The sequence below is a fragment of the Salmo salar genome, chromosome 08 (assembly GCF_965601325.2).
Source record: "Salmo salar chromosome 08, fSalSal1, whole genome shotgun sequence".
Classification (NCBI taxonomy): Eukaryota; Metazoa; Chordata; class Actinopteri; order Salmoniformes; family Salmonidae; genus Salmo; species Salmo salar.
The window spans coordinates 14,311,381-14,453,973 of NC_138298.1; the positions used below are offsets into that span (position 1 = coordinate 14,311,381).

Genomic DNA, 142,593 nt, shown 5'->3' on the forward strand with positions numbered 1-142,593 from the left:
GGTAAAGAATCCAGTTCAGTGACACCTAGAAGGCCGGTGACGTAGACTTCCGGAACTGGTGAACGGAATGAGCAGCAGTACTAGGGGGATCCATGACAACACCATAGAGACAAACGCAGTCAAACCCCTACACCTCTCCCTCATGTTATCAAAGCTAGAGGGAAAGGGGTTTCAAGATTTTAAATATGCCCTATGAGTAACAGGAGCTGTTAACTGGAGCTCCTCCCACATGCAGAATTTAGCTGTGTTCGAGAGCATCAAAACCGTGATGTATCATGGGTAAATTGTGACTGACTGATCTACAAATAATAATGAGTTGTTAGTTATGATGCAAGGTGATTTGTAGATCAGTCAGTCGGCAGTTGCATGCACTGTCGGCTGCCTTCCTTTTGCTTTCCCCCTTCACAGAACTGACAAGACAGTATAGGTGAAACCGAAGCAATATGGCGGAAACTAGGTGGAGCTTTTGCATAACACCCCCCTAGCTGTATCAAGGTTGTGATGACAAGTGAACGAGAGCAGAGGGGAGTGGGCATAGTTTTGGAATGGAATGAGGCCTGCGTCTACCCCCATGCCCCTCAGTTTGATGTCAAGTTAGAGGCGCCAGGGGGACAGTCGTTCCTTGATACAAGGCGGCCTGTGCCCCTGCCCTGCCGGGTCGACGTCCCTGGGGGGGCATAGCCCCCCCCCCCTCCCCGTGCTTCGACAGGTCATAAATACCTGGTAGAAACTGCCATGCAGTATTTAGGGAGAGCGAGAACAAAGACCTTATTTTGTTCAAAACTCCTATATCCCCAAAATGGGAGAACTAAACAATATTTATATTTTTGAGAATGTGGGAATGGTCCGTGGACACTTAAGGGACAGTTTTGACAAGTGTGTTTCATTTGGCGATCTCATGGAGGACAGGAAACACACATAACTGTATGACTTAAAGTGTACATTTCCCAGCTGTCAGGTTTACATCTAAATATTGTGAAACGTATGTGATTAAACATGAAACTATTTGTGAAAAGATGTAATGTGATGTTACCCTTCTAAATGAGAGTATGGGTTTTCATATAAAGCTAACCAAATCAATGGCCATGCCCACATGAGCATAGACATTACATCGGCATCATGGAACCGCCCTTTTCTACTCCAGAGTATAAGACCACCCGTGACCAAATTTACATTTCATGCCAAAGAGACCCACGGTAAGCCGGATGTCTCGATTGGTTAAGAAGTCAGAAAAAGCTGGGACATCGTCCCCACGTTGGAATGGCTACAATTCTATAGGGCACTGAGACCATGCAGCTGTAGTTTTGGCTACACGGCTGGAAATGGTTAAACTCTGAGACTATTGATCACTACAGAATGAGTCTGCAGCTAGAAATGACGTAAATCTAGAGTGAGAAAACAGACAACCGCTGAAGCATCTATCTATGAGAACATTTCCGAATGGTACTCTGAAGTATCGATTCTAACCACCAACAATCACGAAAGACATTGTGACTTCTGAGAAAGTTAACCAGAGACTCTGGTGAACTCTACAAGACGATTGAGTGTTTAACGGAGAGACAACAATGACATACAGGCGTAAATATGTACATTGCAATTTATTCTCGAATGAGCGGCCGTTCATGTGCAAAGGATTAGCATTCAATGAATATAATTATAGACTGTGTGTAGTGAATCCATTTTGTCTTTCCCCACCCCTTTCCATTGTTTACCAAGCCGTCATATTGGCATAGCCCACTAGGGACATTTCTATCATTGTTAGTAACCAATATCTACTGTTTGTTTGTTCTGTAATTCTGTGTGATTATTTAGTTAGTTAGTAAATAAATAAATAAGCCAATTTGCATATTGCTGATACATGATTTTGGCTAGGGTTCGTGCAGATATCCAAGGGTTTGCGACGTTCTGTAATGAGAATTGAGGTAATAATAATCATTCATTCATAGAACACTAATTGATCAGATATTAAAATATCTGAAGAGTTATATTCAGAAAATTATAACTTTGTAATCTCAACATTTTCCGTGGTGCCCCGACTCCCTAATTAATTAATGTTTACATGATTAGTTTAATCACATAATAATTAAACCTAGAGAACTGATTTGATGTAAATAAGTCTTCACATTTAATGATAGTCACAGACACGACAGTGGTTTCGGAAAAATAAGAGGTGTGTGTGTGTGTGTGTGTGTGTGTGTGTGTGTGTGTGTGTGTGTGTGTGTGTGTGTGTGTGTGTGTGTGTGTGTGTGTGGTCACACAGGCTTAACAGGGCATTCTTAGCATCTTTATAAGCACTACATAAATGCCTCAGAAATCTTGTTTTGGAAAACAGCTGAGGAATGGGGCTGTAGAAATGCAGCCACTCTCAATTTCATAGACAGAGCTATGGATGCAAGGGTCGACCATCCTGAGATCCAAATGATAGTTTCTTCCTTTTTTTAAAAGTTATACAGTGCTTGATTACAATTAGGCCTACATTGTTTACAAACGTACGTAATAGTGTAAGACAGTTAAACTAAGGTCATGAGACATTTAGAAGCTGTATTCTTCAAGAATCAATGGCTATATAACATGAATTTAAAAGCATCATTAATGTCTTATTTCTCCATTAGGCCTACTGATTCATTACTGACCTCTGGGCACCAGTCAATGATTGAAAAGTCAGAAGAAGACAGATCAACAAAGGAGCTCAAACAGTATAGCATCCATTCAGAAATCGTGCCAGTGAACATCAATGTTTTATATTTGAATAATGGTTATTCTGCAGAAATTTGTGTTTGATGTCCACTGTCCCCGATAATGTTTTTGGCATTTCGGGTGAAGACGTTTGAATACCACTGTTGTACAAATTGTGAAATTTTTTCATCAAGTTTGTCACCAAGTTAATATACAGTCAGGTCGATCACAAAGTCCATACATACTGTATAAGATGAGAAAAACATATACCATTGTTGACGCATTGGATTTAGGTGAGTCTCAGTCCTTGCAGTGAGTTCCACAATAGAACCTATCGGACAACCTTCCTGGTTCTCGCTATTAAGAGTTTGCAGCTGTTGAAAATCGTGGGTGGAGCATTGATAACATTCAGCTGTCAAAAAATATTTTAAGTCCAATGTATTTGCAGCTACCACATAAGGCCGGTTTGGTTTGGGGCCAACTGATCTATTTCATGCTCCTTTCCAATCAATCATAATGTCTGACAATAAGAGCAGAAAGATGTTGACCTATTCGGGAGTGGTATTTATCAAGCAGCATATAGCTGTTTCGGCTTCTAATATCAAAGTAGCCTAGCAATTTTGTTAATTTGTTAGAGCATTGATGTTATGCATTTCTGATTTAAATCAGCTACCTTGCCCATGAATTAACAAATGCACATCTTCCCTTTCTTTAGAAAATATTTCCTTCCTAAATATTTATTTATTTAGAAGGTATTTATTTAGAAAGTATAGAACGAAACAAAGAAAGATCTGGATAGAGATTTTCGCTGTTTTCTAGGAACATTAGCTGTTGTTGTAGGAAAGGTGACGCACATTCCATGTCCTTAACTGCACTTTGGGCATACAGTAGCTGATGCGACAATTCTCTTGAAAATACGAGGCAGCTAGCGTTGAACCACTTTAACATACTTCTAAAATACTTTTTTAATTAGGAGTTAAATTAGGACCTAATATTTTTCAAGAAGAGTACTATGCAGTCAGCGAGTGCCTGTGCTGTGCGGCACGGAGGTTTAGTCCCATGCACGGCTGATAAAAATAGCGCGTCTTCCATTCCGTTATCTTTTATTGCCTATTTGTCACATATGCAAATGTTTAAGGCAACACTATAGAGTTTGATGTTTACGTTTTAGTATCTAATAGACTGCATGGGCGCATCAAATATTTACTCGAAAATACAGTAACACGTTGTGCGTAAGTAAGTCGCTGTGCATAATTTATTGTAATTTGGCACAGGGAGATCATGTTCACGCGCATTCCATGAGGGTCGTTAAATCCACATAGTCACTCTCTCTCTCTCTCTCTCTCTCTCTCTCTCCTCTCTCTCTCTCTCTCTCTCTCTCTCTCTCTCTCTCTCTCTCTCTCTCTCTCTCTCTCTCTCTCTCTCTCTCTCTCTCTCTCTCTCTCTCAACCGCGCAATTGATTGTGAACCGCTATGTTATCAAAGAGAGCAGCATCAAGTAGATTAGCATGTAGGCCTAAAATCGCACTCTGTGACGAAGGTTTGACCCCAGCCTTTGCCAATGTAGCTGACATGTCATCCGAAATGTTACTCGAGCGTTATACAGACAACTGTCTTCGAGAGAAGCGGTGAAGAGCAACAACTCCATGCGCTGATTACGGACGGCGGAATATACCACTGGGGATTCCGAGGGCGACTAGACCGACACCCTCTCACTCTCCCTCCCTCATTCCAGTCTCTCCCTCGCGCAGTTTTCCGTCCTGTGTCAGGATAACATCGCTAACAAAGAGCATTTCTGGCGTTAAGAAACCGCACAAATGGAAGCAGTTGAGAAAACTCTCACTTACCGAGACGACACCGGACCTTATAGAAAGCTGCTCCCTGGAAATGAAGACAAAAACCAGTGCAACCCTAAGGCAAAAAGTGACGAATCCAATTATGTTGATTTGGATGATTTACTTGATATGAATTCAGAGGGCACAAAAACTGTTAAAGTGACTTTTACCGGTGACGGTAACCAGCTTGCAGTTTTCAAATGCAACAGTGATACGTCCAGAGAGAGGAGCCCCGGGGTTCGCGAGATTGATGACAATGTGGATCAAATCTATGAGGAACCATCGAAGGACAGGTGGGCAGATAGGCCTGTCTCGGAAGATCACCCCATGGACACGTATTTGACAGAATTTAACAGCAATGTGGACTTGGAGAATGACAATACGACAGAACCCCAGAGCGAAATTGTGCCTCGTGATTATAATGTCCCCAGCGAGTGTGAGGAGTTACAATACACAGACATGTATTTGAACAGTAAAACCGAATCGGACGACGGTGAGAGCGTAGTATTTTCAGACCATTGTGCTCCTGATACGGTGATAGACGAATCGCACTACATTACAACGCACGAAATCCAACTGACAGAGCTTGACCATGATGTCGATTATGATTTTGGACGGGGAACCTGTTGGGATATTGAGGACGATAATCTGGTTTATTCATTTGTGGATTATGCCTCTTTTGAAAGCGATGAAACAACGGAGGAAACTTTGATAGGCCTAGTGGATGGTAGGAGCCAGGCGAAAGTAAAAAGCAGCAAGGCGCAATGTAATGTGCACCAACGTGTTTCTGGTTGTGCAGTTGTCAGCACTGAGAGTGAGTTTTGTGACTCTGACAAATGCCCCAGCTCAGATGAAAGCATTTGTAAAAACCAAAACAGTAGTGGGAATTCGGCGGGGCAAATTCACCTGTCAATCAAGACGTCATCAAGAGCGATAAACGACTCTAACAATATCATTGAGAATGAAAACATTTGTTATAATACCAAGCACGTGGGAGACAGGAGTCACTTCTTTTTTACAAGCACTGACGCCAGAGCGGAAGCCTTGTGCGATAGATCCCAATATTTTATCCCGGCCCCGGGACGTCAACACTTTGCAACTAAATTAAGAGGGAAAGATGTTAACGAATATTCCAGCGGTGCGTCAAGTTCGATAAGTGAACTGGACGACGCTGATAAAGAAGTGCGTAATTTAACCGCCAAATCATTTAGGAGTTTAGCATGTCCCTATTTCGATGCTATAAATTTGAGCACTTCAAGTGAGTCTTCAATGTCAGAAAATGGGCTTGGCTTAAACAAGTGGTCAGCTTTCGTTGACCTTAAATATGGTAATATGTCACATGGCAGAGAGCAAAATCTAATCGCCCATAAGAGTGCAACTGCAACTTTTGAAATGAGCAAGAACGCAGACTATAAAAGTATACATGGTATTGCCATAAGCAATAAGAAAGGACAACAAACCAAGATGTTTTCTTTGAATACAAAAATATCTAGTCCACAACATGCATCTTCCTCTACCCAAAACGTAGAGATTGCAGGCCCATTTGAACCAGGCAGTGAGGTTATCACTTTGACAAAGACATTGAATTTTCGCTGTAATGTTGAAGCGGGGTCACCTGAACCCGGGAAGTCTCCCAAATATTCAGAAAATGCGTCAGGAGCACGTTCCATTGATGAAGTTACCGGCACCTTGCCAGCCAAGCCAGGGAATGAAGTGAGCTACCAACACAGTGACGCGGGTGATTGCATGGAAGGCACACATAAGAAGGCAAGTTTCGCATCAAGTCTCTTAAAAAATGTAATTTCCAAAAAAATGCAATTTGAACAGGAGCGCAAGATGGAGAGGGGGGAGATACAGGACACGCATCCCACGCACTCCCCATGCTTTCAATGCAAGGATCAAGATGGGATAAGAGAGAGGGATACAGAGAGAGGCGTGCATAGTCAATCCTCAGAATCGGGTTCGGGATACACAAGCAATTCTTCTGATGAACAAGGGGCTGTGGACAGTAGACCTAATTCTTGTAACCCCAAGGAAGAGCGTACAAGAACACTAGCAAGCACTAGAACACTTCAGCCCATAAATGAGGCACGACTAGATTCTCAAAAGGATGCATGCGAGCACACAAGAGGATCCCTGAGCCATTGCCAAAACAGCGCATTCAAATCATGGAGGGATGGTGAGCCAGAGCCCCGAGATGAACATGAAATTCGTACCGTTTTAGATGGGACACACTCCACAACAGATAACACGGGGAAAAGGGAGTTAGACACCAGAGCTGTAAGTAGCAAGCTAACTACATTGTCACACTTGTTTGTTCCAAGTTCCCAGCGTCTCCCTAAAAATACAGAATTGAAAGAACAGATGTCAGACAGTACTTTACTCGGTGCGCAAAAAGAGCAACAAGGGGACCGGGAGAGAAAGTTTAGACCTGACAACAATGCAGGAATCGTGAAAGGGTCAAAGGCACCCGAGATAAAAATACGCCTGAGGAGCGTAAAAGAAAACAAATGCAATCCGCTAACTATTGACAACTTGTTAACCCCTAATATAAGTGATCCAATAAAGTCAGCAGGTGACTCCAAATGCCAGGTGCTGCCAGCGCCAGACAGAGTGCCACACTTTACAGTTAGGGATATAAGAGACAATAAGTGCAAGTTTCAGACGCCAATTCATCAGGTAAGAGACGTACGTAAATTGGTCAAGAGTTCATATCGTTTAGTCTCAGTGGATAACAGCGAGAGTAAAGGCGCAGTCGCCCCTGCAACTGCCTCATTACGCGATGATAAAGCTTCTAAGAAACAACCTGGTATAAAATCGCCTCCCTCTTCAATTGTAATAAAATGTCAGTCTGTAAATACAAATAGCAGTACTAAACAAGTTGTGCTTGTAACCGAGGCTCCAAAGCAGAGACAAATTGAGAACGATAGGTCATCCCCCAAACCATCTCCAGACTGTGCCAAAAATGAACCCACGTCGCTGCACAGGGCGACGGGCAGACCTCCAATTGGCTTCGCTAAACACCCCAACACAGATCAGTCCGAGGCTAAACAGAAGCAGGAAAAAATGGTCGAGGCAGGTGAACGCAAACCGGAGTCGAAAATACCAAAACAGGGGGCGTTAGAGAAACTAAAGGCGGCCGTTAAAACAATGGAACAGCTTTATGTTTTTGACAGAAATGAATGGAAGCGCAAGAGCCAGGCTCCCTGGCCTATTACAGACAGTCATGTTCTGTCACTCATTGCTAAAGAGGAGCATGGTGGCCCGGAGGAGATAGGTTCAGCAGGTGGCAGAGAGAGGCTTATTACAGAGACAAACACAGACAGGTTGCCAGAAACATGCAACATTCAAGAAGAGAAAGGTTGTCTAAGAATAATCCATGTCCCATTCACAAAGGACACATTTAAAACCCAGTCACAACAAAGTAAAATGTTTAGTAACAAGAGCGTGTTTCATTTGGGGAACAGCATTAAGACAGCTGTCAGTAGCAGCAGCTCTGCTAGTAGGAATGGGCCACAACCCTGTTCTCCATCACATGCAACCTCTATGGTGAAAAGCATTAGCACTAAGACCCCGAAAGCTCCAGTGTCATTGAAAATATCCCCCCCAAAACGAGCCCTGGTGGACAGGGGAAGGTTCAAAAGCAGCCCCACCACAGAGACACCACCACAGCCCATCAAATCTGGCAACCCAGACTCTGAAAACTACTTAACAATACCTGTAGAAGGCAGGTATGTCGGTCAAGTGAAACTGCCCGTTCAAGAGCAGGTATTCCCAAACAGCCCTGCTGCCAGTCAACCTGGCATCACCGACACCAAGAGATCCGAGCATAATTCTATCCAGTCCCCCACCCCCACTACCGCCACCATCTACCACCACTCTCTACCAGTGGTCAAGCAAGGAGCCCCCCAGCCGCAGGTGTTCTGCTTCTCCCCGTCCATTGCCCCCTTGCCCACAACCCCTTCGGAGGGAGACCCCTTCCAGCCTACCCAGAGGAAGATGCTCTTTGATCCCACCACTGGACAGTACTACCTGGTGGACACTCCGAGTGAGCCAGTCACCCGGCGTCTCTTCGACCCTGAGACGGGCCAGTATGTGGATGTGCCCATGCCTATACCTATGCCACAGCTGCAGCCAGTGACCCCCATGTCCGTGTCCCCCCTGGCGCTGAACACTGGGGGGCTGTACGCACCCACCTACATGATCTACCCGGGGTTCCTCTCACCCATGCTTCCTGCACAGACGGTGATGACACCCCAGGTCGCATCCAACGTGGCATCCCAATTGGAGGACGAGAGCGGGGATACGGCTCACGGGCAATACACCCTGGTGCGTGGGGGGGGACAGGAGGGTAACATGACGGGGGCAGAGAGCCCCTACTACAGTGCTACTGGAGGGTCAGTGCCAGCGTCAGTGCCCGTCACCTTGGGCCACCACGTCACCACCCGGGGGAGTGCGGCCTTGTCAGAAGGGAAACCACCGGTTATCAGCATCACGTCGCAGCAGCGCCCGAGAATCATTGCACCACCCTTCTTCGATGGGACGACCATGAGCTTTGTGGTGGAGCATCGGTAACCACTAAGGGAATATACACAGTGAGTCACCTTGAGTCTTTCCTTCTCACTCATGCTTGTACCACTTCTAAGCTGTACAGTCTGTGGCTGGAATACAACCTTAAATTACTTGTATAAATATATTTTATTGACAACATGCAAAGACCCCAATCTGTACTGGAATACCACCAAGCATGCCATTAAAATGTTTACATAGTGTCTTTGTTTACAATCTACAGCCCCTTTAAAATCCACTTTTTGAAGGCATAAACAGCAGGTGAGTATTCTCTCTGTATGGCCCTGATTCCAATTTAGGAAATTAAGCCTTTCTTACGCACCCCTTTCCTACGTACTTCTCAGTAGTTGGTATTCAGACTTACCTTATCGTAACGCGCTTTGCAGGTGTGGTTCCCTTGCGCATGCTGAATAAATGTAATTCAACCCTTTAAATATGGTGTTCCTTTTAGTTAGAATTTTGTCGACACTCAATAGAATATCTAGAGATTACGGGTTCAGAATATTAGGGATCAATGAAAGAACGCCATCTAAATAGGCAATATGTATTTAGTCTCCGTTTCAGCACCAATTGGTAGATAAAAAAATACTCTGATCTTTAGATTATTTAGATTTAGGAAAGTATTTATGAATCATAAAAAACAGGCTTGGAGATTCTTTACTCACAAAATAAAGAAAACGATGGTTTGATTAAAGATGCTCTGCCATTTTCCAACTTCTCAGAGTATTTCGTATTATTCTGTATGTAAATCCGAGACACTCCATTTAGTATGATAGGTTACGTTTGGTATGGTTGCGTAAGATAGATGGTTAGTTTAGGCAAAAACTAAAGTAGCGTTGTTAGTCGGGGTGAATGGGTGGGCGTATAACTCGAATGTTTAGCAACCCAAAGGACAACTTTAGAATTGTAGCTAATTAGCATATTTTCAACTACTTACTAATGTTTAGCTACTTTGCAACTACTTAGCATGTTTGCTAACTCTTCCCCTAACCCCAAACTTAACCCTATCATTCGTTGTGCAAATTTGTAACATATTGTACGTTTTGCAATTCGTAACATATAATACGAATTATAATTTGCAACATATCATATGGAATGGGTGATGAACATCCACAAATTAATACATACCATACGAAACATTACATATCATACATATCATATGAAATGCTCTGAGACCAAGTTGCAGTTCCTGGTTGCTAAAATTGTAATAGTTAGGCTAATTTACGTTTATGTGACATAGTGTAGAGAATCATTGTACCATCTAAACCACTGTAAAATATATTTTCCATAACCAAAAATATTGTATTTTCAGCTCTTTGAAACTGGTGTACAAAACCGAAAGTAAAAGACGCAAAAACAAAACTTATGAACTGGAAGCATAAGAAATATTACACATAGACCACTTCTTAGACTTGCTTTCAATGAGAATGACAGATCAATAACACATTTTTATGTGAATTTGGTCAGGTTGCCCAAAAAGTTACATATTGCAGCTTTAATTCAAAAAATTGCCACATTCAGTTTTTCAACCCATGATAATGTTGGAATATTAGTGTACATAGAATTATAATAGGGAGAATAGTGTACAATAGTAGGCTATTGCCTGCACGAACCAAGGAACTGTGTAATGACACGGCCAAGTTGTAACGAGTGCGCTGAGAGTCGGGAAGCAAGTTCAGGGAGTGAGTGTTTTAATAAAATACACGGAAAATAATACAAAACAAGAAACACTAACAGCACACAGACATGAAACAGAAACAATGACGCCTGAGGAAGGAACCAAAGGGAGTGACATATATAGGGAATGTAATCAGGGAAGTGATGGAGTCCAGGTAAGTCTGATGACGCGGAGGTGCGCGTAACGATGGTGACAGGTGTGCGCCATATAACGAGCGGCCTGGTGACCTAGAGGCCGGAGAGGGAGCACACGTGACACAAGTATTGCGCGTTGCGTCGGGTTCAAACTGTTACGGCTTGGTCTGTGCTCCACTCCGTAGTATTTTAATTAGCCTACATGTCTTTTTTTTTACATTATGAACTGTGACTAATGATCCTCCCCGCCGTGGCGTTTAGAGCGGAAGCAAATGAAGATAAACGAAACAATGTAATTCAATGAATGATAATGTAGGCTTTACCAACTGAAGTGAACTAACAGTTAATTGGCAGTTGAATATGTGTGGTTATTAGGCCTACTGATAGTTGATACTGACAGTGGCTAAATATTTAACATGATAGAAATAGGAAACAGAGAACGTCAAGGTAGCCTATAATTCAGACATTCAAGAGTGCCCATCCCTGCAAGTTAAAAAGCTGTACAATTTCAATTCTGCGTAATGGCCCAGCATTTCATAAACTTTTCTGTGAGAAAGTTGATATATTGATATGCTTCAGTTTGTGTCACATTTGTCTCCAGCGATTATAAATTAAAATAGATCTAAAACAAGTGTCATTTATATTTACAATTCCCTTATTCAAACGAATTACTCATTTACCAAGCTATATGAAGTTGTAAATTACAGTGCATGGAGAATGCTGTTATTTCTATTGGAAAAAAACCTAGTAAATGCTTTTTCCACTTGGAACCATCAGGTTCGCTCGACCTTATTCATGGTTTCCGTGCGCGTAATGGTGGTGGAATTATGAGAGAATTAAGTCAAGGTCAAAATACGATGTATCTGTAGACACACCTCCGCCACACCTTCATTTCTTAGATCTCCACCCTAGCGAATAGCAGGTGAATAGCATTCTATTCTCATACTTAAATTCAAGGTCAGAATATGCATAGAGAGAAAAGTGCATAAAAACGGGATTACGGTACATTTATGCTCACTTAACTCGGGTCGGAATCAGGCCCTATGAAATTTGTAAAAAAAAAAATCCACCACCTGAGAAATAATGGTTTTTGGTTTGAGATTTGTGTTGTGAAATGAAGAAAATTCATAAGCAATTTACAATTACCACCAAGTGGGTTAAAGAGATTGAACGAAATCTTAAGCACTTACAAATTTGTAACATATTGTACGAATTGGAATTCGTAACATATTCAGATTGCAGTTTTTTATTTTATTTTTTTATTTAAATTGTAATTTAAAAAATGTGTAAGTGGGTTTGCGACAATTTTCATAAAGCCTTTCATAAAGAATTTAATTAATGCTCCATTATTGCATTATTATTAAAAGTGCCACGTCCCCCTCACCTCCTCCCATCTACTTGAACTTTAAGATGAATGAGGAATGTTAGATATTATGAATTAGTATAATGAATGATGAGACCAGATTGACTTGGCACAATAAGCATCTTGTTCCCTTGTGATGAATGATGATGTTATTAACCTTTTTTACACTTTTCTTTTGATATAAGTCCCCTGAATTTTATTTTTATTTTACGTTGCTGTCTCCAATCAGGCCTTTCAAGTTATCGAGTTTGTTTATTGAAATAAGACAGAGACAGGTGAGGAAATGTCAATTGTTTTGGATCTATTTTACCTTAGGATCGCTGGAGACAAATGTAAAACCAGTCATATGGCAGCTAACTGAAGCATATCAACATTTCAACTTTTCCACAATGAAGTTTATGAAGTGCTGGGCTTATTACTTGCAATGATGACATTTGGAGACCTAAGCTATAGGCTTCTGTAGCCATGCGCAAATGACATTAAAGGGGCAAACCTACCGAGTTGATTTATGATTTTTAGTATGTTTTAATTATATTGGGGTGGCAGGGTAGCCTAGTAACCGAAAGTTTGCAAATTCGAATCCCTGAGCTGACAATGTAAAAATATGTCGTTCTGCCCCTGAACAAGGCAGTTAACCAACTAGGCCGTCATTGAAAATAAGAATTTGTTCTTAACTGACTTGCCTAGTTAAATAAAGGTAAAATAAAATAAATATCCCTGGGCTTTTTACTGTATTTAACAAAAACGGTATCAGGCTAAACAATTAGCCATTTTCGGTAGCCACCATCAGTTATACCCACATACTGTATATCTATAACTGTCACTTGAATGCTCATTTCCTTACATTTTGCATCATTCCATTACATACTTAGTTTACCTTTCTTTCCTCTGTCACATTTGTGTGGTTGTTCCTGAGGATCACTAGCAATAGTGGCTCATATTAGTCTAATGTATTACAAGATGTGCAGTAAATTGGGACTTGTAGCTCACATATGTAGCCGTTTAAACTTGTAGCCTGGCGCACAGTTCATGACGACTGGACCATTGTCATCACAGATCCATGATTAGTGGGTAGATTTATAGGACTACTGTTCAACCCCTATTGTACACTTTGAATCAAACCACTGTAATTTTGATTCACCAATATATTTAGTGCGTAAAGGCTTTCCAAACCTGTCTTTTATTATTATTCATGAATACTTTCCTAACGCTAAATATATAATATACAAGATCAGAGTATTTTTAAATCTACCAATTGGTGCAGAAAAATAGACAAATATGCATGTATTTAGGCCTACATGGCTTTCTTTCATTGATTTGGAAAAATGTATTTAACCTTTATTTAACTAGGAAAGTCAGTTAAGAACAAATTCTTATTTACAATGACGGCCTACCGGGCGATGCTGCGCCACCCTATGGGACTCCCTTTCACGGCCAGTTGTGATACAGCCTGGAATTGAACCAGGGTCTGTAGTGACACCTCTAGCACTTAGATCAAATCAAATTTTATTGGTCACATACACATGGTTAGCAGATGTTACTGCGAGTGTAGCGAAATGCTTGTGCTTCTAGTTCCGACAGTGCAGTAATATCTAACAAGTAATCTAACAATTCCCCAACAACTACCTAATACACACATATCTTAAGAGGTGAATGAGAATACGTACATATAAATATATGGATGAGCGATGGCCGAGCGGCATAGGCACGGTGCAGTAGATGGTATAAAATAAAGTATATACATGTGATATGAGTAATGTAAGATATGTAAACACTATTAAAGTGTCATTATTTAAAGTGTCCAGTGATTGGGTCTCAATGTAGGCAGCAGCCTCTCTGAGTTAGTGATTGCTGTTTAGCAGTCTGATGGCCTTGAGATAGAAGCTGTTTTTCAGTCTCTCTGTCCCAGCTTTGATGCACCTGTACTGACCTCACCTTCTAGATGATAGCAGTGTGAACAGGCAGTGGCTCAGGTGGTTGTCCTTGATGATCTTTTTGGCCTTCCTGTGACATCGGATGATGTATGTGTCCTGGAGGGCAGGTAGTTTGCCCCCGGTGATGCGTTGTGCAGACTGCACCACCCTCTGGAGAGCCTTGCGATTGAGGGCGGTGCAGTTGCCGTGCCAGGCTGTGATACAGCCTGACAGGATGCTCTCGATTGTGCATCTGTAAAAGTTTGTCGGGGTTTTGGGTGACAAGCCAACTTTCTTCAGCCTCCTGAGGTTGAAGAGGCGCTGTTGCGCCTTCTTCACCACACTGTCTGTGTGGGTGGACCATTTCAGTACATCTGTGATGTGTATGCCCAGGAACTTAAAACTTTCCACCTTCCATACTACTGTCCCGTCAATGTGGATAGGGGGGTGCTCCCTCTGCTGTTTCCTGAAGTCCACGATCATCTCCTTTGTTTTGTTGACGTTGAGTGAGAGGTTGTTTTCCTGACACCACACTCCGAGTGCCCTCACCTCCTCCCTGTAGGCTGTCTCGTCGTTGTTGGTGATCAAGCCCACTACTGTTGTGTCGTCTACAAACTTGATGATTGAGTTGGAGGTGTGCATGGCCACGCAGTTGTGGGTGAACAGGGAGTACAGGAGAGGGCTGAGCACACACTCTTATGGGGCCCCAATGTTGAGGGTCAGCAAAGTGGAAATGTTATTTTCTACCTTCATCACCTGAGGGCGGCCTGTCAGAAAGTCAGGACCCAGTTACACAGGGCGGGGTTGAGACCCAGGGCCTCCAGCTTGATGATGAGCTTGGATGGTACTACGGTGTTGAATGCTGAGCTGTAGTCAATGAACAGCATTACATAGGTATTATTTTTGTCCAGATGGGATAGGGCAGTGTGCAGTGTGATGGCGATTGCGTCATCTGTGGACCTGTTGGGGCGGTATGCAAACTGAAGTGGGTCTAGGGTGGCGGTGATATGATCCTTGACTTGTGCCTTAGACTGCTGTGTCACACGGGTCCCTAATATTCTGAACCGTTTTCTCCATATATTGTAGTATAGTCTGTGGAGAAAATTCAAATTAAAGGCACACCAAATTTAAAGGGATGGCTTTAGATAAATGTACTGAAAACCCTTTAGGTTCCAAAAGTTGGTTGAAAATACACTTGCACTTACGAGCTTAGATGGTTCTCGAATTAATCAGGTCTCTGCATATAAATACTTAGGGATATGGTTGGATGATAAACTGTCTTTTAAAATGCATATTGATGAACTTTGTAAATGGCAAAAAATCAAGCTAGGCTTCCCCTATAGAAACAGGACATGTTTGTCCTCTACAAATAGAAGACAAATTGTGCAAGCTACTTTTATGTCTGTTATAGATTATGGGGATATTATTTACATGCATGCTACGGCATCAACACTTAAATCGCTGGATGCTACTTATCATTGCGCACTTAGGTTTATTACGGGTTCTAGCTACAGAACTCACCACTGTGTTTTATATCAAAATGTGGGTTGGACTTCGCTGTCCATGAGACGAGAACAACATGCTCTCGTGTTTGTCTATTAAGCACTTCTGAATAAACTACCTTCTTATTTATCATCACTCAATAATATTTGAATTATAATTCCTAAAACCAGGTCTCAAGCATGGATTACACTTGAAGCCCATGCGATTTGCAGAGTTGGGTATGGCTGCCTTTTCCTGTTATGCTCCTTGCCTATGGAATAGCCTGCAGACTAAACTTAAACTTGAGACTCTTGTCCCCCTTGCCCATTTTAAATATTTATTGGAGGATTTGTATTTTTGTATTGCTTGTAACTGTTTCATGTAATGCAAGTTCTTGTGCTGTTAGGGTAACCTATGTGTAAATGTAATCTGCTGCTGTATTTTTTTGTGTTATCTGTGATCGTTTTGTTTGTCTTGTTTAGTTTCTTAATCACTGTACCTAAACTGTATGTGTAAACATGTATACGCAGAGCTCAGCTGTAAAAGAGACCTTGGTCTCAGTCTGTGTTCCTTGTTGAAATAAAGGTATAATAATAATACTGAATGAATACTCCACGAGAAAATCTGGTGGCCACGAAGTGGGAGGGTTTTCAGTGGTTGAATTACATTTATTCAGCAAGCGCAGGGGAACCACGCATTCAAAGCCTGTTATGCACCTACATAGGGTAAGTCTGAATACCAACTACTAAGAAGTGCGTAGGAATGGTGTGCGTAGGGAAGGCGTACATTTCCTACAGTAAGTCTGATTCGGGCCCCAAATTAGTTATCTGGTATTATAGTTTATCAGTGCTTCTAAGTAATCAGTCACAGACTGTACTTTACGGTAGTATTTCCAGTAGTTTCCTAGTGTTTACTAGAAGATTATGTGGTAACAATACTTTCTGGTACTTTAAATAATTATACACAATTGGTAGGCCTACTTGATGTTGCTTGTTTTAGTGAATTCTAAAGAAAGAAAAATTGTATTTCTGTGTGATGTTTTCAGTTTGCCCTATACTTTCGAGGTAAAGTATTCAGAAAGCATCTCAGAGTAGGAGTGCTGATGTACAATCAGTTTCTAATTTAGATCATAATGTTTAAAAATTATATTGACTGGGAGGACCTGATCCTAGATCAGCACTCCTACTCTGAGACACATTGTGAATAAAGGCCAATGTCTGTACCGTTAGATACAGTGCCTTAGTTCCAACTCGTTGATGGTAATGAGTGATAACAGAGATTCCTAAAGGAATAGTTCACCCAAATTACAAAATGACATATTGGTCTCCTTACCATGTAAGCAGTCTATGGACAAGGTATGACCACCATGCTTTGGTTTTGTTTACCTGATCACTGTTTCAAATGCTAACTTTTTAGCATTTGTGGCCCAAATTCAATGCAAGTCAATAATATCATATTAGCATTTTTGCTCTTCATGTCCAATCAAGTATAAAAAAAAATATTGCGTAACTCAATTAAGTTACATATAGTTTCAACTGTTTCAACAGAAACTGAACTGATAAATAATCATACAGGATAGCACATTGTATGTCCAGTGGTGGCCCGAAATTATTGACACCCTTGATAAATACGAGCAAAATTGACTGTATAAAATAAATAATTAAAATATTGTATACTCCAAAAAATGTTACAATTATATTATTTTATACTAATACAATTTCTCAGAGAACAAGATTTTGTTTAACAAGTAATACTTTTTATCTCAAAAAGGTAGGTGTAAAAATGATTGACACCACCTGTTTTCAATACCTTTCAATACCTCACCTTGCGAGGTTAATGACACTGAGCCTTTTTCTATTGGGATGTATCAGTCACACGCAACATATATCCATGTTTTCATTGATAAATCAGAGCCATATTAAATTTTGCGGGAATACTAGGTGCACGCAAGGTCCAAGCACACCAAGACAGTTGTGAAGAGGGCACGACAAAACCTATTCCCCCTCAGGAGACAGAAAAGATTTGGCATGGATCCTCAGATCCTCAAAAGGTTCTACAGCTGCACCATCGAGAGCATCCTGACTGGTTGCATCACTGCCTGGTATGGCAACTGCTCGACCTCCAACCACAAGGCACTACAGAGGGTAGTGTGTACGGCCCAGTACATCACTGGGGCCAAGCTTCCTGTCATCCAGGACTTCTATATCAGGCGGTGTCAGAGGAAAGCCCTAAAAATTGTCAAAGACTCCAGCCAACCTAGTCATAGACTGTTCTCTCTGCTACCGCACGGCAAGCGGTATCGGCGCACCAAGTCTAGGTCCAAGAGGCTTCTAAGCAGCTTCTACCCCCAAGCCATAAGACTCCTGAACATCTAATCAAATGGCTACCCCTGACCATTTGCATTGCCCCACCCCCTCTTTTACGCCGCTGCTACTCTCTGTTATTATCTTTGCATAGTCACTTTAATAACTCTACCTACATGTACATATTACCTCAATTACCTCGACTAACCGGTGCCCCCGCCCATTGACTTTGTACCGGTACCCCCTGTATATAGTCTCGCTATTGTTATTTTACTGCTGCTCTTTAATTACTTGTTCCTTTTATTTCTTATTATTTGTATTTTTTAAACTGCATTGTTGGTTATGGGCTTGTAAGTAAGAATTTCACTGTAAGGTTGTAATACCTGTTGTATTCAGCGCATATGACTAATACAATTTGATACAATTCGATTTGATTTAATTTGATTTAGAGTATTTTTTTGTGAGCACGCATCTTTGATAAATGAGGCCCCAGGCTGTTGACATTGTTGGATGACATGGAAATAAATATCTTTGGCCATGCATGCCAGTGATGGGTTTGGCATCAGAATGCATGAGCAGAAAAGAACCCATACCTACTGTAAAATATGGTGGTGGTACTTTGATGTTATGGGGCTATTTTGCTTCCACTAGTTCTGGAGCACTTGTTAAGGTCAATGGCATCATGCATTTTACCCAGTACCAGGACATTTTAGCCAAAAACCTGGTTGCCTCTGCCAGGAGGCTGAAACTGGATCTGAAAGTGGATCTTCCAGCAATACAATAACCCTAAGACACAGGAAGTACAGTAGGGGTGCTGAGGGTGCTGCAGCACCGCCTATTTAAAAAAAAAAGTTTCTCACAGTAGTCCTGTATATAGCCGTCTGTAGCTCTGGCAAAAACACATTTTCAGTGCGGTTATCCTGAAAAGGTATTGAAAACAGGGGTGTCAATCATTTTGACCCCTACCTTTTTGAGAAAAAAAATACTTGTTAAACAAATCTCTTTCTCTGAGCAATTGTATTCGTATAAAATAATATAATTTCCCAAATATTTTAAGCATACATTATAGCTTAGTATCTGAATAGTATTTATTTAATAGTAAGTATATGAATAGCCAGATTGCTAAATAGTCAATGAATGGTACCCGAACTATCTCCACTGACTCTATCTTTCACTGACCCTACGCACACTCACTAATTTGACACTCCCACACAAAGCCCACACACATTCATATACACTACGCACACACATAACACAACACAAACACACATTCATATACACTACACACACACACATAACACAACACAAACACACATTCATATACACTACGCACACACACATAACACAACACAAGCACACATTCATATACACTACGCACACACACATAACACAACACAAACACACATTCATATACACTACGCACACACATAACACAACACAAACACACATTTATATACACTACGCACACACACACACAACACAACACAAGCACACATTCATATACACTGCGCACACACACACACATAACACAACACAAACACACATTCATATACACTACGCACACACACACACATAACACAACACAAACACACATTCATATACACTACGCACACACACACACACACACACACATAACACAACACAAACACACATTCATATACACTACGCACACACACATAACACAACACAAACACACATTCATATACACTACGCACACACACACACATAACACAACACAAACACACATTCATATACACTACGCACACACATAACACAACACAAACACACATTTATATACACTACGCACACACACACACATAACACAACACAAGCACACATTCATATACACTGCGCACACACACACACATAACACAACACAAACACACATTCATATACACTACGCACGCACTTTTACACTCATCATTTGCTGCTGCTAATCTGTTCTTTATTTTACTCTCATTATTATCTATCCTGAGGCCTAGTCGCTTTATCCTGCCTTCATGTACATATCTACCTCAAATACCTCGTACCTCTGCACATTGATCTGGTACTGGTACTCCCTATATATAGCTCCATTCTTAAGTATTTTACTGTATTCCTCGTGTTAGTATTTTAATTCAATTTGTATAATTATTTTTAAACTGTGCATCATTGAGAAAGGCTCATAAGAAAGCATATTATTTTAACCTTTATTTAACTAGGTAAGTCAGTTAAGAACAAATTCTTATTTTCAATGACGGCCTAGGAACAGTGGGTTAACTGCCTTGTTCAGGGGCAGAACGACATATTTTGACCTTTTCAGCCCGGGGATTCGATCTTGCAACTTGAAATTGAAATCTTGAAATTGCGATCTTGCAATTTAACGGTAAAGTCTACACCAGTTGTATTTGGCGCAAATAATATTTAATTCAAATGATTTATTTTATAAAGTCATCTTTATCAATTAATCCACTAATGAAAGTCACACTCCAATGTTTATCGAAAGTGGTCTTAAGTTATTTACAGAATCCAGCCACATGCCTTGCCCAAATGAACTGTATAACATCAGAGTTTTATAATTGCCATGGCGCCTAGTGGCAGCCTAGGCAAAGAGCTCATGTAAATTCTGTACATATTTAATAGTTTTTATGTAAATACTTTTTACAAACTTTATTTTTCAACAGCTAAAAGCGTGCAGATCAAGTCTTGATATCATGAATTGGAATCCTGCCTGTAACTTGATGAAAATCAGCAAGGCCAATAAGCTAGCTAATGTTTTCATTAGAACGACACCTTTGGGTTGTTTTTCAACAATGGTGACCCAAGAGGAGGCTATGCATGCAGAGTTGACAGGCGGCCAGCTTTTTTCATTGCTTAGGGGGTAGTTCTGAAGTAAGGCGTGGGCTGTACTCTGTGGGGAGCTCATCACAGAGTCCCAGTAAAGAAAAGCTGCAAAAGGCTGAGACGCCCTGCCACCACCTCCGGTCCCCAGATCATCAGATCCTCTCATGACTGCAGCTGTCCATCTTCTGAAGGCTTCAAGAAGCACTCAAACATACTTGATCTAGCTACTGTTGTAGCCTATATTTCTTTTTAAATGACTTGTTTATTTTGCTTAACAAGCATTTTGAGATTCTGTCTGTAATGAAAAGAGTGAGATTATTTTAATTTGTCAAACAGCAGCCAAGCATCAATCCTCATGTCACCAGAATTAATTTTATTTTATTTCACCTTTATTTAACCAGGTAGGCCAGTTGAGAACAAGTTCTCATTTACAACTCCGACCATGCCAAGATAAAGCAAAGCAGTGCGACAAAAACAACAACACATAAACAAACGTAAAGTCAATAACACAATGGAAAAATGTACAATGTGTGCAAATGTAGAAGATTAGGGAGGTAAGGCAATAAATAGGCCATAGAGGCAAAATAATTACAATTTAGCATTAATACTGGAGTGATAGATGTGCAGATGATGATGTGCAAGTAGAGATACTGGGGTGCAAAAGAGCAAGAAGATAAACAACAATATGGGGATGAGGTAGTTGGGTGTGCTATTTACAGATGGGCTATGTACAGGTAGAGAGATCGGTCAGCTGCTCTGACAGCAGATGCTTAAAGAGAGAGGGAGATATAAGTCTCCAGCTTCAGTGATTTTTGCAATTCGTTCCAGTCATTGGCAGCAGAGAACTGGTCGAATAAGATCCTCAATATTTATTGGAAAGGAGCATCAAGATCATCACCTTGCACTTTCACCACCCTGTGAATCATCTGTAGCCTAATAAACGTTCCCCGAGTCGTAGTCGGAGGACCACACAACATGTCATCGTGTGACTCCAAGTTTACTTCAATATGATGGTTATTATATCAATATTTGCACATAAGAGTGTTTTCGCTGCCATTGGTAGCATAATTCATTTTACAGACACAAAAAGATCCCACCTTGTCTAGCGTAATTTGTTTTGTTGACATTTGGAAAGTTTATGACAAATTTGCTGTTTCCATCATTATCCGGCATGTACTTTACGTGCGTAAAAAGGTTGGATGGAAACCTGGTTATTGTGACAAAATACAGCTTAAATGTTGAAAATGTATTTCATACAATTTTATCACTTACGTCTACATTTAACTTAATTACATTTTCGTGGGGGAAATATACAAAAATTTGGGTTCCTCAATACTAAATTGATCATATATGTGAAGGGAGATTTCAATTGGCACTGTCCTTTGTGTATTGACGTTTGTGGATATATTGAAACTTAAAATCAATTCATTGTTCTTCAACTCTATGCACCCTCCCCTACCCCTTCTTGTCCTCATCCTCTCTTTCACACACACACACACACACACACACACACACACACACACACACACACATACACACACACACACACACACACACACACACACGCGCGCGCGCGCACACACAAATGTGTCGTGTATTGAGACAATTGCATGAGGAATACATGTCAGCTGGGTCAATGGCTAGGGAGTCAGATGGGGTTGAGTGGAAGCATTGGACACGGCTGGGATAGCGACGGGAGAGAAAAGGTCAGGCAATGTAAAGTATTTGTTGTGCTGATGCAGGAGGACAGCTGCTGGGAGAGATCAGATGCTGGGGGGGGGGGGGGGGGGGGGGGGGCAGATTGGTGAGCGAGGCTGCAGCAGGTTAAAGTTTTTATAGGTCGCCCCTCTCTCCTAAAAGTGGAGGAGGAAGTGGAGCGGTGCTGACCTCCAGCTCTTACGTAAAGGGGTTACATACTTTTACTACGTTTCAGTGTATCTTTTAAGGGTCCCACTTTACATTAAGTTGCTCTTATTGCTGTATAATAACACCACACTGAACCTCACACCCAATATTTTGACCATGTCCACTTTCGCAATGATGGGGCTGTGAATTAAAGGGTAACACTTTATATGAAATGTTAGACCTATTTAATAATGATGTAATTACTCAAGTAATAACGTTGTGTTATCTTATAAGTTAATGTAGTAGTTGCTTTGTAATTGCATAGTCATGAAGTTAAATGGCTATTGATAATGAATGACAGAAGTTGCTGAACTTTCTATCAGAAGGCAACTACTAAATAACTTCCATACAACGGGTAGGTCTAATCCTGAATGCAGATAGGTTAAAACCACATTCCAGCCAGTGTTTATTCCACAAGTTACCACCAGCTAAATCTATGACGTTAAAATGCCTCTTCCATCTTTTATTTTTTATTTCACCTTTATTTAACTAGGCAAGTCAGTTAAGAACACATTTGTATAAAACTTGCTGTCTGTGTCTTTGACATTTGCAACATTATTTCAAAATTCAATATATCCTCCAAACACTGGCTTTGAGGGCATTATCACTTAAATAACAGCATGCTAGTACGATGTTATTGCTGTGGCATGATGTACTACAGCAGTGGATCCCAACCTTTTTCGGTTACTAGTACCCCTGGTTGGGAACCACTCTACTACAGCACGCACAATGCTCTGTGTTACATATCCGGTTTTATCTTCATAAAGGGCGTCCCTAAAGCTAACATAGTGGTGTCCTGTCTCTTTATCAATACAATTAAATAATGAATCTTGTCCAAGACAGAAAAGCCCATAGGACAGGAGCCTATCTCCTGTTTTTGTAGCGTGAGGTAGCTTGGTGTACACCTGGACAGGATGCCAGTATATCACCGGGCCTCACCCCCAATCCATCTCCTTAATACCGAGTGCCAAGCATCGGGTCCCAGAGTCTTTGCTATGACTCACCGGGATTGAACCCCCAACCTTCCAATGTCAGGGAAGACACTCTAATCACAAGGCACTGAATTAGCCTCTGAACACAATTTATTGAGTAATTAGTATCACACAGGTATAATAGTTAATGTGAGTGTTTAATTTACTGCACCATTGTTGCAAAAGTGGATGTGGTCAAAATATTGGGGGTGAGGTTTACCAAGAAAACAAAAACAAATTCAAGCCTTTTCAAATGAACCCTTATCATGATTAAGTTTTATTGCATGTGTCCTGACCACCATCCTTTGTTGTTTTTCTACACAGGAGTGCCTCTTGAGGAGCCTGTCCTGTGATAAGTAGATGTTTCATGGTAATCTTCTCACAGCCTTCTTCGCACCCAGTCCACCAAATTCCACCTGAACCCACAATGTTTCCAAGCCCAACCACCTGCCACCATCACTGCCCCATCCAACTCTATCCTGCCGGTGGTCTTTGCAGCACGTCTGTATCTGTAAAGCTATGCTTCATGCCTACTGCTTGTTTGTAAGGTAGCTAATTGCTTTGTAAAACTGCTTTCAGATCTGTATTTAGATTACAGACCATTCCTTTTGTTCAAAAGCAATTGGATTCAGGCACTGCAATATTGTGATTCAAAAGGAAATAATGTAGACTGTTTTCCAATTAAGATTCAACATTTTAGACACTTTATTGGATCTACAAACATTGAATTCAGCACGTTTCCCATCCTGCGAAGCAAACGTCTGTTTTGAATTCAGAACAAGTTATGTTTGTTTCTCAGTTATTGTTGAAAAAATTATATTGCAGCATACAGTATCATTCATCATACAGTAGCATCCAATGTACAAGCTGCTATGATTAATGGGAGAATAAGTAAACATTTCAATTTAAGTGGAAGTTAGGATTCACTCGAGTCCAGTAAACCTGTAATTCAGAAAAGCAGAATAGAAGGCCCATAAAAGTCACACACTTGTGTGTGTGTGTGCGCGAGTGTGACTGTCCCAACAAAAATATTTAATCAGTAGACGTACAATAGACCCTGTTACACCATACATTGGAAAACATTTGCATGTGCAGGGGGGTTAATTCCAATTCAATGCATCATATAGTTTGAAAATCCAATCCAGGAATTATTTTTAATAAGGGATTTTTTTATTCTCTAAACTGATGCGTTTCCTTTTTCTCTTGGCTCTTTGGTGACCCGGAGAAGCAGTAAAAAGATCCCTTTCGCTCTCTGAACTAGCTGCACCCTTCGTTTCCTCATTTTGCATCTAATAGCCACACAGTTATTGGATTGTATGATTTGATGTGCTTTTATATGACATTTGCATGGCGCTCTCCTTGTATGCAAATAATATGATGATAGACTGATAAAAGCTGGAGCCCTGGGACCTGCCACATATTTAGTGGTTGTTTAGAGTCAGCGGTTGGCTATATAGTATATTTGGGGCAAACGTTTCCCAAGTAGCTTTACTGTAGGCTTAGGGGAGCCAGCTATAGTTGAGACATTTTATGGGATAACCTCCACTATAGCTTTTGGCTAACTTTTACACTCACGTGTAAAAGGACAATGCCTGTGTGTGTATGTACTGTATGTGTTTAGTAATTGTGAGGTATTATGCATTATGTGAACAGACAACAGGCTAGCGTGCTACTTCAGCATTAAAGAGGTAAGAGGTAGAATACAGAAGAACTCAGATAAATTAGAAATGCATCAGTCGATCATTCATTCATACATAAGTATTTTTTTATTTATGATTTCACAATGTTTTGGGTGGTTGCCTACTTGTAAACAGGAACGGGAAAGGAATTGTCTTTCCCTTTGATCCTTTTCTTAAATGGCAATTATTTAAAAAAATAGTGGATACTGCTAATTCATGCCCATTCTGAATACTTCCAGAATAATTCTGAATGCCAATTGTAAAAAAAATGCTTATATTCATATTCAATCAGGGCCAGGGTTGGGGTGAATTCAAATTTCAATTCAGTCATTTCAGGTTATGATTTGAAATCAAATTAATTAATTGAAAATTGCTCATTATTAAAACAAATTGGGATGTGGACTTTTACATTTATTAAAACAATTTCAGCTCACACCCAGGGATGAATGAGCTAACATGAAATTGACTTTAAACTTAAAAAAAGATACTAATCTCTTTCTTTCCTTTTGAACAATTCTGCAGTGCAACAATAGACACTCACGCTTAGAGCAATGGTGCTTTCTTCAGTTTTTTTTAAAGTTCCGTGTTTGAATGTGCTGTTGCTGTTTTTCTTGTTTTACACATTAGAAAATGCATTAAAGGTATTTTCAGCTGCTGGTCAGTCTATGAACCTGAAAAATATATTTGAGTTTTCTGTCTGTGACAACATACTGTATAAAAAAGTACCCTGTGAGTTGATTCCACTGTGGAAGAAAGTATAGTCACAGTACAAGCCACTGGGCCATGGATCTATAACATTTTGAAAAATATTCACCTGTTACAAAAGGGTGGATTAAATTGACTAACGGTATTTCACCTTTGTCATGCAAACATTTGGATTCAAACGTCAAACATGATACCTTTCAAAATGTCAAACCAGAGAAGACAATTTATTTGTATTTTTATTTTACATATAATTCCTTGTGTTGTTGGTTTTTATGAAATGGTTCATATACTGTGGTATGTAAACTGAATTTCCTTCTTAAGGGTGTGTAATTGCTGTTGGGCACATTAGTGCACTTGGAAGGCTAGATAAATTATTTTATTCACTAATCAATAGCAGTGCATACTATAACAGTTGAACATTGGCTGATGATGTTTCTTGTCCTTCAAAAGGACATTTGTTCCGCATTATCCTGATAAATTGTTGAATACTAGAATGAAGTCTAATTGAATCCTGACACAAAGTAGCACATTCTACTGAACAGTACATTCACACTACTTACAGTGCCTTCAGAAAGTATTGACTTTTCCAAAATGTTTGTTGTGTTTGTTGTGTTAATTTGAGGTTTTGTGTCACACACAATACCCCATAATGTCAAAGTGGAATTATGTTTTTAGAAAGGTTATTATTCTTTTTTATTATTGTCAATTACATGGCTCACTCTGTGTGCAATAATGGTGTTTAACATGATGAATGACTACATCCTCTCTGTACCCCACACATACAATTATCTGTAAGGTCCCTCAGTCGAGCAGTGAATTTCAAACACAGACCATGGAGTTTTTTCAATGCCTCTCAAAGAAGGGCACCTATTGGTAGATGGGTAAAAAAAAAAGCAGACATTGAATATCCCTTTGAGCATGGTGAAGTTATTAATTACACTTTGGATGGTGTATCAATACACTAAGTCACTACAAAGATACAGGCGTCCTTCCTTCCTAACTCTGTAGCGTCTAAGGAAGGGAACCGCTCAGGGATTTCACCATGAGGCCAATGGTGACTTTAAAACAGTTACAGAGTTGAATGGCTGTGATAGTAGAAAACTGAAGATAGATAAACAACATTGTAATTACTCCACAATACTAACCTGATTGATAGAATGAAAAGAAGGAAGCCAGTACAAAATATTCCAACAAGGCACTAAAGTAATACTGCAAAAAATGTGGCAAAGCAATGACCTTTTTGTCCTGAATACAAAGTGTTATGTTTGGGGCAAATCCAATACAACACATTACTAAGTACCACTTTCCATATTTTCAAGCATAGTGGTGGCTGCATCATGTTATGGGTATGCTTGTAATTGTTAAGGACTGGGGAGTTTTTCAGGATAAAAAAGAAACGGAACTGAGCTAAGAACAGGCAAAATCCTAGAGGTTCAATCTGCTTTCCACCAGACACTGGCAGATGAATTCACCTTTCAGCAGGACAATAACCTAAAACATAAAGCCAAATCTACGCTGGAGTTGCTTACCAAGAAGACAGTGAATGTTCCTGAGTAGCCGAGTTACGTTTTGACTTAAATCTACTTGAAAATCTATGGCAAAGACCTCAAAATGGTTGTCTCGCAATGCTTAACAACCAATTTGACAAAGCTTGAATAATTTTTGTAAGAATAATGGGAAAATATTGCACAATCCAGATATGGAAAGCTCTTAGAGACTTAAATAGAAAGACTCACAGCTGTAATCGCTGCCAAAAGGGCTTCTACAAAGTATTTACTCAGGGGTGTGAATACTTATGTGAATGAGACATTTCTGTATTTAATTTTCAATAAGTTAGCAAACATTTCGAAAAACATGTTTTCACTTTGCCATTATGTGGTATCGTGTGTAGATGGGTGAGAATTCTTTATTTATTTAATACATTTTGAATTCCGGCTGTAACACAACTGATACCATAAGTCAAGGGTTATAAATACTTTATGAAGGCACTGTGTAAATATGTGTATTTCATTTTGAAATGTTAGATGTTCTTGTCTAGCTGACTACAACAGAAATATGTGTAACACTGTCATTAACATGTCATTACCTTTAAGTCTGTTCATTGTATGTCCATTTCTGAAAAATGACATTACACTGTCAGTGGCTCAACTTAGCGCATGTTAGAATTTCAGAACTTACTGAGTTATAATTTGTCACTAACATGAACAGTCATGATTTGACATTATATATGTTAAGTGTATGATATCTTTACGTGGACTAATAAAGCTTAGTCAAAGTGATAACATCATTTAGTAAAGAGCTACCCAGACACACTGTAGCATAAATGATGAGTCATTGAATAAGAAATCTCAGTTTACAACTTCACCTAAGCACAACATCCCTCCCCGAGCCCATAAATCTACCGGCTTTCGGGTTCCCTGATGCCCAATGAAAGAAACATTCAGTGTATATGCTTGCTTTTTGAAAGATGTTGAAAGACGGATGGGGAAGTAATGTTGAGATGGGAGAAATGTACGTGAACGAACGCATGAGAAAGAATGGCGCTATTAAGATTGATTGGCTACATTAGCCTTGGAGTCTGCAAGACAGTCATACAAAAGAGACAGTATGTATATGTTGTGTAAGTTTTGTGCTTTATGGACTTTAGATGATGGCCTAAGAAGGAGCACGAGACCGGGAGGTCAAGGCAGAGTTTGTTTGTTAGATGAAGCAGTGCCGTGTTTGCACTTGCAAGGTGACAGTGATTAAATATGACAAGTTGAGTGAGGTGAAAAGAATGCACTGTAGGCACAAAAGCCTACAGGTGTTTGGAATAAATCAAATTGCAAGCTAATTAACATTGTCCGTTGCGTATGTTGCTCATCATGGTTGTCTTGCTTGTGCCAATTTTCTTTGCTAAGGTACTTCCATAAGATATTGACAGTGATCAAAACATTGGGAATCACAGCTATCTTTAAACACACAAAGTGGTGTCCCAACCAGTGTTTTTCTGGTCAATTTGTATCATTTCTGTTGCTGGTAATATGATTTCCCCCAATCCTTTCCAGCAACTTTCTGCTCCACTGAATGAGCAGCATGAGCTTTCTGCTCCTAAAAAAATTTATCCCGAGCAAAACAAGAAGAGCAAATTGATTTTCTTCAGACAGACACATAAAAATGTCTGTTGTCTGCTGAAGGGTGCAAGGTTAGCTTTCTGATGGCCCTGAAACCTCACCCGGCCCGGGCTTAAGTTCAACCTGACAGTTTGCTGGTGTGTTTACATTGTTGCCATGGAGGCAGTGAGACTGGCAGACAGCCCCTTGCTCCCAGCTGCTCTCTGCACTTCCTAAAGAATCTCCATTAAGCCCCAGTTGTTGTGCTTGGATGCCAACCGGGGGCTCTGATGTCACAACTGCGACATAAGGCCAGACACGATTTATTACCTCACCCGGGTCAGCAAACGGGTGCACTACTCACTCAGTGCTCCTTCACACACACACTCACACACTCACATATCATGCTGAATTCCAACTCAACCCCTGGCCCTTAATCCCTAGCCACTCCGTAGATCTGAGAGGATTGGATAGGTGGAGGCGATATGGTGACATTTCCACCCAGCCAATCATAAGGCGAGATGAAGCGATTTCCATGATGCTGATATCTCAGATCAACAGGAACGCCTGCAGTGTAGGGGTTAGGGGTCAATTTGGGATTCAGAATCAATGCCCTCCTCTGGTTGACATACTTTGCTTTCCATCAACACAGTGTCAAAAACATAACAGGACTTGGTTTCCCGCATTTGATGGGTTCATTTTATACTATAAATCATTACTAAAGTGCAACGTTAATAGGCTTATGAAAGTATTTGTAACCATATCCTGTAAATATACATTGCTTTCAGAAAGTATTCATACCCCTTAACTTATTCCACATTTTGTTGTGTTAAAGGCTGAATTTCTCCCATTCTTCCTTGCAGATTTCTCAAGTTCTGTTAGAAGGGGAGCGGAGGTGAACAGCAATTTTTAAATCTTTCCAAAAATGTTCAATGGGAATCAAGTCTGGGCATTGGCTGGGCCACTCAAGGACGTTCACATTCTTGTTCTGAAGCCATTCCAGCGTTGCTTTTTCTATATGCTTGGGATCATTGTCCTGTTGGAATGTAAATCTTCCTTTGCACACTGAAGCAGGTTCTCATTAAGGATTTTCCTGTATTTGGCTCCACTAATTGTTCCCTCTATCCTTACCAATCTCTACCGCTGAAAAGCATCCCCATAGCATGATGCTGCCACCACCATGATTCACGGTAGGGATGGTGTTAGATGGGTGATGATCTGTGCCTGCTTTTCTCCAGACATAGTGCTTTGCATTCAGACTACAGAGTAAAATTTGTCTCATCGGACCACATAATCTTTTGCCTTATGCTCGGAGTCTTTCACTTGCCTTTTTGCAAACTCCAGGTGTGTTGTCATATTCCTTTTTCACAGGAGTGGCTTCCATCTGGCCACTCTCCCATAAAGTCCAGATTGGTGATGTGCTGTAGAGACTGTTGTCCTTCTGGCAGGTTCTCCCATCTCAGCCAAGGAACTCAGTAGTTCTGTCAGAGTGGTCTTTGGGTTCTTGGTCACCTCCCTGACCAAGGTCCTTCTTGCCCGGTTGCTCAGTTTGTTCGGACAGCCGGCTCAAGGCAGAGTCTGGGTAGTTCCATACCTTTTCAATTTCCCAATGATGGAGACCACTGTGCTTTTGGAAACTCTAGAAATGGTTTTCTACTCCAGCTATATGCCTAATCACAATTCTATCATCTTGCAGATCTACAGACAGTTCCTTGGACTTCATGGTATGGTTTCTGCTCTGACATGCACTGTCAATTGTTATAGACAGGTGTATTTCTTTCTAAATCATGTGTAAACAACTGAATTGGCCAAAGGTGGGCTCCAATCAAGTTGTAGAGACATCTCAAGGATGATCAAAAGAAATTGGATGCACCTGAGCTCAATTTGAAGTGTTATAACAAAGGGGCATGAATACTTACGTAAATAATCCTGTATTTAATTTTCAATACATTTGCAAAAATGTTTTAAAACATGTTTTCACTTTGTCATTATGGGGTATTGTCTGTAGATGGGTGAGAATTTTTATTTATTTAATCCATCCTTAATTCAGGCTGTAACACAACAAAATGTGGAATAAATCTAGGGGTATGAATACTTTGAAGGAACTATCTGTAAATATCCCTTATATGTACTGTACTTCTTACCATACCTTTCTACTATGATTGACATGCGTTAAAATGGTCAAACTGAACAAGCCACACAGGAAATCTGTTATTATTATCATCATCTAAAAGACATGTCAGGTAAACCAGTGTTCTGATAGCTTAACCAAGTAGGTACAATGGCCATGTACAGGTCAGTAATGTTAGTGGGAAAGGTCAAAAGACATACAATTTCCATTCTGGTTTTCATAGCTTTATTGAAATTAATCTTACACATGCACACTAGTGTAATGCCAGAAAAGCACTGCATACTGTATGTACAATTTCCTTATACACTTACAAGCCAATGGGGCATAGTGGTTCCAGTGCACTCTTTGTTGTTGGTCAAGTACAAACCCTAATAAACTGATCTCAAACTATGGTACAAAAAAATATATCAAAGGCTTAATGTAATAATTATAATATCAAGTCACATTTCATACGGGACACAATTATTTAAATAGGATCAATTACAAATGTGTAAATAAATTCATCAGACACTTTCCTATTGATATACATGTTTAACATCTAGAAGTTAAAATCAGAAATGAATTCAATAAATTAACCCTGTGTTATCTGGTCTCATGTAACAGCTCCTTCAAGCTAGCTACAGAGTGAATCAAGTACTGTAAACATTATTTTACATTGTTACGCAATGACTTTACTGTAATTCAATCTTTGCAGCCTTGGAAACCACGTCAATGTCTTCAATTAAACAAAATCTAGAAACTGTAATGTGAGCATTTATGTAAATGCCAGTAAATTCAACCATAGCATCAGCTCACCCAATGCTATGTACCATATTTACATAGGTGAATATTGTGTTGTATCACTTAGCTATATTGAGTATATACCACATAATGTATATGACTCCTATACCCATATAAATAGATATGCAAACAAATTCATAAAAAGGCACCACAGAAATTCCTGATTTGAAAAAAAAAAGTTGAATTAAGAATGTAAACATGCATGTGGTGTGATACAGTAGGTGTTCCTGGAAAGCTTTAACATTTTTTTTTAAATAATAATAAATAACTCTTCAGCCAGAATGTCAAGTAGGACTCATTGGAAGAATAACCCTATTACACTATTGTCACACTGTGCATTGTGTTGTGGAGATCGAAAGGGAGATAAATAGTAGTAAACAGCTAGCAAGTTAGCCGCTAGTTAGCGATTTTGCAGTAAACAGAACTCTGATGTAAGAGATTAAATAAATGTACGCAATTTCCAATCAGATCAACAAAAAAGGCACAAGACAGTTCACTTTTGCCATTTTACAAATGGTCATATCTTAGCTAGCTAGCATCCATTTATCCGCCTCATACAACACACTGTTTACACTATGACGTTATAACAAAATAGGATTGTTGGCCCATAACTCTCTACACTCTGCAAAAGATCTTCCATCTTCTTACCGATGGATTAACATGGAGAAGACTACAAGTCTGAGTCAAACACCCTCTTGCACATGTTGGAATTCTCTTGGTGGAGAGGGAACTCTGAGCCAGGCAACAGCTGCTTGTGGCCCCTGCGCGACACATAGCTCTTCCCTGATGGCAGGCTCTCGTATTTTGTTAGGGACTCACTGCAATAATGGACAATGTCAATTCATGAGCTATGTAATCAGAGACTGTACAGGTGTAATTATGAGCCATTTTCTCATTCCTAATTCACTGAAAATACAATGTAGAATTCACTAGGCTGCAATTGGTCTTAGCCCTGGCCTACCTGAAGGGGAAGGTGGTCTTGTCCATCTGCATGCACACCAGGAAAGGGTACTCCGAGAACTGGACCGTGGTGATGAAGTCTAGAGACGCCTCTGTCTCAAAGCTCACTTCCATCCCAGTGCGCACAAAGTCCATGTCCACTGTCACGTTCCCGGTCACCACCATGGCTCCCCTGCAAATAGACAATTACAGATTAAAAATGGGTGGGTGGGTGGATCGGAATAATGTGTTTTTTCTCAAATAAAGATTCAATTGCATTTGGTTAGCCTTTGACCGGTAAAATGCCTTTTAACTCAACATACAATTAACAGGTGGTGACTGGTGGTGGACATAGAGGTGTGACAAAAATCTCTTACAAACTTGAGAATGCCTGAATATGAAACCGCTATCGTCATATTTCTCTGCTTGAAATCTCAAAGCAAAATGGCCACTGCCAAGCCATCTGAAAAACCTGTCTGTCTGTCTGTGGAAGCATGCCTTTGGCCTAGATGTCACTATAGATAGCCTGCTGGTCTATTATCAGAGGAGAGGATCCATACACCTGCCTCTGCCATTCCCCTTGTTGACTTTGAGCCAACACAGAATGTCACCTAAAATGCCATCGCGAAACAAAGACCAAGAAAGTCTATCTACAGTATCCAGATCAGCGTTCCAACTCTAGGAAGTCATGAATCGAGCAAATTTCATTTCTTCAACTAGTATATTTGGAGGAACAATCCCAATGGCACTAAGATCAGACCTACCAAATCACTTCTTGGATAACAACTTGACATTGTCAAGACAAGACCATTAGGCTCAAATAGGTGATACAAGCACTGGAATTAAATGTCTTATAGTAGGATTGCTGATCTAAGATCAGTTTTGCCTTTTTGAATAAGATTACAACATGGACCGGGGAGACCTGATCCTAGTCTGAGACGCTTTGGGGGAATAGCATGCTATTCACCCGCCATTCGTTTGGAGTGGAGATCAAAGAAATGAAGAAGGTGTGGTGGAGGTGTGTCTACAGATACACTGTATTCTGACCTTCACTCCCTCATAATTCCACCACCTTTATGCGCAATGAAATGATGAATAAGGTCCAGAAATCTGTCGGTTCCATGTGGAACATCTACTTTGTTTTTTTACAAAAGTAGTAACACCATTCTCTATGCACTGTAATTTACAAAAAATGGTAAGTGCTAGGTAAATGAGTAAACCTTTTGGATAAGGGAATTGTAAATATCAATCAATCACAATCATTTTAGATCTATTTTACCTTATGAACGCTGGAGACAAATACAAAACAAGTCATATGGCAGCTAACTGAAGCATGTCAACATTTACATTTACATCATTTAGCAGACGCTCTTATCCAGAGCAACTTACAAATTGGTGCATTCACCTTATGATATCCAGGAGGAACATTTCACCTTTTCCACAGTGAAGTTGATGAAATGCTGGGCTTAAACTTGTAGACTTCTGCGCAAATGACAGTATAGCTCCAAACCTACCGAGTCGATTTATGATTTCTAGAATGTTTTAATTATAATATAGTTAAAATACTATTCACTGTATTTTTTACCATTTGTATCGTGTAAAATATTAGCCACTATCAGTAGCTAACATCAGTTATACCTACATACATTTATAACGGTCACTGACTTTAGTGTTAGTTTTCTTACATTTTGCATCATTCCGTTACATTGTTAGTTTACCTTTCTTTCCTCTGTCATGTTTGCGTGGATGTTCCTGAGGATCGCTAGCAAAAGTGAATCATATTAGGCTAATATATTACAAGTTGTGCAATAATTTAGGATGTATAGCCTATTTGAATAATTCTGGAATGCAGACCAGTGTTTTAAACGTGCAGCCAGGCTCACGATGACTGGACCGTCTTTATCACAGTTCCATGATTAGTGGGTATTATTAGGGTAGATTTGTAGGACTACTGTTCAACCTCCACTGTACACTTTTCTCACCTTCCAATATTTCAGGGACTGAACAATTGAACATGCCAACTTTCAGGATGAATCAAATCACTGTATTTTTGATTCACCAATATATTTTGTGCGTAAAGTCTCTCAAAACCAGTTTTTATTTTTTTATTATTCATAAACACTTTCCTAACCCTAAATGATATACTCTGATCTTGCATTTCATTCATCTACCAATTGGTGCTGAAATGGAGACGAATATGCGTGTATTTACATGGCTTTACTTCATTGATCCCTAATATTCTGAACCGTTGTCTCCATACATTCTACTGAGTCTGTAGAGAAAATTCTAATTAAAAAGGTACACCAAATGTAAAGGGATGGCTTTAGATAAATGTACTGAAAACCCTATTGAATGAAAACTCCATGAGAAAATCTGTTGGCCAGCAAGTGGGAGGGTTTTCAGCAGTTGAATTCAAAATGTATTCAGCGCACAAAAGGGAACCATGCCTGCAAGGCCCGTTACGCACCTGCATAAGGTAAGTCTGAATACCAACTTCTGAGACGTGCGTAGGAAAGGCGTGTGTAGGAAAAGGTGTGAATGTACTAAATCTGAAATCGGGCCCTTTATGAATACGGTCCCTGATTCCTGTAAAGTCTTAGAATCTAGATAGGCGCTTTACAGTTCCATCTCCATCACTGGATTATGTCACATATTTATCTACTGGACCGATGATGTTGTTTTCTGGCTATTGTGTTTGCATTGACAGCAAGCATCAGCCAGTCAACTACTCTAATCTAGTGCTGAATGAAATGATGTCACCTTCACATATATCTGATGGAGACAAGAATAGTCACGTCGCCACTTGCGAGCATGCTCTATGAATCAGTGGATGAAATGAATCAGGTGTCATTTTTAGATTGTGCAGTTAACGTCAATCATGTATTACCAATTGAGTTTGTAAATGCTGCACATGTCGACTTAAGCATAACTTCACTTAAAAGTCAGATATAGTGCACTATTCCATAAAAACGCACTGGATTGAATCTTGGCCTTTTTGTCTAATCTGAGCCCACCAAAAGATGATTATTCAAAACTATCCAACGACAAGCATGACTAAGTACATTCAGTTGGCAACATATGAGAAGAATGCTCCAATTGTAAAAGTGTTTTTGTTTGCATTCTGCCCATCACTATTGAACCCAGGTTCCCTACTTGTTGTTGACGCTGGTCTTTGACTCCCTGTACCACAGGCTGACCTCCATGCCTCCTGAGATGTCGATGGCCAAACCACCCTGGAACTCGGCGTTGGCCTTCAGCCCAGACTGAAGTTGGATGACCTGAAATGATGTAGGAGAGAAAACAGGAGTGAAAACACAATAGCTGCTTGCCCATCCGGGCCAGTGAGTGCTAGTGTCAGAGAGGTTTGAAACCAAGTGGCTGAACAAGGCATTGACAACTAAAATGTGGCCTAGGCGGATACCAACACATATAATAGTTTATACGAGTCTATATGAAGAAATTTGTAAAAAAAATGTCAGAGGCATCAGTGACTTTATATGATACACAAGAACAAGTCGAATGAACTCAGTTCATTTGTGTGTTGTGATTGTTTTTTTTAAATACATTTGAAATGAAGTTTGATTGACTGATTGTTTGATGGATTGACTGACTGATTCATTGGTTGAGTCATTGATTTAAGAGAGTGCCAACCTGGGAGTGGTCAGTGAGCAGGATCAGGCCCTTGACCACGTTCATGGGCTCGCCGGACATGGAGAACATCTTGGACATGAGGTCACTGTAACCCTTGAAGAAGGTCACAGGCCGCAGCTGGACGTCGAAGAGCAGGGCCGACATCCCAGCGAAGGACTCCAGGTCCTCCTCGCCTTCGTCCGGCTTGGCCGCAATCAGGGACTCCATGCCTTGCGCCTCAATCGCCACCTGGAGAGCGAGAGATAAAATATGGCAATCTAAGTGTCAACAAGTCGGCACTGTTGGTTGGTCCACCTTCCTTAGTTGAGTGCAGCAAGTCAGTGTAAGGTGAAGTTGCCCCTAAACAGTGATCTTGGGTCAGTTTTGCATTTTTCCCAATAAAATAAGCTGTATCTAAGGCAAACTTAACCCAAGAGCATGCAAGATCTTCGCTTCTGCTCTTCTACATGACTACATATACAGTGGGTATCATAAGTATTCACCCCCCTTGGATTTCTTCACATTTTATTGTGTTACAAAGGATTTCAATGTCATTTTTGGTCAATGATCTACAGAAAACAGTAACATTTGTTACCGATTATTTGAAAATTAAAACACTTATGTTCCTTGACTAGATAAGTATTCACACCCGAGTCAATACATGTTATAATCAATACATGTTATAATCATAATGACAGCTGTGAGTTTCTAAGAGCTTTGTACACCAATATTCGCCCATTATTCTTTTAAAAATTATTCAAGCTCTGTCAAGATGTTGGGGATCATGGCTAGATAGCAATTTTCAAGTCTTGCCAAAGATTTTCAAGCAGATTCAAGTCAAAACACTCAGGAACATTCACTGTCTTCTTGGTAAGCAACTCCAATGTAGATTTGGCCTTGTGTTGTAGGTTATTGTCCTGCTGAAAGGTAAATTCCTTACGTGTAAAGCAGACTGAAGCAGGCTTTCCTCTAGGCTTTTGCCTGTCCTTAGCTCTCTCTTTTTTCATTTTATCCTGAAAAACTCCCGAGTCTTTGCCGATGTCAAGCATACCATGATGCAGCCACCACCATGCTTGAAAATAAGGAGGCAGTTACTCAGTGATGTGTTGGATTTTCCCCATACATTAAAGCTTTGCATTTAGGCCAAAAAGTGTATTCCTTTGCATTCTCCCCCCCCCCAGTATTACTTTAGTGCCTTGCTGCATACAGGATGCATGTTTTGGAATATTTTTATTCTGTATCTTTTTAATCTTCTTTTCACTCATTTAGGTCATTATTGTGGAGTCACGTCAATGTTGTTGATCCATCCTACATTCCCCCCCCCCCATCACATTCATTGAACTCCGTAGTTATTTTAAAATCGCCAATGGCTTCATGGTGACACCCCTGAGCAGTTTCCTTCCTATCCTGCAGCTCAGTTCAGAAGGATGACTGTATCTCTGATATGTCTGGGTGGTTTAATACATCATCCACAGCATAATTATTAACTTGACCATGCTTAAAGAGATATTTAATGTCTGATTTGTCATTGTTACTCCTCTACCGATCACTGCCCTTGTTTATTAGGCTTTCGAAAAGCTCCCTGGTCTTTGTAGTCGAATCTGTGCTTGAAATTCAATACTTGACTGAAGGACCTTACAGGTGCTGCAAAAACAATGTCAACCCCTATTAGTTCACACATGTAACTTTTTATGTGATTTGTTAAGACACATTTGACTCCTGAGCTAATTTAGGCTTACGCAACGACTATATGTTAGTTATTACATTTTTATAATAATAATAAAAAATAAAAACATTATTTTGACTTCGACAGAGTATTTTATTTAGGTCAATGACAAAAAAGACCCCCTTGTAATGCAACACAATTTGAATAATTATGATACACACTGTATAATATTAAAATGATCGAGGTAAAACCCTATAACAGAAAATCGCTTTGGATAAAAGTTTCTGATAAATTACATGGAATATAATAACACAATGATAGTGACATAGTGCCTTCAAAGTATTCACACCTCTTGACTTTTTCCACATTTTGTTGTGTTAAATCCAGACTTACATTTTTTTTTTTTTTAACAAATTAGTTACAAATTAAAAGCAGAAATGTCTTGGGTCAATAAGTATTCAATCCCTTTGTTATGGCAAGCCTAAATAAGTTCAGGAGTAAACATTTGTTTAACAAGTCATAATAAGTTATATGGACTCACTCTGAGCGCAATAATAGTGTTAAACATGATTTTTGAATGACTCTCTCATCTCTGTACCCCACACATACAGATAATTGTAAGGTCCCTCAGTTGAGCAGTGCATTTCAAACACAGATTAAACCAAAGACCAGGGAGGTTTTCCAATGCCTCACAGAATAGAGCACCTATTGGTAGAAGTAGACATTAAATATCCCTTTGAGAATGTAGTGAAGTTATTAATTACACCATCTAAAGTGTATCAATACACCCAGTCACTACAAATATACAGGAGTCCTTCCTAACTATGTTGCCAGAGAGGAAGGAAACCGCTCAGGGATTTCACCATGAGGCCAACAGTGACTTTACAACAGTTGCAGAGTTTAATGGCTGTGATAGGAGAAAACTGTGGATGGATCACCAACATGGTAGTTACTCCATAATAGTAACTTAATTGACAAGAAGGAAGCCTGTACAGAATAAAAATATTATAAAACATGCATACTGTTTTAAACAAGGCACTAAAGCAATACTGCAAAAAATGTGGCAAAGCAATGCCCTTTTGGTTCTGAATACAAAGTGTTATGTGTTGTATTGGATTAGCCCCAAACATAAGAGTACCACTCCTCATATTTTCAAGCATAGTGGTGGCTGCATCATGTTATGGGAATGCCAAGGACTGGGGAGTTTTTCAGGAGAGAAAAGAAACAGAATGGAGCTAAGCACATGTGAAATCCTAGAGGAAAACCTGGTTCAGTCTGCTTTCCACCAGACAGTGGAAGATAAATTCACCATTCAGCAGGACAATAACCTAAAACACCTAAAAGACCGAATGTAAACCGGAGATGCTTACCAAAAAGACAGTGAATGTTCCTGAGTGGTCAAGTTAAGTTATTACTTAAATCTGCCTCAAAATCTATGGCAAGACCTGAAAATGGTTGTCTTGCAATGATAAACAACCAATATGAATTTTGAAAATAATAAAATGGGGAAAATGTTGCACAATCCAGGTGTGGAAAGCTCTCAGAGACTCACCCAGAAAGACGCAAAGCTGTAACCACTGCGAAGGTGATTCTAATATGTATCGACTCAGGGGGTTGAATACTTATATAATGAAGATATATTTGTGATTTATTTTCCATATATATTTTTCATATATATTTACAAATGCTAGAATTTTTGTTCCCACTTCGACAGAGTATTTTGTGTAGATTGTTGACAAAAAAAATGACAATTAAATACATTTTAATCCCACTTAATAACAAAAAGATTTGGAAAAAGTCAAGGGGTGTGAATACCAGGGTAATACCACATTTAACCACTACACCCCTGGACCTCCACATCCGGCTTCTTCACCTGCGGGATCGTCTAAGACCAGCCACCCAGACAGCTGATGAAACTGAGGAGTATTTCTGTCTGTAATAAAGCCTTTTTTGTGGGAAAACAACATATTCTTATTGGCTGGGCCTGGCTCCACAGTGGGTGAGCCTATGCCCTCCCAGGCCCACCCATGGCTGTGCACCTGCACACTCATGTGAAATCCCTAGATTAGAGCCTAAGGAATGCATTTCAATTGACTGATTTCCTTATACGAACTGTAACTCAGTAAAATTGTTGAAATTGTTGCATGTTGCGTTTATATTTTTGTTCAGCATAGTTATAGCTAGCTACCTGGCTAATAGCCAGCCCTTGAGATACCTAGCTTACTGAAATATCTGTGACTATTTACCAGTTGTACACTCATTCTCAAAGAGTTAGGTGGTTTTTGTTTGGGGGATGTCTGTTGACACAGCAGGAGTCAAGGGATGATAAAAAAATTCCCACTGTCAGCGGTCTCTCTGCCACTTGCTACTGTAGGTCTCTACTGAGCTAGTTCGTTTCACCTTTCTAGGTCATGGGTGGAGTTTCCCGTTGGACAGAGTAGTGAATGAATGCACTGCTAACAAGCCAATTCCGGGGGAGCAGGAAAACATAACGAGCATACATTAATTACTCATGATTCCACTCGTTCGCGTGATTAGAACTCAGATCAAGAAGCCTCCTGAGCGTTGATCAATGCTTGGAACGCAATGATAAGTGGGTAAACGCAATTTCACAAATAAATAAGGTGTGTAAATTGTGTTTACTTTCTACTACATCCCTGGTTGGGTCTGGCAAACCCCATTGATAAACATCAATATCCTGCCAGGAAGGATTACATCTACATTTGCCTGGCATTTCAGCTATCGAATTGACGTTTGGCATCGCCTAATCAGTCAGTTCTGTACCTGCCTGGCGCCAGTGTGGGTGGAATGAGTGAGCTCGCCTGGCAAACAGAGCGCGGAATACATGAGGAAATAAAACTTGCCATGAAATTAGATCACATTTTCCTAATATTTTTCATATTGACATATTTGATCATTTTTTGTACTCTTCTCATTTTAATTCAAGTATTTTCAACTAGCAACTTGAGAAAATGTCTGATTTAAGGTATTCCAGTACTTGAATTTCAGAGTGCCAAATTCAAGTACTTTAAGCACCTCAAGCACCTTGTGCAAACCCTGGAATACTTTCTGAAGGCACTGTAAATATAATAATATAATTTCTTCATTATCAATTCACCAATTCATTCTCCTTACCTGAAGGCCATGTAGCATGGCGCCGTTACTGGCTCCGTAGATGTTCATGTTGCTCCTCCTGAGGACCCCCGAGCCAGAGTACAGAATGTCCAGACTGTAGGTGGTAGTGGCATCAGCGGTACCTGCAGGAAGTTGATTTAGTTATAAACATAATTATACAGTAATTAAAACAGAGCCTGTGACTGTGCCTCATGGCAGCAATGACTAATCAACAAGAGAATGAATTTCATCCAGCTCTGATTATATAACATACAGTGGTTCCTCCTTTAAAAAGTTGCTGCGTACTGCAGCACAGCTTACGTGGTGCTGCAGAATTCTATGGCAACCACTGGTACCAACCACTGGTACCATTAATGCTAGTTAGTGCTAGTTTGACCGCCAGAGGGCATCTTTGAGAAGCATTTGATAGCCTTCAATAGTGGCTGTACTAGAGAAATTAAAACCTTTTTTGGAATAGCATAGTATATGGGACTGATTTTAAGAAATATTGCTTAATTAATTTGATTAATTTTATGGTGTTTCTATTCCAAGAAAATCCCTCTGAGTTTCTGTTAGGATGGAACAGAAGATATGGCGCTGTACAACGTGACAGTTGGGAGTAGGCTATTTACTTGGCTATTTAGCTAAAGAATCCCTGTTTCGTTCAGGCACGCGGGAGACCGAGGTTCAATTCCCCGACGGGGAGGAAGGAGCAGGCTGTTCTTGTAAATAAGAATTTGTTCTTAACCGACTTGCCTAGTTAAATAAAGGTTACACTAAGAGCATGACATTTTTACACCCTAATTGTAGTCTAACCAATACCCAAACGGAGATTCAGTCAAAATAAAAACCTCAAGACCTGTCCCCATGCTTGTCTCAGAGCAGCGCGAAACGGTGGTAAAATAGTTGTAGGCTTCTGCTTCAAATCCTATTGCTTCTAACTTCAATATGCTCTTAAAAAAACAAGACCTACACCACTTTTAACAGCACATTACTCAACACTAGTGAGACTCAGGTCGGCTACAGTATATCAAAAAATATGACTCGAATCTCCGCAAATAATTACATATAGAGGATTGGAGGAGTCTAAATTTAAACCAGAGCCGCATCATGGGTCTCCCGGTGGCAGCCGGCACAGGTTTCAAACCTGCATCTGTAGCAATGCATTTTGCACTGCTGGAGCACCCATCCACAAAGTATCAAAATACAGAGAGGTGTTGGTAAAGGTATATTGTCCTGATAATAGCCCATAATGGGTGTACATGGTCCAGGCCAGGATAACCAAAACATTTCTTTATTAAAGACTATCAGAAAGAAAGTTGGTACTTATTTATTTTGATCCAAAGCCATGAATGAGTGAGTCACTCAGCTTTACGTAGGTGCCGGCTATATGGCTGTGCCATCAACTTGATTATACAGTTGAAGTCAGAAGTTTACATACACCTTAGCCAAATACATTTCAACTCAGTTCACAATTCCTGACATTTAATCCTAGTAAAAATTCCCTGTTTTAGGTCAGTTAGGATCACCACTTTATTTTAAGAATGTGACATGTCTGAATAATAGTAGAGAGAATGATTTATTTCAGCTTTTATTTCTTTCATCACATTCCCAGTGGGCCAGAAATGAACATACACTCAAGTTTGGCAACTCGAACCTTCAGCTCCCTCCACAGATTTTCTATGGGATTACGATCTGGAGACTGGCTAGGCCACTCCAGGACCTTAATGTGCTTCTTCTTGAGCCACTCCTTTGTTGCCTTGGCCGTGTGTTTTGGGTCATTGTCATGCTGGAATACCCATCCACGACCCATTTTCAATGCCCTGGCTGAGGGAAGGAGGTTCTCACCCAAAATTTGACGGTACATGGCCCCATCCATCGTCCCTTTCATGCAGTGAAGTTGTCCTGTCCCCTTAGCAAAAAAACACCCCCAAAGCATAATGTTTCCACCTCCATGTTTGACGGTGGGGATGGTGTTCTTGGGGTCATAGGCAGCATTCCTCCTCCTCCAAACACGGCGAGTTGAGTTGATGCCAAAGAGCTCCATTTTGGCCTCATCTGACCACAACACTTTCACCCAGTTGTCCTCTGAATCATTCAGATGTTTATTGGCAAACTTCAGACGGGCATGTATATGTGCTTTCTTGAGCAGGGGGACCTTGCGGGTGCTGCAGGATTTCAGTCCTTCACGGCGTAGTGTGTTACCAATTGTTTTCTTGGTGACTATGGTCCCAGCTGCCTTGAGATCATTGACAAGATCCTCCCGTGTAGTTCTGGGCTGATTCCTCACCGTTCTCATGATCATTGCAACTCCACGAGGTGAGATCTTGCATGGAGCCCCAGGCCGAGGGAGATTGACAGTTCTTTTGTGTTTCTTCCATTTGCGAATAATCTCACCAACTGTTGTCACCTTCTCACCAAGCTGCTTGGCGATGGTCTTGTAGCCCATTCCAGCCTTGTGTAGGTCTACAATCTTGTCCCTGACATCCTTGGAGAGCTCTTTGGTCTTGGCCATGGTGGAGAGTTTGGAATCTGATTGATTGATTGCTTCTGTGGACAGGTGTCTTTTATACAGGTAACAAACTGAGATTAGGAGCACTCCCTTTTAGAGTGTGCTCCTAATCTCAGCTCGTTACATGTATAAAAAGACACCTGGGAGCCAGAAATCTTTCTGATTGAGAGGGGGTGAAATACTTATTTCCCTCAATAAAATGCAAATCAATTTATAACATTTTTGACATGCGTTTTTCTGGATTTTTTCGTTGTTATTCTGTCTCTCACTGTTCAAATAAACCTACCTTAAATTATAGACTGATCATTTCTTTGTCAGTGGGCAAACGTACAAAATCAGCAGGGGATCAAATACTTTTTCCCCCTAACTGTATTTTTGTCAGATGTTACTATGGAATACTGAAGTATTTGTGGGGTTTTGTTTGTCCACCTGCATCTTGAGGTTTGACCACAAGTTCTCAATGGGATTAAAGAATGGGTAGTTTCCTGGCCATGGACCCAAAATATTTATGTTTTGTTCCCCGAGCCACTTAGTTATCACTTTTGCCTTATGGCAAGGTGCTCCATCATGCTGGAAAAGGCATTGTTCGTCACCAAACTGTTGCTGGATGGTTGGGAGAAGTTGCTGTCGGAGGATGTGTTGGTACCATTCTTTATTCACGGCTGTGTCCTTAGGCAAAATTGTGAGTGAGCCCACTCCCTTGGCTGAGAAGCAACCCCACACATGAATGGTCTCAGGATGCTTTACTGTTGGCATGACACAGGACTGATGGTAGCGCTCACCTTGTCTTCTCCGGAGAAGCTTTTTTCTGGATGCCCCAAACCATCGGAAAGGGGATTCATCAGAGAAAATGACTTTACCCCAGTCCTCAGCAGTCCAATCCTTGTACCTTCTGCAGAAGGTCAGTTTATCCCTGATGTTTTTCCTGGAGAGAAGTGGCTTCTCTGCTGCCCTTCTTGACACCAGGCCATCCTCCAAAAGTCTTTGCCTCACTGTGCGTGCAGATGCACTCATACCTGCCTGCTGCCATTCCTGAGCAAGCTTTGTACTGGTGGTGCCCCGATCCCGCAGCTGAATCAACTTTAGGAGACGGTCCTGGCGCTTGCTGGACTTTCTTGGGCGCCCTGAAGCCTTCTTCACAACAATTGAACTGCTCTCCTTGAAGTTCTTGATGATCCGATAAATGGTTGATTTAGTTGCAATCTTACTGTCAGCAATATCCTTGCCTGTGAAGCGCTTTTTGTGCAAAGCAATGATGATGGCACGTGTTTCCTTGTAGGTAACAATGGTTGACAGAGGAAGAACAATGATTCCAAACGCCACCCTCCTTTTGAAGCTTCCAGTCTGTTATGCGAACTCAATCAGCATGACAGAGTGATCTCCAGCCTTGTCCTCTGTTAACGAGAGAATCACTGACATGATGTCAGCTGGTCCTTTTGTGGCAGGGCTGAAATGCAGTGGAAATGTTTTTTGGGGGGATTCAGTTCATTTGCATGGCAAAGAGGGACTTTGCAATTAATTGCAATTCATCTGATTACTCTTCATAACATTCTGGAGTATATGCAAATTGCCATCATACAAACTGAGGCAGCTGACTTCGTGATAATATTTGTGTCATTCTCAAAACTTTTTACACCTCCAATTGACTGCAATTATGCCTATCAGAAGCCATGACATTTTCCAAGCTGGAAGAATTTTCCAAGCTGAAAGCATAAATATGCCATTATTAGTTACATTGCACGTTCAAACTAAAACAGACTGGCACTAAGAACAGTGGGAACGTTTCCCTAGTCAGCGCCATTATTAGTGCAATGCCCCTTAAAAAGTGTTGCTCTGTGCTACCCAGTGTGGTGGGGTGGGGGTCCACCCCCACTCCTCCTTCCCCATGGGCTAGGTCCGTCTAATGTGCACAGCTCTGCAGGAACATTCCGTGCACACCTGTCCTCGTGCCTTGAACCTTCTATTTAGGTTTATGTCGCCCATTCATTGTCAGAGACACAGTAGGACCCAAAAGCATAATCAGTGTTCTAACTCTCCCTTGAGCTGGTCTGGAGTAATAAAGTGGTGGCACAGGGTACCGTACTAAACCACAAATTACCTCTAAGTACTGCAGCATAATCACAAAACTTTTAGTGGAGCAACCACTATAGCTGTATCGATTATTCTTTAAAATGCACTCAAATTCCTTAATGTGGAAATAGTTTTTCATTTATATTGAACAGGAGAAATGTGGGGGGGCCACTTACGTGCCATGAAGCCAGAGAAAGCAGAGGATGACCCAACCTTGGAGAAGCGGTCATAGTTGTGGGAGATCATGTCCTTCATGGCTTGCCGTAGAATTTTGCTGGAAATTGTAGCGACAAATAGAAACGAATGGTAAATAATGTAGTGTGTCAATTTGGAGTCACTTTTATTGTAAATAAGAATTTGTTTTTAAAACACTTCTACGTTAATGTGGATGCTACCATGATTACCGATAATCCTGAATGAATTGTAATGATGAGTGAGAAAGTTAGATGCATAAATATCATACCCTCTCAAAATGCTAACCTCCCCTGTTATTGTAATGGTGAGAGGTTGTGTTGGGGGTATGATATTTGTGCGTCTATAACTTTCTAACTCACTCATCATTATTCACGATTCAGTCAGGATTATCCATAATCACGCTAGAATCTACATTCATGTAGACCTGTTTAGAAACATATTCTATTCTTATTTAAAAGTGACTTCAAAATGACAAAATACATTATTTACCAATAATTCCTATTGGGCACAAATAATATAAAACACAACCAAAACAAACAGAAAATGCATCCAACATGTTTGTAGAGTCACAACCTTGATGTAATCATTGTGTGCTAGGAATATGGGACCAAATACTGGCCATGTTGACTCCAATGCCTCCCATAGTTGTGTCAAGTTGGCTGGATGTCCTTTGGGTGGTGGACCATTCGTGCCTAGGAATACAGGACCAAATACTCAACTTTTGACAGTTTCAATACACATACACAGAGTGTACAAAACATGATGAACACCTGCTCTTTTCATGACATAGACAGACCAGGTGAATCCAGGGTAAAGCTATGATCCTTTATTGATGATGTCACTTGTTAAATCCACTTCAAAAATCAGTGTAGATGAAGGGGAGGAGACAGGTTAAAGAATATTTTTTTAAGCCTTGAGGCATGGATTGTGTGTGTGTCATTCAGAGGGTGAATAGGCAAATTATTTAAGTGTCTTTGAACGGGGTATGGTAGTAGGCAGTGTTGTATTCGAGACCACCTAAAGCGAGAATGATTCAAGACCAATTCCGGAGAAAATTGAGTCCGAGTCAAGACCAAGACCGGGGGGAGACCGACAACACCGAGAGAGGGACAAGGGGTCTGAGACAGAGTCAAGCTAGCTAGCTAAGTCAGCCATTGGCTAGCCATCAGAAGAATTGGATCCTTTTTTGTACCCCCCCAGGGCTATTGAACTTATCCCAGAGTCCGCTCCAAGACGCCGCCAGCGGAGAAGAGGTATTCGGAGTGGACTCAGTCCGACTCAGGAGGCGGAGGAGGGCACACCATCTACCGCTTCCAAGTATATTACTTGCTAATGTTGAGTCTCTGGACAATAAAGTAGATGAGCTCAGGGTGAGGATCTCCTTCCAGAGAGACATCAGGGACTGTAACATATACTGTCCCCGTCCATACAGCCAGCTGGATTCTCAGTTCATCGCGCAGACAGGAATAAAGAACTCTCCGGGAAGAAGAAAGGCGGGGGTGTATGTTTCATGATTAACTACTCATGGTGTGATTGTGATAACATACAGAAAGTCCTTTGTTCACCCGACCTAGAATACCTCACAATAAAATGATGACTGTATTACCTTACCTATTACCTGTAATTTCAGAGTAAAAACTCAACGGACGCTATGAAAGCTTAAACCAAGTTTATTCTTCTCAGAGGATGAATACAGCTGCATTAGACAAAGACACTGTTCACACAAGCGCTGATATTTAACCCTTTATCCTAGGCTGAGTCTCCTCCTACACATCTGAACAAACATTGTATCTTTACTGCTAGGCAGGAAACTAAGCAATACGGCAATAAAATGTTCTTTCTACCTTAACGTGACCTGACCTCGACCCCCTTCATCACTAATCCATGTCTCTCTCCCCTTATCAATGCCTGCCACGTGATTGCTTTCCCTGCACTCAGCACATTCCAAGCTTAATTGCACACACTATTTACCTTCCTCCTACAGATTAATTAACTTAACCACCTCTTAGGGATAGGGGGCAGTATTTTCACGGCCGGATGAAAAACATACCCAAATTAAACTGGTTACTACTCTGGCCCAGAAGCTAGGATATGCATATTATTAGTAGATTAGGATAGAAAACACTCTGAAGTTTCTAAAACTGTTTGAATGGTGTCTGTGAGTATAACAAACAAAAACAACATTTCTTGTGGAAGTAGCAGTCCTGGGAGTGCATTCTGACGAAGATTAGCAAAGGTAAGAGAATATTTATAATACTAATTCTGAGTTTAGGTGACCCCAGAACTTGGCGGGTGTCTGTATAGCTTGCTTTGATGGCGAGCTATGTACTCAGAATATTGAAAATGTGCTTTCGCCGAAAAGCTATTTGAAAATCTGACACAGCGGTTGCATAAAGGAGTACTGTATCTATAATTCTTAAAATAATGTATTTTGTCAACGTTTATGATGAGTATTTTTGTAAATTGTTGTGCTCATTCACCGGAAGTTTTGGTGGGAATACATTTTCTGAACATCACGCGCCAATGTAAAATGCTGTTTTTGGATATAAATATGAACTTTATCGAACAAAACATACATGTATTGTGTAACATGATGTCCTAGGAGTGTCATCTGATGAAGATCGTCAAAGGTTAGTGCTTCAATTAGCTGTGTTTTGGGTTTCTGTGACATATCTCCTTGCTTGGAAAATGGCTGTGTGGTTATTTTTGTCTATGTACTCTCCTAACATAATCTAATGTTTTGCATTCGCTGTAAAGCCTTTTTGAAATCGGACAATGTGGTTACATTAACTTCTTTGGGATAGGTTGCAGCATTTTCACAGCCGGATAAAAAACGTACCCGAATTAATCTGGTTACTACTCCTGCCCACAACCTAGAATATGCATATAATTAGTAGATTTGGATAGAAAACACCTTAAAGTTTCTAAAACTGTTTAAATGGTGTCTGTGAGTATAACAGAACTCATATGGCAGGCCAAAACCTGAGAAGATTCCATACAGGAAGTGCCCTGTCTGACAATTTGTTGTCCTTCTGTTGCATCTCTATCGAAAATAAAGCATCTGTGCTGTAACATGACATTTTCTAAGGCTTCCATTGGCTCTCTAAAGCCGCCAGAAAGTGGAATGGGGTATCTGCTGTCTCTGGGCAAAGAACAGCAGCAGAATTTGTAAGTGGTCAGCCTGGGGACAGTGACACTGGAGATGCGTGGTCACGAGACTAATCCATTTTTTTCTTTCAGCCTTTGAATGAATACAATGTTGCCCGGTTGGAATATTAGCGCTATTTTACGAGAAAAATAGCATAAAAATTGATTTTAAACAGCGTTTGACATGCTTCTAAGTACGGTAATGGAATATTTTGACATTTGTCACGAAATGCGCTCGCGCGTCACCCTTCGGATAGTGACCTGAACGCACGAACAAAACGGAGCTATTTGAATATAACTATGGATTATTTGGAACCAAAACAACATTTGTTGTTGAAGTAGAAGTCCTGGGAGTGCATTCTGACAAAAAACAGCAAAGGTAATCCAATTTTTCTAATAGTAATTCTGAGTTTAGGTTGTCCCAAACTTGGTGGGTGTCAAAATAGCTAGCCGTGATGGCCGAGCTATGTACTCAGAATATTGCAAAATGTGCTTTCGCCGAAAAGCTATTTAAAAATCTGACACCGCGATTGCATAAAGGAGTTCTGTATCTATAATTCTTAAAATAATTGTTATGTATTTTGTCAACGTTTATCATGAGTAATTTAGTAGTTTGCGGTGGGTATGCTAGTTCTGAACATCACATGCTAATGTAAAAAGCTGTTTTTTTATATAAATATGAACTTGATTGAACAAAACATGCATGTATTGTATAACATAATGTCCTAGGAGTGTCATCTGATGAAGATCAAAGGTTAGTGCTGCATTTAGCTGTGGTTTGGGTTTATGTGACATATATGCTTGCTTGGAAAATGACTGTGATTATTTGTGTCTATGTACTCTTCTAACATAATCTAATGTTTTGCTTTCGCTGTAAAGCCTTTTTGAAATCGGACAATGTGGTTTGATTAACGAGAGTCTTATCTTTAAAATGGTGTAAAATAGTTGATTGTTTGCGAAAATTCAATTGTGGTATTTTAGTTGGTTTTGTATTTCGCGCCGTGCGATGCTGTTGGCTAGGGGTTCCGCAGGCGGAACGGGGTTCCGCTAGCGGAACATCTGTCCTCAACAGGTTAAGGAGAAGTGTATCTTTAAAATGGTGTAAAATAGTCGTATGTTTGAGAAATTGAAATTATTAGATTTTTGATGTTTTGAATTTCGCGCCATGCTATTTTGTCAAACGATCCCGTTAACGGGATCCTATCTCGAAGGGGTCACTAAGAGGTTAACTTCTGGTGTAGACCCTCTAAACCTAAGCACTCAATATTTCAATAGGATACCTGATAATTAACCCGATCCCAAGTTTATGAGTTAGTACCCAGAATCAATCACCTTCCAAGAGAATTATTTTAGGTTAGTCACAGCCGTGTGTATTCCCCCTCAAGCCGATACCACAATGGCCCTCAAGGAATTACGCTGGACTTTATGCAAACTGCAAACATTTAACCATGGCAAGGAAACCACATATCCTGTAGCCGCATTTATTGTTGCTGAGGATTTTAACAATACAAATGAGGAAAACGCTATCGAAGTTCTATCAACAAATTGACCGTAGTACTCGCTTAGCAAAAACATTAGATCAAAGGCTACTCGCGTTTTCGAGGTGCCTACATGGCCCTCCCTTCGGCAAACCAGATCACAACTCCATTTTGCTCCTCCCTTCCTATAGGCAGAAACTCAAAGAGGAAGAACCCGTGCTAAGGTCTATTCAACGCTGGTCTGACCAATCGGAATCCATTAATCAAGATTGTTCTGATCACGCGGACTGGGATATGTTCCGGGTAGCCTCAGAGAATAACATTGACGTTTACACAGACACAGTGACTGAGTCCATCAGGAAGTGTTTAGGGGATGTTGTTCCCACGCTGTCTATTAAAACCAGAAACCATGGATAAATGGCAGCATTAGCGCAAAACTGAAAGCGCGAACCACCACATTTAACCATGGCACGGTGACTGGGAATATGGCTGAAAACAAACAGTGTAGTTATTCCCTCCCTAAGGCAATAAAACAGGCAGAACGTCAGTACAGAGACAAAGTGGAGTCGCAATTCAATGGCTCAGACACGAGACGTATGTGGCAGGGTCTACAGACAATCACGGATTACAAAGGGAAAACCAGCCACGTCGCGGACAAGCTAAACACCCTCTTCGCTGTTTTGAGGATAACACAGTGCCACTGACGCAGCCCGCTCCCAAGGACTGTGGGCTCTTGTTCTCCGTGGCTGACGTGAGTAAGACATTTAAGTGTTTTAACCAAGCAAGGCTGCCGGCCCAGACGGCCTCCCTAGCCACGTCCTCAGAGCATGCGCAGACCAGCTGGTTGGAGTGTTTACGGACATATTTCATCTCTCCCTATCCCAGTCTGCTGTCCCCACCTGCTTCAAGATGTCCACCATTGTTCCTGTACCCAAGAACGCAAAGGTAACTGAATTAAATGACTATCGCCCTGTAGCACTCACTTCTGTCATCATGAAGTTCTTTGAGAGGCTAGATTAGGATCATATCAACTCTACCGTACCTGACACCCTAGCCCACTTCAATTTGCTTACCGCTCCAATAGATCCACAGCCGCAATCACCATCACACTGCCCTATCCCATCTGGACAAGTCGAATACCTACGTCAGAATGCTGTTCATTGACTATAGCTCAGCATTCAACACCATAGTACCCTGTTAGGCTGTATCACCATCTGGTATGGTAACTGCACCACCCGCAACCACAGGGCTCTCCAGAGGGTGGTACATTATTTTATTTTTACATGTGTGTATTGTTAGATACTACTGCACTAGGAACTAGGAACAGAAGGATTTCGCTACACCTGCAATAACATCTGCTAAATATATGTATGTGACCAATAACATTTGATTTGATAAGCTAGATGAAGGCATCTGCCATTCAACTGTATTAGGGCAACATTTTTTAGTGACAGTGGAATTAACCAATCACATTTTGACTTAATGGATGTGACCATTTTCACAAAAGAAACGTACGGAAAGTTCAACAGGTCACTGCGCAATAGTGAGCAGTAGTTTTCCCACGGTCTATCTAGCTAGCTTTTGTTGTCAGCTAGTTTGCAGCGGAAGCAGCAGGTGTTATCAAAGAGGATGTTGGTAATTTGTTAGCTTCTGTCACAACTTCCGGTCCCTCTCCTTGTTCAGGCGGCGTTCAACATCACCGGCCTTCTAGCCACCGCCAATCCACTTTTCATTTGTTTTGTCTAAGTCTTGCACACCGGGTTTCACTCACCCAATTACCGGGTTATTATTTAACCCTCTGTTCCCCATGCTTGTTTGTGAGTGATTGTTTATTGTATTTTCGGTCCGTTATGGTGTGCTCGTGATGTACTTTTACTGAAAATGACAAATGTACAAAGTAACGTTGATTACTCATATTTGCTGTCCTGCGCCTGACTCTACACCAGCTACACACAGGACCCTTACAGCTTCTCCTTTTTCAAGAACAAGAAGTTTCAAATGATCATCATATGGTGAGTGGAACTGTGTTTTTTATTGCAGAACACTTGCTGTTCGAAAATAACTTGTGTGAATGAAACATTGTTGCATTTAAAATGGAACTGACAGCATTTTAGCAACATGAAATCTTATTCAAATATGTTTATATACACCCCCAGGAAGAATTAAACTTTTAGTTTTACATTTTCTGACAAGCAACCACTTAGATATGGTCCTTTTCACGTTTTCATAAATTCTTAGAATGTAAGGTATTTGTGAAAATTCTATTGCAAACTAGAGTGGGAAAGTGGCTGTGGGTTAGAACAATTAAGGCACTGCAGTAAATAAAACAGCTGTCTTGTCCAGGACCAGAGTCTACACAGACCAGTGCACTATAGCCAAATCAGAGCTGACTCAATCATGGACACTTATTGACAGTTATGGCTGCTTTGCGTGATGTATTGTGGTCTCTACCTTCTTGCCCTTTGTGCTGTTGACTGTGCCCAACAATGTTCGTACCATGTTTTGTGCTGCTACCATGTTGTGTTGCTACTATTCTGTTGTCATGTGTTGCTGCCTTGCTATGTTGTGGTCTTAGGTCTCTCTTTATGTAGTGTTGTCTCTTGTCACGATGTGTTTTGTCCTATATTTATATTTTAAAAATAATCATCCCAGGAGGTCTTCATTGTAAATAAGAATTTGTTCTTATCTGACTTGCCTAGTTAAATAAAGGTTTAAAAAAAAGAGCTGTAGTTGAAGTCAGAAGTTTACATACACCTTAGCCAAATACATTTAAACTCAGTTTTTCCACAATTCCTGACATTTAATCCTAGTAAAAATTCCCTGTCTTAGGCCAATTAGGATCACCACTTTATTTTAAGAATGTGAAATGTCAGAATAATAGTAGAGAATGATTTATTTCAGCTTTTATTTCTTTCATCACGTTCCCAGTGGGTCAGAAGTTTACATACACTGCCTTTAAATTGTTTAACTTGGGTCAAATGTTTCGGGTAGCCTTCCACAAGCTTCCCACAATAAGTTGGGTGAATTTTGGCCCATTCCTCCTGACAGAGCTGGTGTAACTGAGTCAGGTTTGTAGGCCTCCTTGCTCACACACGCTTTTTCAGTTCTGCCCACAAATTTTCTATAGGATTGAGGTCAAGGCTTTGTGATGGCCACTCCAATACCTTGACTTTGTTGTCCTTAAGCCATTTTGCCACAACTTTGGAAGTATGCTTGGGGTCATTGTCCATTTGATAGACCCATTTGCGACCAAGCTTTAACTTCCTGACTGATGTCTTGAGATGTTGCTTCGATATATCCACATAATTGTCCTCCCTCATGATGCTATCTATTTTGTGAAGAGCACCAATCCCTCCTGCAGCAAAGCACCCGACAACATGATGCTGCCACCCCCGTGATTCACGGTTGGGATGGTGTTCTTCGGCTTGCAAGCGTCCCCCTTTTTCCTCCAAACATAACGATGGTCATTATGGCCAAACAGTTCTATTTTTGTTTCATCAGACCAGAGGACATTTCTCCAAAAAGTACAATCTTCGTCCCCATGTACAGTTGCAAACTATAGTCTGGCTTTTTTATAGCAGTTTTGGAGCAGTGGCTTCTTCCTCGCTGAGCGGCCTTTCAGGTTATGTTGATACAGGACTCGTTTGACTGTGGATATAGATACTTTTGTACCGGTTTCCTCCAGCATTTTCACAAGGTCCTTTGCTGTTGTTCTGGTAATTGATTTGCACTTTTCACACCAAAATACGTTCATCTCTAGGAGACAGAACGCGTCTCCTTCCTGAGCGATATGACGGCCGCGTGGTCCCATGGTGTTTATACTTGCGTACTATTGTTTGTACAGATGAAAGTGGTACCTTCAGGTGTTTGGAAATTGCTCCCAAGGATGAACCAGACTTGTGGAGGTATACAATTCTTTTTCTGAGGTCTTGGCTGATTTCTTTTGATTTTCCCATGATGTCAAGCAAAGAGGCACTGAGTTTGAAGGTAGGCCTTGAAATACATCCACAGGTACACCTCCAATTGACTCAAATGATGTCAATTCGCCTATCAGAAGCTTCTAAAGCATCACAATTTTCTGGAATTTTCAAAGCGTTTAAAGGCACAGTCAACTTAGTGTATGTAAACTTCTGACCCACTGGGATTGTGATACAGTGAATTATAAGTGAAATAATCTGTCTAAACAATTGTTGGAAAAATGCCAAAACTATAGTTTGTTAACAAGAAATTTGTGGAGTGGTTGAAAAAACGAGTTTTAATGACACCAACCTAAGTGTATGTAAACTTCCGACTTCAACTGTACATATACCTTTATACAAACAAGTCATTTGCCACACCGGCCTGCCATCATTCACTTTGTGTTTACAGGCAGTTGCAACAGCGCAAGTTTATATAATTGGAACGCATTCGCCAAAAACCACAAAATACACCGGAATAGATTTCTGCAAATATGTAAACACCACGGGAGTCCTCTTACATTTAGGAACTTTACAGTCCTATTGATCAAACAACCATGAAATGGAAGGCTCTCTCTCCCTCAGTTATGCACATAAACAAGATCAACAACTAATGCTAGCCAGAACAAGATGAGCTAAAATCTAACGAAGCAACATTAAATAAACCCTCTCAAACTTTTTCAGCTAGTTGGCCATCAAAATTGCACTGATAAACGATGGGGAATTATAGCATCCTCGTCCTTCTGCAGCTTGGCTGCCAATGCATGCTTCTCCCAACCAAGCACCAAGCTAGCTGGCTAAAGTTGGCTAGCTACTTAAAGACACAAATGAGAGTACACCTCACTCTGACCATAGGCTGTTTAAATGTTATCCAGACTGTTCTTGGCTAACTATATATTTTTTTGCCTAACTATATCTTTTTTGCCTGCGTTTACTGACACCGGTCATATTCAGAGAGCGTTGCGCGTTGGTAAATGAATCAGTATTTCTGCACTCTGGCACACTCAGACAAATGCTCAGAAATCGGAGTAGAGAGCTAGAGTGAATTTGCTAACTGGATAACAGTCGTTTAAGTTCTTGCTAGCTAAGCAAATGACACCTGCATCTCTAGCTGTGTATAGCCACCAAAAAATGATATGAGTGCCTTCTAGGCAGAGTTCCTCTGTCCAGTGTCTGTTCTTTGGCCCATCTTAAATCTTTTCTTTTTATTGGCCAGTCTGAGATATGGCTTTTTCTTTGCAACTCTGCCTAGAAGGCCAGCATCCCGGAGTCGCCGCTTCACTGTTGATGTTGAGACAGGTGTTTTGCGGGTACTATTTAATGAAGTTGCAAGTTGAGGACTTGTGAGGCATCCGTTTCTCAAACTAGACACTCTAATGTACTTGTCCTCTTGCTCAGTTGTACACCAGGGCCTCCCACTCCTCTTTCTATTCTGGTTAGAGACAGTTTGAGCTGTTCTGTGAAGGGAGCAGTACACAGCTGTGTCCGAGATATTCAGTTTCTTGGCAATTTCTCACATGGAATAGCCTTCATTTCTCAGAGCAAGAATAGATTGAAGAGTTTCAGAAGAAAGTGCTTTCTTTCTGGCCATTTTGAGCTTGTAATCAAACCCACAAATGCTGATGCTCCAGATACTCAACTAGTCTAAAGAAGGCCAGTTTTATTGCTTCTTTAAATCAGCACAACCATTTCCAGCTGTGCTAACATAATTGCAAAAGGGTTGTCTAATGATCAAGTAGTCTTTAAGAATGATAAACTTGGATTAGCTAACACAACATGCCATTGGAACACTGGAGTGATGGTTGCTGATAATGGGCCTCTGTATGCCTATGTAGATGTTCCATTCAAAATCTGCCATTTCCAGCTACAATAGTCCTTTTCAACATTAACAATGTCTACACTGTATTTCTGGTCAATTTGATGTTATTGTAATGGACCAAAAAATTTGTTTTTCTTTCAAAAACAACAACATTTCTAAGTGACCCTAAACTTTTGAATGGTAGTGTATATAGGGCATCAGCCTCTAAGGTGCAGGGTTGAGTAACCGGGTGGTAGCTGGCTAGTGATGGCTGTTTAACAGTCTGATGGCCTTGTGATAGAAGCTGTTTTTCAGTCTCTCGGTCCCAGCTTTAATGCACCTGAACTGACCTCGCCTTCTGGATGATAGCGTGGTGAACAGGCCGTGGCTCGGGTGGTTGATGTCCTTGATTATCTTTTTGGCCTTCCTGTGATATTGGGTGCTGTAGGTGTGCCCCCAGTGATGCGTTGGGCAGCCCGCACCACCCTCTGGACCATCACAGAAGCTCCTTTGTGCATGATTTCTCTATTGTACTACATAATTGATCAATCGTATACCTCCACTACACTACTTTGATACACATCAGTAGGGATTAAGAAGTAGGGATACCCCACTGGCCCTTTGAGTTTTACAAAAAGTGCACTCTCCTACATGAGCGAGCTGGTATTACGGTTGCTGTCCTTTCAGAATAACAAACCTGTCACACACTTAAGGCCTATGTATTCACCACTGCGCAAACATGTCTATAATAGATATAAAGGCTGTTAAGATAATGTACAAGAAAGCTGTTTTATGCACTGACTAAATTAAAGCTGATAATTATGATTTTTTTTACTCTGCTGGTCTCGGCAAGAAATTACAAGTCCTCACTGTCTGAGACCGAGTCAAGACCAAGTATAAATGTATCTGACACCAAGACAAGACCGAGACACTCAATATGTGGCCTCGAGACAGGACTGTTAGTAGGTGCCAGGCGCACCGGTTTGTGTCAAGAACTGCAACGCTGCTGGGTTTTTCACACTCAACAGTTTCCCATGTGTATCAAGAATGGTCCACCACTCAAAGGACATCCAGCCAACTTGAAGCAACTGTGGGAAGCATTGGAGTCCAACATGGGCCAGCAACCCAGTGGGACGCTTTTGACACCTTATAAAGACAATGCCCCAACGAATTGAGGCTATTCTGAGGGTGAAGTGGGGGTGGGGGGCTATTCTTGATGTTTCGTATATAGGTCCCCTAAAACGGGGTGACTACAAACATTTCTGTAATTTCTAAACGGTTCATCTGATATGGACGGAAATACCCTTAAATTAAAGCTGACAGTCTGTACTTTTACCTCATGTATCATTTCAAATCCAAAAGTGCTGGAGTACTGAGCCAAAACAACAAAATGTGTCACTGTCCCAATACTTTTGGAGCACACTTTAAGTAACGCCTGCCTTCAACTTAGGTTTTTATTTGTCAAATAAGTGAAATAAAATGAGTGCCTGCTGGTCTAGCAGGTAACGCTACTGCCTGCACCACATATACACCACCCCAGTGTGAATATGAATCCCAGCCCCACCGCTAGTCTCCCCACTCATTTAGTGCTGTTTCTGTCTGAATAAAATGAAAATACCAAAGAAATTACAAATCAAAATGTAAATCCCATCACCCACCTGGCAGGCATTTCAAAGTGGAGGATGTCATTGACCTTGGAGAGCATGTACTTGTTCAACTCTCTGGGCAGGTTTCCGATGGACAGGAGCATGTTCTTCACCTCCATGTAAGAGGGGTTGCTGCTGAAGACCACATCCGCAGCTGCTGCCCTCACATTCTTCTCATAGACCCGGCGGTTCTGGTGGTACACTCGGTTCACCGTCTGCTTCACCTGAAATATATATATATATATATATATATATATATATATATATATATATATATATATATATATATATATATATATATATATATATATATATATATATATATATATACATATATATATACATACATATATATATATATATATATATATACATATATACACACACACACACACACACACACACACACACACACACACACACACACACACACACAGTTGAAGTCGGAAATTTACATACACTTAGGTTGGTGTCATTAAAACTCGTTTTTCAACCACTCCACAAATTTCTTGTTAACAAACTATAGTTTTGGCAAGCCGGTTAGGACACCTACTTTGTGCATGACACAAGTAATTTTTCCAGCAATTGTTTACAGACAGATTATTTCACTTACACACACTAAGTTGACAGTGCATTTAAACAGCTTGGAAAATTCCAGAGAATGATGCCATGGCTTTAGAAGCTTCCGATAGGCTAATTGACATCATTTGAGTCAATTGGAGGTGTATTTGTGGATGTATTTCAAGGCCTACCTTCAAACTCAGTGCCCCTTTGCTTGACATCATGGGAAAATCAAAAGAATTCAGCCAAGACCTCAGAAAAAAAAAAATGGTATACCTCCACAGGTCTGGTTCATCCTTGGGAGCAATTTCCAAATGCCTGAAGGTACCACGTTCAGCTGTACAAACAATAGTACGCAAGTATAAACACCATGGGACCACGCGGCTGTCATATCGCTCAGGAAGGAGACGCGTTCTGTCTCCTAGAGATGAACGTATTTTGGTGTGAAAAGTGCAAATCAATCCCAGAACAACAGCAAAGGACCTTGTGAAGATGCTGGAGGAAACAGGTACAAAAGTATCTATATCCACAGTCAAACGAGTCCTATATCGACATAACCTGAAAGGCCGCTCAGCAAGGAAGAAGCCACTGCTCCAAAACCGCCATAAAAAAGCCAGACTACAGTTTGCAACTGTACATGGGGACAAAGATCGTACTTTTGAAATGTCCTCAGGTCTGATGAAACAAAAATAGAACTGTTAGGCCATAATGACCATCGTTATGTTTGGAGGAAAAAGGGCGAGGCTTGCATGCCGAAGAACACCATCCCAACTGTGAATCACGGGGGTGGCAGAATCATGTTGTGGGGGTGCTTTGCTGCAGGAGGGATTGGTGCTCTTCACAAAATAGATGGCATCATGAGGGAGGAAAATGAGGTGGATATATTGAAGCAACATCTCAAGACATCAGTCAGGAAGTTAAAGCTTGGTCGCAAATGGGTCTTCCAAATGGACAATGACCCCAAGCATACTTCCAAAGTTGTGGCAATATGGCTTAAGGACAACAAAGTCAAGGTATTGGAGAGGCCATCACAAAGCCCTGACCTCGGCGTGTGCGAGCAAGGAGGCCTACAAACCTGACTCAGTTACACCAGCTCGGTCAGGAGGAAATGGGCCAAAATTCACCCAACTTATTGTGGGAAGCTTGTGGAAGACTACCCGAAACGTTTGACCCAAGTGAAACAATTTAAAGGCAATGCTAACAAATACTAATTGAGCGTATGTAAACTTCTGACCCACAGGGAATGTGATGAAAGAAATAAAAGCTGAAATAAATCATTCTCTCTACTATTATTCTGACATTACACATTCTTAAAAGTGGTGATCCTAACTTACCTAAAACAGTGAATTTTTACTAGGATTAAATGTCAGGAATTGTGAAAAACTGAGTTTAAATGTATTCGGCTAAGGTGTCTGTAAACTTCCGACTTCAACTGTGTGTGTGTGTGTGTGTGTGTGTGTGTGTGTGTGTTTCTCTAACACGGAAAAACACACACACACACAGAGAAAGTATACAGACCCCTTGACTTTTCCACATTTTGGTTACGTTACAGCCTTATTCTAAAATGGATTAAAAAAAATAATAATAATCTACACACAATACCCCATAATGGCAAAGTGAAAACAGGTTCTTCGAAATGTTTGCACATTTATTAAAAAACAGAAATACCTTATTTACCTTAAGTATTCAGACCCTGTTTCCATTGATCATCCTTGAGATGTTTCTACAACTTTCTTAGAGTCCACCTGTGTTAAATTCAATTGAATGGACATGATTTGGAAAGGCACACACCTGTCTACGTAAGGTTCCACAGTTGACAGTGCATGTCAGAGCAAAAACCAAGCCATGCGGATGAAGGAATTGTCCATAGAGCTCAGAGACAGGATTGTGTCGAGACACAGATCTGGGGAAGGGTACCAAGAAATGTCTGCAGCATTGAAGGTCCCCAAGAAAACAGCGGCCTCCATCATTCTTAAATGGAAGAAGTTTGGAACCACCAAGACTCTTCCTAGAGCTGCCTGTCTGGTCAAACTGATCAATCGGGGGAGAAGGGCCTTGGTCAGGGAGGTGACCAAGAACTCGATGGTCACTCTGACATAGCTCTAGAGTTCCTCTGTGGAGATGGGAGAACCTTCCAGAAGGACAACCATCTCTGCAACTCTCCGCCAATCAGGCCTTTATGATCTAACACCATCCCTAACGTGAAGCATGGTGGTGGCAGCATCATGCTCTTGGGATGTTTTTCAGCCGCAGGGACTGGGAGACTAGTCAGGATCGCGGGAAAGATGAACGGAGCAAAGTACAGAGAGATCCTTGATGAAAACCTGCTCCAGAGCACTCAGGACCTCAGACAGGGGGTGAAGGTTCACCTTCCAACAGGACAATCACCCTAAGCCCACAGCTAAGACAACGCTGGAGTGGCTTCAGGACAAGTCTCTGAGTGTCCCTGAGTGGCCCTGCCAGAGCTTGGACTTGAACATCTCTGGAGAGACCTGAAAATAGCTATGCAATGACGCTCCCCATCCAATCTGACAGAGCTTGAGAGGATCTGCAGAGAAGAATGGGAGAAACTCTCCAAATACAGGTGTGCCAAGCTTGTAGCGTCATACCCAAGAAGATTCAAGGCTGTAATCGCTGCCAAAGGTGCTTCAACAAAGTACTGAGTAAAGGGTCTGAATACTTACGCAAATGTGATATTTAAAAAAAATAATAATTAGGTAACATTTCTAAAAACCTGTTTTTGCTTTGTCATTATGAGGTAGTGTGTGTAGATTGGTGAGGGGGAAAAACAATTGAATCCATTTTAGATTAAGGCTGTCAAGTAACAAAACGTGAAAAAGTCAAGGGATCGGAATACTTTCCGAATGCACTGTACATAAAGACATACAACAGCATATACAGTGCACTTGGAAAGTATTCAGACCCCTTGACTTTTTCCACGTTTTGTTACTTTACAGCAGGTGTCCACATACATACTAAGGGTATATCGAAATAAGAGAAATATATCTGTCTAAATATATGGCTCTGGGAATGGCAATCCAGCTTCCCTCATCTGGCACCTCGTCTGTGATGAGGGCGACGTCGTATCTCTGCAGGGCTGTGAGGGAGATGGTGCAGTAGGCTCCGACCTCCGACTCAGCATATTTGGAAAACAGGGGAATGGCCTCGGGCAGCAGGGAGTTCTTCAGCGCCAGCAGGTACATCTGAACGTCTGACTCCACCTGCGTACTGTCGGGACCTTCCAGAATCATCTTCTTCACCTCAACCACAGTCTGGGTTGTACATGAGACAAAAAAAAACAAAAAAAAACACAATAAGTCAGCCATTATATAGTTCCTTTTAAGAAATTGTTACTTTCTTTGGTGCATTTCACAACAGGATCATATTTATTTTATTTAACTAGGCAAGTCAGTTAAAAACAAATTCTTATTTACAATGACGGCCTACCCCGGCCAAACCCTAACCCGGATGACGCTGGGCCAATTGTGCGTTGCCCTATGGGACTCCCAATCATGAACAGTTGTGATACAGCCTGGAATTGAACCAGGGTCTGTAGTGATGCACTGCATCTCTGTGCTAGAGGCAGTGCCTTAGACCGCTGTGCCACTCAGAGCCCAAATCCATCAGAGGGATATCTTTCTGTATTTCTGTTTCTTTTCGAACCATCAGACACAGCTACGTCTCACTATTATCACTACACTATTCCAGTCTGGCGTTCCAATAATCACACTTGGCTCAGTTAAAAAAGTCCAATCAGTATTCTCTTGGTTGAAGATTATTCAATTGCTTAAAAGGGAAATTTAAACAAATTTCTACTTCACATTCATCGAGACAATGCCTACTCACAATGCCTACTCATAGTTGGTTTAAAATTACATGATGCACAACAGATGATGTCATCAGAAACAGTTATCTTCCTCCATCTTTTGAACTATGAAACACGCCATTTTCACATATGTTGATGTTGGGGTGGTGCTGGAGATGAATATGAAGTAAACAGAATGTGTGAATCCCTTTAAGAACTTTGTACAACTCCCCTCATTACAGACATAGGATCAAACATATTCGATACTCACTGGTAGCTCACAACCTCCTTTCTGACAGAGCTTGTGCACAAGGGCACCCATGATGATCACCACCGACTCTTTGATGTCATTACTGACAATCTTGCCCTTTGAAATGTCCTGAAAAAACAATGGCGTAATTTAATCACCATATGTTTTATCATACAGTACACAAAAAAACACAATTTTAAATATAATTGCAATTTTGAAAGTCGTTTGAGAGGAAGAGTAGGTAAAAATCGAAGAAAGAGAAACAACTGCACCACAAATTCTCTGTACACACTATCGGTCAAACGTTTTTAGAACACCTACTCATTCAACAAGGGTTCTTCATTATTTTTACTGTTTTCTACATTGTACAATAATAGTGAAGACATCAAAACTATGAAATAACACATATGGAATCATGTAGTAACCAAAAAAAGTGTTAAACAAATCAAAATATATTTTATATTTGAGATTCTTCAAAATAGCCTCCCTTTGCATTTGATGACAGCTTTGCACACTCATGGTATTCTCTCAACCAGCTTCGTCTGGAATGCTTTTCCAACAGTCTTGAAGAACTTCCCACATATGCTGAGCACTTGTTGGCTGCTTTTCCTTCACTCTACGGTCCAACTCATCCCAAACCATCTCAATTGGGTTGAGGTCGGGTGATTGTGGAGGCCAGGTCATCTGAAGCAGCACTCCCTCACTCTCCTTCTTGGTCAAATAGCCCTTACACAACCTGGAGGTGTGTTGGGTCATTGTCCTGTTGAAAATCAAATGATAGCGCAAACCAGATGGGATGGCGTATCGCTGCAGAATGCTGTGGTAGCCATGCTGGTTAAGTGTGCCTTTCATTCTAAATAAATCACAGACAGTGTCACCAGCAACGCACCATAACACCTCCTACTCCATGGTTCACGGTGGGACCTACACACGCAGAGATCATCCGTTCCCCTACTCTGCGTCTCACAAAGTAACACGGCGGTTGGAACCAAAAATCTCAATTTGGACTCATCAGACCAAAGGACAGATTTCCACCGGTCTAAATACCCATTGTTCGTGTTTCATGGCCCAAGCAAGTCTCTTCTTCTTATTGGTGTCCTTTAGTTGTGGTTTCTTTGAAGCAACTCGACCATGAAGGCCTGATTCACAGAGTCTCCTCTTAACAGTTGATGTTGAGATGTGTCTGTTACTTGAACTCTGTGAAGCATTTATTTGGGCTGTAATTTCTGACACTGGTACTCTAATGAACTTATCCTCTGCAGCAGAGGTAGCTCTGGGTCTTCCATTCCTATGGCGGTCCTCATGAGAGCCAGTTTCATCATAGCGCTTGATGGTTTTTGCAACGGCACTTCAAGAAATTTTCAAAGTTCTTAGAATTTTCCGTATTGACTGACTGCAGGCAGGATGGCGTACTGAACACGTCGGTGCAAAATTGCCTCAAGATAAATTCACAATATTCAATATTAGTGAGTTAGACTAAATATTAGCACTTCATATATTTGGGGGTAATTACATTGAATCTGGATAATAACTAAACAAATCATAAGGCTAGAGAAAAGTTGACAAATATTACAAGCAACACTCAAACATGAAGGAAAGTAAACGTGGTGAAAAGGAAACGCAACTCCTCCACAGATACAAACGATTTATCCTTTTCATCACTAGGACTGGTAAGTGTGGTAAGCGATCTGTTAAAGTTGATAAATGACAAACTGATGGAAGATGTGGAGTGTGTTTTTGCTGTTTGGAAGAGTGTGGCGTTAGGTGAGTGAGAAAGGAAATGGTTGCATATCCCAGAACCAATGTTTGTCTGTGAGCAGGTGTTGTGAGATAGCTTTCAATTTTGTGCAGATGAGGGGTATGCATTTTTAAATGAATTATACATCTAATATATATATATATATATATATATATATATATATATATATATATATATATATATATATATATATTTATTTATTTACTGTCCTATCATGATGGAACAGTCCACAAACCTATTCCCTAGACACCCACCTGAACGACCTATACACTAAAAGAGAAGTCCCTATCTGTTTTATGGGCCTGCTGTAAGCTGCCTATATGCAGCCAAAAAAGAAAGATAAATGCAGTCAAAGACCTAGCGCAGCACAGCCCCCTCAAGATTCTGAGCCTGCCTGACAGGGTTGGTCCTGCAAAGCCAGAGCCCCATGAGAGCATAATATATCAAGGAAATTCTCAAAGCTGCTAATGAGAACCTTGACGACCTTGTATCTAGCCGGTGGGGATTCCGGTGGGGTGCCCCCACCCAGGCAGTGGCAGTGCTGGCAACACTGGCTGCAGTAACCCGTGGGGAGGGGGGGTCACACTCGGACAATCAGAGAGGGGCATACTATTGTGGCACTGGTGGCACAAAATAAAAAGGTCTGCGATGCTTGGGAAAATGACAGGGGACCAGCGTGTGTGTTTCAGGGGAACGGGGTGAATCTGATCTCCATCACATAGGACAATGGTTAATCAATTCTCACATTTTTGCTCAATCTTGCATGCTTTCTCAAACAGCTGTAACTGTATATGCATTCATAAAAATCAGGGAATTTCTTGAGTTGGGCTCTGGGATGTAACAACCTCTGAGCATCTGAGCTCATGGTTGAGTGAGGGGGAAAGGGGTTGAGTGTGTAAGAGTGTGTGTGCGCGCGTGTGTCCCACATCTGTTGCAAGGGGGTATGGATGTAAGGGACAATATAGGAGGAATCACAATAATTGTTTGCTAAAATAATAATTGCTTGACAAAAATGTAATGTAATACAATGGCAATCTGGTTATAGGTAACAATCCTTTGCACAAACTGCTGACATTATTACGCATATTGATTGTAAATTATGGAAATGAAGATGCGGAGGATATTTCCCTGTGGCTCAGTTGGTAAAGCATGGTGTTTGCAACGCCAGGGTTGTGGGTTCGGTTCCCACGGGGGGCCAGTACAAAAAAAAAAGTACAAAAAAAAAAAAAATGCGTGAAATGAAATGTATGCATTCACTACTGTAAGTCACTCTAGATAAGAGCGTCTGCTAAATGACAAATGTAAAATGAATACACACTACCATTCAAAAGTTGGGGGTCACTTAGAAATGTCCTTGTTGTTGAAAGAAAACCACATTCTTTGTCCATTAAAATTAGAGGTCGACCGTTTGATTTTTCAACGCCGATACCGATTATTGGAGGACCAAAAAAAGCCGCTACTGGAACTTAAACATTAGCTTTTTTTAACATGGCACATATTGCACTTTTACTTTCTTCTTGCATTATTTAAGTCAAATTGAGCATGTTTCATTTATTTGAGACTAAATGGATTTTATTTATGTGTTATAATAAGTGTTCATTCAGTATTGTTATAATTGTCATCATTACAACCCCCCCAAAAAAAAAAATATATATATATACACACACACATACATACATACATACATATACACACACACACTGACGGACCATCCACCTCCAAATCGATCCCGCTCCCGAGGACAGGCCTCGGTGTAACGCTCATTCCTTCGATGATAAACGCAAATCCGACCATCACCCCTGGTGAGACAAAACCGCGACTCGTCAGTGAAAAGCACTTTTTGCCAGTCTTGTCTGGTCCAGCAACGGTGGGTTTGTGCCCATAGGCAACGTTGTTGATGTCTGGTGAGGACCTGCCTTACAACAGGCCTACAAGCCCTCAGTCCAGCCTCTCTCAGCCTATTGCGGACAGTCTGAGCATTGGAGGGATTGTGCATTCCTGGTGTAATTCGGACAGTTGTTGTTGCCATCCTGTACCTGTCCCACAGGTATGATGTTCGGATGTACCGATCCTGTGCAGATGTTGGTACACGTGTTCTGCCACTGCGAGGACGATCAGCTGTCCGTCCTGTCTCCCTGTAGCGCTATCTTAGGCGTCTCACAATTTATTGCCCTGGCCACATCCGACATCCTCGTGTCTCCTTGCAGCATGCCTAAGGCACGTTCACGCAGATGAGCAGGGATACTCTTTAGTGTCCTAAGTTTTCATAACTGTGACCTTAATTGCCTACTGTCTGTAAGCTGATAGCGTCTTATTAACAACCGTTCCACAGGTGCATGTTCATTAATTGTTTATGGTTCATTGAACAAGTATGGGAAAGTGTTTAAACCCTTCAATGAAGATCTGTGAAGCTATATGGAATTTTACGAATTATCTTTGAAAGACAGGGTCCTGAAAAAGGGAAGTTTCTTTTTTTGCCAAGTTTATTTAATGAAGCTGCCAGTTGAGGACTTGTGAGGCATCTGTTTCTCAAACTAGACACTAATGTACTTGTCCTCTTGCTCAGTTGTGCACCAGGGCCTCCCACTCCTCTTTCTATTCTGGTTAGAGCCAGATTGCGCAGTTCTGTGGAGTAGTACACAGCATTGTACGAGAACTTTAGTTTCTTGGCAATTTCTCACATTGAATAGCATTAATTTCTCAGAACATGAATAGACTGATGAGTTTCAGAAGAAAGTGCTTTGTTTCTGGCCATTTTGAGCCTGTAATCAAACCCACAAATGCTGATGCTCCAGATACTCAACTTGTCTAAAGGCAAGTTTTATTGCTTCTTTAATCAGCACAACAGTTTTCAACTGTGCTAACTTAATGCAAAAGGGTTTTCTAATGATCAATTAGCCTTTTAAAATTATAAACTTGGATTAGCTAACACAACGTGCCATTGGAACACAGGAGTAATGGTTGCTGATAACGGGCCTCTGTACACCTATGTAGATATTCCATTCATATTTTCTTTTATTATAATTGTTTTTAAATCAGCCGTTTCCAGCTCCAATAGTCCTTTTCAACATTAACAATGTCTACACTGTATTTCTGATCAATTCTATGTTTTTTTAAATGGACAAAAAAACAAGGACATTTCTAAGTGACCCTAAACTTTTGAACGGTAGTGTATGTATGTATGTATGTATGTATGCATGTATGTATGTATGTATGTATGAAGCAAATTTAGGTGATAGCATTGGAAATACTTTTAGCGGTTGATCTGCTTCTGTTCTGTGGATGGCACTGTGTGCTCTTTTCAAAGGACGGGTCCTGGCCTTTCGGGGGGGCCTAGGGATCCAGGGGGATGGGGGTGGTCTCCCGGTCACTGGAATGACAACCCAACTTGGGAGGGGCTTTGGCGGGTGAAGTAGTGGAGAACAATTGGAGGGTTACTTAGTGGCAATGCAAATATCATGGTACAGCTATATGGACACTCACTCACTATTGTACTTTTTAATGGTAAATTTACAAACATATTATGATGAATAGATTTGAAACTTGTATCTCATTATTGTAAATGGTGAAATAAGTATAGCCAGTTATAATTGTAATGGCTTAGCAGAAAATAAAAAAAGAACAATATTTACCTGGCTCAAAGAGAAGGAATATAATATCTATTGTTTACAGGAAACTCATTCAACAATTTTAGATGAAGGTGAGTAGAAAATGGACTGGGGGTGAAAAATACTTCTCCCATGGGCAAAGAAACTCAAAAGGGCTGATGATATTAACAGTAATTTTGATCCGAATGTGCAAATTGTCCAAACAGATCCACAAAGTAGATATATTCAAAAAAGCGTGAATCATCTTTATTTGATAATAAATTATCAACCCTGCAAGCAATACAATATTATCATGGTGGGAGATTATAATACTGTTTTAAATACCTCAATGGACCGTAAAGGAAATCACACTATCACCCTCATGCTCTTAAGGAAATCACGATTATCATGGATATATTGGAACTAGTGAATATATGGAGGCTTAAATACCCTGACCTACTGAGATATACATGGAGGACGTTTAATATCCTGACCTGGTGAGATATACATGGCGGAGGCTCAATCAAGAAAGTAGTCAAGACGACTAGCTTATGTCATTCTTGTTGGCACCGAAAGTGAAAACAAGTGTTGATAGGGGACAGAATGCGGTCGGACCAGCAGATAATTGGCATATATATTACTTTTACGGAATTTCCACGTCGGCGAGGATATTGGAAATTTTATCTAACATATTGGATGATAACTTGTTTTTAATTCGGACAGAGGAATATATAACTGAATTTGTCGGGCATAACATAGGTACAGCAAATCCACTTATTGTACAGGACACTTAAATGTGCCTTTAGAGGTCATGCAATTCAGTACTCATCTCTAAAACAAAAACAATTTAGATCAAAAGACTCCATATTAACAAAGGAAATTGAAGGACTAACTGTACAATTAGATAGCAATAAAAACTGTACCATAGAGGTACAGCATAAGTTAGAGGAAAAACAAAAAGAAATGGAAGAACTTATTCAAGAAAGATCCAGAGTAATATACTATATTAATAAAGCAAACTGGATGGAAAATGGGGAGAAATGCACCAAATTATTGTTTAATCTTCAACATAGAAATGCTACAAAAAATAATTTCATGAAACTTGTTGAAAATGACAGTCACCTATGAGTCACCAAATTATATTTGAAAGAGGAAGCAAAGTACGTTAAGGATATGTTTTCGTTTCAGTCTCCTCCATCTCCTCTAACCGAAGCTAATTGTATGGATGTTTGCCCTGATGATGAGCATAAGGGTACTTTCAAACCAGAAAAAACAGATACATAAAAAACACAGTAATTCAATGATTTTCACTGGGAGCAGTGCATTGGGGGAGGGTCTAGTGTTGCCTGTCAGAAGTCACAATGACATATCTGTCTAATCAACTGAAAACATTAAACTGACTTTTACCAAATAATTTCTCCCCATTCCGCTGTGTTGGACATGCATTTCATTCATTTTGGTTTGTAGAGTTTAAGCAAGTGGCAGCCACTCACCACCAAAGCCTGGAGCATTCTCTCGTTGGGGTGCGAGGCGAAGCCGCAGGCGTACAGGAACCTTTCGTGCAGAACCAGGCCTTTGGGGTCGGCAAAGTTGAGGAACTGCAGCATGGCGTCCAGGGAGGCGGGCGTCTGGGACGAGGTCACGGCGTCCACCACCTGAGGTCTGCAGACCCCGACAGAGTTGGAGAGAGGCAGTGAGTCAGAAGTCTAAAATGGCGCAATATTCCCTATATAGTTAACTATGTGGCTCTGGCCAAAAGAAACACGGGGCGAGAGACAGTGGGGTGACGAGTCACTACATCTCATAAGAAAGCATTACAGCCTGAGAGAGAGAGAGAAAAAGACACAAACATACTAAAAAAGAAGAGAAAACAAGAGATTGAGAAGAGAAAGAGCGATAGAAGAGAAGTGAAAATAGAGAGAAGAGAAGGAGTGACAAAAAGAGGAGAGTGAGAGAAAGAGGCAGACAGAAAGAGAAAGGGAGAGAGAGAGAGGTGGGTAAGTGCTAGGCCTTACAGGGCGGTCTTGGTGGAGCTCTTCAGCACTTGGAGGATCTCGTCCTTGGAGGCTTTCCTCATGCTCTGGATGAGAGCCAGGAAGCTTCGGGGAGCAATGGCCTTTGACAAGCTATCTGGTTCAAACTGCTTCTGGACCTCTTGCCAGTGCTCAAACAGCTAGCGGAAGAAGAGGAAAAGGGAAGAAAAAAAAATTAATTTCTTAATTACATGTTTGGTCAGCAAGGACATGCATCGATAGTGTGGTACAGTGTTGGTAAATTCAGACTTCACAAGGGCTTTTCACACTATTGTAACAAACTGTACTGTGTTGGTTCTGATTATTTCATTCCAGCAATCAACCAGGCCAGCAAGTTTCCTCTGCCCCTTTTAATTATTCTTTATCAAAGACTCATTTTTGAAGCATTTAGTTTGGGAGTCAATACCGTCAATGTAAAAGCTGAATTGAAGATTATATTGAAGGTTATATGGAACCTTTCAGAGGAAAAAAAATAAGTGTCCAAGGTTGAAAACAACGTGAAGCACTTTTTTACTTTGTTTCTCACAACCACTCACCGATCGACAGCCCTTGCATTGGGATTTGACCTTCTCAGCTGTCACACCAACAGCATACAATTTCTCATCAAGTGATTTGACAACACTGGCGACATTCTTCCCTGCAGCCTCAAATGGCCCAGTCTCAATTGTTACCAGCGTCAAGTTTTGCCTGAGGACAACATAAATTAACAAATCCAAATCAATCAATCAGTTTCTGTTCCTTGCAATTGATGCTCTCAGAAAGCCTACTCAAAATCAGTAAGTGAAAAAAATAACATTACCTTTACAATGAAAGAATGCATGTGTTGGATTAATGTAGTAAACAAAAAGAAGAAATAAAACTATTGCCTCAAAGTTTAGAGCAGAATTTCACCATTAAAATTCCATTTGACTCCCTTGTGTCTTATTTTTCTTAAAGCCGCATTGTTGGTTAAGGGCTTGTAAGTAAGCATTTCATGGTAAGGTCTTCACCTGTTGTATTTGGCGCATGTGACAAATAAAATTTGATTTGTGTCACACCTTACCTGGACACTATTTTAGCGGCGGTGGTGCGGCGTGCGTTGACTGCTAGGATGTGAGTCTCCTTGGCTGTGGCTGACTTAATGAAGCCATCCTCCAGGGTGAAAACGGTGACAGAGCTGGACTCCCCACTCACGCCCAGGACCTGAATGTAGGTGGTGAAGCCGGTCTCTGCGGTCTTGCAGGTCTCCAAAGCCTTGGTCCTTGTCACCTGGCCTTGGGCAGCCTTGTACTCTACCGTACATCTCCCGGACACGTCATTCTGTTCCCAGAAATATCAGTCAGCCAACCAAAAGTACTCACACAGAAAACCATAGAAAAACAGTTTTAAGCATTTGTTCGAATGATTTACATTGAGAATTCATTGCAAACTTACGACTGTGTTTTTGGTAAAATTTTATTTTACAGTGCATTATTATTTTTATTTTTTTGATGACATGACACCTGCTCATTCAAGGGTTTTTCTTATTTTGACATTTTAGAATAATAGTGAAGACATCAAAACTATGAAATAACACATATGGATGGAATCATGGAGTAACCAAAAGTGTTAAACAAATCAAAATACATTTTAAATTTGAGATTCTTCAAATATCAAGGCAAAAGGTGGCTGACAGCTTTGCACACTCATGGCACAATCTCAACCAGCTTCACCTGGAACGCTTTTCCAACAGGAGTTCAAACATATGCTGAGCACTTGCTGGCTGCTTTTCCTTCACTCTGCGGTTCAACTCATCCCAAACCATCTAAATTGGGTTGAGGTCAGGTGATTGTGGCGGTCAGGTCATCTGAAGCAGTACTCCATCACTCTCCTTCTTGGTCAAATAGCCCTTACATAGCCTGGAGGTGTGTTAGGTCATTGTCCTGTTGAAAAACAAATGATAGTCCCACTCAGTGCAAACCAGATAGGATGGCGTATCGCTGCAGAATGCTGTGGCAGTCATGCTGGTTAAGTGTGCCTTGAATTCTAAATAAATCAGACAGTGTCACCAGCAACACACCTCTACACCATCACACCTCCTCCTCCATGCTTCACGGTGGGAAATACACATGCAGAGATTATCCGTTCACCAGCAACGCGTCTCATAAAGACATGGCAGTTGGAACCCAAAATCTCAAATTTGGACTCAGACGAAAGGACAGATTTCCACCTGGCTAATGTCTATTGTTTCCTGGCACAAGCAAGTCTCTTCTTGTTATCCTTTAGTAGTGATTTCTTTGAAGCAACTCGACCACGAAGGCCTGATTCACAGAGTCTCCTCTTAACAGTTGATGTTGAGATGTGTCTGTTACTTGAACTCTGTGAAGCATTTATTTGGGCTAAAATTTCTGACACTGGTAACTCTAATGAACTTATCCTCTGTAGCAGAGGTAACTCTGTGTCGGTCCTCATGAAAGCCAGTTTCGTCATAGCGCTTGATGGTTTTTGCGACTGCACTTGAAGAAACTCTCAAAGTTCTTGAAATTTTCCGTATTGACTGACCTTCATGCCCCCCCACCACCTTGTCACAACACAACTGATTGGCTAAAACACATTAAGGAAAGAAATTCAATAAAACACCTGTTAATTGAAATGCCTTCCAGGTGACTACCTCATGAAGCTGGTTGAGAGAATGCCATGAGTGTGCAAAGCTGTCATCAAGGCAAAGGGTGGCTATTTGAAGAATCTCAAATATAAAATATATTTTCATTTGTTTAATACCTTTTTGGTTACTACATGATTGTTATTTCATAGATTTGATGGTCTTCACTATTATGCTACAATGTATAAAATAGTAAAAATAAAGAAAAACCCTTGAATGAGTAGGTGCTCTAAAACTTTTGACCAGTAGAGTGTGTATGTATATATATATATATATCAAAAAAATAAAAGGGAACACTTAACCTGTTATGGATAGGGGGCAGTATTTTCACGGCTGGATAAAAAACGTACCCGATTTAATCTGGTTACTACTCCTGCCCAGTAACTAGAATATGCATATAATTATTGGCTTTGGATAGAAAACACCCTAAAGTTTCTAAAACTGTTTTAATGGTGTCTGTGAGTATAACAGAACTCATATGGCAGGCAAAAACCTGAGAAGATTTCATGCAGGAAGTGGCCTGTCTGACAAGGTGTCGTTCTTCTTGTCTCTGTTTATTGAAGAGTGAGGATCTTAGCTGTCCCGTGACACTTCCTACGGCTGCCATAGGCTGTCAGAAGGCGGCAAAACGCTGAATCGTGGCTTTGCAGGCTCTGGCTGAAACAAAGTAGCGCGTTTGGGTAGTGGCTGGTTACAGTACTGTGAGACTCAGGCTCGTGCCCGCGTCGACCGAAAGCTTTGTTTTCTTTCCTCTGTTTAGCTAAATGGACATTCCCGGTCGGAATATTGTCGCTTTTTTACGAGAAAAATAGCATAAAAATGGATTTTAAACAGCGGTTGACATGCTTCGAAGTACGGTAATGGAATATTTACATTTTTTTGTCACGAATTGCGCCATGCGCGCGACCCTGATTTACCATTTCGGATAGTGTCTGGGACGCACGAACAAAACGCCGCTATTCGGATATAACGATGGATTATTTTGGACCAAACCAACACTTGTTATTGAAGTAGCAGTCCTGGGAGTGCATTCTGACGAAGACAACAAAAGGTAATCAAACTTTTATAATAGTAAATCTGATATTGGTGAGTGCTAAACTTGCCGGGTGTCTAAATAGCTAGCCCGTGATGGCTGGGCTATGTACTTAGAATATTGCAAAATGTGCTTTCACCAAAAAGCTATTTTCAAATCGGACATATCGAATGCATAGAGGAGTTCTGTATCTATAATTCTTAAAATAATTGTTATGCTTTTTGTGAACGTTTATCGTGAGTAATTTAGTAAATTGTTAGCAAATTCCCCGGAAGTTTGCGGGGGGTATGCTAGTTCTGAACGTCACATGCTAATGTAAAAAGCTGTTTGATATAAATATGAACTTGATTGAACAAAACATGCATGTATTGTATAACATAATGTCCTAGGTGTGTCATCTGATGAAGATCATCAAAGGTTAGTGCTGCATTTAGCTGTCTTCTGGGTTTTTGTGACATTATATGCTAGCTTGAAAAATGGGTGTCTGATTATTTCTGGCTGGGTACTCTGCTGACATAATCTAATGTTTTGCTTTCGCTGTAAAGCCTTTTTGAAATCAGACAGTGTGGTTAGATAAAGGAGAGTCTTGTCTTTAAAATGCTGTGAAATAGTCATATGTTTGAAAAATTGAAGTTTTTGTATTTTTGAGGAATTTGTAATTCGCTCCTCCCAGACCTGGACTAAAGCATCCGCCAACTCCTGGACAGTCTGTGGGGCAACGTGGCGTTGGTGGATGGAGCGCGACATGATGTCCCAGATGTGCTCAATTGGATTCAGGTCTGGGGAACGGGCGGGCCAGTCCATAGCGTCAATGCCTTCTTCTTGCAGGAACTGCTGACACACTCCAGCCACATGAGGTTTAGCATTGTCTTGCATTAGGAGGAACCCAGGGCCAACTGCACCAGCATATGGTCTCACAAGGGGTCGGAGGATCTCATCTCGGTACCTAATGGCAGTCAGGCTACCTCTGGCGAGCACATGGAGGACTGTGCGGCCCCCCAAAGAAATGCCACCCCACACCATGACTGACCCACCGCCAAACCGGTCATGCTGGAGGATGTTGCAGGCTGCAGAACGTTCTCCACGGTGTCTCCAGACTCTGTCACGTCTGTCACATGCTCAGTGTGAACCTGCTTTCATCTGTGAAGAGCACAGGGCGCCAGTGGCGAATTTGACAATCTTGGTGTTCTCTGGCAAATGCCAAACGTCCTGCACGGTGTTGGGCTGTAAGCACAACCCCCACCTGTGGACGTCGGGCCCTCATACCACCCTCATGGAGTCTGTTTCTGACCGTTTGAGCAGACACATGCATATTTGTGGCCTGCTGGAGGTCATTTTGCAGGGCTCTGGCAGTGTTTCTCCTGCTCCTCCTTGCACAAAGGCGGAGGTAGCGGTCCTGCTGCTGGGTTGTTGCCCTCCTACGGCCTCCTCCACGTCTCCTGATGTACTGGCCTGTCTCCTGGTAGCGCCTCCATGCTCTGGACACTACGCTGACAGACACAGCAAACCTTGCCACAGCTCGCATTGATGTGCCATCCTGGATGAGCTGCACTACCTGAGCTACTTGTGTGGGTTGTAGACTCCGTCTCATGCTACCACTAGAGTGAAAGCAATGCCAGCATTCAAAAGTGACCAAAACATCAGCCAGGAAGCATAGGAACTGAGAAGTGGTCTGTGGTCCCCACTTGCAGAACCACTCCTTTATTGGGGGTGTCTTGCTAATTGCCTATAATTTCCACCTGTTGTCTATTCCATTTGCACAACAGCATGTGAAATTTATTGTCAATCAGTGTTGCTTCCTAAGTGGACAGTTTGATTTCACAGAACTGTGATTGACTTGGAGTTACATTGTGTTGTTTAAGTGTTCCCTATATATATATATATATATATACACAAACAATTTGGTACACGGCGGTGGTTACCAATTGAGTTTGTTAAAAGTCTATCAAAAGTACTCATTGTTATCACATCATCTCTTAGTAAGTGCCTGCTAAAATAGGACTGCAGATTAAATGTTTCCACAATTTCCTGTAACTGTATATGTATTGGGTCTCATTTACCTCTATGACCTTCCCAGATCTGGACTGCACCTGTAGCAAGCTAGCCACACCCCTTTTCAAGTTCTTAATGGAAGCAGGCTCTGCCTTATAGCAGTAAAAGCTGCTCACCTGAAACAGAGGCATGGAACAACAAACAAGTCAATATGATACGAAACAGTGCACTAGAGTCAAGTGACAGAACAGCAAAATTAGAAGTACTTTTCTCCGATTAATATTATCAAAGTGCCTCAGATAATGATGAGATGTCAACAAATGGAAAAGAGTCTGACTACGTAGGGTCTGACTGTGAAATGCATCTTGAGGGCGTGCCTTGCGTGGGAGTTCCTTTTCTTTCGGCAAGGTATGTATCACACCCTGATCTGTTTCAGCTGTCTATGTGCTTGTCTCCATCCCCCTCCAGGTGTCACCCATGTTCCTCATTATCCTGTGTATTTATACCTTTGTTCTCTGTTGCCAATTAATTTTCTTTTGTGAAACCTACCAGCGTTTGTTCCCCTGTTCCTGCTCCTGTTTTCTAGTCCATCCCGGTTTTGACCGTTCTGCCTGCCGTTCTATACCTTGCCCCACCTCACTGGATTATTGACCCCTGCCTGCCCTGACCTTGAGACTGCCTGCCGTTCTGGACCTTTTGTACCCTCTCTGGATTATGGCCATGGCGTGGCACAGGGGCCAATAAGAGTGTAATTTTCTTGGCAAGGAATGCCCACGGCAACCTAAGACACATTCTGCAGTCAGACACTATCAAACACATGTCTTATTCACCTTCACAGCGTATTTCACTCAACTCAGGGCATCACACTGTAAGTCACACTTTGAGGTTTAGATTAAATCACTAGATTTATTAGGTTTTAGTTATTTGTTTTAGAATATCATTCTTCAACCTATTTTTGTCCATATTCAGCCATTATCAACTTAGATATGCTCTCTCTAATTCTTTCTCTCTCTCGGAGGACCTGAGCCTTAGGACCATGCCTCAGCACTACCTGGCATGATGACTCCTTGCTGTCCCCAGTCCACCTGGCCGTGCTGCTGCTCCAGTTTCAACTGTTCTGCCTGCGGCTATGGAACCCTGACCTGTTCACCGGACGTGCTACCTGTCCCAGAACTGCTGTCCCAGACCTGCTGGAACCCTGACCTGTTCACCAGACGTGCTACCTGTCCCAGACCTGCTGTTTTCAACTCTCTAGAGACAGCAGGAGCGGTAGAGATACTCTCAAAGATCGGCTATGAAAAAGCCAACTGACACTTACTCTTGAGTTGCTGACCTGTTACACCCTCGACAACTACTATGATTATTATTTGACCATGCTGGTCATTTATGAACATTTGAACAACTTGGCCATGTGCTGTTATAATCTCCACCTGGCACAACCAGAAGAGGACTGGCCACCCCTCATAGCCTGGTTCCTCTCTAGGTTTCTTCCTAGGTTTTGGCCTTTCTAGGGAGTTTTTCCTAGCCACCGTGCTTCTACACCTGCATTGCTTGCTTTTTGGGGTTTTAGGCTGGGTTTCTGTACAGCACTTTGAGATATCAGCTGATGTAAGAAGGGCTATATAAATACATTTGATTTGAGATAGAAAGCTTCATTTGAAAAACCATGTCTAACATTGCAGAGACTACAGCATAAAAAGTCCAAAATACAATACGGAAGTACAAAGGTTGTAGACAATAAATCACATTGTAGTAAAAACAAACAGTCAACCTAAGGTCACTATCACAAAAGTTTCAAAATCATGTCACTCTCTCATTATCTTACACTAACTGGCCAGTTTATTAGGTACACAACCCTGTTCATGAAAATGGATTGCTCCTACAGACAGTGAGTCACATGGCCGTGGCTTGTAATATAAAGCAGGCATAAAGGCATTCGGTTATTGTTCAATTGAACATTAGAATGTGCAACACAACCGACCTAAACAACTTTGAGCATGGTATCCTGGGTTTTTCACACATGCCTGTCTAGGGTTTACCGAGATTGGTGCGACAAACAAAAACATCCAGTCAACGGCAGTCCTGTGGGCGAAAACAGCTTGTTGATGAGAGAGGTCCAAGGAGAATGGCAAGAATCATGCAGGCTAACAGGTGTTCAATCTGCATCAACTGCATGGACCAACATCCCTGTGGAACATTCCTGTGGAAGGCAAAGGGGCGTCCGACCCGGTAGTAGATGGGTGTACCTAATAAAACTGGCCAGTGAGTGTATGTAGTCACTTATAATAGTTTGTAAAACTATGAGATAGATTTAATTTCAATATATACAGTCCAGTGCTAAATTCGTAATATTTTCATAACAGATTTAGCTGATCACAATGCATTCAACAGGACATTCACTGATCAACTGGTTCACCTATTCTCCTCAGCCTGTCTGTGTCATCCAGGAACGGCACCCCTTTGCCACGCCAATGCCCCCACACTTGTCTCTCGTGAGATCTGATAACCAGCCGGCCAGCAATCTGAAGGATTGACCCTTGCCCTGTACTCACCATCTGTCTGGTATTTCCCCTTCCAGCGTCACCACATGGACACATTACCAATTACGGTTCCAATAATAGTCCCCGGCAATACAGATGTCATCAATGATGCTCCAGAAATGGCTCCCATACTAGATTTAGTCAATTTCTTTAAATCTTAACTGATTGTAGTAAAAGTGATGGTTGATATAAATGTACAATTGCACAACACTTTTATGACTATTGACCTATGAAGATATAACAGCAATAGTACTACAATGATAGAAAAATAGCTATTTGTAATATATCTAGTATACTTCTGGTAACAATTAAACATCCTACTACCTATACATTTTACTACATCTACCTATGGCAGATAATCTCCACTACAGTGTACCCAAAGAACATTCATGTTCCTAGTAACTGCCTTAAGTTCAATCAATAATTTTGCATTATGCATCAATAAAAACGTACAGTAACACTTTACTTAGCGCCTGCAAGTATAATGCATTATGATGCAGTTCTAATTATTTTTAAGACCTGTTATGAGCATGAATGAGCCCCTTTATAATGTATTATAATAGAAACAAACCAACATCCACAGCTCTTACCTTTCCGTTTTTCAGGTGCACCATGAACGGCCTTTCCAGTGCTGCCAGCTTATTCTCTCCGAGAAGGCTTTGCGTTGTGGCGCCCTGGAATATGTTCTTCTTGGCTGAGCGTTGGGCCACATTTTCTATCTTCACGTTTGAGATCTGTGGATGGGAATGGAAGAGCTTGTTAGATGATTTGGAGGAGGATGAGGACATAGTCACATTAAGAAAAAAGGAGGAATTTATAACATGGATGCATGTTCCTCAAAGGGCAGAAGAAAAGTTAGTGAATAAAAAGCTTAGGACATTTCAAGCAGCTCAAAATCAATATTCTCCATAGAATACAACCAGAGTGGAAGGTATTGACTTTGAATGATTTCAAATACTATTTGAACCTATTCAAAAACTGTCAGTGTTTGGTTTAGCCTGTCTGGAATTCCAGACAGGAATGACTGCTTTTGGGCCAGGCACACACAATTAAGCACAACTTAAGTATTTAACAGAATTAAAATACTATTTGAACCCAGGCCTTTTTAAATACAATTTTTTTTTAACTCCCTGAGGGGCCTGTGAGAACTTAAGTACTATTTTTACACAATCAGACCATGCTTTTTTTTCTAGTATTTCCAATTACAGGAGACATTAAGAACCTCTTTCCCAGGATCATATCAATATGTGGTTGAGTTTCCTTCCACATTGTAAAGACAGCATACACACAATAGCATACGCACTATACACACACGTACACATGGATTTTGTACTGTATATGTGGTAGTGGTGGTGTAGAGCCCTGAGGGCACACAGTCTGAATGTATTGTAATGTTTTTAAAATTGTATAAATTGCCTTAATTTTGGAAGAGCAGCAGCTAATGAGGATCCATAATAAATACAAATAAACAACATTTTGCATGTATAAACTCCAACATGTATCCTCCCAAAACAAGAGTTTTTTTTTTTTTTTATTCAATATCCCAGGGAAACATGTGGGGGTTTGACAAAAACTGGCTCTCAGTCTGTCCCTGAATGAATCCTAAATCAACCCCTACCCCCTACTCACTGCCCTCTCTGCATTTGTGTAGATCTGAAAAGACTAGATAGGTCTAAGCGATATGGCAAAAATTCCAACTTGGCTATCATATGGCGAGGTAGGGTTATTGCCATAAAACAGTTACACCTATCCAATCCTCTCAGACCTACACAAGAGCATAGGATCTAGGGGCATGGGGTTTTAGGGGCTGGGGTTTGGGATTCAGGTACATCCAGCCAACATACATTTCAATTTGAGTCAATTAGCAGACATTCTTATCCAGAGTGACTTACAATTAGTGCATTCATCTTAAGATAGCTAGGTGGGACGACCACATATTACAGCCATAGTAAGTACATATCGGCAAAGTCAGGGTCAGGGTGAGGAGGTGGTGCTGTGGGATTACTTACCACCAGTTGTATGAGCTGGTCGTCCTTGCTGCTGGGGTCTCTCCACACTAAATTGACATCCACGTCACTGGAGATCCTATAGCCGACACTGCCATCCTTTGACCCCTTGGCCCTGTCCACCAGCACCTCGGTGGTGTAGCTGAATTTGTACAACTGGTCATTGTTCAGCCTGGGTCCAGCAGCACCAGCACCTGAAACAAGAGGGGCCATGCAGGAATCGCAGCGTGAGATCAAAACTTACAGTGATGAGTGACTTAGAGCAGGGGTTCTCAAACGGTTTTCTTTCTGAGCCCCACTAGGCCTTTTCAAACTGCATTCTCTTAGCCCAGGGCTATCTTTAACCCTGGGTTAAAATTAGCCCAGGGACAGTTTAACGTCCTTTTACACAAGCATTTGTTAAGCCTGGCTAATTGAAACCAACTGTCACTTTTCTGGAGTCAATTTGGTGACAACCAAGGGTGTTTGCACTGGGCTACGTACAGTTTGAACATGGCTACTGAAACTCTGACAACTCACTGAGGACCCCAAATGGTTGGGATTCACTTAGACCTGTGTTTCTCTATATAAATATCAAGGTCTTTCATCAGTACAATGTCAACAAGCTGATTAACACCAAATGGCCCTCACTGCTGAGTGAGATTTCTGTCAAAACATCTAAACAAAATAGTTGGTATATACCATTAAGCAGTGATTGAATTAAGGTATTTCCCTCAAATCATCTGCTTTACGGCAGTCAAATACTTCCTCTTTGTATGTCAATCATAACAAAAAGGCTTGAGTTCAGATTGGTTCAATGTATTACTCTGTTAGATTTGTAATGTTTTGGCTAGGCAACAATTCATTGTTTAACCATTACACACCTTAACTGGTCCCCTGGCTAATTGCTACTGGTTCGACAGAAAGATCAGGCAGGTGGATGAGCCTGACACGTGTAAAACCATGTGTTGCGTTTTGCAAAATACTTCCAAACATCTTATCCTCTGTAGCAGATGATTTAAAAACAGACCGGAATATTTATACATTCATACTGTCAGGCATCCTGGATTCAGAAGGTGAGCCCTTCATCGTGGTCCAATTGCAACTTGTAATAATGTGTCATTATTACGAGAACCTTTGTAAGCTAAACCTACTATGATCTACGTTTCTGATGGACACAATCAACACTGGAGACAGAGAACATTGTGGGTGGACTATTAAAGTCCTTGATTGCTCTAATACAGTGTAGCATTCCAAAAGAATTGACATTGGGCCATGAGTCAAGACTGACGTGTCACTTTCGGGTTGCATCACCAATCACAAAGTGCTGAATCAAACATACAAAATCTGCCACAGACAGCTGTATTCAACCATTTTGTCAACTGCCTTAGTTTCTACTGACCAAGTTGTACAGGAAATTACTTCATTCATATCGCCTATGATTAATAGAATTGACACCCAAAAAACAACTTTACCACCAGCTACAGTAATATCCAAAATATCTACCCTGCAGGTTGCCTCAAATGTTCAGGGGAGTAATTACTATTGGTTGTGTACTTTTTTTATTAACTAGGCAAGTCAGTTAAGAACAAATTCTTATTTACAATGACAGCCTACCCCAGGCAAACCCTAATGACACTGGGCCAATTGTGCACTGCCCAATGGAACTCCCAATCACAGCCAGGTGTGATATAGCCTGGAATCGAACCAGAGTCTGTAGTGACGCCTCTATCACTGAGATGCAGTGCCTTAGACCGCTGCACCACTCGGGAGCCCACCTTACATCACCAGGAAACTATTTGACTATTGAATTTAGGAACAAACATGTGCTGTGAAATGATGAATCTCCAGTGAAAGTGATTTGTTGGTTGCTTGGTTGTTGCAAGACCATTCAAAAGGTTTTATGACAGAAGTTCCAAGGACACTAGAGCCCAACTACTAACATACTCTCTAAGCAAATCACACACCAACACAATATAAAATAACATATTCATCACACATATCCGTACATGAAAAATAACTCACCTCTAGTAGAAGCAGAAAATGAAGATGTTATGCAGAGCAAAAGCACAAAGAGAGCTAACATTTTGCAATCTATTAGGAGCAAGAAGGTGACCGCAGGTAAAAGTTGACTGGATCGGTGCTCACAAGGCCAGAAAGAAAGGCTCAGCTACCCGAAACTACTCAAATTATGTTAATCGGTGTGGAGGGCAGAATCCAAACTCCACGCTCAAGTACTAAGTACGAGGTAAAGAGCAAATCATTAACTTGTAGAGCTGAGATTTGACAATCCCTTCGACTATCACTAGGCGCAATGCCCACTGTTGGCGGGAGATGACACTTTGTACGCGAGCAGTTCATTTATGTTACGACATACCTAATGGTCATGAAGATCAATCGGATGAGAAGAGGACGATAGCCTTCTCAACAGCGCATGCACAAGTGCGAATTGACATCGAGGTTTCGTCCTCAAGTAGTATCCTATCATGATAAAAACCAGTGAGACAATTACATATAGGATTAAAGAGTAACGTTAGTTTCACAGCTGTAGCGATACTGTCGAATTCTGCCCAACTTTCAGAAACAAGTTCAAAACAATAAAATACTCTACATTTTCAACGTACGACTAAAAGGTTGAAAACAATGGTGACATTTACCCCTCGGTAGTGAGACGGCGTCATTTTGAGATTGAACCTTTCACCTAATTTTGCAATAAACAGACTGGCATTGTTGCACACACCGTTGAAGGAAATGGAATATACACGTCACTCTATAACAGACAGCATATGGGCCAATGGTAGGTACTTGGCGTTCTGCCGTGTATGTGTGGCGGTGTGGAGGAATTTGTAAGCACCGATTTGAGGTCAGTTTTGTGTTTCCCACTCTAATGGTAAGGATGGATGTGGGGATATGTGGGAGGGGACGCTGACTGATCCTTGACCTGTGGACCCCTATCTGCATCAAGGACAAATTGATCTGGGTTTACATTATGGATGATTCTTATCTTTGACTACATTGTGAGGGAAAGGGAAATCATTGTTCTAGAATTTATCAAGCAGTGAAGTCATTTCCTTGACATTGAAGTCGTTTTTTCTCATCCTATTTATATACACTTCAGTTCAAAGGTTTGGGGTCACTTAGAAATATCATTGTTTTTGAAAGAAAAGCACGTTTTTTGTCCATTAAAATAACATCAAATTGATCAGAAATACAGTGTAGACATTGTTAATGTTGTAAATGACTATTGTGGCTGGAAACTGAAGATTTTTTTATGGAACATCTACATAGGCGTACAGAGGCCCATTATCAGCAACCATCACTCCTGTGTTCCAATAGCATGTTGTGTTAGCTAATCCAAATGTATCATTTTAAAAGGCTAATTGATCATTAGAAAACCCTTTGGCAATTATGTTAGCACAGCTGAAAACTGTTGTACTGATTAACGAAGCAATAAAACTGGCCTTCTTTAGACAAGTTGAGTATCTGGAGCATCAGCATTTATGGGATTACAGGCTCAAAATGGCCAGAAACAAATAACTTTCTTCTGAAACTCATCAGTCTGTTCTTGTTCTGAGAAATGAAGGCTATCCCATGCGAGAAATTGTCAAGAAACTGAAGATCTCATACAACGCGGTGTACTACTCCTTTCACAGAACAGCCAACTGGCTCTAACCAGAATAGAAAGAGGAGTGGGAGGCTCCGATGCACAACTGAGCAAGAGGACAAGTACATTAGAGTGTCTAGTTTGAGAAACAGACGCTTCACAGGTCCTCAACTGGCAGCTTCATTAAATAGTACCCGCAAAACACCAGTCTCAACATCAACAGTGAAGAGGCAAGTCCAGGACGCTGGCCTTCTAGGCAGAGTTCCTCTGTCCAGTGTCTGTGTTCTTTTGCCCATCTTAATCTTTTCTTTTTTTTGGCCAGTCTGAGATATAGCTTTTTCTTTGCAACTCTACCTAGAAGGCCAGCATCCCTGGAGTCGCCTCTTCACTGTTGACATTGAGACTGGTGTTTTGCGGGTACTATTTAATGAAACTGCCAGTTGAGGACCTGTGAAGCGTCTGTTTCTCAAACTAGACACTCTAATGTACTTGTCCTCTTGCTCAGTTGTGCATCGGGCCTCCCACTCCTCTTTCTATACTGGTTAGAGCCAGTTTGCGCTGTTCTGTGAAGGGAGTAGTACACAGTCTATTGTATTCATTAATAGGAATTCATTGATTCACTTTATTTTTTCATGCATTCAGGAAATAAGTGAGATAAATATACAGATATATTGACTACGGATCCTATTGTCTTTATATTCTTTCAGATGATGTTATTCTATTTGTGTGAACAATTGTCAGTCTAGAAATACTAGTAGTGGAGCAGTATGTGGTTACACTTACGTTACATTGCCATTATTACTGTGTAACTACTTATGTTATTACAGTGTAAAAAGTATTGTTGTAACTAATGATTACACTCAAATCCCATTTTAACTCCCTTTTCACCTCAATGAAACACTAATTCAAAATCTAATTCAAACCAAATCAGAATAAAATTAGTACCAAAATGACTACCGATTGCTGAATAAGAGGTCTATTGAGATGCACAGGAGAAGTTCATTCATTAGGGCACAACGTTCAGAGTGTTGCAGATATGAATAGAATCACTAGAGCTGATACAATAACTTATTCAACATGACAGACAATGGTATCTATTCTACATCATACATTTCTATCTGAATGCTCAGTGACGTTGGAACTTCCTGAACCAACCCCAGGTATATTGCCAAGAGTTGTGTTTTATGTCACGAGTGAGCCAGGTGCCTGCTGGGTATAGTTGGGCCATTCGGCCTGGAACACTCCAGGTGGTGTGTGAAGCATCAGGGCCCGCTTGGTGTAACATAGGACCACCTTTTGGTTGAGGTGACACACGGTTGGGCTTCCCAGGGTCCTCTGGGTACTCAGGGGTCTGGCAATGTGTCTCTCCCTGGGGGTCTTGGACTCTGCCCTCTCTGTGCCTGCATCCTCCAGTTTACCTGGGAATGGTGTATTATAGATAGACAGACAGATCTCCAGATATTGAGTGAATCAATCAACATATTAATTACTAGGTCAATGAATTATATTATTTGTCAGTACTTAACCTTGGAGACTCACCTGAGTCACAGTTTGACATAATTTCTAGGGAATGACATCTGTGAAGAGTAAACATAATATATTTTGTAAATACATTACAGGCTGTCCTTTTTCAATAGGCTAAATGTATTGGCCAGTGGGCAGCAGTATTGATATACAGCACCTAGTGCAGGGGTGCACAACTTAGAATTTTTGTCCAGGGGGGAAGTGGCAGCCAGATATTGACATGATTCAAGGGGCCAGAAAATTGTTATAGCGGGATGTACTATTTCTTGGCAGCATGGCGATTTCATGCTACATGGCATTGCATCATCATTCATCCAATTTCAAATAGATTTCCTTAAGAACTAGGATTTCCTCCCCCCACATCATCAATTACATTTTAGGCTGCATTTGGTTCTGGGGCTGTATACTGTGAAGTGTGCAGCCAACTTGCAAAGTGCAATATTTCCAAAACATACTTTTTTTGCTGTGATCCACTAAAAGCTTTTGCCATCTTCCAGTGACCCCAAAACAACCAAAATGTTTAAACAATCGATCCTCCCAGTAGACAACATTTGGCATAGGTGTCTTACAATGCCGTCATTTTCTGGTTGGAAACACTAACCTGGTGGTATCCTCCTCACTGATCGAAACCATTCTGGAGGCAGGAGGGAGGTTTTTAACCTCCTTCACTGTCAGCTGCTCTCTTCCCGGAGCCTCATAGGCTGAGACAGGGTCCTTTGCCAGGGCGGAAGACAGCAGACTTAGAACCTGGTCCTTTTCTGGACAAAAGTAAATACCACCACAGGTTAACGCCATGACAGATCAATGTTTACATCCTGATGGATCTTAGTAGGGACTTGGGATTATGGTCCCGATTAACACTATTTTGGGAACTTTTAAAGTCTTTGTGTGAGTGTATCATATACTTTGTGTGAGGGTGTCTTGCATCTCGCTCATCTGCAATATTAGTGGTTCATTTTGCCTGTGGCAAAGCTAATTGCTGAGTCTCACTTTAATGTTGTGATAAAAATGTTTCTTGAAAATGTACCCTTTTGTTACTGTTCATTTGGATGGTGCTATCAAATTTCCTTTGGGGTATGAATAAAGAGCTATCTTATCTATCTAATTTTGTCTTTCCCTCTCTATGCTCTGCAGCTGGATTTCAACAACTAGAAAAGGGCTCTAGATAACAGTGACTGCATGCTAAATGGATTGGTGTATATGTGCAGCCCAGTGCACTTACCTCTTTGACCAGCTGTCAGAATCCATTGCTGGACATCCCCTATAGACTCAGTTTGCAGTATCTGACACAACATATCAATCACCTACAACATATAAGAGTGTTCAAACTATGTCATAACGTGTTACAAGCTGTAACTCGAAGGCCATCATGAAGGCAACCTATAACTGAAACATGCAAATTGCAATTGTTTTTAACATTCCTTGCGGATATACAGTATACCAATGTAATAAAGACATTAAAATTGTAATTTACTGTATCTGACAACCCACTGGGCACACACTGGTTGTATCAACGTTGTTTCCAAGCCTTGTCAATGAAATGACATTGAACCAAGATGGAATAGACGTTAAATTGATGTCTTTGCCCAGTGGGAAGTGCCTTGGAATTGTTTTCAAACATGAAGATCACTCGTGCTCACCATCAGCTGTAGTTTAAGGTTCCCCTCTCTGTCATGTCTAGACCCCCCGAGGGCTGACACACAGCTGGAGTGGGGGAAGAAGGGGACACCACTGCCTGGAGGTCAGAGGGCAATGGGGTTACAACCAACAACCCTAATCCTAATTGTAATATTAACCCTAACTCTTACCTAAACCTAACCCTCAAACCAAAAAATTTTTTTCACCAGACACAGAATATACATCTATAACACTTATAAATGTTATAATTATTATTTTTTAAATAATGTGGGTATTTTACCCTCAATTTCGATCTTGTCTCATCACTGTAACTCCATAACGTGCTCAGGAGGTGAAGGTCGACTCATGCATCCTCGCTCTTTAACAACCGCCCCAACCACGCTCCTTAACACCTGCCCATTTAACCCGGGAGCCAGCCGCACCAATGTGTCAGAGGAAACGCCATTCACCTGACGACCATGGTCAGCCTGTAGGTGTCCGGCCTGCCACAAGGAGTTGCTAGAGCACGATGAGTCAAGTAAAGCCCCCCTGGCCAAAGCCCCCCCTTAACCTGGACAACACTGGGCCAATTGTGCGCCGCCCTATGGGACTCCCGATCACGGCCGGTTGTGATACAGCCCAGGATCAAACCCAGGCCTGCAGGGATGCCTCTAGCACTGCAATGCAGTGCCTTAGACCGCTGCGCCACTCGGGAGGCCCCAAAATAATTTTGACTGAGATGGTTTCCTCTTAAGTGTTAGGATTACATTATTAAACAACATTTTATATTTTGCAGCAGAATGCAGCAGTTGGGGTTGGAGTCAATACAATTTCAATTCAATCCCACTTCTCTCATCGATGTCAAAATCTGGAGTTAAGAGATCTCCAGTTAGGATTCAGCCTTTCTTGTGGTGGAGTTGAAGTGGAATTTACCCAGACCTGGCTGGGCAGTATATAATAATAACATTTCATCTTCAGAAAAAATAATATTCCATCTCACCTCTTCCACCTGGTCCCAAAAGCCCTGCCCTCTCTGTCAACTCTCGCAACTCCTCACGCCAGGCCTCGGTCACTTGGAAGAGAACAAAAAAGCAGCTAATTAATTCTCTGCTAACACTATGGACAGGAGATGCACTGTTCATAAGCCTGCAATAAGGCCTACATATGCCTTATTCAAGATCTGACAAACATGTGTGACACCTGCATACATGTGATTTCGATGTTTACACTGTACAGTACTGTGATTATTTTTTATTTTTTATATACAATTATTTTCATTATGCAACTTAATTTCCCAAATACAATGCCGATAGCATAACGACACATGCAGACACACATATACAGTACACACACACACACACACACACACACACACACACACACACAAATACATACATCAATTTTGAGTGTCTTTAGGGCACCATTATGAACATAGTTTTAAATAATTGTTGTTTTCCATTCATCATCCCTACCAATTTACCATTTGTATTGAATGAGCTGCTTTGTGCAGCAGTTGTAACATGATAGGGTAGATGGATACAATGAAGTGCTTAACCGCCACACTAATATCTGGTTACCTGTAGCCTGTAGCAGAATGCTATAGGGTCTAGAGTTTCATTCTCACTCTACATGCCTATTTTTACTTTCAGAAACACTATAATATCCAGGCATAACATGCAGCTAAAATACAAGATCAATATAACGTCATCGTAACTTTGTTTACCAGTACGTAGGTACATCATAGTTGTAAACACAAAATAATGTACAATAGGCTACTCCACGGGAATACAGCTGGATGCAGCTGGGCAAGAACCAAAGCACATCCATTTTACAAGAGAACTACTTTGTTACAACACTATATCACAGGATCAATAGGGCTAGGTTTGTACATAAATGACATCACCATAAAAAGAGAGAAAGGTTCATATTGACAGAGACTTGCTGTATTGAAGGAGTCTTGCCAACTCCTATGGCCATTGACATGACACAAACAGATCTGGGACCAGACTGACAGACTGTCTGAACGTACATAACCTCAGAGAGGGGGAATCCGTCTGCTTCAGGGGGAAGAACTGGAGGCCCGTGAGGACGTCAATAGGGAGGTAGGTGCTGTTGGTGCCGATGGCCGCCGTCGGTATGTTTGACTGCAATACCAGATTCTTCTCAAGGGTCAGGACCCTGCCCAAGCAGTACTGGGGAAACTGGCCAAAGGTGACATCATTGACAGCACAGATTTGTTTGTCATTGATACCTGTGCAAACAACAGACATGGATTAAAAATGTCTTATATGAAGGATGGAGGCATTGTTGAATTCAATAATATTGAGGCACTGTACCAATGCTATTCATCATCTGCTAGGTGGGAATGTGACTCAACTATTAGTAAATTAATAGACACTGTGTGTGTGTGTGTGTGTGTGTGTGTGTGTGTGTGTGTGTTTGCATGTGTGGAAATGTGCATGCCTCTTTGTGTCTCTGGGTGTATCAAACTAACCCTTGATGTGCCTGACCCTCTGTGGGTGGGGGTTGTTCCTACAGAAGAAAGGGCTGTGGCTGGGCACTCCGAAGCGGGCACTGCTGCGCTGAGGGGTGAGGATCACTCTGGGCTTGTGGCATAGCGGGCTATCCTCTGCCACTTTCAGGGACACAGTGGTGAGCTCACGATTACCCAGGGAGAAGGGCGAGGTGTGGGGATGGCTGGACACACTGGGCTCTGGCCTGGGTAGAAAGGTCTCACAGTTAAGGTGTAGTGGTAAGGTAGGCTAGCAGTGTGTGTGTGTGTGTGTGTGTGTGTGTGTGTGTGTGTGTGTGTGTGTGTGTGTGTGTGTGTGTGTGTGTGTGTGTGTGTGTGTGTCCTTGGCTACCTGGCTAAAATGCTTGCTCGCTAGCATAACTTCCTTTCATGGGCAACGTTAGCTAGTTAACATGAGCGTTCTACATCTAGATACATATTGAACTTCTATCCTCTCAGGCCAGGGGCACAATGTATAAATTAATGGTTGGATCACCTTGATAATCATTGGCCGGTACGGAGAATTAAGTAAAACGACAAGTCCAAATCACTTTCTCCATCATTGGCTAATTTAAGAAAGGGCCGATTTTAGCTTGCTAGCCACCAGAGGACAACACAACAAGATGCGAAAATTCAAGTTGTTTCTGTCAATTAAGTATGCTCTCAATGAAATTTGATAGGAGTGACGCCAAATCCAAACTGGCTTCCCTTTACTTTTTTTTTTACCATTCACAGTTGAGCTCACTCAGTTTAGCTTAACGCTGATTGACTATTAGTTTATACTTTTTTTATCAAGGGAGGCCAAACGCTCGCTGGTTTCCCCAGGGGCGCCATATGGGGGGGGGTTAGGACGATTCTAAGGGCCTGTGTAACGGTGGTCGTGGTGGATGGACCAAGGCGCAGCGGGTTGAGTGCTCATATTAACTTTATTAGAACACATACGAACAAAACAAGAAAAACGAACGAACGAACGAACGAACGAACGAACGAACGAACGAACGAACGAACGAACGAACGAACGAACGAACGAACGAACGTCTTGCATGTAACACACAGCTATGCAACAAACAACCTCCCACACCCCCATGAAAACAAACTCCTAATTTATAGGACCTTCAATCAGAAGCAACGACAACCAGCTGCCTCCAATTGAAGGTCCAACCCCAATAAACTAAACATAGAACTACAATAGACTAGACAGAACATAGAAATATACTAACATAGAACAATTACAAAAAAAACCGGAATACATAAACCAAACACCCCTCTACATACACACATAACCCGAACTATATAAAACAAATACCCCCTGCCACGTCCTGAACAAACTACAATAACAAATAACCCCTATACTGGTCAGGACGTGACAGCCTGTGACTGACAGGAGCCCTAAAAAATTATTAGAACATTATTAACAAATTATTAACCTATCATCATTAATATAATATAATATTTACAATGTACTAATAAAGCTAACGCTTTATTTGTATTTTCTTGTTTTTGGCAAAAAGTAAACATCCAGAGAGCCTCTGTATATTAAATCAATGCAGGCAAACTTTTAGCAAGCTATTCATACTAAATCAGTTGTCCCTGAACCTGCCTGGTGCCAAGGCCAACAGATGCAGCTTCAGGCTCAGCAGCCCTGTCTCCCCATACCTCTAAACAAGCCCTACTCCCATCTGAAGAAGGAGGTGAGCAGCATTGTGTTGAATGACATATCAGTTGGCATAATTGCAGGTACTGCAATGCATTGAGAAAAGGAATGTGATTCTCCAGTCAGGAAAACATTTACTTGACACAAAGGCAGCCAATATCAAAGCCTTAAATGAAGAGATCCAGGCTCTTAGAGATGGATGGGAGTCTCTCCTGTCTGAGGCAACACTGATTGCCATGCAAATGGATGGTTCACCTCAATTTGGCAAAGAACACAGCCGCCAGCAGAAAAGGAAGAGATTCCATGATGAGACCTATAAAGAGGAGACAGCTCAGGACAGTGCAGCAACGGTATGTAGGAACACAGTGTTTTTTACTGCTATGGACAACATCATAAGAACACTAGGTTCCACACCACTGCAAAAATTGTACGAGAATTTTCTGCTGTTCTGAAAGTTGGGCAGATTAGCGAGGATAAAGTCCCTTCTGTGTGCCAACCACTGATCATGAAGTATTCCAGAGATCTTACACCTGAGTTTCAAAATGAAGTAAGACACCTGAACACTGTATATGCTGCCACTTTCCCCCCTAACTTGTCCCCTCTTGTTCTCCTGAATGCAGTTTGTAAGATACAGTTGCAAAGCATTTTTTGGGAAGTGTGCATTGCTTTACATATATTTTGAACCATGCCTGTGACTGTTGCTCGTGACGAGAGAGCTTTCAGTAAGCTAAAACTGATAAAAAACGATTTAAGGTCCACTATGTCCCAGGACAGGCTTTGCAGTCTTGCCATGCTGTCCATTGAAAGTCAGTTAGCTAGAAAGCTGGACTTCAAAGACTTTCAGTGACTTTGCTAGCAAGAAGGCTCGGTGCTGGGCTCTTGGTGAGTAAGACTGAGCAAGGGCCAGTGATAACTGTTAAATGGCATGGCTATGGATATTGGATCACTATACACAGGCTGAGAACAAGATATATCTCAAAGTAATGGCTGGATTGCCATAAAATTTGTTGTGCATAATCAAGACCCCAAGTGGAAGAAACCTATTGATTTGGTGACCACTTGACCTTTCCTCTAGCGCCACCATCAGGTCTTTCCATTTCCATTTAGTTTCCCATTTCCACTTTTCCAGCTGCTTATTGTCTAGTTGGTATGTATACTTAGTTCAACAATCTGCTGCTGATTTTATTATTTGGTTTGTTATATCATTCCATAGATTTTAATGTTAATTTATTTTAATTGAAGAGGTTAGTGTATATTTAAGTTCTATTTATTTAAAGTTATTCATTAATGTTAAGATCATTTTACCATTCAAATTACATTTAGACTGTAAAAGATGGCCTTTAGCACTTTTTTTATAGAGGGTATCAGTCTTGCATCAAATAGTGAATTCCAATGTGTGCAGAATGTTGCGTGCATGTCTACACAGTGTTATATTTTCACAGCTCACTGTCAGTAAATATCGTACAGTAAATATTGGACTACAAGAGAGTTGCAAGCATGCAAAGGTAGAGTTATTGAAATCTTTCAATGGGTCAATTGGGTTCTGGAGGTGTGTGGTTACACCAAATGCGCAGGGTTGGTGTGGCCTGTGGTGGTGTGGTCCAATGTGATATCTTTTCATGGGGCACAAAATCCCTGGCGGCGTCCCTGGGTTTCCCTTGTATTTAATGCTACGGGCAACGTCATACTCTTTTGGAACAGACAGCATCAGATCAATGGCCAACACATACAGAGACGCGCTGATGCTTTCTCCGGTGAGATACAGTACATTCAGACTCTTGTGAATTGAAGGAAAATTATAAAACAAAGAGAGACGAAATATACATTACTTTATGTTATTTAAAAAAATAATATTGGTCAATTTTGGGGGGAAGCATGAAAGCTCCACGAATACACGCCACTGCCATAAACGCATGGAACGTGAATCTTTCTAATACGTTTGGTTTTTAATCAAATTAAACGAAACACCATACATCTGTTTTTTTAAACAAACAACAATATTTCTAAATTGGATCTGGTCAGAAGCATCATATTGTTCCATGAGCACGAGGCAATGTGCGCACACCTAGGCCTAAGGGCTCTTTGGAAGGAGACACACACTGCATTCACATTTCGGAAATTCACTGGATGTTTTGGACATTGCCCAAACGTTATAATAAGATTAGCCTACCATCATCGCCTGATATGGCCTGTTAGTGACTTTGCCACGTAAAAGGTAAACAAACGAATAGGAAAATAGCCTAGGCTACAAGCGGATTCAGCACCAAGGACAGCGATCAGGAATTCCCACGATTTGACAGTTAGGTCCAACAGATGAAAGTGGAAGGTGCCGTTTGTTTTTTGAATGATAAAGGAGACACAATAAGAAGTATATTGTAATAACTTGGTGTTTCCTAAACAGACTTCCTACAGTCACAGACATCTTTCATTCAATGGGCATCGCACACAGACCTAATGAGTCCAAACTTTTCACAGAAGCTGAACGGGAATGTCTGTTGACTGTTTTGCTGCTCGTGATACTTTAATACAAAATGTGTTATGTAGGCTACTGATAACTGATGGGATTGACTGATTAAATGGGCAGTAAAGCAACAAGAGAAGAGGGTGGGTTATTGTTTATCAATCTACTTGGTATGCAATACAGTAGGCCTACCATCTACATTATTTGAATTTGATCTTGAGTGTGACAGGAAATTATTGTGTTACTGTAAAGTGGCCATGAGATCACGTTTTAAATATTCATAACAACCATGAGCCTTAAAAAGCTAAAAGTAACAAAATGTTGGGAGGCAAAAGACAATTTTTAAAGAAGGTCAGTAGAAATCCAGTAGTTTACATGAATGACAGATAAACAGAAGACTCACGTATTTTCCCTGAAAGGTTCGAAAATTGGTCTCTCTGACATTTTGAAGAATCAAAGGATCTAATGGGAAGTATACAAATATTGTCTAAATGAGTTTCAACAGAAAATCGCACATTGAGCCTATAGCCTTTAAGATGACAATCACAATCAAAGAAAAAGCCACTACATGCAACAAGCGGGGCTCACTTGCACTTGTCTTTGTGCCTTATTAATGTGGCCTAGCTGACAATGTGTATTGTGTAAAGCTAGCACACATTGACAACCTACAGACCCAACACAACTCGATCACAAAATATAACCCATCATAACCTAATTAATCAGTATCCCCATTGTTTTATACGTGTGTAATAGGTAAATTACGTAATTCATCAGTGAAATGTTCCCTACCTTTTCGAAGTCACAGGAATGTTCCATCTACTTCCGCTCTTCAGATGTGGAGTGCTCCATAAATCCTTGGAATACATTGGCTCCATTGAAATTGACGCCATGGAAACGTGACGCGCGCGAAATAAAGACTTGACGTTAATAAAGGCTTGATGACGTTAAACAGAGCTCCTGTATCAGAGTCCTCTCTCACCCAGCTGTCAATGTATGCATGCTATTCCATTTTAACGCAGCCCATCTCTAAAACACTGCTAACGTTAGCTAACCTTACAAGACAGGATATTTAATTGATTTGATTATTTATTAATGTATTTTTGTGTATATGTTGATCTTACACGATAGTAAAAAAAAAATGTGGAAGTAAATGTGCACTTTTAAATTGGGTGGACTACATCTATGAAAAACATTGCCATAGCCTATAGTAAAATCGAATTATTGTATAGCATGAGAGATTCTCTAAATAAGGGACCATCTCTCATAGAATATTTAGGACTGCAGAGACTGTCACAAACTTTAGCTTGCAAATGACCTAGCAAATTCGGTGACTTGGAGGTTTAATCACAACCCTACCGGCAACCTTACCCAGGACAGGTAGAATTTGTAAACAGACCCTCAGGCCTTCAGCTCTCTTGTTTGGTAATTACATTGTTTTGATAAAAAGGCAGTAGTGTGGGTTAATGAACACTTGAAATTTAATTTGACTTCTGGAGAGAAAAAAAGTTTATGATACTGCAGTACAGGTTAATTGAATTGAATACTATTGCAAAGCGTCACTTTGGCATCACTGTCATATCATTATACACGCAAACCGTTCAGAACTCCATAACAATAATAAACCTGTCCAAGGGCTTAGTCAACTCACCCCTACTTCAAAAAGCACCAGCGCTGGCCACCAGTTCAAGACATAATAAACTTTGAATAAACAGCGACTGCCTTTCAAAAGCAATGAATCCCTTTGAAAGCTGCCTATTTGTCATCGATATAAGTCAGAAACAGTTATGTTAGTGTCAAAATTGACTACAAAATGTAGAAATGTAGAAATGTAGAATTTTGGTCATAAAGTCAGTCTAGTCTAAAACGGAGTTTGGAAAATCCATGTGTCACAACGGGTAAATAAATGAAGGTTGGGTTTTGATTTGACAATGTCCATTTACTCACTAACATGGGGTGAACAACTGCGGTGATTAATCTCTATCCAATAGCATAGACAGTGAGACAGACCTGTCCAGCAGTTCCGATTATTATTTACATTTTTACATAAGAAAACAACCTGTGACGCATTTTTTTACTTGAGAAATACTGTACCAAACACCTTACTTAGATGTAAAATATCACAACTAAAACATCCTCGGCAAAAACGTCAAAATTCATTACAGATTTCTTGAGTTATCTTAGATTTATTCTGGTGATTTTTAGGAAGTGTCTCATACATAATTGGTCAGGAAACACACCTCCGAGACTGAAAAATAGTTTTTCTAAGGAGCAACAGAAAAACACACGTGCCAATCAGCTTTTTCAGTTGCTCTTTAAATAATTCTACCGGCATTCATTACTCACTGTGGTCTTATTCCATCTGACAAGGTAGTTCAAAGTCAAACTCGTTACAGCTAGAGTTAAAAATGTGATGCAAACAAAACAACTTAGATGTGTCTGCTACAAATTGTTGCAGTTATCATCACTGTAGAAAAGTCCCCACCCACTCCTGACATTTCAACCAATCGCCAGTCATCCTCACTTCTTGCAAAGAATAACTTATGTCCGATATGGCTCAAAAAGGACACAGATTGCAGTACCTATGGCTTCCACTGGATGTCAACAGTCTTTAAAAGGTTCCAGGCTTGTTTTTTTTTAAATGAGCAAGTAGTTGTAGTTTTTCCAAGGTGTACCTCATTAGAAAAGTAGTCTTGATGCACGTGTGAATGAGGTGCGCGCTCTTCGTTATTTATCTTCCCTATTGAACATACTATTCTCCATCTTAAATTTGATCGTTTATTTACATATTAGAGTACCTGAGGATTAATTAGAAACATCGTTTGACTTGTTTGGACGAACTTTACCAGTAACTTTTTGGATTCATTTGCATTTGGATTAGTGAAGTCAATGGCGTCAACTAAACAGACTTTTTTGGATATAAAGAATGACTTTATCAAACAAAACAACCATTCATTGTGTAGCTGGGACCCTTGGGATTGCAAACAGAGGAAGATCTTCAAAGGTAAGTGATTTATTTATTTTGATGTGGGGCACTATCCTCAGATAATCGCATGGTATGCTTTTGCTGTAAAACCTTTATGAAATCTGACAACGCGGTTGGATTAACAAGAAGTTAAGCTTTTAAATGATGTAAGACACTTGTATTTTCATGTTTAATATTACGATTTTAGAATTTTGAATTTCGCACTCTGCAATTTCACTGGATGTTGCCGTAGGTGTCTCGCTAGCGATTTGACCTTGTTTTATGGCTCCTCAAGGATTGCTGGCATCCATGACAGAAGCCAAACATTAGTTTGTTTCATGTGGGTGTTTCTTGGGTGTGTTCTTGCCACCACCAAAACACACACATCTGTCAGAACTGTGACAGCACCTTTTTCTCCCCACTCAATCACAATAAACAAACCTCCTAGGTTGAGTTTAATTACTACAGGCAGATGTATGGTGAGATGCTGGAGGAAACTTTGAATTCAGTAGGTCAGTAGCCTACAGAGTAATATGAGAAGTTGTTTTGATCACTTTTAATTGTAGTAACAGGTCAATGTAAAATAAACAAGCCTTTTACATAATACTACAGAAACAGTGTTCTAATAATATAACAATGTGCACCTCTCACCTTTCATTCCCAGCCGATACAGATACTGTGCCTATCGGCATTTTGTCTGGTGGTAATGGGGCTACCTTGGCAAACATGTCAGAGTGGTCAATATCTTCCTGTGTGTTGTCCCGTATACAACAGGAGTTCCCTGATCCTGTTGCAGAATACACAGGGGTTCTCACTCCCCATATTGACTGATACCATTCAATAATTTTAAAAAAGACAATAAAAGTCAAACGAGTCTAGTACAATTTTAATGTTGAGTGCCAGGTCTCTCTCCATTCAGAGACATCAGTTTCAAGCCCATCTGTCATTCTGGACTTCATCACATCATCTTGCAAGTCTCCATGTGCTTGCAAGTTAAATAAAAGTTCAATAAAAAATTCAAAACTTGCTCCATACACATTTCTGTGAACCAACAAACATATAGTCACTGTTGTATTACCAATGGCAGTCAGGACAGGTAATACATGCTCCCGAGTGGCACAGCGGTTTAAGGCACTGCATATCAGTGCTAGAGGTGTCACTACAGACCCTAGTCTGATTCCAGGCTATATCACAACTGGCTGTGATTGGAAGTCCCATAGGGCGGTGCACAATTGGCCCAGTGTTGTCTGGGTTAGGGTTTGGCCGGGGTACGCTGTCATTGTAAATAAGAATTTGTTTGTAACTGACTTACCTATTTAAATAAAGCTTAAATAATTATGTTCTTCCCATTGGTGAGCAGGCAAAAGGTGATGCTGGAGTGGTCTTTGCCAGAGCCCCATAGGTAGGCATGGCAGGGTTGGGGAGTAAGGGATTAAAAAAGACAGTAACTGTAATACGTTACTAACTAAAATATTTTGAGATTACAGATACTTTTAATGAGTAGGTGTCTAAACTGGTACTGTATATATATCCATTGATTCTTGAAGAATATAACTTATAAATGCCTCATGAGCTTAGTTCAACTGTCACACTCCATGAGAACCCAAAATATAAGCTTGTTTTTCTCCAATGTTTGTAAACATTGTACATTTAAACAACTCAACTCAAAACATGGTTAAAGCAATAATGTGATATCATGGATGGTCAGTTCTTCCATAGCTCTGTCTATTAAATCTGAGCGTGGTTACATTTCTCCAGGCCCATCCCTCAGTTATTTACCAAAACAGAGGCGGGGCGACCGTTTTGTTATTGTTTCATTTGTGGATTTGCCCTTTAAACAGCTGCATATTATCAAGATATCAAATTGTCACCAACTAAAAAGGTAAACAATAGGCCTATAGGAAATGCAGCATATGGCATTTATTTTTCACATATAGCACTTTTCACTTGTGCTCAAATCTGCCATTCCATAAGCACAGCATTTATTTTTCAACTCAAATCAATGAGCCCATTCATAAATAGCGTAGGGCTGGCTAATACGTCCTTCGTTGTGGGGTTATTCTCAGGTAAAACAATTTGGCCAATCTATACTTCCATATTTCCAAGTCATATTCTTGAAGATCAAGGCGTATAACATTTATTGAAATGACTGAAATTCTGATAGACTGGTTTTTAATGTAAAGATATAATTTCATTATTATATTGTTACGAACCGGCTCAGAGTTCGCAACAAAAGGGAGACAACGTGGAGACAAGGAGTATCAAAATATATATTTATTAAATAAAGTAAACTAAGTAATTAACAATGGTGTGTAATCAGTAGTGTAAGTGAGTGTTTTGCATACCTGAATGTAATAATGCAGTGTTGAAGGGTGCCAAAGCAAACAACCAAAAAGCCACAACTAGCACAACCAAAAACAACAAGGTGTCTGCATGGAGAGAGTCTCCCCAATGAATGTGGAAGAGGTGCCTTTATCCTGGGACACACCCGAGCCCAGGTGTTTCCCATCTAGCTGACGACCCTCCCAACTCCGCCCACCGGCATCCTAATAAGGAACAAGTGCAAAGAAAGAAAATACGGCAGACAGAGTGGGAGGGTCGTCACACACCCCCCCATAAAACCAGGGACCAACAAGGGCCCCGGAACAACGTACCAGCCTCTGCGTCCCAAACTGACACAGCCTCTGCGTCCCAAACTGACACAGCCTCTGTGTCCCAAACTGATGAGGGGTTACATGTTCACCTTCCACTTGCCCCAGCCAACCTCCTTCTCCCCAGACCTCAGCAACCTTTGCGCACAGGAAGCAACATTTAAGAGGAAAGGAGAACACAAGACCAGGAGGGAACAGACAGGAAAGTTAGAACATGACAAAACCAAACAATGGTCAGTCACATAACACTCAGGAACAGGGCACACAAGAGACCGTATCAGCTACAAACGCAAACAACATCTCCCAACGGTTCATAGTCACCCCAACGGTTCATAGTCACCCCAACGGTTCATAGTCACCCCAACGGTTCTGTTGAGCACACCAGACCACAACAAGAGAAAATACAATCACACCGGGCACCACAGAAAAGAGATGAGATATGGAGCTTCCCCAAAACCTACAATAACTCAACCCTAGTCTTCATGCAGATTTGCAGTGGATAATTATGCACTGTAGCCCGCTGGCAAGGAAGTAACCCCCCAGCACGCTGGTAGATTCCACCAAGCCACGGATGTGCCCCTGAGACAACCACTCAGTCCACAGACACCACACAAAAATAACAAACATTAACAATGCCCAACATATTCCAAAATGAAACACGTCGCTAAGCCTATCAGGGGAAAAAGGCTTTAGCTCCGGGTAGTAAGTTTCACTACCCTATCCAAATCTCCCACCGAGGTACACAGCTGATTGGTCTGAGGAGGTGAGTACAATGTCCCAACAGTGAGTAGAACAAGCGTTTTCCAGGCTGGGCAGGGCCTGGAAACTAACCAATGTACTCTCCAACGCAGCACACAAACCAAAAAAACAAAGGCAAACCAGTACTGAGCACCAAACTCAAACTAACAAAATATACAAACAAAGCACCTACAGAATTTAACATACCTCCATGTTTTCTCCCAAACACAAGTTCAAGATCCCGGATGAGCCCCCACTTGTTACGAACCGGCTCCGAGTTCGCAACAAAAGGGAGACCGAGTATCAAAATATATACTTATTAACTAAAGTAACTAAATAATTAACAATGGCGTGTGTAATCAGTAGTGTAAGTGAGTGTTTTGCATACCTGAATGTAATAATGCAGGGTGTTGAAAGGTGCCAAAGCAAATAACCAAAAAGCCACAAAACTACACAACCAAAATCAACAAAGTGTCTGCATGGAGAGAGTCTCTCCAATGAATGTGGAAGAGGTGCCTTTATCCTGGGACACACCCGAGCCCAGGTGTTTCCCATCTAGCTGACTACCCTCCCAACTCCGCCGACCGGCATCCTAATAAGGAACACGAGCAAAGAGAGAAAATACGGCAGACAGAGTGGGAGGGTCGTCACAATATGTAGTACAAAATGATGGCTTAGAAGAAGCCTAACATGTAACCTTTATTTAACTAGGCAAGTCAGTTAAGAACAAATTGTTATTACAATGATGGCCTACCGGGGAACCAGTGGGTTAACTGCCTTGTTCAGACTCAGAAGAACAGAATTTTACTTTGTCAGCTCAGGGATTCAATCCAGCAACCCTCCGGAAACTGGCCCAATGCTCTAACCACTAGGCTACCTGCCGCCCCAAATAAACAACCCATAAAGTACAATTTAACATCCAAATATGGCCAGCTATGTAAACTTTTACATTGATTTATTGATTTAAGAAAGGGTCCAGCTAGCCCAGCTGATTTGTAGGGGTCCAGAGTTTGCAGCTCTTTCAAAACATCAGCTATCTGGATTTGGGTGAAGGAGAAATGGGGGAGGCTTGGGCGAGTTGCTGTGGGGGGTGCAGGGCTGTTGACTGGGGTAGGGGTAGCCAGGTGGAAAGCATGGCCAGCCGTAGAAAAATGCTTATTGAAATTCTCAATTATAGTTGATTTATCCGTGGTGACATTGTTTCCTAGCCTCAGTGCAGTGGGCAGCTGGGAGGAGGTGCTCTTATTCTCCATTGACTTTACAGTGTCCCAGAACTTTTTGGAGTTTGTGCCACAGGATGCAAATTTCTGCTTGAAAAAGCTAGCCTTAGCTTTCCTAACTGCCTGTGTATATTGGTTCCTAACTTCATTTGCATATCACGCGGGCTATTTGATGCTAATGCAGTACACCATAGGATGTTTTTGTGCTGGTCAAGCGCAGTCAGGTCTGGAGTGAACCAAGGGCTATATCTGTTCCTGGTTTTACATTTTTTGAATGGGGCATGCTTATTTAAGATGGTGAGGAAGGCACTTTTAAAGAATAACCAGGCATCCTCTACTGACGGGATGAGGTCAATATCCTTCCAGGATACCCAGGATGGGGTGAGTAGAAAGGCCTGCTTGCTGAAGTGTTTTAGGGAGCGTTTGACAGTGATGAGGGGTGGTCGTTTGACCGCAGATCCATTACGGATGCAGGCAATGAGGCAGTGATCGCTGATATCTTGGTTGAAGACAGCAGAGGTGTATTTGGTGGGCAAATTGGTTAGGATGATATCTATGAGGGTGCCTGTGTTTACGGATTTGGGGTTGTACCTGGTAGGTTCATTGATCATTTGTATGAGATTGAGGGCATCAAGCTTAGATTGTAGGATGGCCGAGGTGTTAAGCATGTTCCAGTTTAGGTCACCTACCAGCACGAGCTCTGACGATAGATGGGGGGCAATCAATTCACATTGGTGTCCAGGGCACAGCTGGGGGCAGAGGGTGATCTATAGCAAGCCGGAATGGTGAGAGACTTGTTTCTGGAAAGGTGGATTTTTAAAAGTAGAAGCTCGAATTGTTTGGGTACAGACCTGGATAGTAAGACAGAACTCTGCAGGCTATCTCTGCAGTAGATTGCAACTCCGCCCCCTTTGGCAGTTCTATCTTGTCAGAAAATGTTATAGTTAGGGATGGAAATTTCAGGGTTTTTGGTGGTCTTCCTAAGCCAGGATTCAGACACGGCTAGGACATCCGGGTTGGCAGAGTGTGCTAAAGCAGTGAATAAAACAAACTTAGGGAGGAGGCTTCTAATGTTAACATGCATGAAACCAAGGCTTTTACGGTTACAGAAGTCAACAAATGAGAGCACCTGGGGAATAGGAGTGGAGCTAGGCACTGCAGGGCCTGGATTAACCTCTACATCACCAGAGGAACAGAGGAGGAGTAGGATAAGGGTACGGCTAAAGGCTATAAGAACTGGTCGTCTAGTACGTTCGGAACAGAGATTAAAAGGAGCCGGTTTCTGGGCACGATAGAATAGATTCAAAGCATAATGTACAGACAAAGGTATGGTAGGATGTGAATACAGTGGTAAACCTAGGCATTGAGTGATGATGAGAGAGATATTGTCTCTAGAAACATAATTTAAACCAGGTGATGTCACCGCATGTGTGGGAGGTGGAACTAAAGGGTTAGCTAAGGCATATTGAGCAGGGCTAGAGGCTCTACAGGGAAATAAGACAATAATCACTAACCAGAACAGTAATGGACAAGGCATATTGACATTAGGGAGAGGCATGCGTAGCCGAGTGATCATAGGGGTCCAGTGAGTAGTTAGGCTGGCTAGAGACACGCGATTCAGACAGCTAGCGGGCCAGGGCTAGCAAGCTTGCAGAAGGGCCTTAGAGGGACGTCGCGACGGAAGAAGTCTGTTATAGCCTCCTCGTGCGGAGCCTCCTCGTGCGGTTACTTTGGCAGACCAGTCGTGATGGATTAGTAGGGTTCTGTGTAGTAAAGGGGTCCAGTCCAATTGGCAAAATAAGTATAGTGGCCAAAGAAATTGGCCGATGGACCTATTCAGCTAACAGTCTGATATGCTCTAGACAGCTAGCGGGCCGTGGCTAGCAGGCTAGCAGATGGGCATTCAGGGGATGTTGCAATGTTGTAGCCAGTTGAAGAACCCCCTCGGGCAGATTATGTCGGTAGTCCAGTCGTGAAGGATCGGTGGGGCTCCAAACCGGCAGTAAAAGGGGTCCAGGCCAATTGGCAAAATAGGTATTGTAGACCAGGAGTGGCTGATGGACCTCTTCAGCTAGATGGGAGATGGACCTAGCATGGGCTAGCTCCAGGCTAATTGGTGCTTGCTTCGGGACAGCGACATTAGCCAGGAGTAGCCATTCGGATTGCAGCTAGTTAGCTGCGATGATCCAGTTGAAAATATTCAGAGCTTGCGGTAGGAATCCGGGGATATGGAGAGAAAATAAGTCCGGTATGCTCTGGTTTGAATCGCGTTGTGCAAACTGGTGAGAATTTTCCGAGCTAAAGGTTAGCTAATGACCGCTAGCAGTGGTTAGCTGACTACTAGCTAGTAGCTAGTTAGTTGGCTAGCTTCTGTTGGGGTTCCGGTTCAAAAGTAAAGAAAAATACTTTAGAAAAAAGCAGATCCACGATGGATTGGGTGAGGCAGGTTGCAGGAGAGTATTCTGAATTTGAGGTTTAGAAAAATATAAAAAAGATATGCGAAGAAAAAAGATATAAAAAGATATATACATGGGACACGACAAGATGAGGACAAAGATGTCTGACTGCTACGCCATCTTGGATCAATTTCTTTTGAAAATGTGTCCCATATCTACTGTTTCCATTATACATGTCGCACCTTTCTGTTTTCTCAATGACATTCAATTGAGCATTGAAAAAAGGCGCACATTTTAAGTTTGCTAAATTAAGGAGAAAATTATGTTACTGAGTTTGGGTAATCCAAAAGTTGTTACTAATGATTACAATTTTGGACAGGTACCGTAATTTCCGGACTATAAGCCGCAACTTTTTTCCCACGCTTTGAACCTCGCGGCTTAAACAATGACGCGCGGCTAATATATGGATTTTTCCCGCTTTCAAATAAATAAAAAATAAAAAACACATTCTGTGACGTGCTCAGTTATTTGGCGGCATGAAGCTTTTATTAGACCAATGAAATTGCCGAACGGGTTATGGTCAAACAACTTCTTTGTTTACTGTTTAGATTAAATCGAGCGCTCTCAAACTTCCCATCATTCTGATTACGGTAGTCATTTTGTCACGCTCATCATGGCAAAGACACGGAGAAATGCATATGATGCAGCTTTCAAGTTGAAGGCGATTGATCTGGCTGTTGGAAAAGGAAATAGAGCTGCTGCATGGGAACTTGGTCAACCTGTTAGGGCTAGGGGGCAGTATTGGCACGGCTGGATAAAAAACATACCCGATTTAATCTGGTTACCACTCCTACCCAGTAACTAGAATATGCATATACTTATTACATATGGATAGAAAACACCCTAAAGTTTCTAAAACTGTTTGAATGGTGTCTGTGAGTATAACAGAACTCATTTGGCAGGCAAAAACCTGACAAGGTTTCAGGCAGGAAGTGGCCTGTCTGACAAGGTGTCGTTCTTCTTGTCTCTGTTTATTGAAGAGTGAGGATCTTAGCTGTCCCGTGACACTTCCTACGGCTGCCATAGGGTCTCAGAAGGCGGCAAAAAGCGGAATCGTGGCTTTGCAGGCTCTGGCTGAAAAAAAGTAGCGCGTTTGGGTAGTGGCTGGTTACAGTACTGTGACCCTCAGGCTCGTGCCCGCGTCGACCGAAAGCTTTGTTTACTTTCCTCAGTTTAGCTAAATGGACATTCCCGGTCGGAATATTATCGCTTTTTTACGAGAAAAATGGCATAAAAATGGATTTTAAACAGCGGTTGACATGCTTCGAAGTACGGTAATGGAATATTTAGATTTTTTTTGTCACGAATTGCACCATGCGCGCGACCCTGATTTACCATTTCAGATAGTGTCTGGGACGCACGAACAAAACGCCGCTATTCGGATATAACGATGGATTATTTTGGACCAAACCAACATTTGTTATTGATGTAGCAGTCCTGGGAGTGCATTCTGACGAAGACAACAAAAGGTAATCAAACTTTTATAATAGTAAATATGATTATGGTGAGTGCTAAACTTGCCGGGTGTCTAAATAGCTAGCCCGTGATGCCTGGGCTATGTACTTAGAATATTGCAAAATGTGCTTTCACCAAAAAGCTATTTTAAAATCGGACATATCGAATGCATAGAGGAGGTCTGTATCTATAATTCTTAAAATAATTGTTATGCTTTTTGTGAACGTTTATCGTGAGTAATTTAGTAAAATGTTAGCGAATTCCTCCGGAAGTTTGCGGGGGGTATGCTAGTTCTGAACGTCACATGCTAATGTAAAAAGCTGGTTTTTGATATAAATATGAACTTGATTGAACAAAACATGCATGTATTGTATAACATAATGTCCTAGGGTTGTCATCTGATGAAGATCATCAAAGGTTAGTACTGCATTTAGCTGTCTTCTGGGTTTTTGTGACATTATATGCTAGCTTGAAAAATGGGTGTCTGATTATTTCTGGCTTGGTACTCTGCTGACATAATCTAATGTTTTGCTTTCGTTGTAAAGCCTTTTTGAAATCGGACAGTGTGGTTAGATTAACGAGAGTCTTGTCTTTAAATAGCTGTGAAATAGTCATATGTTTGAGAAATTGAAGTAATAGGATTTTTAAGGTTTTGAAAATCGCGCCACAGGCTTCAAGTGGCTGTTACGTAGGTGGGACGAATTCGTCCCGCCTAGCCCATAGAGGCTAATGAGTCGATGATAAGACGTTGAAAACAGCAGCGTGAGGAATTGACTCAGTGCAAAAAGACAACTAAAGCTTTCAGAGGGAAGAAAAAGCAGATGGCCCGAACTAGAAAATGAGCTCGAAAACTGGGTCAACACACAGAGAGCAGACGGCCGAGGTGTTGCGGCTTATAGACATGTGCGGCTTATTGATGTTAAAAAAAATATATATATTAATTCCGTGGGTGCGGCTTATATTCAGGTGCGCTCAATAGTCCGGAAATCACGGTAACTAGTGACTGTAATGGATTACATTTAGAAAGTAAGCTACCAACCCTGATTATAGGCCTACAACTTTCACTTTAGCCCTCAAAACCAATACCTACGCAGGAGACGCACCATCAACCTCGATTTGTATTCGATCTGAACAGTTAATTTGATCATGTGTGTGTGTGTGCGCATGTGATACTTTATTTGTACAAAACAATGCATGAAATTAAATTAAATGTATGAAATGTATGCATTCACTACTGTAAGTCGCTCTGGATAAGAGCGTCTGCTAAATGACTAAAATGTAAAAATGTAAATGTAATTTGTTTCTCTCTCATCAGTTCTCCCAAACACATACTGCCAGAACACATTAGTAATGTAAGGCATGATCCCCAAAATTATCTATTTCTTGGAATCTTTGCTTACATCCTGAATACATTTGTAATTACAACTTAAAATGGACTGCACATCCATGCACAAAGCAAATGCATAAGACTTAGAAATCACTTCAACAACGTTTAAATCATTGCTCTGATTAAATCGTATTTCCTTCACCAAACAAGGAGCTGTCCAAGCCTCAGAAGACATTCGAAGCCAGTGATCAAGCAACTCCTGCCTAAATGGATAATGGAAACACTTCAACCACTTTTTATTCAACATTTTTTTTAATGTGTTTCATTCGTTCCAGCTGTTTTTATCAACAAGACAGTTCATTGGAAACACCTTAGAAGGCAATTGTTTTCTATTTACTATGCAAACTTTCTAAATATTAGACAAAATGTAAGGGTGTGTACTGGACACCTGCCCAATATCTTTCTTTTTTAAACAAGCCTTAGAAAGTTGGTTGCAATTTCAGTTTATCCACATGAAAAGACAGAACAAATAATACAACAAATATTGTGGTTAAATTCAAATATAGTCATTGATTAAAAAAACTGTATTTTTTGAAGAAATTTTAAAAAAAGGTATAATTTTAGTGAATGATATTATAAATGGGACTGGCGGAGTAATGTCACATGCAGCTAACACAGACATATGGAAATGTCTGCTCTACCCAAAATTACAACCAATTAATTGCAGCATTACAACAAAAATGGAAGAGGCAAGTAGAAGGGGAAAAAAGTAAGGAACTTGTATGTCGGTCCTGTATTAAAGAACATAAATGGTTAAAGAAAAGTGTGATAAATAAAAACATATACCAATTTTATTCAAGGACCAAAAAACTGATAGCTGTGCCATATAAATTGCAAAATAGTTGGGAAGAGATTTTCGATGTGCCCATTCCATGGCACATGGTTTATGAATTGATACGCAAAACAACGGCGGATTCAAAACTTAGAATTTTTCAACTTAAATTACTATACAAAATTCTTGCAACTAATAGAATGTTATATATATGGGGGATACAATCTTCCCAGCTCTGCAGATTCTGCAGTGAGGAGACAGAGTCATTAGATCATTTATTTTGGTATTGTCCATATGTAGCTCGTTTTTGGTCACAGGTCAAGGAATGGCTGAAGAATTGCAAGATTTGCCTAGAACTAATGCTGCAGATAGCAATACTGGGTGATTTGAAAAACCATAGTCAATCAATCAATAATATAATAATTATTTTAGCAAAAATGTTTATTTTTTAATTTACAATCTGTAGAACCTATGAGAATAGAAAGGTTCAATTGTTTTGTGAAGCATCACAGCACAGTTGAAAAATATATGGCAAATAGAAATCCGAAATGGATGATGTTGATGGATAGATGGGAGGGGTTGAATGGAGCTGAAGGGTGGGACTAATAACAAGATAAACAATGTAAAACATACGGGGTCTGTAAAATGTATGTAGGTTCAGAACTTTTGTGATATAGCACAGTTACAAATAGAAATCAAACTGGATGGACATCAGAAATAGAGGAAGGACTAAAAACAAACAAAAAATAACTATTGTGTATAAGATGAATAAATTGAAGGTAAAAGCCGAAGTGTTTATTAGTTTACTCCAATTGGGCGGTAGGGTTTGCGGGGAATAATAATAAAGGTATATTCTTTAAAAAAGTATGTATGTCTATATAGGTATGTGTATGTATATATGTGTATATGTATGCATGCGTGTATGGATATATATATTTACCCCAAAAATAAATGGGGGATTGGAAATGATGCAGACAATTACAGCGATGGAAGCAATATTCTTTCCGCAATATTAAGCTGATCCTCCCCTAAAAAAATAATACAAATAAAAATTAAATAAAAGGGTGTGTACTGGAGGCGAAGTCAGGTGCAGGAGAGCAGAGTGTAGAGAACAGGCACACTTTTTATTCCGGTCCAATGAAAGCACAAAAGTACATAAATGTGCCCAAACAAAGAAGAATAGACAAAAGTATGGCGCGTAACAATACCCACATAACATAAATACAATTTCACACAAAGACATGGAAAGGAACAGAGGACTAAATACATGCAGTGTGATTAGGGAATGAAAACCAGGTGTGTATGGAACAAGACAAAACAAATGGAAATATGAAAAATGGAGCGGCGATGGCTAGAAAGCCGGTGACGTCGATCACTGAACGCCGCCCGAACAAGGAGAGGAGCAGACTTCGGCGGAAGTCGGGACACAAAAAAATCACTGGACAAATTAATGGAAATGTAGTTTCAGAGAACAGCGCTAGGGCAGATCAGGCCTCATACTTAAGGTGCGGAAGAAAGGGGGCACAGCCATTGAGAAGATGATTGCCTGAGTTCAGGAGAGCGATCCATTACAAATCGGGTCTGGCCCCCGGGCATCCTGCCCAGATGATTGCGTGAACATTCAGTGACATCTGTCACAGTCCCAAACTTCTCTAGGACTTGATAAGAGTTAGTAAGAACTTAGCAGATACCGCAAATGAAATGTAACATGCTGTGTTTTCCCTGCAGCACCATCATTGCCCCAGATATCACAGCAGGAGGAGCGCCTGATGTCCTCATCACCCCAAAGTTTAAGGTGGACAATATTCGAGGGAAGTGTGAGGATAGATCAGTCCCACTGGGCACAGACGTCTATTCAATGTCTACTCCACGTTGGTTCCATGTAATTTTGTTGAAATTACATGGAAACAATGTTGATTCAACCAGTGTGTGCCCATGGGGTGGTTCTCCATTTATATATTATAATATGCTAAGCATTCTAGTTGCAGGAGGATCTCCTCCAACAATTTTGCACCAAATTTCTTACATTTTATGCTCGTTTGCACACCGTCGGTGTAGGGAAATCTAGTGAGTTACTTCGCTCAAACAAGGGGGCTAACCCTAGCACAGTTTTTCAGAATAAACAGTGCCGGTTCTTGACAGATCAGCTGGACAAAGTGTACTTTGGACGCAGCACTACGGGTCCTTTTCCCACGAAAATATTTAGCGCCGGCAGTTCCTGAGGCATGAAGGTAAGGGTCCAGGCCAGAGTCGGGTTGCCCCGGGCCATGGGGCGGCTTTGAGGTTTGGTTTCTGACCATCTTGGTGCTTCTGGACAGCTGCGGACATCTTGGTACAGACGCTGTGCTGGGTCGAAAGGAGAACGGGGTGAAAGCAGATTCTTCTGCGGAGCGGGGGAAGAAGCAGACCTCACGATCCTAGCTGGAGGCCGGGGGAGGGGCCGTGTTCTCGGGGCCCTCCTCCCCAAGCACTTACTGTGACAACAGTGCTCCCAAGTGGCTCGGTCAGTGGGGGAAAGTTACTGGTTGCCAAAGTCCCCAAACCCGGTGTGGGCCGGATATCAGAACGGTGGTACCATAAAACCACATTGTTTCTGACCGAGGTTCTTCGTGTTCAGGGGTATCAAGAGTGCCGTATCGTCCAGGCGTGGGCCGGATCTCAGAACGGTGATACTATCAAGGCACAAGGCGAGACCCAGATGCAGACAAAGGAGGCAGATGGTTGGAGTCTTAATGTTTATTCATCCAAAGGGGTAGGCAAGAGAATGATCGTGGACAGGCAAAAAGATCAAAACCAGATCAGAGTCCAGGAGGAACAGAGTGGCAGACAGGCTCATGGTCAAGGCAAGTAGGTACAAAGTCCAGAAACAGGCAAGGGTCAAAACCGGGAGGACTAGAAAAAGGATCATGCAAAAAGCAGGAGAACGGAGAAAAACACTGGTTGACTTGGAAACATACAAGACGAACTGGCACAGAGAGACAGGAAACACAGGGATAAATACACTGGGAAAAACAAGTGACACCTGGAGGTGGTGGAGACAATCACAGTAATAGGTGAAACAGATCAGGGTGTGACAGGTACCATAAAACCACATTGTTTCTGCCAGAGGTTCTTCATGTTCAGGGGTATCAAGAGTGCCGTATCATCCAGGTGTGGGTATACTAAACACAGTTAGACACTCTCCTTCAAAGCAGGCTATTTGGGTGGTCCCGTCAGAAGTACAGAGCGGTTGGTAAGACCGGTATGTCTTAATTCCCATGAGCGATGGAACGTTGCATCCCATCCTGGTGTTTTAAACAAACATCTCAAGGTTACAAGTTTAAAATGCTTACACGTCGCCGGCTATTGCAGTCGCCAGCTAAGTGGTAGTCAAAGTCATTTTTAACTGTAATGCAGTTGAATAGTAATGATGACATGAACATGTGTTGGGATTGACATCCATACAAGCATTATACTCCGATTTTTACCTCAACATAGTGTGAAATACACTAAAATGTAGGCAGATTTTGCTGGGGGTCAATGAGGAGACTTGGGATCTTTCCCACAAGGCAATTCCATGGCAATTCCATTGTTTTGGTCAAGTTTGATTGACCTCTTTACCGCATATATGGTGAAAGGCCTTCTAATGTGTAGGGCAGGCCAGTAACTTTTGCAACCAAATCAATTTACTGTGCCCGGTCGAACACAGACTTTTAGGGTCACACCGGTTGATTCAAAATGAGTAGCCTAACAGTTGTTTACATGGCCCCAGTTGCATTTGCAAACAAATCATTTTTCTGTGTGAAATCAATAATATGTAAACATAGGGTGACAGTGAGCAATTGACAGTGCACAAAATAAACATAGATTTGATGTTGATAATGGCTTATTAATTGGCATAAATAAATTGTATTTCAATGGTTGCAGTCGTCAAAGATTGAATTGCATTGAATCAAATTAATCAGGGCTGCCGCTAGTATTTCTTATCTGGCTACCATATCAGAGTGCCCCAAAATAATTTCCAGCCTCTGTTTATAGTTATCATATTAGACCAACGACCTTACATATGAACCCCTGGGGGTACCTGTGTTTACGGAACACAATCATTTCAGTTAATCTAAAGTCATAAAAAGTATATACAGTATATATCATCTTGCCGTGAAAGGATAGTCCAACAGTGTAAACAAACCATCAAATTTTGACAAACCGCAATAACTGAGTAACAATGTTATTACACAGTGGTTTTAGCACCACTTGTAAAGCAGGATATATTGAACGTATGCATCAAATTGTATGCATAGACGGCTTGACAGAAATGGGAGCAGAAGGTGAATGTTAAACTATTGTTGCACGCATATCCAGATGATACTGTGCACCATTTTGCCCAATAAATCTGTACAGTAGGTGTGATCGAGGCGTTAAATAACCTTTGCATCTGTCATCTATCAGATTTATCCTCATTAATCTGGTTGGAAGCACCTGGCCCTGCTCATAAACAATGTGGAGTTTGATGATGACAACATGCTGAGGAGAGTGGTGGAGAAGGACTAGGTGAACATGGACACACAGGAACCTGTCTGGCCAGGTACACAAGGGGTAAAGCATCTCTCCTGCTTCTAGAAGAATGTCTATATGTTTAGTAGTCAAAGGTTTGTCTCCGCTGTGACTGAGTTTTAGTGTGCTCTTGCATGAGATGTGCAAGCTTTCTCTAAACGTGAGGAGTGGTCCTTGTCGGACAGCGTCTTCGTGATCGCCATGTCCCAGGGGAGCTGGGAAACATCCTTGTCCACTAAAGATAAACTACCCTAAACCTGGCGTCTTCCCCATCAACAACATATTCACACATTTGAACTGCAAAGCCTTGAGCAACAAATCCAAAGTCATTCTCATTCAGGCCTGCAGGGGAAGTGATCCTTGCATTTTCTTTTAGCGTTTCAAAAATGTTTGTAAACATTCACTGTTTTTGATATAATTATGTAGAAAGCCTACAGATGATTTGCATGTTTGTTGTTTCAGTCAAGGAATGGTCTGTTTGGGTCAGTGATGTGGTGTCTGGGCTAAGAGAATGACTCTATCAGGAGGTAACACAGAGAGAAGAGCTTCATCTCCCTTCTGTCCTGCACACCAGATTAGTGGGTCACATTAACATGCATTATATTGTTTTTAAATCAGTGTAAACCCTCATTCTATTCCCACCTCAGATACTAAGTCCTACAGACATAGACATAGCACATTGTTTGTACAGCTCATCATGGAGGCATTTAAAATAAGAATAAATAATATCTATGCCTGTGAGGATCATATTTATGAATTGTTTAGAAAAGCAAGTATCTGAAAAGAGACCAGGTAACAGTGCTTTGTCTTCAGGGATGAATTATCCCTTTAAAGCAAAATAACTAGATATGCTGTTTCTATTTCCTCCCACGCAGGTCATGCATCGCTTTGAACAAGATCCCAAACCAGATGTCAACCACTCTAACAAAGGACTTCCCGGGCCTCTGAGAATCAAAAAACAGATATCAACCACTCTAACAAAGGACTTCCCAGGCCTCTGAGAATCCCAAACCAGATGTCAACCACTCTAACAAAGGACTTCCCGGGCCTCTGAGAATCCCAAACCAGATGTCAACCACTCTAACAAAGGACTTCCCGGGCCTCTGAGAATCCCAAACCAGATGTCAACCACTCTAACAAAGGACTTCCCAGGCCTCTGAGAATCCCAAACCAGATGCCAACAACTCTAACAAAGGACTTCCCAGGCCTCTGAGAATCCCAAACCAGATGTCAACCACTCTAACAAAGGACTTCCCGGGCCTCTGAGAATCTGTGATAATTGATGAATTGTACTGTATTCACAAAGGAGGAATAAAGGAGGAACATTGGTTTAGTGCATTTGTTTTGTAATCCCTATGAAACCATAGAGCACAATAAAGTGTTATGTATACTCTCCTGTTAATACCATCACTAGTATGCTTTGATTTTATTATTTTAATGAACTTTTTTACATATTATTTTATCAAAAGCAAATTATGTATTATTATCAAAATGAAACACATCCTCCTGGAGATACTGGGTAGCCTCGGTAGGCTTTTCTTTCCAGCCCTGCTCTAACACACATAATTCGGCTAATCAAATTGTGTACATGATGATAATTCCTTTTTAGTGTAAGAGCTGTTTGAAAAGACTGCCTCAAATTTTAGCCTGTTTTGGTTTAAAGGAGTTTTAGCCATCCATGGTGACTTCACCATGCAGTAATTATTATTATTATAATTTTTAATGTAATTTAACCTTTTTTTTAACTAGGCAAGTCAGTTTTAAGAACAAATTCTTATTTACAATGACGGCCTACCCCAGCCAAACCTGGACAATGCTGGGCCAATTGTGCGCCGCCCTGTGGGACTCCCAATCACACCGGATGTGATACAGCCTGGATTCAAACCAGGGACTGTAGTGACACCTCTTTCACTGAGATGCAGTGCCTTAGACCACTGCGCCACTATAATTTTCCACTCGGGTAAATTATAGTGAACAAAAATATGAATGCAACATGTAAAGTTCTGGTCCCATGTTTTAAGAGATGAAATAAAAGATCGCAGAAATGTTCCATACACACAAAAAGCTTATTTCTCTCAAATGTTCTGCACAAATTTGTTTACATCCCTCTTAGTGAGCATTTCTCATTTGCCAAGATAATCCATACACCTGACAGGTGTGGCATATCAAGAAGCTGTGTAAACAGCATGATCATTAAATCAAATCAAATTACATTTTATTTGTCACATACACGTGTTTAGCAGATGTTATTGCGGGTGTAGCGAAATGCTTGTATTTCTAGTTCCAACAGTGCAGTAATATCTAACAGTAATATCTAACAGTAGTATCTAACAATTTCACAACAATACACACAAATCTAAAGTAAAGTAATGGAATTAAGAATATATAAATATTTGGGCGAGCAATGTCAGAGCGGCATAGACTAAGACACAGTAGAATAGTATAGAATACAGTATAGACATATGAGATGAGTAATGCAAGATATGTAAACATAATTAATTTTTTTTAATATATTTTTTGTTATTTATTTATTATTATTTTTTATTATTTATTACAAAAACCACAAGGAAGGGGTAACATTAAAGTTTTAGAACATGAAGGACAAACAATACAGCATCAAGACACTATCAAACATGTATCAGTCTTTCCACAACAGAGCCATCCTTGTGTCAGGGTGCGTGTGCATGATAGTGATATAAAATATTTGTCATAGTTTCCTTTTTCATGATCACAATTTTGTGAAACCCGAACCCTCCAAGATCCCCCCCACAGTTCCCCAATAGCTGTCCCTCAACCATTCGAGACCCCTCCCACATTCCCCCCGAAACATTTTTTTTTTTTTAAATACAATTAAATTACATTCCCCACCCCCAAGAACCCCCCAATGCACCAACAACCAAGAGAATGAACTAAAGAGAAAAAAGGGAAAGACAGAAGAAAACAGCAAACAACATTGCAAAAAAAACAATTTTAAACAAAGGACATCAAGGACAACTAAAATCATAACAGCAATGCCTACTTTATATGTTTGTGTGCATGTCTGGCACTATTACATGTATGTGTCACGTCCTGACCAGCAGAGGGAGTATTGTATTAGTATTTTGGTCAGGACGTGGCAGAAGGGTTTGTGTTGTATGGTTTTTCTAGTATGTCTGTTTCTTTGTTGGTCTGTGTGGCTCCCGATCAGGAACAGCTGGTTCTCGTTGTTCCTGATTGGGAGTCATATATTAGGAGTGTGTTTTTCACCTGGGGTTTGTGGGTTGTTGTTTTTGCATTGTGTTGGTGTAGCATGCAAAACTGTTTCCTGTTGTCGTTTTTGGTGTTCACATTTAATAAATTATAATGTTGAGCACGCAACCCGCTGCGCCTTGGTCCTCTCTTCACGAAGACAGCCGTTACAGTATGTGTGTGTTCTTGTATGTGTTTATTTGAATGAGAGTGTGTGTATATGCATGTGTACAAACACCTGCACGGCATCAGCCTCAGGCAAACCGGCATTAGTTGTAAAAACACTGTCACTTAGTGTCATTCGAATGTACTTTTATTATTTTTTATTTTGACTTTTTTTCTCCCTTTATCTTTTGACCATCATTCTCTCTCTCACACAGCAACTCCACTCCCACTTGTCTCCAATTCCACATACCAACCCTAAGCCCATCCCATCTATCTCTGCTGGCCACCCACTTCGTGTTTCTACGCAACACATATCTTTCAACTATGCTATGATGTTTAACGTACAATTTCAATCTATCTAATTGAATAGAATCTACAGATTGCGTGTTGAAGAAAAATACTTTTACTAAGAGTATTAGTATATTAGTAATTGACTGACCCCGGTCTCTCCAGATCTCCTAACAGTACTATTTCTAGGGTTAATTTTAGATCAATGCTATGCATTTTCAGCCATTCCTGAACCTGAGAACAGAAACAGGCTACCTGAGGGCAATACCAAAATAAATGGTCTATTGATTCTGTATCCTCACAACAAAATCTGCAGAGCTTCGATGATTTTATGCCCCAAATATTCAACATTTTGTTGGTGGCAAGAATTCTGTATAATAATTTTAGCTGAAAAGCACAAAGTCTTGAATCTTGCGTTGTTTTATATATCAACTCATACACCCTGTACCATGGAATCGGTACATGAAAAATCTCTTCCCAACTATTTTGCAATCTGTATGGCACAGTTGTCAACATCCTGGTCCTCAAATGAAACTGGTATACTTTCCTATTTATGCTATTTTTATTCCTCCGTCAGTTTTGAACCTTTATATTGGGCAGACAGACCAGTTCCCTACCTCCTCCCGCTGCCACCCGCCTCCTCCATTTTTAGGGCAATGCTGTTATCAATTGGTTGTACTCTTGGATTGAGCAGACCTTCCCGTACAATTCTGATAACTCCATGAAGGACATAACTCTACCATTACAATTTACAATATAATTTAAGAACAAAATACCCTTTTCAAACATCTTTCTCATAAATACAGGTATTTTATCAACCAGCACATTTGAGTTCAGCCATAATATTTGTTGTATCTTTTCAGGGGGATGAAATTGAAATTGTAGCCAGCTCTGCAATGCTTGTTTGAAAAAGACAGATACTTTGAAAAAAGTATCATTTTCAATTAATCGAAAATGAGACATGGCAATCTGCACAAAGGCAAAAAGGCAATTTTTAAACAATGGATGAGCTTTTCTTATTAATCTACTTGAGAACCATTTATGGTTCAAATAAAACTTTTGAATGAGTGACGCTTTTAGAGAGAGGTTTAGTGCTTTTATATTTAATCATCTCAACCCACCCAATTCATATTCATTATATAGATAGGCTCATTTTATTTTGTCTGGTTTAGCGTCCCAGATAAAGCAAAATATTTTTTGCTCATATGATTTGAAAAATTAATCATCAGGAGTAGGCAGCGCCATAAATAAGTGAGTAAACTGAGATATGACTAAGGAGTTAATCAGGGCAATTCTTCCATAAATAGACAGGTATTTACCTCTCCATGGTTGCAGGATCTTGTCTATTTTTACAAGTTTCTATTGAAATTCATTGTGGAGAGCTTATTTATATCTTTTGTGATATGAATACCGAGTATGTCTACTTCACCATCAGCCCGTTTTATAGGTAAGCTGCAGGGTAATGTAAAAGTTCTATTTTTTAAGGATCCAATACGTAATATTGTACACTTATCATAATTATGTTTTAGTCCAGAGAGTACAGAAAAGTTATCCAGATCTTTAATGAGACATTGCAGGGATCTAGCTTGCGGACTTAACATAAAACTTGAGTCATCGGCATACATGGACACCTTTGTTTTTAAGCCTTGGATTTGTAATCCTCTAATGTTGTTATTGGATTCGATTTTAATAGCTAGCATTTCGATGGCCATAACGAATAGATATGGGACAGCGGACACCCTTGTTTAACTCCTCTTGACAATTCAAAACTCTCTGAGAAGTAGCCGTTATTTACTATTTTACACCTGGGGTTGCTATACATTATTTTTACCCATTTTAAAAGAGAATTACCAAAATTGAAAAGATCCAGGCGTTTATAAATAAAATCCAGTCTTACTTTATCCAATGCCTTTTCAAAATCCGCTATAAATACCATTCCTGGCTTCTTATATGTTTCATGATGTTCTATTATTTCTAGTAGTTGTCGTATATTATCTCCAATGTATCGTCCATGTAAAAAACCTGTCTGTTCAGGATGAACAATACCTGGTAAAACCCTTTTAATTCTGAGTGCTATGCATTTTGCTAGTATTTTTGCATCACAACATTGAAGTGTAAGGGGCCTCCAGTTTTTTAGATAGACTGGGTCTTTATATTTGCCATCTGGGTCTTGTTTTAACAATAGAGAAATCAGACCTTCCTGCTGAGTACCTGACAGACTACCATGGTCTTTATACCCCTATCCGCAGTCCCTGAGATTTGTACACGTTTATGAATAGGGTTGTAGCTCAAGAGTATTTCCGTATTGTTCTGGGTTAGGAGTTAATTCAAATCTGAGACGATCCTGTCGACGGTTCTATAGAACCCTTTTTAATCTTTATAAGTTTCGTAGGTTCCGATATCCTTTTGCAATAAAAATCCCGGTCCTTCTCTTTGATATTGTCACATAATCCATCGTGCTGTTGAAAGGAGGACCAAGGGGCAGCGGGAATATGGATGCTCATATTTTTAATTTTTAAAAAAGGAGTAAAGCATCCACTGAAAAAACAATAAACAGTAGTGCTCACAACAATTCCCCACAAACACACAGACAAACACACCCAACTAATATAGGACTTCCAATCAAAGGCAACACCACACAGCTGCCTTCAATTGGAAGTCCACCCCAATTACCTCTACATAGAAACACCCAACCTAGACAGAACAAAGAAAACCCAACTTCTTCTGCCACGCCCTGACCAACACTTATACACCTACTCCACCTGCTGGTCAGGACGTGACATTACCCCCCCCCTAAAGTTGCAGACCCCGAATGCACCTTCAAGAGAAAAAACACAAAACACCCAAAACAACCCGAAAATTTCCCCCTAACTACAGGGAGGGAAGGGAGGGTGGCTGCCGTCAACGACGGCACTGTGCTACACCCCCCCTCCCCAACCCACCCATGTTGGAGGCGGCTCAGGTTCTGGCCGTTCCAGGCAGTCGGGGCAGTCCGGCGGCTCGGGGCGGCTCGGGGCAGTCCGGCGGCTCGGGGCGGTCTGGGCGGTCCGGCGGCTCGGGACGGTCTGGGCGGTCCGGCGGCTCGGGACGGTCTGGGCGGTCGGGCCGGTCCGGCAGCTCAGGGCGGTCGGGCCGCTCCGGCAGCTCAGGGCGGTCGGGCCGCTCCGGCAGCTCAGGGCGGTCGGGCCGCTCCGGCAGCTCAGGGCGGTCGGGCCGCTCCGGCAGCTCAGGGCGGTCGGGCCGCTCCGGCAGCTCAGGGCGGTCGGGCCGCTCCGGCAGTTCAGGGCGGTCGGGCCGCTCCGACGACTGTTGACTGGCGGGCAGCTCCGACGACTGTTGACTGGCGGGCAGCTCCGACGACTGTTGACTGGCGGGCAGCTCCGACGACTGTTGACTGGCGGGCAGCTCCGACGACTGTTGACTGGCGGGCAGCTCCGGTGACTGGCGAGTCTGGGTTTACGCACTTGGAGCCTGGTGCGTGGTGCTCATACTGGGCGTACCAGATTGGGAACACGCACCTCAAGGCTAGTGCGTGTAACGGGAAACACCGGACCGTAGAGGCGCACTGGCAGTTTTAAGCGCAGGGTTGGCATCTCCGGTGCTGGCTCGATGCCTACTTTCCCCTGGCACGTGCGGGGTGCTGGTATTGAGCCTACCATGGCACCTACCCCAAAGCACGGGACCTGTCCAGTCTGTTTACTTTTAACAAGGGTACGGGGCGCTGGCCTGGGTCTCCAATCTTGCCCCGTCACACAGCCCTTGTGCCCCCCCTAAAAAATTCTTGGGGGTGCCTCTTGGTCTCCCTTACCCGTCGTGTTCCCCAGTCCTCGCCAGAATTCTTCTTCCGCTGCTTGGTCCTGTGTTGGTGGGGAATTCTGTCACATAATCCATCGTGCTGTTGAAAGGAGGACCAAGGCGCAGCGGGAATATGGATGCTCATATTTTTTATTTAAAAAAAAGGAGTAAAGCATCCACTGAAAAAACAATAAACAAAACAATGAACAGTACTCACGATACGACAGTGTAGCAGGCTAAACCAAAAAAAAGCAGTGCTCACAACAATTCCCCACAAACACACAGACAAACACACCCAACTAATATAGGACTTCCAATCAAAGGCAACACCACACAGCTGCCTTCAATTGGAAGTCCACCCCAATTACCTCTACATAGAAACACCCAACCTAGACAGAACAAAGAAAACCCAACTTCTTCTGCCATGCCCTGACCAACACTTATACACCTACTCCACCTGCTGGTCAGGACGTGACAATTATACCAGCTGTGGGGGTATGTAATCTCGCTGAGACCTACTTCCCAGGCCTCGGATAACTCTATAGGCTTTGGAAAATTGGTTGTATAATTAGAACTTTGGTTCTTACGATATATGTGTGCAGACGCATTACTGGGGAGGGTCAGGTAGAAGCCGCTGTGTTCCATGATGCACTCCTGTGTACACGCGAATGACGTTGTATTTATCATGCCTGAGGGTTTAAGTTAACCCCCGATGCCTCCACCACATCTTGCTCTAAAACCCAACTGTTAAACTTTTGGGGCCAGTTTTTCCAACGGACCAAGACCCATTTTTTACCCCTTTCTCTCTTATGATCTAGAATTTCCTCCACGTGAAAGACTTTGTCTTTAACTACCTGTACCTTCTGTAGTTCCTTCTCATAAAACGATCCCTCTATAAGCTCCCCGTCATAATCTTTTAATTTGTAGACAGGGGGTATGCGAGGTAGACATTCGGTAACGGTGAACACTTCGTCACTATAACCTTGCTCATATTTCTTGTCGAAAACACCCCTCAACTTTGATATACGTACCATGTCCCCCACTATGAATTTAAAATCAATTTTTTTCTTACGGCGAAGGGGGAACAAACCATACAGATTTTTAAAGACTTGAAAAGAGTTTTCAGAAGAGACCTCTGCGTGCTTCATCCTTATACTCTTATGGTAGCTGTAGTTGTAACTCTTTACTAAATCTTGAACTATATCGATATATCAATGCGTGTTGTGAGCTGTAAAATATCTCCACATCCGCTCCTTCAGAGTTCTGTTAAAGTGTTTGACAACTGAAGCTTTCAAATCCGAGCCTGTAGCAAAATGTACTATATTGTGCTTCTTCATGAGTTTCTGAAAAGTATTATTAAAAAATTATTTTCCGCCATCAGTCTGCACTTTCTTGGGGACTCCTCCTTCCTTCAAGATAGAGTCAAAGGCCCTGGTCACCTCTGCCCCACTCTTATTTCTTAAGACCCTTACAAAGGCCATTTTAGAGAAAATATCTATAACCGTTAGCATGTATCGATTTCCATCATTTGTCACATAGATCCGCCTGAAACTGGGACATGGGATGAATAGAAAAAACTCTATTTCTTGGAAATTGTTTTCGTACAGGTTTATGCAAAGTATAAGCATCCTGCGCGGCGAACCAATCATCCACTTGAGCAACGCCTAACCGGCTACCTGTTCCCTCGGCCAAAGCTCTCTGTACACGCTCCTTACCCCCATAAGACCCAGGGTTAGAGGGGGTGTAATACACGTTTTTCAACATCTGCTCCGCCATCCTTCCTGCCTCTCTGAGGTACAATAACGTTAATGAGCCACTTTCAAATAACGACAACATTTCAGTTTCATTTTTGTATTTTTATTTTTGCAAACATCATGTATTACATATACAGACAATTTAGGATTCGTTGCAGGATACTTGTCCCTGTTTTCTCAATGATCGATCCCAGCATGCAACACCCTGTATATTTGGTTTAGATTTACAGGCTTTTGTCGCTGAATTTTTAAACACACACATCAGCTATATAAGTATATAAACAACAAATGTGATACATGTTACAATTAAACAGTGTTTCAAACAAATAAAGTAAAATCTTAGACAAGTTTGTTTCTAGTTCTTCAGAATCATCCACAAGACGGGAGACCAGTTGTGTCCATTGCATACTCTCGCCCGTATGTCGTACATGATTCATGATTTGCTCCATTTTTAGCACACGCTCTACATTAGCCCAGGTATTATGGATTGTGTCGATTGATACATCGTTCACTCTATTTTCAAAAATTTGATGCATCGCATTTGTAAGTTCTCTCAAAAGAAAAAACGTATTTATTCTCTCTAAGAACGTATGTATGTAGTTCCCCATTGCTTTACATCTAAATAACAAATAGGTATTGTCACTCGGTCTCTGGGGTTTTGTTGAGCCAGAAAGTCATCACGTCCTCCACCACAGCTTCCCGGTATTTGTTGTCGTCCACCAGGGTGTGTCGGATTTCTTTGAGTTTCTCGTGGATGTAGATCGCCTCCTTCAGTTCATGTAGGAAAGCCTCGGTTACCCCGTAAACTCTGGGAATAGACGGCACAAGACCCATAGACTCCAGGGCTCTGACCAGCGCAGGTATAAACCTGCAGGACCACAGTCTTTTCACCAGCTCCTCAAAATGGTTGAAGAAGTAGTATTTTGGGGGCTCGTATAAACACGGATGCCGACGCTGGCTGGGGTGATTGATCTCACAACCGATGCATTTTTCACGTATATACTCTCCAATCACCACGTTTAAAAGTGTGGCTACAGTGGCCTTGATGGTGTCCACAAAAATAGTACTGACCACCCCATCAAACACATCCTCAGGCTGTGGACATGTAGGGGTGTCGAGGGTCTTGGCTGGGGGGAGTAGAATGGTTGGCTGCAAGGCATACAGTCCTTAGGGTCTGGCCCCCATGACGTATCAGAGTCCAGGTATGTTGTAGGAATATCCATGGTATATGCTGAAATGAAGAAGTGGAGGCTTTAAGGGACCTCCTTTTATTGTAGAACCAGGCCTTTGGGGGGGGGTCAGGGCATGGTTAACGCAGCTGCGTACTTAGTTTTCTTCGGGGGCTGACCCTTCTGAGGATGACCCTTCTTGGGATTCCTTTGAATCATAATCCTCAGGATTCGTATATATTATGCACTTCCTTAGCCGAACAATGCTCTGCCACTGTTGGCTCTGTACAAAAAGAACGTCCAACAACTAACATGCTCAATTCCATTAGATCCCAACTTTTAAAAGGAATAAGCATGCGCAACCTGAAATCCCCAGTCAGGCCACCATCACGAATGTTTTGGCTGCGGGTTTCCTCGTTGCTGATACAGAACTCCACGCAGCCACATGGAAGTCCATTCTTTCTCTGTATTTTCACCCTGTGAAATACTCTTCCTGAGGAGTCTGGGGTACCTTCCCAACGGGTCTTGTAGCCCGTGAACAAGCTATACCCCTTGGTGATAACTCTCAGTTCAGGACACAAAACCTTGCGAAAAACCGCCCAGTCTTCAGCCCCATAGTCCACTCCTAAAGTCTGGTCTGTATATTCTCCACCTTCGGCTACAGTATAGAGTTTCACTCTACGGGCCGGGTAATCAAACTGATACCCCCAGTGCTGTCCATTAGACATCATCACTTGATCTTTCAGTGCAGTTGCGGGCGATATTTGGGTTCTACACACACATAGAAACCGCTTTTTTGGAGCGTCATATATTGTTGCTTTATACTGGGTCTTTTCTCTATGTTTCAACCGCGGTCCTGCTTCCGTTGTTACGGTCATCACTGCTTTACCAAAATCCATGTTTATTTTTAAAATATTGTTTAGTGTTCTGGGGCCGCATGTGTGTCTGGGGCGTATTTATAAGACGTCTGCCTCCAACACATAACCCCCCGGACATTCCTAATTCATAGACAACAACACTAAGAGCAATAAAATAGGGGGGTGTGGGGTCATCCTCTTTGAAATGTTCAAACACAACCCCCCCAGTTCAATGAGGGCCCTACACATCAATCATCATGACAACTTCAAAGAGATGCAATATAGATATAACACACACTCTAACACGTGACAGAACAGGATAAAACTATATGACCCTAACCACGTGACACCTTCCTGCCAGGATGTCCAGACCGGATGCCCTTATTTGGGCATGTACGCCCCAGCCGGACATAGGGTCATAAATCACGATTTTGACCGATGCCGTCCACTTTATTCTCTCTATTGTCCCTTAGGATAGATTTAAATAGAATAGATTCACTATTGTCCATTTCATAAGAAACTGAAATTTGTATACTGTATATCTCAACCTGCCCCCATATACTGTATATATACACACATGTTGAGAGGTGCAGTGTCAGCCACAGAGCTGGAGAGCAGTTTAAGTGTAAATGCCTTGCTCAGATGCACAAATGCAGCTGTTGGGACCTGCCAGTATACTTCCCAGTTCAGTTGCCACTTTTTTGCTTGAACCAGCAATCTTCCAGTTACTGGTCCAACTAGGCAACCTGCTGCCATGGTAGGCAGGCACAATGAAATTACCGTAGAGAAAAATATTAATATGATAGAGTATTGTCACAGTAGACTACAACTTGAGTAATTACATGTTAACATTACATTTTAAATGTTGCATGTTGCAAACATGTACGTTGAAAACGTTGGTAAACCTACCTATATTGCAGTTACACTGTAGCCTACCTACACTCACCTGCCAGTTTATTAGGTACAGTCATCTAGTACTGGGTTGGACCCCAGTTGCCTCGAGCTCAGACGGAATTCTTCTGGACATGGATTCCGGTGGTGTTCCGCTGTCCAATCTGCAGCAACTGCATGATGCCATCGTGTCAGCACGGACCAACATCCCTGTGGAACATCGGAAACGTTCCACAGGGATGTTGGTCCGTGCTGACACGATGGCATCATGCAGTTGCTGCAGATTGGACAGCGGAACACCACCGCCACTAGCCTGTGCCGTTGACACCAGGCAGGATGGGTCCATGGAATCATGCTACTTACACCAAATCCTGACTCTGCCATCAGCATGACGCTACAGAAACCACGATTCATAGGATCATGCAATGTTTTTCCACTCCTCAATTGTCCAGTGTTGGTGATGGCGTGCCCACTGGAGATGCTTATTTTTGTTTTTTTGCTGATAGGAGTGGAACCCCGGTATGGTCGTCTGCTGCAATAGCCCATCCGTGACAAGGATCGAAGAGTTGTGCGTTCCGAGATGCCGTTCTGCACACCACTGTTGTACTGCAATGTTATTTGTCTGTTTGTGGCCCGCTTGTTAGCTTGCACGATTCTTGCAATTCTGCTTCAACCTCTCTCATCAACAAGCTGTTTTTGCACACAGGACTGCCGCTGACTGGATGTTTTTTGTTAGTCGCACCATTCTCAGTAAACCCTAGACACAGTTGTGCGTGAAAAGCCCAGGAGGACGGCCGTTTCTGAAATACTGGATCCAGAGCTCCTGGCATTGTCATACCACGCTCAAAGTTGCTTGTTCTGCCCATTCTGCCAGCAGCATACCACCCTGCATACCACTGCTGGCTTGCTTCTGAAGCTAAGTAGGGTTGGTCCTGGTCAGTCCCTGGATGAGAAACCAGATGCTGCTGGAAGTGGTGTTGGAGGGCCAGTAGGAGGCACTCTTTCCTCTGGTCTAAAAAATATCCCAATGCCCCAGGGCAGCGATTGGGGACACTGCCCTGTGCAGGGTGCCGTCTTTCGGATGGGACGTTAAACGGGTGTCCTGACTCTCTGAGGTCATTAAAGATCCTATGGCACTTACCGTAAGAGTAGGTGTGTTAACCCCAGTGTTCTGGCTAAATTCCCAATCTGGCCCTCAAACCATCACGGTCACCTAATAATCCCAAGTTTACAATTGGCTCATTCATCCCCTCCTCTCCCTTGTAACTATTCCCCAGGTCATTGCTGTAAATGAGAATGTGTTCTCAGTCAACTTACCTGGTAAAATAACGGTTAAATAAAATTATAAATGTTCAATCCAACAGTAACTGAATGTCTCGATACCCGTCTGCCTGCTTTATATAGCAAGCCACGGCCACTTGACTCTGTCTGTAGGAGCAATCAATTTTCATGAACGGGGTGATGTACCTAATAAACTGGCCAGTGAATGTATATCTACTCTAGGCCATAATTACATATAGGACCTTATGCAGTATGGCTATAGGGTTCAGTGGAGAATGCAATTCATTTTCACAGATTTGGAGGCAAGGCCTCAGTTCATGTATTCTACAGCCTACTGACAATTGATTAGATGTATGGCCAGAAGGAAACATTGTATCAGATAAAGTAGTTATTTTTCTCAATAGCCTGCATGTTGACATAATTGTCATGGACGGTGATGTTGCCAACTTTCTCACTACCAAATAAGGGACAAAAGGTGGCGTGCCAGTGCACAATGCCATGGCGGTGTGGGTATGGTGTTGTGTGAATGAATATACAGTGTATATTCATATTCTTATTCAATTGGAAAGGCAAAACATTTTTATATTCCATTTAGTCTATAGCTTTAATAAAACTGTATCATTATGTAAACTTATGTGAATAAACCTCAAAATAAATGATCAAAGAAATCACAATTTGGACCTTTACAGCTACATTTTTTTTAAACAATTCAAATGCAAAACAGGAAAAGAAGTGCATGAGTCACTCACCAAGTCTACTTTTTCTATGGATATTTTTTGCTGCTCTTGACTGATTTAAGTAGTCCTTTGTCCCTTTGCATAGCCAGAGAGAATTCCTTACATGACAAGTCACAGTTCACAGATATTTGAAGCTCATTTTTGATCAGCTCTGTGCTGCATCTGTTTCTTGAGTCTGACCATTTAGTGGTCATCAGAGAGAAAATCCTCTCTACAGAGGCATTTGAGCCTGGCACGCTAAGGACAAATGAGACAATCCTGAACATGTTGATCAAGTTGGCTTTCCCAAGGTTTTGGAAAACTGCCACCCACTTCTCTCAGGTGGATGTTGTGGTACCCTGTCTGGCTTTCTGTATTTCCTCCCAGCTAGCACAAAACTCTTCATAGAGTTGGTTCATACTGTCTCTGTCATTTTGAGGGCAACCACCACCTTGCTCCAGGTCAGTGAAGGAGAGCTCCTCATAGAGGACGATTGGTTTCAGTTTCACCATTACATATTCTGGTGAGAAATCAAACCACTTGTCAATGTATGTAATGGCAGTGTCATAGAACTTCAAAGTCCTGTTGCTGCTTGGACCTTTGTGCTGACAGTTGTTTGTCCATCAGCTGCTTGGTCTGGTATCCAAAAAAAGCTGTCCTGTTTCCGCTGAAGCATCTTCATTTTAAACTTTTAGATTTCCTCGTCAACATCTGATGCAGAGCGTTGTTTCCTCCAGCTTTTTTATGAGTTGGTCAAAAACACACCCCACGTTGTGGAAAAAGCACAGATAAATCTCAGCAGCTTCCGTTTTTTCTTCATACTCTTCAGTGCCACAGGACAGAGCTTCACTTGCCACGATTTTGTCATTTTCCACAGTAGACGTTACGAAGAATGCACCGATATTTAGCTAGCGTGGCCTTCTTGTGCATTTCTGTGGATGCATGCTGAGTTAGGTCATTCTCCCCTCCATGGCCAATTGAGAATTCAAGACGGACTACCACGGGCTTAACCCACGTCTTTTTTGCTTCCCATTGTTTGTTGTAGCTGCAGTCTTTTCTTTTTTGCAGGTTTATCCATATTTCCTTGATATGCCAAACCGACCGAACAACAGACATTACTTTGCAGGAATTGCCGCGTTTGCGCTATACTGTGAATCCCGGCTAATATAATCCTCGGCAAGACGGAGCTGCTCTTCCTCCCGGGGAAGGACTGCCCGTTCCATGATCTCGCCATCACGGTTGACAACTCCCTTGTGTCCTCCTCCCAGAGTGCTAAGAACCTTGGCGTGATCCTGGACAACACCCTGTCGTTCTCCACTAACATCAAGGCGGTGACCCGATCCTGTAGGTTCATGCTCTACAACATTCGCAGAGTACGACCCTGCCTCACACAGGAAGCGGCGCAGGTCCTAATCCAGGCACTTGTCATCTCCCGTCTGGAAGAACTGCAACTCGCTGTTGGCTGGGCTCCCTGCCTGTGCCATTAAACCCCTACAACTCATCCCGAACGCCGCAGCCCGTCTGGTGTTCAACCTTCCCAAGTTCTCTCACGTCACCCCGCTCCTCCGCTCTCTCCACTGGCTTCCAGTTGAAGCTCGCATCCGCTACAAGACCATGGTGATTGCCTACGGAGCTGTGAAGGGAACGGCACCTCCATACCTTCAGGCTCTGATCAGGCCCTACACCCAAACAAGGGCACTGCGTTCATCCACCTCTGGCCTGCTGGCCCCCCTACTTCTGAGGAAGCACAGTTCCCGCTCAGCCCAGTCAAAACTGTTCGCTGCTCTGGCACCCCAATGGTGGAACAAGCTCCCTCACGACGCCAGGACAGCGGAGTCAATCACCACCTTCCGGAGACACCTGAAACCCCACCTCTTTAAGGAATACCTAGGATAGGATAAAGTAATCCTTCTAACCCCCCCCCCCCCCCCCCCCCCCCCTTAAAAGATTTAGATGCACTATTGTAAAGTGGTTGTTCCACTGGATATCATAAGGTGAATGCACCAATTTGTAAGTCGCTCTGGATAAGAGCGTCTGCTAAATGACTTAAATGTAATGTAAATGTAATCTAATACGAGACAGTTGGCAACCTTAATTCATTGTTATCTGATGTAAGCTGCTATAGCTTGCATTTAATTGAAGGAAGGCCATGAGCAGTAGGACCTACAGATTTAATGACCCTAAAAATATCAGTATGACGTAATCACATATGGATACTTATAATGACAACGAGCAGCAGGGGGAATGCTGCCTATGTAACCGATGTGAAATGGCTAGTTAGTTAGCGGTGGTGCGCGCTAATAGCGTTTCAATCAGTGACGTCACTCGCTCTGAGACTTGAAGTAGGGTTTCCCCTTGCGTTGCAAGGGCCGCGGCTTTTGTGGCGCGATGGGTAACGATGCTTCGTGGGTGTCAGTGTTGATGTGTTCAGAGGGACCCTGGTTCGAGCCCAGGTTGGGGCGAAGAGAGGGACGGAACCTACACTGTTACACCTATATAGGTCCGTACCCCGCGTTAATCAAAATAAACCATAATTCTACTATTTCAGTTCAACATTGCTGCACCTACCACCGAGTCGGCTATTGGAGTCCCGTATCAATGTTAATAATGGTCGACCAATAACCTAATGTGCACTGCATTCAGATTTCAATTCTCTTATTTATTGTATCCCTTGATGTAAGACATAAAAAACATGAATGATACAAATTCCTTGCCCATTTGCCCCCATATGTGAAACACAGGCCAAGGTTGAAAAGCATTTCAATATGATGATAGACACTGAAAACGTCATATAGCACTTACTTGCCCAAATATGAAATATTTGATAGAGCAACTGACTTCATGAGCCTTGAAATGCTTTCTGGACATCATTTGGCTAGTATTTACAAATGTCGCCCACCAGAATAGGGTTAAATCTTATCCAATCTGGTTTGGTTTCGGCAGATCGTTTCGTAAAACCCGCAGTTAACGGTTCAACCAATAGAAATGCTCTGACAATTGTTCAACATCTTGCTTCCTCTTTGACACGCGTAGGGTCACAAACTATCTACTTTAAAACAAATATAGAATGTCGTATCCTATATATATTTTTCCACCATACAGTATATGAGCCGGACCAGATTAAAACCTTTCGTTTTTCAAGTCTAGTCCATGATCTAGACATGGCTGTTATTTGATAGACGTGTCCGCTGACCAACGAGAGTTTTTCCTGTCATGACTAGGACGGACTTCGTGCAACACTATATATATGCTACGTTCAAAACAACTGGGAACTCGGAAATCTATGACTTCTGACTTCAGTGCGTTCAAAACAACTGGGAAAATCGATTTGAACGGTCATCCAACTCTGAATTCCTTTTTCTCGAGCTCCGACTTTCTGACCTGAAGTTCACTGACGTCATGATTTTACCTTGTATTTTTCCGAGTTCCCAGTTATTTTGAATGAGGCAATAGATCTATACCAGATATGTTTATAACTAACCCAAGATAGATCACAGCCTGTCGTTTCCAGTGGGAACAAATTAGTCATAGTTGGCAGAACAATTAGGAAGGGGGGCAGAGCCAAGCACCAGCTAGCGAGATCCTATTGGGGCGTTCTAGCATTATTTGCATATTTACGTAAGAGAACGCCTACTCTGTGAAGTACTGTGTGCAAAACTCGATTTGCCCTAGCACTCCTAAGCAACGCTTCTTTTTTCCCCCTTTTTCCTTGACTAAATTAGTTTAATTGTTTTGGAACTATGTAATCTGAACAATTGTCAAATTGTTGTTTGGGGACATGTGTGTGTGAATGGGGGGAACTGTAAATTTATGCCTGGATTTTATCCCCAGATTTTGTGTTAAACGCTATACAACAAAGCTTTCTTAGTGTCCAACAAGCTTTCTCTGCCCTTTTAACCTTGTTCTGAACACCTCCAATGTGGTTTGGTAAGAACAATGCCCCTCTCCCCATAGGTGTGATTACTACCTCTGAGGGTTTAGACCTTGAGGTAGTCACCTCATACAAGTACTTGAGAGTATGGCTAGATGGTACACTGTCCTTCTCTCAGCACATATCAAAGCATGAAGTTAAATCTAGACTTGGTTTCCTCTATCGTAATCGCTCCTCTTTCACCCCAGCTGCCAAACTAACCCTGATTCAGATGACCATCCTACCCATGTTAGATTACGGAGACATAATTTATAGATTGGCAGGTAAGTGTGCTCTCGAGCAGATAGATGTTCTTTACCATTCGGCCATCAGATTTGCCACCACTGCTCTTTATAGGACACATCACTGCACTATACTCATCTGTAAATTGGTCATCTCTATATACCCATCGCAAGACTCACTGGTTGATGCTTATTTATAAAACCCTTTTAGGCCTCACTCCCTCTATCTGAGCTATCTACTGCAGCCGTCATCATTCACATACAACACCCATTCTGCCTGTCCCCAAAGCACACACATCCTTGGGTCGCTCGTCTTTTCAGTTCGCTGCAGCTAGCGACCGGAACGAGCTGCAACAAACACTCAAACTGGACAGTTTTCTCTCATTCTCTTAATTCAAAGACTCAATCATGGACACTCTTACTTACTAAGAAAGATGGGGATGGCTGCCGTTTTATGGGCTCTTAACCAACAATGCTATTTTGTTAGTTTTTTTCAAATTTTTTCTAACTTATTTTGTACATCATATTGCTGCTACTGTCTCTTATGACCGAAAAGATCTTCTGGAAATCAGAACAGAGATTACTCACCTTGAACTGGACGAAGAATTTTTGTTTAATGAAATTCAGACACCCGAACAGGCCCTCATCCCCGTCATTCACAGGAGAAAAAAGACGGAAGAGATATCGCGGAAAGAAATCGGGGTGCCTTGTGAGGATCTGCCGACAAGTGGCTAATCTGCCTTTGACATCAGTACTCTTGGCCAACATACAATCGCTGGATAATAAATTAGACAAACTAAAAGCACGTATATATCCTACCAACGGGATATTAAAATATCTTATGTTTCACCGAGTTGTGGCTGAATGACGACATGAATAACATACAGCTGAAGGGTTATACACTGTATCGGCAGGATAGAACAGCAGCCTCTGGTAAGACAAGGGGTAGCGGTCTATGTATATTTGTAAACAACAGCTAGTGCACGATATCTAAGGAAGTCTCAAGGTTATGCTCGCCTGAGGTAGAGTATCTCATGATAAGCTTTAGACCACACTATCTACCTAGAGAGTTTCATCTGTATTTTTCGTAGCTGTCTACATACCACCACAGACCGATGCTGGCACTAAGACCGTACTCAATGAGCTGTATACCGCCATAAGCAAACAGGAAAACGCTCATCAAGAGGCAGCGCTCCTAGTGGCCAGGGACTTTAATGCAGGGAAACTTACATTATTTTTACCTAATTTCTACCAGCATGTTAAATGTGCAACCAGAGGGAAGAAAACTCAAGACCACCTTTACTCCACACACAAAGATGCATACAAAGCTCTCCCTCGCCCTCCATTTGGCAAATCTGACCATAATTCTATCCTCCTGATTCCTGCTTACAAGCACAAATTAAAGCAGGAAGCACCAGTGACTCGGTCAATAAAAAAGTGGTCAGATGAAGCAGATGCTAAGGTACAGGACTGTTTTACTAGCACAGACTGGAATATGTTCCGGGATTCCTCCGATGGCATTGAGGAGTACACCACATCAGTCACTGGCTTCATCAATAAATGCATTGATGACGTCGTCCCCACATTGACTGTACGTACAGTTGAAGTTGGAAGTTTACATTCACTTAGGTTGGAGTCATTAAAACTCGTTTTTCAACCCCTCCACATATTGCTTGTTAAAACTTCTTAGGGCAAGGCCCCTTTTTCATCAATTTCCGCCTGAATGACTTGCCCAAAATAAACTGCCTGTAGCTCAGGCCCTGAAGCCAGGATATGCATATAATTGATACCATTGGAAAGCAAACACTTTGAAGTTTGTAGACATGTTAAAATAATGTAGGAGAATATAACACAATAGATATGGTAGGAGAAAATCCAAAGAAAACCAACCGGAATATTTATTTTGTTGAGAGACCATCCTCTTAGAAATGCAAGAGAAAGGTCATATTGTAAAATAGCTCCCTGGATGCAATTCCTATGGCTTCCACAAGGTGTCATCAGTATATGTTCAAGGTTCCAGGCTTGTAACTTCAAAAATGAATAAGAAATGTAAAAAACAATGTATGAGGACACAGTCTTGGAAATCCGTGTCTTTGTGCGCCATGATGAAGTTGTGCACCTGCTAAAATGGGTTTCCTATTGAACATACTTCTTTCCGAAATAAATATTATAGTTTGATTACATTTTAGGGTGTCTGAGGAGTAAATAGAAACGTATTTTGACTTGCTGAAACAAAGTTTAGGGGTAGATTTTTGGAATCCTTTCTCTGCAAGTTGAACGAGTGGACTACTCAAATTGATGCCGCCAACTAAACTAACTTTTTGGGATATAAAAAAATATTTTTCATTATATGTGAATGTATGAAACCTGTGCCGGTGGAAAAATATTTTGATGTGGGCGAAAACATGGCATGTTTTCGCTGTTATAGGTACTGTAAATCGGACAGTGCAGTTAGATTAACACAAATTAAACTTTCAGTCGACATAAGACATATATGTAACTAAATGTTTAAAATCCATAATAACTATTAGAATTTATTTTAATTACGTGCCCTCCAGTTTCACCGGAAGTTGTCCCGTTAGCGGGACACCGATCCTTTTTTAACAAACTATACTTTTGGCAAGTCGGTTAGGACATCTACTTTGTGCATGACACAAGTAATTTTTCCAACAATTGTTTAAAGACAGATTAATTCACTGTATCACAATTCCAGTGGGTCAAAAGTTTACATACACTAAATTGACTGTGCCTTTAAACAGCTTGGAAAAGTCCAGAAAATTATGACATGGCTTTAGAAGCTTCTGATAGGCTAATTGACATCATTTGAGTCAAATGAAGGTGTACCTGTGAATCTATTTCAAGGCCTACCTCCAAACTCACCAACACAGTGCCTTTTAACCTGTTGGGGGTAGGGGGCAGTATTTACACGGCCAGATAAAAAACGTACCCGATTTAATCTGGTTATTACTACTGCCCAGAAACTAGAATATGCATATAATTATTGGCTTTGGATAGAAAACACCTTAAAGTTTCTAAAACTGTTTGAATGGTGTCTGTGAGTATAACAGAACTCATATGGCAGGCAAAAACCTGAGACGGTTCCTTACAGGAAGTGCCCTCTCTGACTATTCCTTGAGCTTCTTGTCTCTGTTTATTGAAGACTGAGGACCGTTGCTGTAACGTGACACTTCCTACGGCTCCCATAGGCACTCAGAACCCGGAAAAAAGCGGAATGATATCGAGGCAGCCCCTGGCTGAAACACATTATCGCCTTTGGCAAGTGGCCGATCAGAGGACAATGGGCTTAGGCGCGTGCACGAGTCGACCCCATGCTTTATTTTCTTTCGTCTTTTTACCTAAACGCAGATTCCCGGTCGGAATATTATCGCTTTTTTTACGAGAAAAATGGCATAAAAATAGATTTTAAACAGCGGTTGACATGCTTCGAAGTACGGTAATGGAATATTTAGAATTTTTTTGTCACGAAATGCGTTGTGCTCGTCACCCTTCTTTACAATTCGGATAGCGTCTTGAACGCACGAACAAAACGCCGCTATTTGGATATAACTATGGATTACTTTGAACCAAACCAACATTTGTTATTGAAGTAGAAGTCCTGGGAGTGCATTCTGACGAAGAACACCAAAGGTAACAACATTTTTCTTATAGTAAATCGGACTTTGGTGAGTGCTAAACTTGCTGGGTGTCTAAATAGCTAGCCCTGTGATGCCGGGCTATCTACTGAGAATATTGCAAAATGTGCTTTCACCGAAAAGCTATTTTAAAATCGGACATATCGAGTGCATAGAGGAGTTCTGTATCTATAATTCTTAAAATAATTGTTATGCTTTTTGTGAACGTTTATCGTGAGTAATTTAGTAAATTCTTTGTAAATTCACCGGAAGTTTGTGGGGGGTATGCTAGTTCTGAACGTCACATGCTAATGTAAAAAGCTGGTTTTTGATATTGTAACGGCTGTCTGAGGAAGAAGTGGACCAAAATGCGGCGGAGTTAGGGTTCGTCATATTTAATTCAACGAACACTATGCAATTCACAAAAACAACAAAACTGACAGCCAACACAGTCCTGTCAGGTGCAACCACAATGACAAGAACAATTACCCACGAAACACAAAGGAAACGTAGGCAACTTATGTGTGACTCCCAATCAACCACAACCCTCTACAGCTGTGCCTGATTGGAAGTCACACGGCCAAAATCAATGAAACAATAAAAAACACACACTCCCTTCTGCCACATCCTGACCCAACTACACCCTCTACTGGTCAGGACGTGACAGATATAAATATGAACTTGATTGAACAAAACATGCATGTATTGTATAGCATAATGTCCTAGGGTTGTCATCTGATGAAGATCATCAAAGGTTAGTGCTGCATTTAGCTGTCTTCTGGGTTTATGTGACATTATATGCTAGCTTGAAAAATGGGTGTCTGATTATTTCTGGCTGGGTACTCTGCTGACATAATCTAATGTTTTGCTTTCGTTGTAAAGCATTTTTGAAATCGGACAGTGTGGTTAGATTAACGAGAGTCTTGTCTTTAAAATGGTGTAAAATAGTCATATGTTTGAGAAATTGAAGTAATAGCATTTCTAAGGTATTTGAATAACGCGCCACAGGATTCCACTGGGTGTTACGTAGGTGGGACGATTTCGTCCCGCCGACCCTAGAGAGGTTAACAGGCGTACTAAGACAACATCTGATCATATATAGGGCTATTGAGAACAGGTGTTACTGGTAGACTTCAGGTGGTGTGTTATTTGGCAATGAATTAAATTGCTATAACTCCAGTCAAAAGCAGTGACTAGGGAATAGGGTGATATTTCAGACACACATTTGCAGACACCCAGAGCTCCTCAACTCCCCCATACTCATGTTATTCATTTTTATATTATTACTTAGATCATTTTCCCAAAATTTTCCTTTATCAAATTATGGTCTTGGTTCTTTCAAAACAAGAAAACATCGCCCTCTTGCAGAAATCAAACTTATCTGATAGTTGCAGGATGTTTTGAAACACAATTTCACCCTGAGGTCAATTGAAAACAGAGGGAGAGTTCACCTGAAACCCAGTTATCTCCCTACAGCCGTTAAGCTATTCACAGCAATTCAGCCTGACCACAAGAAATACCATTGTCTCTCAATAGAACATACATTTACATTTACGTCATTTAGCAGACGCTCTTATCCAGAGCGACTTACAAATTGGTGCATTCACCTTATGATATCCAGTGGAACAACCACTTTACAATAGTACATCTATATATTTCTTTGTTGGGGGGGGGGGGGTTAGAAGGATTACTATATCCTATCCCAGGTATTCCTTAAAGAGGTGGGGTATCAGGTGTCTACGGAAGGTGGTGATTGACTCCGCTGTCCTGGCGTCGTGAGGGAGCTTGTTCCACCATTGGGGTGCCAGGGCAGCAAACAGTTTTGACTGGGCTGAGCGGGAACTGTGCTTCCGCAGAGGTAGGGGGGCCAGCAGGCCAGAGGTGGATGAACGCAGTGCCCTTGTTTGGGTGTAGGGCCTGATCAGAGCCTGAAGGTACGGAGGTGCCGTTCCCCTCACAGCTCTGTAGGCAAGCACCATGGTCTTGTAGCAGATGCGAGCTTCAACTGGAAGCCAGTGGAGTGTGCGGAGGAGCGGGGTGACGTGAGAGAACTTGGGAAGGTTGAACACCAGACGGGCTGTGGCGTTCTGGATGAGTTGTAGGGGTTTAATGGCACAGGCAGGGAGCCCCGCCAACAGGGAGTTGCAGTAATCCAGACGGGAGATGACAAGTGCCTGGATTAGGACCTGCGCCGCTTCCTGTGTAAGGCAGGGTCGTACTCTACAAATGTTGTATAGCATGAACCTACAGGGTCACTGCCTTGATGTTAGTGGAGAACGACAGGGTGTTGTCCAGGGTCACGCCAAGGCTCTTAGCACTCTGGGAGGAGGACACAATGGAGTTGTCCACCGTGATGGCGAGATCATGGAAAGGGCAGTCCTTCCCCGGGAGGAAGAGAAGCTCCGTCTTGCTGAGGTTCAGCTTGAGGTGGTGATCCGTCATCCACACTGATATGTCTGCCAGACATGCAGAGATGCGATTCGCCACCTGGTTATCAGAAGGGGGAAAGGAGAAGATTAATTGTGTGTCGTCTGCGTAGCAATGATAGGAGAGACCATGTGAGGATATGACAGAGCCAAGTGACTTGGTGTATAGCGAGAATAGGAGAGGGCCTAGAACTGAGCCCTGGGGGACACCAGTGGTGAGAGCATGTGGTGCAGAGACGGATTCTCGCCACGCCACCTCGTAGGAGCGACCTGTCAGATAGGACGCAATCCAAGAGTGAACCGCGCCGGAGATACCCAACTCGGAGAGGGTGGAGAGGAGGATCTGATGGTTCATAGTATCAAAGGCAGCAGATACGTCTAGAAGGATGATAGCAGAGGAGAAAGAGTTAGCTTTAGCAGTGCGGAGAGCCTCCGTAACACAGAGAAGAGCAGTCTCAGTTGAATGACCAGCCTTGAAACCTGACTGATTTGGATCAAGAAGGTCATTCTGAGAGAGATAGCTGGAGAGCTGGCCAAGGACGGCACATTCAAGAGTTTTGGAGAGAAAAGAAAGAAGGGATACTGGTCTGTAGTTGTTGACATCGGAGGGATCGAGTGTAGGTTTTTTCAGAAGGGGTGCAACTCTCGCTCTCTTGAAGACGGAAGGGACGTAGCCAGCGGTCAAGGATGAGTTGATGAGCGAGTAGAGGTAAGGGAGAAGGTCTCCGGAAATGGTCTGGAGAAGAGAGGAGGGGATAGGGTCAAGCGGGCAGGTTGTTGGGCGGCCGGCCGTCACGAGACGCATGATTTCATCCGGAGAGAGAGGGGAGAAAGAGGTCAAAGCATAGGGTAGGGCAATGTGAGCAGGACCAGCGGTGTCGTTTGACTTAACAAATGAGGATCGGATGTCGTCGACCTTCTTTTCAAAATGGTTGACAAAGTCATCCGCAGAGAGGCATGAGGGGGGGAGGGGGAGGAGGATTCAGGAGGAAGGAGAAGGTGACAAAGAGCTTCCTAGGGTTAGAGGCAGATGCTTGGAAGTTAGAGTGGTAGAAAGTGGCTTTAGCAGCAGAAACAGAGGAGGAAAATGTAGAGAGGAGGGAGTGAAAAGAAGCCAGGTCCGCAGGGAGGCTAGTTTTACTCCATTTCCGCTCGGCTGCCCGGAGCCCTGTTCTGTGAGCTCGCAATGAGTCGTCAAGCCACAGAGCAGGAGGGGAGGACCGAGCCGGTCGGGAGGATAGGGGACATAGAGAGTCAAAGGATGCAGAAAGGGAGGAGAGGAGGGTTGAGGAGGCAGAATCAGGAGATTGGTTGGAGAAGGATTGAGCAGAGGGAAGAGATGATAGGATGGAAAAGGAGAGAGTAGCAGGAGAGAGAGAGAGCGAAGGTTGCGACGGCGCAATACCATCTGAGTAGGGGCAGAGTGAGTAGTGTTGGAGGAGAGCGAGAGAGAAAAGGATACAAGGTAGTGATCGGAGACTTGGAGGGGAGTTGCAGTGAGATTAGTAGTAGAAGAACAGCATCTAGTGAAGATGAGGTCAAGCGTATTGCCTGCCTTGTGAGTAGGGGGGGACGGTGAGAGGTGGTAAGGATGTTAAGCTTGAACGGGCTAGTGATTGTGACAGCATGGAATTCAAATGAGGAGATAGACAGATGGGTTAGGGGAGAAAGAGAGAATGTCCACTTGGGAGAGATGAGGATTCCAGTGCCACCACCCCGCTGACCAGATGCTCTCGGGGTATGCGAGAACACGTGGTCAGACGAGGAGAGAGCAGTGTTTTCTGTGATAATCCATGTTTCCATCAGCGCCAAGATGTCGAGGGACTGGAGGGTAGCATAGGCTGAGATGAACTCTGCCTTGTTGGCCGCAGACCGGCAGTTCCAGAGGCTGCCGGAGACCTGGAACTCCACGTGGGTCGTGCGCGCTGGGACCACCAGGTTAGAGTGGCAGCGGCCACGCGATGTGAAGCGTTTGTATGGCCTGTGCAGAGAGGAGAGAACAGGGATAGACCGACACATAGTTGATAGGCTAAAGGAGAGGCTACGCTAATGCAAAGGAGATTGGCATGAAAATGAACTAAACAACTGGGGAAGCGAGAGAGCAGGGCCTCCCTCACTAACCATTCACTGAAACACTAAAACGCTAAAATATAACTTTTCTAGCTACCACTAGAAATTAAAATTGATGTAAACTACAGTGGTTCAATGTTTCCAGGAATAGGCTCAAACTTAGTTTATTTCGCTAGATAACTTGGTACAGTATTCTTCCGTGAAAACCCACCTAGTGCACCGTGTCCTATGACGCCGTAGCTAACTAGCTAACTAGCATGCTAGCATCCTATAAACACACGGTTAGCACCAATACTTGGTAACAACAAGCTACCAATGGATCATTCGTGTCCGTGTCTAGTTCATAACGCAGAAGTAATTAAACGTTGGCTAGCTAACACAAAGTCAGTCCTGCTAGCTACACAGGTGGCCTCCACATCTCGAATGTTCAGAAAGTTAAGCTTACGTTGCAAAAATCTTATTGACTAAAAATGATACAGCTAGCTGGTAGGGTTAGCTAGCTAGCAGTGGGCGCGTTGTAGACTGTTAGAAAATGTAGCTGGCTAGCTAACCTCGATAGTTACTCTGTACTACGCCTTTATCTTGATACAAAGACAACTATGTAGCTAGCTAACATTACACTAGTCAAATCGTTCCGTTGTAATGTATATAGTTTCTACAGTACTGCTAATTGGTAAAGTTGGCTAGCTAGCAGTGGCTGTGGTGTTATGGTGTTGACGCCGTTTCGAAAACGGCGCGAACGAACGAATGCAGCTGGCTAGCTAACCTTGTTATTTCCTCAGAGCTACACCTTTATCCTTGATACAAAGACAGCAGATACAACTATGTAACTATGTAGCTAGCTAACAACACACTAATCAAATCGTTCCAATGTAATGTAATGTAATGAAATGTAATATTACCCGCGGAGCGAGGTGCAGCACGACCACTCACTCCAGCATCCGGAACACTTTTAGTAACCATACTAACAGTGTTCTCTTTCTTATGTTCTATTGAGAGACAGTGGTATTTCTTGTTGTCAAAAGCACAAATACTGTATAGCCAACTTACAGTATATGCTATAACAACAATAAAAGAGCTGTGTTCGAATACCCATACTAACATACTGTATACTACATACTTAATGAGTATATACTACATACTATTAGTTCATTTTAGTGTACTGTAAACAAACGGTATCTTTTCAGTCGAACATTCCAGCGCTACGCTTGTCTTCCGGAAGTTGATGCTGTTGCTATTCAACCTCTTGTTAGCTTGTTAGCATAACAAATTACTAGCTAGACATTTTACGACTTCGGTTGTGTTCATAAATTCAATCTGGATACCTCCGTTCGTAAATTCAGAGCGTTTCCCTCTCGGAGCACACACTGGACGCTCTGGCCGAGGAGTAGGGTTGATCTGAGTGTTCAGACCATCACAACTGCAGTCAAGCACACAAGTAGGCTGGACACATGACATTTTTAACAATGCTTTTTTTGTTGTTGAAAACTATTGCATCCGCCATGGAGCCCAGTTTCATAATATTACCATATGTCTCAGCTGCCTGCTGTAGTTTTGAAGTAATCACGAAAAAACAGGCCTCATTTTAGGGCATTTTTCACCCTGCCAGCTCCTATTAGTTCTATTGAGCACCGTGGGAACAACTCAACTTCCGAACGTTTAGTTCCCAGCTTATTGTTCTACGTTACAATGCCTACTTTGCTGTTGTTGGCAATGGAGACCTGCCGACGTTGTTTGTAGTTAAAATGTAAACAACTAGAAATTACTCATGGAACTCTGAGGTCGTCCCATTGTTTCCTATAGGGAAATATAGGTATGTATGTCTATTTCGCCAAATATCTCGCAATGTGTAAATTTATATATTTTTTAAACTGGACACCATTTTAATCATGAGAATCTCCTCTTTCTAATTATGTAATGCTGGGCAGTGTATTCTGCTGTCATCAAATGCTAGCCCCGAAATACCTTTTGTCTTTGGAACGCTGAGCTCCCCCCATTGTTTTGCTATGGAGAGGCATGCTGGTATATTTCACCAAATATCTCGCAATGTTTATATTTAGATTTTTAATCACGATAATCTGCTCTTTGTAATTACGTAAGGCTGGGCAGTGTATTCAGTTGACATCAAACGCTAGACTAGAAAGAGTCAGAAGTTGCCATTTTTTTGCTACTTCCTCATTATGCAGACATAAGCACCAACCAATTAACCTTGTCGGAGTGGGCGCCCTGATTATAGTTTGTGAGCTAGTTAGGCCTGGGAAGGTCTCCCACTCAGAAGTACGAGATGGGGAGGGGGGCAGGGGTAGGTTGACCTTAGGTCTCCCCACTGGAAGTCCGAGGTAGGGGAGCAGGGGAATCTAACAAATAGCACGCCTTTAACTTTGTACAGTACTAATGCAATTAGTCAAATCAGTCACACTACGAAATGCTACCAAATAAACCACAATTCATTCATAATACTGTGAATATATAGTTTCACAGACATATTGTTGTATTTACATACTGTATTTCAATTCAAATTCAGGGGCACTTCTGAAATATTTTGGAGCACCCTCTGGCACTGGCCAGAATAAAGAGCCATCCACCTCCTCAGCCACACAGGTGTCTTCACAAATGTTGTCTGAGCCTGAGGATAGGATTTCTTCCACTTCTCCCCAGCAGGATTCTTCACGTGTGTGTGGGTACACGCACATGTGTTTGTGTGCATCCCTGCATAACATAAACAAAAGAAATAGTTTCCCTTTTGCAAAGTTTTAAGTTTCCATATTGTAGGTAATAATGATGATTTTATTATTACTGGGTATGTGTGTGGGATGTTCCACCACTATACATGCTGTGAATAACGTGTGTAAACTAATGCCCATGTGCTCTCCATTAGAAATACCTGTAGCAGCATCCCCACCAAATCCTGCTGCTGAGGATGACCCACTGTCTACAGACCCTGCTGACTGGCCTTCAGTATTGACTGACAGAATTCGGACACAACTAGTTTGCAGAGGACCAAGTGAGGCACCACCTAACTTTGTTTTCCCAAGGAATGAGAGTGATGGAAGAAGTTGCCACCACCAGTATTTCAGGAAGACCTTGGTGAGTGGGGAAAAAAATCCCTAGAAGTTGGTTGGTGTATTCTGAAAGAATCAACAGCCTCTGCTTCTGCTGCAAAATCTTTTCTAAGAAGAAATGTAGCAAATCAGGACTGACAGACTGGTAACATGCAAGTTCTTTGCTGACTTCACATGACTGCATGAAAACATGAAAACATGGAAAGAACTGGCAATGAGGATCAAAAAAGGGGAAACAATTGATGAGCATGAGATGGCACTTATGGAGACCGAGAGGATAAGATGGAGAGAGGTGTTGACACGTCTGACAGCTATTGTGCAGTCTCTGGCAATTAGGAATCTGGCACTAAGGGGGGGACACATAAACACTGTACTCTCCATCAAATGGAAATTTCCTCAAAAATGCTGAACTGATGGCACAATTTGATTCAGTCATGAAAGAGCACCTTAACCGTATCCAAAAAGGAACCTGGAGTCACACCACCAGCTACCTTGCCCACCAAATACAGAATGAACTCATTGATTTGTTGAGCAGCAAGGTCATTTCAATAATGATGAGTGACATCAAGCTGGCAAAATGTTTCTTTATCATTCTAGATTGCACCTCAGATGTCAGCCTGGGATTAGAATTGTGTAACTGAAAGAGGAGCCCTACATAAAGGAACATTTCATGGGCTTTTTGGAGGCAGAGGATTACACGGGCCAATATTTGGCATCCCTGATTCTCAAAAGATTAGAGGAGCTAAAAATAAAGCATAGCAGTGGCCAAGATAATGCATAGCAGTGCGACAATAACAACAACACAGAGTTACACATAAACAAATGTACAGTCAATAACACAAAAGAAAGGAAAAATAGAAAGATCTATATCTATGTACAGTGTGTGCAAATGTAGGGAGGTAGGCAATAAATAGGTCATAGAGGCAAAAAATAATAACAATTTAGCATTAATACTGGAGTGAAATATGTGCAGATGATGGTGTGCAAGTAGATACTGGGGTGCAAAAGAGCAAGAGGGTAAGTAATAATATGGGGATGACGTAGTCAGGTGTGCTGACTGGCTGTGTACAGGTACAGTGATCGGTAAGCTACTCTGACAGCTGATGCTTAAAGTTAAAGAGGGAGATATATGACTCCAGCTTCAGAGATTTTTGTAAGTCATTGGCAGCAGAGAACTGGAAGGAAAGGCGGCCAAAGAAAGTGTTG

General features: G+C 41.6%; 2 protein-coding genes, 1 long non-coding RNA gene, 1 other non-coding gene and 1 pseudogene across 5 annotated transcripts; 2 read left to right on the forward strand and 3 right to left on the reverse strand.

Moving 5' to 3' along the window:
- The first annotated feature begins 4,114 nt into the window (after positions 1 to 4,114).
- On the forward strand, positions 4,115 to 28,869 carry LOC106609998 (uncharacterized protein C4orf54-like). The gene is made up of 2 exons (XM_014209083.3): positions 4,115 to 9,106; positions 23,977 to 28,869. The coding sequence occupies exon 1, from the start codon at positions 4,494 to 4,496 to the stop codon at positions 9,084 to 9,086; it is 4,593 nt and encodes a 1,530-aa protein (XP_014064558.1). The 5' UTR covers positions 4,115 to 4,493; the 3' UTR covers positions 9,087 to 9,106; positions 23,977 to 28,869.
- A 2,598-nt stretch (positions 28,870 to 31,467) lies between these two features.
- Positions 31,468 to 82,931, reverse strand: LOC106609996 (microsomal triglyceride transfer protein). Of its 2 annotated transcripts, none has more exons than XM_082978394.1 (17): positions 82,733 to 82,931; positions 80,380 to 80,570; positions 78,961 to 79,104; positions 75,899 to 76,006; positions 71,228 to 71,484; positions 70,722 to 70,872; positions 70,168 to 70,325; positions 69,646 to 69,814; positions 62,828 to 62,935; positions 61,811 to 62,023; positions 58,203 to 58,414; positions 46,147 to 46,244; positions 41,410 to 41,531; positions 36,630 to 36,857; positions 36,132 to 36,256; positions 33,001 to 33,171; positions 31,468 to 32,857 (listed from the first exon to the last, which is right to left on the reverse strand). In XM_082978394.1, the coding sequence occupies exons 3-17, from the start codon at positions 78,982 to 78,984 to the stop codon at positions 32,710 to 32,712; spliced, it is 2,292 nt and encodes a 763-aa protein (XP_082834520.1). In that variant the 5' UTR covers positions 78,985 to 79,104; positions 80,380 to 80,570; positions 82,733 to 82,931; the 3' UTR covers positions 31,468 to 32,709. The 2 variants fall into 2 exon arrangements, with proteins under 2 accessions (XP_082834520.1, XP_014064555.1); XM_014209080.2 differs by lacking the exon at positions 82,733 to 82,931 and adding an exon at positions 82,381 to 82,686.
- A 1,636-nt stretch (positions 82,932 to 84,567) lies between these two features.
- Positions 84,568 to 85,539, reverse strand: LOC145881521 (uncharacterized). The gene is made up of 2 exons (XR_014393066.1): positions 85,499 to 85,539; positions 84,568 to 85,377 (listed from the first exon to the last, which is right to left on the reverse strand). It is a non-coding gene; the product is annotated as an uncharacterized LOC145881521 (long non-coding RNA).
- Positions 85,540 to 89,601: 4,062 nt separating this feature from the next.
- On the reverse strand, positions 89,602 to 94,593 carry LOC106610030 (uncharacterized). Its single transcript, XR_014393067.1, has 4 exons — positions 94,517 to 94,593; positions 94,131 to 94,189; positions 91,522 to 91,579; positions 89,602 to 89,818 (listed from the first exon to the last, which is right to left on the reverse strand). It is a non-coding gene; the product is annotated as an uncharacterized LOC106610030 (transcript).
- A 17,224-nt stretch (positions 94,594 to 111,817) lies between these two features.
- LOC123744164 (caspase a-like) lies at positions 111,818 to 112,902 on the forward strand (annotated as a pseudogene).
- Positions 112,903 to 142,593: the final 29,691 nt, after the last annotated feature.

Coding starts and splice junctions, on each gene's coding strand:
- LOC106609998 (XM_014209083.3), top strand. CDS start 4,494: ATGGAAGCAGTTGAGAAAACTCTCACTTACCGAGACGACACCGGACCT.
- LOC106609996 (XM_014209080.2), bottom strand. CDS start 82,441: ATGTTAGCTCTCTTTGTGCTTTTGCTCTGCATAACATCTTCATTTTCT. Junction 70,326..70,721: donor AATGCAAGGGCTGTCGATCG/GTGAGTGGTTGT, acceptor TTCTTCCGCTAG/CTGTTTGAGCACTGGCAAGA. Junction 41,532..46,146: donor TTTCTCTGGCTTCATGGCAC/GTAAGTGGCCCC, acceptor AACTTCCTGCAG/GTACCGCTGATGCCACTACC.